This window comes from Drosophila subpulchrella, chromosome 3L (assembly GCF_014743375.2).
Source record: "Drosophila subpulchrella strain 33 F10 #4 breed RU33 chromosome 3L, RU_Dsub_v1.1 Primary Assembly, whole genome shotgun sequence".
Lineage (NCBI taxonomy): Eukaryota > Metazoa > Arthropoda > Insecta > Diptera > Drosophilidae > Drosophila > Drosophila subpulchrella.
The window spans coordinates 2,464,573-2,608,751 of record NC_050612.1 but is presented as its reverse complement, the minus strand read 5'-3'; the positions used below and the strand labels follow the sequence as shown (position 1 = coordinate 2,608,751).

General features: G+C 40.5%; 1 protein-coding gene across 1 annotated transcript; it reads right to left on the bottom strand.

Annotated features, from left to right (window-relative positions):
* Nucleotides 1-38,938: 38,938 nt before the first annotated feature.
* On the bottom strand, nt 38,939-113,448 carry LOC119554281 (cytochrome P450 307a1). Its single transcript, XM_037865135.1, has 2 exons — nt 113,046-113,448; nt 38,939-40,236 (listed from the first exon to the last, which is right to left on the bottom strand). Exons 1-2 carry the CDS (start codon nt 113,446-113,448, stop codon nt 38,939-38,941), a joined length of 1,701 nt encoding a protein of 566 aa, XP_037721063.1.
* Between the last annotated feature and the right edge of the window lie 30,731 nt (nt 113,449-144,179).

The window sequence follows — 144,179 nt, the reverse complement described above, 5'->3', positions numbered from 1 at the left end:
AGGAAGCGTTTCCGAGCCCATAAAGTATATATGTTTTTGATCAGGATCACTAGCCGAGTCGATCTAGCCATGTCCGTCTGTCCGTATGAACGCTGAGATCTCGGAAACTTTAAGGGCTGCAATTCTGGGATAAGGCATTCTGCATTCCTGGGCAGCGCAAGTTTGTTTCTTCAATGTGTGTGACGATCCTGCCTGACGGCTAGACCGACACAATATTTATATAAGCAGTAGTTATCTAAGTTTGGCATTGTTATCATTAGTACGTAAGAGATATAAAATGAAGGATTATGATTAAGTAAGTGGAAAGCGAACATATGGATTTTCGGGTGCAAAACCAAAATAGGTCAAGTTTGGTTCCGCACCATCCGCCCGAGGTAGCAGATAGGTAATACGGGTGCTGGCTCACTAGGTAATAAATCATGTCAAAAAAGGGGGCGGGGGTGACCCTAATTAGTCACGCATGGTTGCACACAGGTGTTCGAATGACCTAATTAGCATAATTAAGTCAAAAAGGGGGGTGTTGCTGACCCTAGTTAGATGAGCATGGTTGCACACAGGTCACTTAATGAGGTTAGAAAGTGGTGTGTAAGGTGTGAGAGAGGGGTGTTTTGATATGTCTTGTTTTGTCTTGTCTTTTTCTCACGCTAAAGGTGCGTGTGTGATAGGAGGTGTTTTGTCATGCGTAGGATTTTGTGGAGTGCAATGGTTGCACACAGGTCACTATGTTGCTTCTAACTTGGGTTAGAACGCGTTATGCGTGGGCGTTTTGTTGAGTCAATTAGGGTTGTAGGTGACACCTGGCTACGGTCTTGTGGTCTAAAGGTGTTGGTTTGAGGGATATTAGACCGCATACTTTTGTGGTGTGAAACAAGCGTGAGTTCGGTAACCTCCCCCTCTTTAGCGAGCATTAGATGGGAAAGTGAGCGTGGGAGTGTAAGAGGGGTGTTGGTGCTTGTTGGTTTCTAACAAAAACGTTGTTTTGTTATGCGTGGGCGTTTTGTTGATTCAATTAGGGTTGTAGGTGACACCTGTTAGTGTAACCTGCCTACGGTCTTGTTCTCAAAATGGTGACTGTGGTGGTGGTTCCTAACAGAACAAAACCAAATGAGATCGTTTATTTAGTCAAATACGTTTTTCTTGAATCATATTTGAAAATTTTTTCTCACGCGCTTATAGAAAGAGAAAACGGTTACCTTCTAAGTTTTCAAAAATGTATGTGTTAAGGAGAAATGTGGAAAGTAGTTCAGTCATAGAAAACTATTCGTTTTACAAGGGGTGCTTTGTCATGCGTATGAATTTGTAAAACTATATTTAGGCGGAGGAGGAGGAGGAAGGGAAGTTGTTTTGTTATGCGTGGGCGTTTTGTTGATTCAATTAGGGTTGTAGGTGACACCTGGCTACGGTCTTGTGGTCAAAAGGTGTTGGTTTGAGAGATATTAGACCGCATACTTTTGTTGTGTGAAACAAGCGTGAGTTCGGTAATTTCTCCCCTCTTTAGCGAGCATTAGATGGGAAAGTAAGCGTAGGAGTGTAAGAGGGATGTTGGTGGTGGCGGTGCTTGTGGTGGTGGTTCCTAACAGAAAATACACAAAAACAAATGAGATCGTTTGTTTAGTCAAATACGTTTTTATTTCTAAATATTCATCTTAAATTAGTTTACATTGAGTCTTTTAAATAAATGAATGTATCTTTCCATCAATTTTAAGGCGTCTTCTTCTCTCTTTTCAACATGCATACACCTGCAAGTGTCAGGTCCAACTTTACAATCATCATATGCCCATGCACAGGATGATAGGTGTTCTCCATACTTTGAATGAATTAGTGGGGTGGCTTCTACATCTTTAAAAAATGTATGAAATGATTTCAATTTCGTAGCATGTTCCTTGAAGATCTCACTTCCATGCTCCCTTAAGAACTCTTCAATTTTTGAGGAAATCATTTTTTCTTTCAACGTAATAGTCTGAATGTTTATCTTAAACTAAAGTTTGGTAGAGATAAATCGTTGTATTATACATAGAAAACAGATGTTAAAAAATGCAACAGCTGATGATAGACCCACCCTCGAAAACAAATTCAAAACAATAGACAATTTTTTTTGGTTTTCTCTTTATTTTAAAATTTCAATATATGATGAAATTAATTTTCTAATTCTATATTGTTGAATTACAAAATGAAAACAAGCACAAGTTTCTATATTATCATTAGAAAATGTACATAAATTTAAATGTTCTCCAAATGTTGTTTTTATAAACTCCCTTACGTCAGTACCCATGAACATGTTCCTTGTCTCCAGTAGTAATTTCAAGTCCTCTTTTGAAATCATATTTCCAAATGTATTAATAAAAAAAATTAATTTTATTTATTAAAGATGAATAAGTCGGTATATTAAGATTGTTATTAGAATCAGTCATTTCGTAAACTTATTTTCCCGACTCTCAAAATGTGAATGAATGGTTAAAAGGTGTTTAGGAGTTTTCGTTTGTGTAAAAGTTTAAGATTTTATGAGCATTGTTCAGAGAGCAGACACCATCCCGAGCATGTAATGAACAATATGGAAAGTGGTTTCCATCCATTATTTTTAGAGAGGGACTACCAATTTCATCAATGTTAATTACATTATCAATTTTTAAAAATTTTTGTAGGAATAACCTTTTTTGATATCCCTTACAAATTATTTCCTGTTTTCTAATTATTTCTCTTAAATACATTTGTGTTTCTTTGAAAAAGTATACTCCATCATTCCAATAAATTTTGTGATGTTTTTTTGTTAGCCAAGTAGCTGTTTTTCTACATTTCTTATTCAATTCAATAAAATCATGTGGAGAGTGTATGATAAAATTAGAATTCAAGATTGTCTCGTTTTTGAATACGACTCCAATTTCTTTTAGAATAAATTTATTGTTGTTCCCAAGAAATCCTTGAACATCAATTGCAACAATATCTTCACCCATGATTGATTAATTGTTAGACAATCCGCTGAACTAGACCATTCAACGGGTTATATTCAACTAAACGATCATGTATGAGCACGCAATATACTTGAACATTTTCGATAGTGGGCTTGGTAAGTTCAATTGAAACCCTAACATCAATGGGTCCCGATTTAACCATTTCATTTTGATATGATAAGTCAATTACGATAATAGGAGCTTTAGTTTTAAACTCTGTAGGTGATAGTAAAGGAGATTCACTTCGGTTATAGTAGCTAGATTGAAACTTGCAGTACATTTCATATAGGTGTGCAAATCGATCTTTTTCAAAGTCCAAGTTTAAGTCATCGTAGGGATATGTTTCAGAGTTTAAGTAGACCTTTAGATTTCTTAAATTGTTTGTAATCAGATGGTGGTTATCTTTAAATCCAATTAAAGCAAATCGTGGACGTTCTCGGTTAGCAGCTAATTTAACATTCCAAACATGATTTGTTCCATTACTTAGTTTAGGATTAATGTATGTATCCCAACTACGGAATGAAAACGGTAGATTGGTTTCACTTTTTATAATATCATACATTTTAATTTTCGTTGAATCGCTGGGTGTTATATGAGGAATTTTCCATGTAATATTAGTCATATTGAGATGATACTTTCCGACTAATTGTGCACTCTCAAATTTATCTTGCTCAAGTACATCATTAAAATTTTTTGATATTAATAGTACTAGTTCATGTTTACAATTTAATAATACTTTTTTGAAATCTTCAGCAAATCCAAGTAGATTTTTAAGGGGTATTGAAAAGTTGAAGGGTCCTCCGCTCCATCCAGAATTGTAAAGTCTCTTGCTTTCAAATTGATTTAAAGAAACAAAGTTTTTTATTGTAGAAGTAACACCACTAAATCTTGTTCTATCTATTTCAACACCATTGATTTCATAGCGTATTTCATCTAAAAAGTATGCCATACAATTATTTCTCATTCTCGCAATAACATTTTGAGTTTCTACCGCTCCCCCTTCCTTAATTAGGGTAATATCTCCTTGAAAATTTAGAAGACTCTCATGGGGGAGTACATATAAATCTTGATTTTGAATTGTAATTCTTATCTCATCATTTGGTTTGAATGATTGTTGATAGGGTTGATAGCTGTGATCTTCCTTCTTTGATATACTTTCATCAGAGAAAGGTTTTTCCCGTACTGTCAATATTTCATTCAACCCCATGACTTTAGTTAAACTCGCACTTTGAAGCCCAATGATTTAAGAATTAACTTATTTTTTAATGTAAGTGTGTGTCTTTTTGGTTTCGATCCTCTTCCTATAACTTTATGTTTTAAAGTGTGCTGATGATGGTAAGTATCACCTCCTTTATTGTATATAATCATTGTATTAATCTTAAGTGTAAACGAATTGTATAGTTTTCACCGCGTAAATTTATTAATTCACCGTTCTGATCAGTTATGTGTATAGAGAGTGTACTTATTTCTCTAGTGTTGACTGGTAAGTAAATAAGATTGTGTGGTGTGATATTAATTTTATAGCCTGGTGGAACATTAATTCCAAATTCGTATAATGAATGATCTTGTCTACTATCAATATATGACCCGCTTACAATATTACATACTAAGCGTATTGTGTTTATTTTTAAAATGTTGACAGGTTGATCAGATATATACGTTTTTTTCAAGTCGGGGTAAATTATTTTTTTATTGAAACCAAGCAATTGTCCAATGGAGTTGTTTCTATTAAAATAAATAGGTTCCTTGGTAGTTGTAATATGAACTTGAAGTGTGTTATTATTACTCTCCATTTGAAATGTTTTCTCAAGATCATAATCTTTTAGTTTATTTTTTAGAAAATCATAAATATCATTGAGTTCATATGATCCAATTGGAAGTTGAGTTACTTTATTACCAATATGAAATAGATTATTATTTATATCAACATTGGGTATAGAGTTGTACATATGAAAGTCAATGAGTGCACACTCATATTCACCATTTGTCAGTTCAATGGGTGGGAAATAAGAAATGTTTGTAATGGGTTCATTGCCATTTAATGTAAGAGTGAATGATCTACTCATTTTGGGGTCTAATAATGTACTGTGAAAATATAGCTTACAGAATGAAACTTATATTCTCAAATAATTATAAATTCATTAAAACTTTTCCTGTATCTTCCCTTTTCCATATCGTTATCTTTACTTATTATGAGGAATCCGTATTTATCACTCCAACACTTTTGACAAATTTTCATAAATGAATCATAGGACATATCAGTATTTACATGATCACGATATATATGACGTATATTTAAATCATCTTGTTTAAACATTATAATCATATTCGCGTTATCACGTATCAGATGTTTTGGAATATGAGTATATGTTTGACATAGGTAAAAAGAATCTATATTTTTATGACGTCCCATACAGAAATATGAACGAATGTTGTTTTGGTTTTCACAAGCAACATCATCAAAAATCATAATAGAGTTTTCTTTAGCCTTAGCGGGTGGTAAAACTTCATCATTTTGTGAGAACGTATAATATCCCATTCCCTTTATCGGTTTAATTAGTTTCTCTAAATACTCATACTTTGGTTGATATAAACTCTTTGAGAATACATATATATTCTCAAATTTTAGACCGTTTGGACTTTCAATAAGGCTGAGCATAACATTTGTTTTTCCACAGTTTGAGGGACCGACAACCAATGCTCTTATTGTATTGGGTAATAAAGAACTATGTCGTGGAACTGAATTTGTTAATGAATGATCACCACCCTCGATATTTCTAACACAGATTTCTTGTTTTTGACGTATTAAACGCATATTCACGTGTGTAATGTACTTCATTCGATGAGAAATGCTCCTTGATTAAACATTATATAAAATGGGTAAAAGTTTTTATAATTGTTGCAGTCAGAGTTCAAACTTGAAACGAGGTAGTGGTATTATCAACAAAATAATTAACACACTTCCATTTGAAGTACATATTCCTGGTTATAATTTTTGTGGACCTGGAACAAAGCTAAAACAAAGGTTGGAGCGCGGTGATCGTGGGATAAATCAATTGGATGAAGCTTGTAGAGTACATGATATTGCATATTCACAATATAAGGATCTAGCTGATCGACATAAGGCTGACGCAGTACTAATAAATAAAGCGTGGGAACGTGTTGCTTCAAAAGATAGTAGTATTGCAGAGAAAACAGCAGCATACTTGATTACAAATATTATGAAAACAAAAAAGAAATTCGGAATGGGTGTGAAAAAGGGAACAAAGAGAAAGTGTAAGAAAAGGAAATCAAAGGTAAAGAGTTTTTCAAATGTTATCCAAACAGGAATGCGGGCATTGAAAATTCAGAAGCCACTAGATCTAATGAGTGCGATTAAGGTTGCACGTAAAGCAGTCAATAAATCAATTGGTAGAAATAAAAAAAAAATTAAGATTCCTCGTATTATTAATGTACCGAAAATTGGTGGTTTTTTACCTATTGTACCCATTTTGACTGCACTAAGTGCATTAGGTAGTCTCGCCTCTGGTAGTGCAGCTATTGCTAAAACTATCAATAATGCAAATATGGGGAAAAAACAATTAGAAGAGAGTAAACAACATAATAAGAAAATTGAAAGTATTAAGGTGGGTGAAGGTATGTTTCTTAAACCTTATAGAAAAGGTTATGGATTATATCTTAATCCATTTAGAGGAAATCCAAAAATCTAATTACTAAGCTACCTAAAAAACCTCTTTCAAATTTCGAAATTTTGAATTTTGCTCAAAAGTACATTCCACATTTCCGAGGTGTGTTTATGAGAGACTCACTGCCCAAATCTCCTTGGAGAGAAGAGTCAGGAATTATAAACCTGGTTGATAGTTCATCAAATGGTACACATTGGGTAGCTTATAACAAAAATAAAAGAAGTATACATTAATTTGATAGTTTTGGAAATTTACAACCCCCAAAAGAAATTGTGAAATAATTGGGGAATAACATTAACTATAACTATGAGAGAAAACAAGCCTTTAATAGTACCAACTGTGGACACCTGTCCCTCCAATTCTTACTCTCTATCCCACCCTAACTTTTACACTATGATTAAGTAATTTCTCTATGATTCTTGAAACCCACCCTATTTACATGCTATTCACTGCTGTGATTGGTCGATGCTAAATCAAAAATGAGAAAGAACAGGGAGGGTTAGTTTACCTCAAGGTATAAAAACTCGATCAAAAGTTATTCTAACACACATTTAAAAACCACCTGCAAACAGTCTCAACCTAAAAGTTTCAAGCTAAAACGTTCTCAGCCTAAAGTTTCAACCTAAAAATCTTGCAATCATCAAAATCAAGAACAACAAGAACAACATAAAAAAACAGTTAAAACAGTAAGACAACAACAACAATTAAAACAGATACAACTGCTAAAAACAGCTGAAAACAACAACAAAACAGCTACATCTGCTAAACAACAACTAAAATTAACAACAAAAACAGCTACAACTGCTAAAAACAGGTAAATTCAACAACAAAAACAGCTACAACTGCTAAAATAACAACTAAAATCAACAACAAAAACAGGTAAAAGCAACAAAAACAACGAAAACAACTACAAGAAGAAACAACTACAAATGGTCAATCCGGGAATGATGAAAGTACTCAAGGATTTTAATGGTAACGCACCAAAACCTCTTTTAACAAAGACGAAGATGGAATCGGAGGTGTGTTACCCTATTCGACGAGCTCAACGTAAGAAAACCAGCTTTGGGATGGCCCTCACTCTTGAACTTGAACTCAACTTTAGAGGATTCAACAATTGAATATATAAAAGATAATCTTTTTTGTATTATTTAAAAAAAGAATGATAACAATCTCTATTTAGAATTAAATAAAGCTTAAAATGTTTTCATTTTTAATATTATTAATGTATCTATTTTGATAAATAAAAATAAAAATAAAGTTTCATAAAACTCAAACTCAATCCCTTTGTTATAAATATTTAAATTATACTACATTTTTCCCAGTAGCACATGAGTATCAGAGAAAACGACAACAATGAAGCGTAAACTTTAAGAACAGTTGACGAAAAGTAGAAATTCATTAAAAAGAAAATTTGATGAATTGAAACAAATAAAAAATGAGAACGTATCAAATTTGGAGGAAACTTTTAAGCCTATTACAGAACCTTTACATGAATTACTCACTGAAAATAAAAAATTGAATAAAAAAGAATATATTAATGATACACATGATATTAAGACTAAGTTCAAGAAAGAGAAAATAAGAGTACCTAAAAGTAAAAAAGAAGAAAGGGTACACGAGAGAGTAATCGAAAGTGATAGTGAGAGTGATGCTTATGTTGATGCTTTTTCACGACAGTCTCTTATAGATGAATCTGATGTTTCACAACAGTCTCTTATAGATGAATCCGATGTTTCACAACAGCCTCACACAGATGATTTAAATGAAAGTGTATATGAAGAAACCGGGGTGAAGTACAATCTCAACATTAATCAGTTAAAGCAAGAAAAGATTTTAGACAATAGTTATGGACCAAGAGAAGAAAATAATATTTTAATGTTGGGTAATACAACACTTAAAATTAAAAAAAATTTAATGGAACTAGGAAGTGGAAATTTATGGACTCTATCACTAGGTCTACACTCTTTAATTTTTCATAATAGTCCTAAGGATTGTACTAAGAATGATTTAGAATCATATAAAAACATTTTAATTGAAACAAGTGCTCACAAAAGAAACTATCAACCAGATGGTCAAGTAAAGGGGAATCGTTCTAAAAAATATTCTTCAATTACACCAGTTTACAAAAAAAAATTGATGAAATACGCACTTCAGGAAACCTTTGTTTTCCGGTAAGATACATCTCCCTGATTAAGAAAAGGGCATTTAAAATTTTTTCTATGGTACCAATTTTTTTTAAAGTGTAAAAAACGTTTTTCGCACTTTTTTATTTTTTAACTCGAGTTGTGATAAACCGAATTCGGTCATTAAAGACTCATTTTACAGGTAATGGAATGCCCTTTAATTTTCTTGTACACATCGTTGAGTTCCATTCATTAGTTTAGAAGCTACACTTCGTCAAAGTTGAAAAAGTTGGAAAAAATGCAAAAACGCTGGCATAAATTGCTTCTTTAAAAATACACGCCTAAAAACCGAAATTAGTTTTATGTTGTTTTCTTAAAGGCTGAACTTTAACGGAGAATATAAGCCATTGATCACGACAATCCGTTGGTAAATCGATTTTTTACAGATTTTTAAACGTATATACCCAAGTTCAGTGTTCGGGAGCAGCGGCCGTTAAACATTATTTTAAATTTTCAGTGTTGGGGAACGTAAGATTTTGGTGCAAGTAGTTATGCATAACGTCAGTTTCTTTGCTATTAGTGCTGGGCAAGCTAAAAAGGATGCGATTGCAGTTACAAGGAAATCATTTTCATATATTTTTAGCAAGAAATTAGCAAGGAAACTGACGTTATGCACTACAACTTGCACCAAAATCTTACGTTCCCCAACACTGAAAATTTAAAATAATGTTTAACGGCCGCTGCTCCCGAACACTGAACTTGGGTATATACGTTTAAAAATCTGTAAAAAATCGATTTACCAACGGATTGTCGTGATCAATGGCTTATATTCTCCGTTAAAGTTCAGCCTTTAAGAAAACAACATAAAACTAATTTCGGTTTTTAGGCGTGTATTTTTAAAGAAGCAATTTATGCCAGCGTTTTTGCATTTTTTCCAACTTTTTCAACTTTGACGAAGTGTAGCTTCTAAACTAATGAATGGAACTCAACGATGTGTACAAGAAAGTTAAAGGGCATTCCATTACCTGTAAAATGAGTCTTTAATGACCGAATTCGGTGTATCACAACTCGAGTTAAAAAATAAAAAAGTGCGAAAAACGTTTTTTACACTTTAAAAAAAATTGGTACCATAGAAAAAATTTTAAATGCCCTTTTCTTAATCAGGGAGATGTATCTTACCGGAAAACAAAGGTTTCCTGAAGTGCGTATTTCATCAATTTTTTTTTGTAAACTGGTGTTATTAAACCATTAATATCATCTTCAGTAAATGAAGAATTTACTGGTTCTGGGTATATGAGACTACAAAAAATACCACCAAACTATGTATATTGGGATAATGTTAATGAACTTGTTGAAAGATTGCAACTCTTAATGGCATCGGGAGCTGCTGGTAATAATAACCATACTAATGAAATTCTTTCAATAATAGAAGAATTGCGGGAAGCAAAAATAATATATTAATAAAATAGAACACATTTTCTCATTTTGTTTAATAGTAAAATGTCTATTGACAAGTTTGGTCACTTTTCAAATGATACAGATTTTTCCTCGCTTTTCAAAAGGGAAGTTGAGAGTCTTACAGGTATATATCTAGACACTGATGGTCACATAAATGTTCAGAAAAAAAGAATTAAAAACTCTTAATAACCAATAAATGGAAATGATTTGGCTATTAAATTCTATGTTGATGATAAAATTAATGAAGCGAAATCACATCAAATGGAAACTATAACTAAATCATTTCAACTACGAAATAAAAGAGTATCAGAGCTGGAAAGTAAAGTAATAAAAATGATAACTCAAATGGAGTATATACATAATTCAATAAAAGAGCTTCTAGATAAATTGGAAAATCTTAACAAATTCATAAACCAACATTTAAAAAAACCTCCACCAATCATTCGTTCTGATCAGACACAAATAGATGGAATAATACTTCGGAAAAGTCCATTTGCACATCGTGTAAACGAAGAAGAAGTTTTAACAATTAATGTGGATCATACATAAATATACCACTCTTTCATTATTTATTTTATAATTAAAATGTCAGTTGATAAGTTTGGTTGTTTTTTAAATGAGAAAGAGTACTTAAGAGATATAACAAAAGGTCTAGAAAAATTTCAAAGTATACTTAATGATTATGATGAACATTTAAATGTTCAGAGGAAACGATTTAAAAATTCCCTACCCCCCATTCATGAAAATGATATTGCAACAAAGATTTATATTGATGATGAAATAAGTAAACTAGTACAGAATACATCTAATGAAATTTCTAAGCAACCGCAGAAACAACAAATCTTTAGATTAAGACCTCAAATCAATAATATTGAGGGAAAAGTGAGTGAAATTTCTAAAAAATTGGAATTTCTCATGAAAACTTTTAATAAGGTAGTGGAGGATATAAATGAAATAGAAAGTAACATTTTCAATTATATAATTGCACCAACCTCAGTTTTAAAAGGTGAAACTGAATCTTTAGAGAAGAAACCATTTATACCAGATAAAATAAAGCTATGAGTAAACGAGATATTGTAAATGAGTTACATCACCCATCATTCAAGAATTTCCCAAGACGTAGAGTTATAGTAAAGGGTATTAATGATTTATGGCAGGCTGATTTGGTTGAAATGGGGGCATATGCATCATCAAATAAGGGGTATAGGTATTTGTTAACAGTAATAGATACATTTTCTAAATATGGATGGGGTGAAGCAATAAAATCAAAAAATGCAGAAGATGTTACAAAAGCAATGGAAAAAATAATGAAATCTGGTCGTGGAGTACCAAAGAATTTACAAACATTTAGTACTCTTAAAGCATCTATTGTGGAACGTTTTAATAGAACAATAAAAGAACTTATGTGGCGTGAGTTTAGTTTTAATGGAAAATATACTTGGCTTCAAATATACAAAGAGTTGATTAATAATTATAATAACAGGAAGCATAGAACGATTAAAATGAAGCCTATTGACGTCAATGCTAAAAATGAAAAACAGATTTTGATGAGATCATACAATCATCTAAAAATATTTACAAATGGGGACTTTAATAAGGGGGATCATGTACGAATAAGTAAATATAAACATGTCTTTGAAAAAGGCTATACCCCAAACTGGACAACGGAAATTTTTCGAATTCGGAAAGTACAGAATACATTCCCCACCACATATTTACTTGAGGACTTGAAGGGTGATCCAGTACAAGGTGGTTTCTATAAACAAGAAATTAAAAAAACAAAATTCCCTAATACTTATCTTGTTGAAAAGATTGTGAAACAAAAAGATGATTATGTGCTTGTGCGTTGGCTAGGCTTTTCAAAATCAGAAGATAGTTGGATTCATAAAAACGAAATTCTATAAAGAACAAGTGGAAGCATAGAACAATTAAAATGTAGGCGTTGACGTTAATGCGTGAAAATAAATTATGTTTCTTCTTCACAAGCACGCAATTCCTATTTATAAACGGAACGGAACTTGATTATGAGCTTGTGCGTTGGCTAGACTAAAAGAGTATATACAGATAAGAATTTTGGGTGGAACTTGATTATGTGCTTGTGCGTTGGGTAGGCTTTTCAAAATCAGAAGATAGTTGGATTCATAAAAACGAAATTCTATAAAGAACAATTAAAATGTAGACATTGACGTCAATGCGTGAAAATAAATTATGTTTCTTCACAACCACGCAATTCCTATTTATAAAGTGTGAAGAAAAGCATGTACAGATAAGAATTTGAACAGAACGTTATATATTTATATATACAAATCTTGAGGGTATAAGGGCGGAAGAATTTCAAAAAGTATTCAGTTCCCATCTATTCGTTCACGCAACTCAATTTCGGATCGTTTGCTTATTCATTCATTCGTTCGTTTGTTCGATTGTCAAAAAAAACAAAATCAAAATTAAAATGACGGTTTTTATAATATTTTTGTGATACTTTCCCTCTTTAATCCGATGGTGAAAATGGTACCACTCCCCAAGGAAATGACTTTAATTGAAAACCCATCGACTTCCAATAATTCGATTGGGTTATTTATCAATGTTCCAAAACTAAAAAAAATCATTAAAATTGACTTAAAATTTGAGATCCTAGAGGACAGTCATATTTTTATGGATCTCATAAACAAGACAAGTGATGAAAGTGATAAACCAAACTTAAAAAGTGAACTCGATACTAAAATATTTAATGCTATTAATGGTAGTATTAATGAAAAATACTTAACAACAAGTACAAGTGCAAGTACAGTTGAAGAAGAAACAACTATATCATCATCTACTACAACTACATCTACCTCAACTACAACAAGTACAACTACACCTACAATGAGAAGGGGAATTCTGGAGGAGGAGGAGAAGGAAGAAACAACAACTACAACAGCAGCAACTACATTAAAAAAAGAACTTCTGGAAGAAGATACAACAAAAACAGCTACATCAACTACATCTGAAACAACTACAACCTCAAGCAATCTTTTTGATTTTAATAGCGAAAATTAAAGTGATAGTGAGAGAGAATTTGAAAACGTAAGTCGAGCACCAACATTTAGTAATACGTCACAAGAATTAGTGTTGGGGATCAGTGATAGTGATACAGAATTTGAAAGTGTAAGTCGATTTCCAATAAAAAGGAACACTACTCATAAATTAAAAAGCACTGAAAACATACACAACTCACAAATCGAATTCACAAAGAGAGGTATAATTGAGAATTTTAAGCAAAAATTAGTTGAAAATGAAAGGAGAATAGGAGGGCATATGGATTTGGGAAGAAGGGGTCTAAACAGATTCTTTACCGTTCAATACAAAACTGCTACAATAGGAGTTAAATGTCATTACAATAATATATATAGAAGAACGCATTCTAGGCGAAGTTTAAGTAATACTCCCACGATCACCGCGCTCCAACCTTTGTTTTAGCTTTGTTCCAGGTCCACAAAAATTATAACCTGGAATATGTACTTCAAATGGAAGTGTGTTAATTATTTTGTTGATAATACCACTACCTCGTTTCAAGTTTGAACTCTGACTGCAACAATTATAAAAACTTTTACCCATTTAATATAATGTTTAATCAAGGAGCATTTCTCATCGAATGAAGTACATTACACCCGTGAATATGCGTTTAATACATCAAAAACAAGAAATCTGTGTTAGAAATATCGAGGGTGGTGATCATTCATTAACAAATTCAGTTCCACGACATAGTTCTTTATTACCCAATACAATAAGAGCATTGGTTGTCGGTCCCTCAAACTGTGGAAAAACAAATGTTATGCTCAGCCTTATTGAAAGTCCAAACGGGCTAAAATTTGAGAATATATATGTATTCTCAAAGAGTTTATATCAACCAAAATATGAGTATTTAGAGAAACTAATTAAACCGATAAAGGGAATGGGATATTATACGTTCTCACAAAATGATGAAGTTTTACCACCCGCTAAGGCTAAAGAAAACTCTATTATGATTTTTGATGATGTTGCTTGTGAAAAACAAAACAACATTCGTTCATATTTCTGTATGGGGCGTCATAAAAATATAGATTCTTTTTACCTATGCCAAACATATACTCATATTCCAAAACATCTAATACGTGATAACGCGAATATGATTATAATGTTTAAACAAGATGATTTAAATATGCGTCATATATATCGTGATCATGTAAATACTAATATGTCCTATGATTCATTTATGAAAATTTGTCAAAAGTGTTGGAGTGATAAATACGGATTCCTCATAATAAGTAAAGATAACGATATGGAAAAGGGAAGATACAGGAAAAGTTTTAATGAATTTATAATTATTTGAGAATATAAGTTTCATTCTGTAAGCTATATTTTCACAGTACATTATTAGACCCCAAAATGAGTAGATCATTCACTCTTACATTAAATGGCAATGAACCCATTACAAACATTTCTTATTTCCCACCCATTAAACTGACAAATGGTGAATATGAGTGTGCACTCATTGACTTTCATATGTACAACTCTATACCCAATGTTGATATAAATAATAATCTATTTCATATTGGTGATAAAGTAATTCAACTTCCAATTGGATCATATGAACTCAATGATATTTATGATTTTCTAAAAAATAAACTAAAAGATTATGATCTTGAGAAAACATTTCAAATGGAGAGTAATAATAACACACTTCAAGTTCATATTACAACTACCAAGGAACCTATTTATTTTAATAGAAACAACTCCATTGGACAATTGCTTGGTTTCAACAAAAAAATAATTTACCCCGACTTGAAAAAAACATATATATCTGATCAACCTGTCAACATTTTAAAAATAAACACAATACGCTTAGTATGTAATATTGTAAGCGGGTCATATATTGATAGTAGACAAGATCATTCATTATACGAATTTGGAATTAATGTTCCACCAGGCTATAAAATGAATATCACACCACACAATCTTATTTACTTACCAGTCAACACTAGAGAAATAAGTACACTCTCTATACACATAACTGATCAGAACGGTGAATTAATACATTTACGCGGTGAAAACTATACAATTCGTTTACACTTAAGAATAATACAATGATTTTATACAATAAAAGAGGTGATACTTACCATCATCAGCACACTTTAAAACATAAAGTTATAGAAAGAGGATCGAAACCAAAAAGACACACACTTACATTAAAAAATATGTTAATTCTTAAATCATTGGGCTTCAAAGTGCGAGTTTAACTAAAGTCATGGGGTTGAATGAAATATTGGCAGTACGGGAAAAACCTTTCTCTGATGAAAGTATATCAAAGAAGGAATATCACAGCTATCAACCCTATCAACAATCATTTAAACCAAATGATGAGATAAGAATTACAATCCAAAATCAAGATTTATATGTACTCCCCCATGAGAGTCTTCTAAATTTTCAAGGAGATATTACCCTAATTAAGGAAGGGGGAGCGGTAGAAACTCAAAATGTTATTGCGAGAATGAGAAATAATTGTATGGCATACTTTTTAGATGAAATACGCTATGAAATCAATGGTGTTGAAATAGGTAGAAGAAGATTTACTGGTATTACTTCTACAATAAAAAACTTTGTTTCTTTAAATCAATTTGAAAGCAAGAGACTTTACAATTCTGGATGGAGCGGAGGACCCGATTTCAATTTAGCCCCCCACTTCAACTTTTCAATACCCCTTAAAAATCTACTTGGATTTGCTGAAGATTTCAAAAAAGTATTATTAAATTGTAAACATGAACTAGTACTATTAATATCAAAAAATTTTAATGATGTACTTGAGCAAGATAAATTTGAGGGTGCACAATTAGTCGGAAAGTATCATCTCAATATGACTAATATTACATGGAAAATTCCTCATATAACACCCAGCGATTCAACGAAAATTAAAATGTATGATATTATAAAAAGTGGAACCAATCTACCGATTGCATTCCGTAGTTGGGATACATACATTAATCCTAAACTAAGTAATGTAACAAATCATGTTTGGAATGTTAAATTAGCTGCTAACCGAGAACGTCCACGATTTGCTTTAATTGGATTTAAAGATAACCACCATCTGATTACAAACAATTTAAGAAATCTAAAGGTCTACTTAAACTCTGAAACATATCCCTACGATGACTTAAACTTGGACTTTGAAAAAGATCGATTTGCACACCTATATGAAATGTATTGCAAGTTTCAATCTAGCTACTATAACCGAAGTGAATCTCCTTTACTATCACCTACAGAGTTTAAAACTAAAGCTCCTATTATCGTAATTGACTTATCATATCAAAATGAAATGGTTAAATCGGGACCCATTGATGTTAGGATTTCAATTGAACTTACCAAGCCCACTATCGAAAATGTTCAAGTATATTGCGTGCTCATACATGATCGTTTAGTTGAATATAACCCGTTGAATGGTCTAGTTCAGCGGATTGTCTAACAATTAATCAATTATGAGTGAAAATATTGTTGCAATTGATGTTCAAGGATTTCTTGGGAACAACAATAAATTTATTCTAAAGGAAATTGGAGTCGTATTCAAAAACGAGACAATCTTGAATTCTAATTTTATCATACACTCTCCACATGATTTTATTGAATTGAATAAGAAATGTAGGAAAACAGCTACTTGGCTAACAAAAAAACATCACAAAATTTATTGGAATGATGGAGTATACTTTTTCAAAGAAACACAAATGTATTTAAGAGAAATAATTAGAAAACAGGAAATAATTTGTAAGGGATATCAAAAAAGGTTATTCCTACAAAAATTTTAAAAAATTAATAATGTAATTAACATTGATGAAATTGGTTGTCCCTCTCTAAAAATAAAAGCACTTTCCATATTGTTCATTACATGCTCGGGATGGTGTCTGCTCTGTGAACAATGCTCATAAAATCTTAAACTTTTACACAAACGAAAACTCCTAAACACCTTTTAACCATTCATTCACATTTTGAGAGTCGGGAAAATAAGTTTACGAAATGACTGATTCTAATAACAATCTTAATATACCGACTTATTCATCTTTAATAAATAAAATTAATTTTTTTATTAATACATTTGGAAATATGATTTCAAAAGAGGACTTGAAATTACTACTGGAGACAAGGAACATGTTCATGGGTACTGACGTATAGGAGTTTATAAAAACAACATTTGAAGAACATTTAAATTTATGTACATTTTCTAATGATAATATAGAAACTTGTGCTTGTTTTCATTTTGTAATTCAACAATATAGAGTTAGAAAATTAATTTCATCATATATTGAAATTTTAAAATAAAGAGAAAACCAAAAAAAATTTTCTATTGTTTTGAATTTGTTTTCGAGGGTGGGTCTATCATCAGCTGTTGCATTTTTTAACATCTGTTTTCTAAGTATAATACAACGATTTATCTCTACCAAACTTTAGTTTAAGATAAACATTCAGACTATTACGTTGAAAGAAAAAATGATTTCCTCAAAAATTGAAGAGTTCTTAAGGGAGCATGGAAGTGAGATCTTCAAGGAACATGCTACGAAATTGAAATCATTTCATACATTTTTTAAAGATGTAGAAGCCACCCCAGTAATTCGTTCAAAGTATGGAGAACACCTATCATCCTGTGCATGGGCATATGATGATTGTAAAGTTGGACCTGACACTTGCAGGTGTATGCATGTTGAAAAGAGAGAAGAAGACGCCTTAAAATTGATGGAAAGATACATTCATTTATTTAAAAGACTCAATGTAAACTAATTTAAGACGAATATATAGAAATAAAAACGTATTTGACTAAACAAACGATCTCATTTGTTTTTGTGTATTTTCTGTTAGGAACCACCACCACAAGCACCGCCACCACCAACATCCCTCTTACACTCCTACGCTTACTTTCCCATCTAATGCTCGCTAAAGAGGGGAGAAATTACCGAACTCACGCTTGTTTCACACAACAAAAGTATGCGGTCTAATATCTCTCAAACCAACACCTTTTGACCACAAGACCGTAGCCAGGTGTCACCTAAAACCCTAATTGAATCAACAAAACGCCCACGCATAACAAAACAACTTCCCTTCCTCCTCCTCCTTCGCCTAAATATAGTTTTACAAATTCATACGCATGACAAAGCACCCCTTGTAAAACGAATAGTTTTCTAAGACTGAACTACTTTCCACATTTCTCCTTAACACATACATTTTTGAAAACTTAGAAGGTAACCGTTTTCTCTTTCTATAAGCGCGTGAGAAAAAATTTTCAAATATGATTAAAGAAAAACGTATTTGACTAAATAAACGATCTCATTTGGTTTTGTTCTGTTAGGAACCACCACCACAGTCACCATTTTGACCACAAGACCGTAGGCAGGTTACACTAACAGGTGTCACCTACAACCCTAATTGCATCAACAAAACGCCCACGCATAACAAAACAACGTTTTTGTTAGAAACAAACAAGCACCAACACCCCTCTTACACTCCCACGCTCACTTTCCCATCTAATGCTCGCATAGGGAAAAATACTAGAAAATAGAGAAAATACCAAGCCGATCTGGCAAGGCAAAAGGAAAAGGGCTCTGGTACCTCGAGGCGAACGGTCGCGCACGCGGAGGAGAGAAAGAAACACGCAGAAAAGAAAGCACGGTCGGTAGGAAGCAAGGTTAGTGAATCAGTGTAATCGGCGCAGTGAAACCCAGGAACAATTAAACACGATAAATAAAACTGAGTAAACTTATACGAAAGGAAAGGACAAGTCGTGTTGATATACCAACGATCGATGACCCAATTGGAAGCGTAAAATTATTTACGCCAGATACATATGCATTATCCCGATCTTCTGACTTTCATCCACTAACCTAACCCCCACGAGGTGGTAGATCCCTTCGTGTCCTATTAACTCCCACAACGTAGCGGAAGGGCAGACCCTTCCGAGTTTGACTAATCAAACTTGCTTCCAGCCGGCCAAACGCGACAGAATCTGGCTGCGGGCTCGCCCGAAGGTCCAGCCCGTGGAATTTTTGGCCTCGCAAGCCTCATCCCTCGGCCACGTACGATAGAACCCGGCAGCGGCCTCGCCCGAAGGTCCAGCCCGTGGAATTTTTGGCCTCGCGGGCCTCATACCTCGGCCACGTACAATAGAACCCGGCTGCGGCCTCGCCCGAAGGTCCAGCCCGTGGAATTTTCCGACACGAAAGGACTTGGTGTTCTGATGTTACCGTAACCTCATAGGTCCTGGAATACCCCCCGCCCCCTTGGAGCGGATAGACGTAGAATCTCCGGGATAATTGATCAGAAATCATCTTTCGCCCCGCGAATATCACTCTCTAGCCCTATGTCTCAGTGACCTTGTAAAAGGCCCTCTGGATCCGACTGAGAGTTATATCCTGGCCAGAGAGCATCCTTACAAGTGGCGCCTGAACAGGGACATTGAGGCTAACTAGAGCAACACCAAAGTGGCCTAAAGACCCACTAAGATAAAGATCTTTATCCCGAAGGATCGCGCCACTGCCGAGCGTTACCAACCGTTAGAGTGAAGGACTCCAAAGAGCAAAAGGAGAAGGAAAAGGAGATTCGCGCACTGCAATAAACTATGGCTAACCCGAAGGAGCCCGACGGCGAATACGAAGAAGCCGATTCGTAGGCGTAGGAGTACGATGGATTTACGCCCGCCGCAAAGATGAATTAGCCGCTCTAGCACTCGAGTTCGGGTTTAGCACCGACGGCACCGTAGCAGAAACACAGAAGGCATTCGCTACACTCTTGAGCACAGGATCGTTTCCAAAGTCGGTGTGGAAACGACTCGCTCAACTACAGGAGCAGTATAGCTCGAGAGCTGCAACTCCGAACCGACTAGGAGACGACAAAGGGTCTATGTCGGGAGCCAAGATGACCCAAGTTAGCCAGAGTCAGGTCCCGCATTTCGCCGGCAACACCTCTCCCGGAAGACTGAGAAGCCATCGAGGAGTCCATCCCGACACGTCACGAGATTTCATTGTCCCGTCCCTCTGAAACCACAGCGGGTCGAAACCGCCCGAGTCAGAAGCTCCATTCACCATCACTCTGCCCCGACATTTGCTAGCCGAGCGAATGCACATATGGAATCTACGATTCGACGGAGCGTCAGACCCTCTGATCTTGATCGCCGAACTGGAGGAGAAAATAGCAACATATGGAATTAACCAGGAGGAGGTATCCCGCGCCATGTCAGAGATTTTTGAAGGTAGAGCAGCACGATGGTTCCGCACGAGCCACTTACAGACAGCTACGTGGGCGGAGTTTCGGGCCGAGTTCTTAGGTTTCTTTTTGCCCCCGCGTTACTTCGAGCGACTAGAGGACGCGATCCGAACCCATATCCAGGGAGTGGACGAGACATTTAAGGAGTACTTGGTCGAGTTAAGGACCAAGATGCAGCAAGCCGGATACCAAAAGGAGGAAGAACTTTATTGGATCTATGAAAATATAGCACCAGAATATCGTCTGTATATAAGACGCCACGAGTTCGAGACGCTGGAACAATTAACCCGCATGGCGACGGAATACGAAAGTGTGAGACAGCTGACATCGAGTCGCGCAGGCATTCCTAGCATGGGGGCTACGTACCGGGATAAGACCAACCCTCGTCGGACGCCGAACCCCTTTCGAAGCCCAGAGGTACCAATTCAAGGAGGAAATGCAACTCATCAAATGATCAGACAGCCCCTATCGAACATCGACGTCCAGCGAGCTTGTAGCAGGTGCGGAGAAGTCGGCCACTTTAGACGGGATTGTACTAATGCACGCCTGAACTTTTGTTGGGACTGTGGTCGTAGGAATATATTGACTGTCGATTGTTGTCGCCGAAATACCCCGGGAAACGAACAACGTCTTCGCCGAGATGCGCGCGCAGCGGAGACGAGCGAAGTAGCAGCCCGACATCAAGGAACCCGCCACTAAGGATAAGCAACGGCCTGATCACTGCTACCGTGCAGATCGGAGGCTGATGGGTGGACGCCACGGTAGATACGGGAGCGTCAAGGAGCTTTGCGAGCGAAGGGTACGTTCGTATGGCAGCGAGACCGGAGGAGATGCAAGAGATCATCACTATGATAGCGTCAGCTGATCGGTCAAGTCTGGCAGTGAAGAAGCTATGGCGCACTCGCGTGGAATTAGCTGGCACGCAAGTGTGGATGCCATTCTTGGTGATGCCAACCATGTTGGATCGCGTGATATTAGGCATGGACTTCTTGGCGGCGATGGGAACACAGATACAGTGCGGAGAAGCTACCTTAAAGGTAAAATTGAGCCCGTCGGCGGAAGACCTTCGACTGCGGCCAGGTAAAGTCGATCGGATGTCCTTAGAGAATACGAGCCCGGAAGTACTCGAAGGAAGGAGTACGACGGTTCTAGGAAAGCAGGAAGAGTGAGGTCCCCGCGCACAACCGGATCATGCGTCAGGTGACCCCATCAGGAGAACGAAAGAACGACCACGGAGGAGACGAGATCAGGAGGTACGACGAACCGGGAAGAGCCTTGGAGGACTTTCGGCCGGACAAAATCGACGAAGCAGAGGATGGAGAATCAATGACGGAAGAGGGTGACCTAAGACCCGACCAGCGGGAATTCATCACCCGTGAGGTGACGCTTTTCAAGGAGCTTCGAGGTGTATCACACGTGGCGGATTATAAGGCGAGACGATAAACCCTTGAAACAAAGGTACTACCCAAGGAATCCGGCAATGCAGAGCGTGATCGACGCCCAAGTGGATGAACTACTCCGAGAAGACGCCATCGAACCTTCACGGAGCCCGCATAGCGCACCCCTAGTGTTGGTCAAAAAGAAGACGGGTGAATGGTGCATGTGCGTTGATTATAGACAATTGAACGCTCACTCAGTGCCCGACGCGTACCCCGTCCCCAGGAGCAACCACATCCTGGAAAAACTACGTCAAGCCCGATACATTTCGACGTTGGACTTAAAGCTCGGTTATTGGCAAATACCCTTGGCTAAGGATAGCCGTCAATTCACGGCCTTCACCGTTCCGGGCAGAGGCCTATACCAGTGGAAGGTCATGCCCTTCGGACTTCACTCGGCCAGCGCAACCTTCCAGCGCGCCTTGGAAAGCGTGATTGGTGCGGACATGGAGCCGTTCGCCTTCGCCTATTTGGACGATATCATCGGTATAGGCGCCACGGAGGAACAACATTTGGCCAATCTGGGCGAGGTCTTCCGTAGGCTGCGGAGGGCGAACCTGAAGGTGATCCCGAATAAGTGCGCGTTCTTCAGGCGGAGGTTAGTTTACCTAGGCCACGTGATTAGCGCCGAAGGGGTCCGGACCGACCCAGAGAAAGTGACGGCCATTACCAACCTTAAGTCCCATACCTGTCTCAAGGAGCTCCGACAGTGGCTAGGCATGGCCTCTTGGTATCGCCGGTTCGTCCCTAACTTCGCAACCGTGGTACAGCCTATGACTGCCCTGTTGAAGAAAGGCCGGAAGTGGGCATGTGATCCCGAGCAACAGAACGCGCTAGAAGAGTGTTAGGATGCCCCGACTTCGGGAAGACGTTTGTGTTGCAAACTGACGCTAGCGACGTGAGGCTAGGAGCGGTCTTGTCGCAAGATATCGAGGGCCAGGAGAGAGTCATCGCGAACGCCAGCCGTCGACTCACAGCCACGGAGGGCAATTACACTACGTCGGAAAAAGAGTGTCTGGCCATCATATGGGCTATCAGAAAAATGCGGTGCTACTTGGAAGGGTATCAGTTCGAGGTGGTTACCGACCACCTAGCCCTCAAATGGTTGAACTCCATCGAAAGTCCCTCCGGTCGGGTAGCAAGATGGGCGTTTGAGTTGCAACAGTTCCAGTTCGACGTGCGGTACCGTCGAGGTAAATTGAACGTGGTGGCGGACGCGTTATCCCGGCAACCCTGTGGAGTCTTGCAACAGATGGCCGAAGTGGACACACCCTGTAAATGGATCCAAGGTATGCGAGTTAAGATACAAGAATACCCCGAGAAGTTCTCAGACTACAACTGTACCGGAATTTGGGACACAGAGCTGATGACGAGGACTACTTCCCGTGGAAACTGTGTGTCCCTAGTTCAAGTAGAGTCCGAGTCCTCCAAGAATGCCACGACGCGCCCACGGCTGGACATCTGGCCGTCCGAAAAACCGTTTCTCGACTATCTCAGAGGTATTTCTGGCCCGGCATGTTTAGGGACGCGAAGCGTTACGTCCAGCGCTGCGAGTCGTGCCAGAAGTTCAAAACCGCCCAGACGAAAGCGGCAGGCAAAATGTTAACCCGCATAACAAGCGAACCGCTTGACGTTTTATGCGCAGACTTTGTCGGCCCGCTACCCCGGTCGGGACGCGGGAACACCATGCTCCTCGTATTTCATGACATCTTTTCCAAATGGGTGGAGTTGATCCCGTTACGGAAAGCTACCGCCGCCCAAGTTCAGAAGGCATTCCGGGAACGGATACTGGGCCGAGTCGGCATCCCTCGGAAGTTCGTCTGCGATAACGGTACTCAATTTACCAGCCGCATCTTGAAAGATTACTTCCACACGGTAGGGGTAGAGATCCAATATACTGCTCCATACTGTCCACAGGAGAACCCTACCGAGAGGACGAGTCGGACGGTCAAGACGATGATAGCCCAACTCACCGAGGGAGACCAAAGTTCCTGGGACGAGCTATTACCGGAAATAGCGCTCGCCATCAACGCAAGTGTATCGGACTCTACGGGATATAGTCCCGCCTTCCTGACGCAAGGACGCGAGCCCAGACTCCCTACTTTGTTATACGACGAGGTCACCCCTGGATCAGCGGTGATATCTAAGGACCCCGCAGGAAAAGCGCTCCAACTCAGAGAAATCTTCGATATTGTCAGATCCAACCTTCAACGTGCTTCCCAAGAGCAAGCACGCCATTACAACCTTCGACGCCGTGAGTGGAGACCGAAGCTCGGTGACAAGGTGTGGCTACGCCAACATCCTCTCTCGAAGGCGGCCGAAGGTTTCGCCGCCAAATTGGCCCCCAAATATGACGGTCCCTACATCGCAAGGAGGTTTATATCCCCTAACCTGGTTCTGTTGCGACGCCCAGGGGAAAGACGTTCACGCTCTGCCAACATCAGCCAGCATAAGCCCTATTACTCTGAGGACTTTGGGAATGGAGCCGCGGAAGAAGACGACGGGACTGCCCTGGGAGGCGACACGAGAGGTTAAGCAGGGTAGAAGTTCGCACGGTAATATCTAAGTTGAATTGTACTAACACACAATGTTATTATCTAAGTATTCTAAGTCGAGGTTTCACTGCACCGATAGGTAGGGAGCTTGAACAATAAGGGTCCCGAATCTATAAGTTTAGTCTCCGCTTTCAGATGGATGAAGTCATCGAGTTGTCGGATGGTTCGGACGATACCGAGATTTTTTATCACGACCTTTCGGATCGCGACGAGTGGGTCGCGGAAGGGTACAGCGGAGGAGATTCGGAGGCATCGGGAGACGAAGAGGGAGAGATCGCAGAGGACCAGGTAATCAACGATGGCCAAGGTGAGTCTTCCGACGACCAGGAGTCTGGGGTTACGGGTGGGTCTCGTTTTGCGGGCATGTGGAGCCCTAAACCCGGCGAGACACGACGACCCGCTCGACCTTCGACAACGTGCAACGTCGAGGATGATTCCAGCAACGCGAGCGACAGCGACGAACGCGACGGGTCTCGAGATTACACGAGGGGTCGCCGTTCGCAGGGGCCACGGTATCACGCCCCGCAAGAAGACGACGAGCAGCCGTGGACCAGGCGGGATCTTCGAGGCGGTCACCCGAGGTACGCCGAGTCCCACCAACGCCCTTCCATCGAGCACTCGTATCATCGTACGGTCGAAGACCAAGTGAGCCGCTGGGGAGGACATGTCGCGATGATGCGCATCGAGGTCAAGCCGGTCGTGCTAAGACACCCTGGATACGCGGCGAAGGTCCTTACATACACGAACCTCCATCACCACCGCCGCCCCCCGCACTGCGTTGGGACGCGACGTTCCGTCCTCAGGCAGAGGTCCCGACATCCCCACATCGGCCGCAGTGCTCGCCGAAGAAGGCCCGTGCGCAGGAAACCCAGACATCCCCGACTTGCAGCCACTCGGACCCGATGGACGAGACCGAGGAGGACGACGTTGCGGTCCAATCGACGTCACAGCGGCGCCAATCCCCGATCTGCGCCCCGCCACACGCACCGTTGACCGAATGGGAGGACGGAGTCCTCGATCAGGTCTTGACCGAAATCCAGGGGACCGGTTGGGACGGGTCATTCATGGAGGAGTTGACCTCATCCACATCGACCCTGACGGTACCTCTGGACGAGTTAGCCCCGTTACCAGAAGGCTGGACCGGGACGGGCGAATCGCGAAAACTGCCGTCACTGGCCATTCGTCTGATAGCTGAGAGGGCGGCCGAACAAGCCGGACGAGGACACCGTGTTCGCTTCGCCGTTAAAGGGACGGATTGGCACTACGTCGTCACCGTGAAGAGCGACGGACGGCTCATCATCAGCTCCCGGTAGGAAAAGGGGGGCTGTGACGATCCTGCCTGACGGCTAGACCGCCACAATATATATATATAAGCAGTAGTTATTTAAGTTTGGCATTGTTATTATTAGTACGTAAGAGATATAAAATGAAGGTTTATGATTTAGTAAGTGGAAAGCGAACATATGGATTTTTGGGTGCAAAACCAAAATAGGTCAAGTTTGGTTCGGCACCATCTGCTCGAGGTGGCAACCATAGGGAAAAATACTAGAAAATAGAGAAAATACCAAACCGATCTGGCAAGGCAAAGGGAAAAGGGATGAGAGGGCCACACGGCGGTTTCCGGGCTCTCTCGGCTCTGGTACCTCGAGGCGAACGGTCGCGCACGCAGACGAGAGAAACACAGAAACACGCGGAAAAGAAAGCACGGTCGGTAAGAAGCAAGGTTAGTGAATCAGTGTAATCGGCGCAGTGAAACCCAGGATTAATTAAAGACTGAGTGAACTTAAATAAAACTGAGTGAACTTATACGAAAGGAAAGGACAAGCCGTGTTGATATACATATTGGATATTAGAACCCGGCAGCGGCCTCGCCCGAAGGTCCAGCCCGTGGAATTTTCCGACACGAAAGGACTTGGTGTTCTGATGTTACCGTAACCTCATAGCTCTTGGAGTACCCCCCGCCCCCTTGGAGCGGATAGACGTAGAATCTCCGGGATAATTGATCAGAAATCATCGTTTGCCCCGCGAATATCACTCTCTAGCCCTATTTCTCAGTGACTTTACAAATTTATTGTAAAAGGACCTCTGGATCCTACTGAGAGTTATATCCTGGCCAGACATGTTTTACGCCCACTTTAACGTCCACAATATTCAAGATAAAAACAAGGAAGAACGCTATAGTCGAGTACCTCGACTATCAGATACCCGTTACTCAGCTAAAGGGACCAAAGGAAAATGGAGATATGCAAGCAGCAAATGCGCCACCTACCGGCGGTAGACAGATTTAAGCGTTGTGGGCATTAGAGTGGGCGAGGCAAAGTTTTTTTTAAATCAATCGATAGGTATTGACGAGACCAATACATTTAAGTTAAAATTTTTTATCTAGCACGAAAATTGTGGGCGCCACAGGCTTGGGCGGTTTGTGGGCGTTAGAGTGGGCGTGGCAAACTTTTTTTTAAATCAATCGATAGGTATTGACGAGACCAATACATTTAAGTTAAAATTTTTTATCTAGCACGAAAATAGTGGGCGCCACAGGCTTGGGCGGTTTGTGGGCGTTGGAGTGGGCGTGGCATATTCGCGTAATAAGCTTGCGCTGCGCTCAAGCCTACGGAATCTAAATCTGATATCTCGTTTCTCTATCTTTGATATTTTCCGAGATATCCGCGTTCATATTTACGATTTTTTGAAGTTTGTGGGCGGTTTGTGGGCGTTAAAGTTGGCGTGGCAAACTTTTTTTTAGGTCAGTCGGTAGGTATTGATGAGAACAATACATTCCAGTTAAAATTTTTGTTCTAGCATCAAAACTGTAGGAGCCACAGTTTTGGGCGGTTTGTGGGCGTTAGAGTGGGCGTGGCACTCTTTTGAAACAAACTTGCGCTGCGCAGGAATCTCAGGAATCTGCATGCCTAATCCCAGTATTGTAGCTCTTATAGTTTCCAAGATCTCAGCGTTCATACGGACAGACGGACAGACGGACAGACGGACAGACGGACAGACGGACATGGCTAGATCGACTCGGCTAGTGATCCTGATCAAGAATATATATACTTTATGGGGTCGGAAACGCTTCCTTCTGCCTGTTACATACTTTCCGACGAATCTAGTATACCCTTTTACTCTACGAGTAACGGGTATAAAAAGGACCGAAATGCATTTGTCTCGACAATACCTATCGATTGACCCAAAAAAAGTTGGCCACGCCCACTCTAACGTCCATAACGCTTAAATGTGTGCCGCTCACATAACCATATGTTGAGATCACGGGTAGGTGTTGCATTACAGTCCCGCTTTGCAGCTTGCATATCTCCATCTTCTTTTGGTCCCTTTAGCTGAGTAACGCGTATCTGATAGTCGAGGTACTCAAAGGAAGAACGTTTCCTTGTTTTGAATAAAGACATTAAGTCCAACGCGATATAAAACGCATCCAAATAAAAACAAGGAAGAACGCTATAGTCGAGTACCTCGACTATCAGATACCCGTTACTCAGCTAAAGGGACCAAAGGAAAATGGAGATATGCAAGCAGCAAATGCGCCACCTACCGGCGGTAGACAGATTTAAGCGTTGTGGGCATTAGAGTGGCCGTGGCAAAGTTTTTTTTAAATCAATCGATAGGTATTGACGAGACCAATACATTTAAGTTAAAATTTTTTATCTAGCACGAAAATTGTGGGCGCCACAGGCTTGGGCGGTTTGTGGGCGTTAGAGTGGGCGTGGCAAACTTTTTTTAAATCAATCGTTAGGTATTGACGAGACCAATACATTTCAGTTTAAATTTTTTATCTACCATTAAAATTGTGCGCGCTACAGACTTGGGCGGTTTGTGGGCGTTGGAGTGGGCGTGGCATATTCGCGTAATAAACTTGAGCTGCGCTCAAGCCTACGGAATCTAAATCTGAAATCTCGTTTCTCTATCTATGATATTTTCCGAGATATCCGCTTTCATATTTACGATTTTTTGAAGTTTATGGGCGGTTTGTGGGCGTTAAAGTGGGCGTGGCAAACTTTTTTTTAGGTCAGTCGGTAGGTATTGATGAGAACAATACATTTCAGTTAAAATTTTTGTTCTAGCATCAAAACTGTAGGAGCCACAGTTTTGGGCGGTTTGTGGGCGTTAGAGTGGGCGTGGCACTCTTTTGAAACAAACTTGCGCTGCGCAGGAATCTCAGGAATCTGCATGCCTAATCCCAGTATTGTAGCTCTTATAGTTTCCAAGATCTCAGCGTTCATACGGACAGACGGACAGACGGACAGACGGACAGACGGACAGACGGACAGACGGACATGGCTAGATCGACTCGGCTAGTGATCCTGATCAAGAATATATATACTTTATGGGGTCGGAAACGCTTCCTTCTGCCTGTTACATACTTTCCGACGAATCTAGTATACCCTTTTACTCTACGAGTAACGGGTATAACAAGAAAGATCGCTATAGTCGCGTACCTCGACTATCAGATACCCGTTACTCAGCTAAAGGGACCAAAGGGAAATGGAGATATGCAAGCAGCAAAGCGAGATTGAAATGCGCCACCTATCGGCGGTAGACATATTTAAGCGTTATTGGCGTTAGAGTGGGCGTGGCAAATTTTTTTTTTGGTCAAACGATAGGTATTGACGAGACCAATACAGTTCTGTTAAAATTTTGTATCTAGGATGAAAATTGTGGTCGCCACAGGCTTGGGCGGTTTGTGGGCGTTAGAGTGGGCGTGGCATATTCGCGTAGCAAATTTGCGCTGCGCATAAGGCTACGGAATCTAAATCTGAGATCCCAATTCTCTATTCTTGATAGTTTCCGAGATATCCACGTTCATATTTACAATTTTTTTAAGTTTGTGGGCGGTTTGTGGGCGTAAAAGAGGGCGTTGCCAAATTTTTTTTTATCAATCGATAGGTATTGATGAGAACAATACATTTCAGTTAAAATTTTTATTCTAGCATCAAAACTGTAGGAGCCACAGTTTTGGGCGGTTTTTGGGCGTTAGAGTGGGAGTGACACTCTACTGAAACAAGCTTGCGCTGCGTAAGAAGCTCAGGAATCTGCACGCCAAATCTCAATAGCCTAGCTCTCAAAGTTTCCGAGATCTCAGCGTTCATCCGGACAGACGGACATGTTTAGATCGACTCGGCTAGTGATCCTGATCAAAAATATATATACTTTATGGGGTCGGAAACGCTTCCTTCTGCCTGTTACATACTTTCCGACGAATCTAGTATACCCTTTTACTCTACGAGTAACGGGTATAACAAGGAAGAACGCTATAGTCGAGTACCTCGACTATCAGATACCCGTTACTCAGCTAAAGGGACCAAAGGAAAATGAAGATATGCAAGCAGCAAGGCGAGATTGAAATGCGCCACCTACCGGCGGTAGACAGATTTAAGCGTTGTGGGCGTTAGAGTGGGCGTAGCAAAGTTTTTTTTAGATCAATCGTTAGGTATTGACGAGACCAATACATTTCAATTAAAATTTAAAATTTTATCTAGCATGGAAATTGTGGGCGCCACAGGCTTGGGAGGTTTGTTGGCGTTAGAGTGGGCGTGGCATATTCGCGTGACAAACTTGCGCTGCGCTCAGGCCTACGGAATCTAAATCTGAAATCCCATTTCCCTATCTTTGATATTTCTCGAGGTATCCGCGTTCATATTTACAATTTTTTTAAGTTTGTGGGCGTTTAAGTGGGTGTTACAGAATTTTTTTTGCGTCAATCAATAGGTATTGATGAGAACAATACATTTCAGTTAAAATTTTTATTCTAGCATCAAAACTGTAGGAGCCACAGTTCTGGGCGGATTGTGGGCGTTAGAGTGGGCGTGGCACTCTGCTGAAACAAACTTGCGTTGCGTAAGAAGCTCAGGAATCTGCACGCCAAGTCTCAATAGCCTAGCTCTTACAGTTTCCGAGATCTCAGCGTTCATCCGGACAGACAGACAGACGGACAGACAGACAGATGGACAGACGGACATACGGACAGACGGACAGACGGACATGGCTAGATCGACTCGGCTAGTGATACTGATCAAGAATATATATACTTTATGGGGTCGGAAACGCTTCATTCTGCCTGTTACATACTTTCCGACGAATCTGGTATACCCTTTTACTCTACGAGTAACGGGTACAATAAAATAAATAAAACTGTTAAATTAAAGTATATAAGATCTACCCCTCCTCCGTTCTATAATCATATAAGACTAGCAATAGATGCCAATTCAGGTCTATAGTCAATTAATATTTTACCTATACTTCAAATAATTTACACCCTGCACTTCTGTTTTATTGTTTGAAATTTCAGCAAAACATTATAATTATAAGTCGACATTGTTTCTGAATTAAGAAATGAAAAGGAAATACCTGTCACAAAATGCACATATGTTGAGCTATTAATTAAACGTTTAAACTCTTTTTACTCCATGCTGAACGAGAGGGCATCGTAAAAACTTCTTAAAAAATAAAAATAAAATTTTAATGGGGACCTTTTGGACATGTGGGCATTAAGCATCTCAATTACATCTAGGGCTTAACATGCTTCTGCTGAGCTAATATCACTGTGGGCAGTCCACGTAGTGTCGAAGCGCACAAGGAAGAAGAACACGAAGAAATGAAAATCTACTGTGATCATCCGATTGTTACAAGTGGTACATCAATCAAAAGGTATTGCAGAAACTATAAGGATTGCATACTAAGAATTTTAAAAAATTAATTGGTTTGGAAGAAAGAGCGGTAAAAGTGTAACACACAAAACGAGATTTTGGGGGACTTCTCAAAATACAAATTATATTTTGTTTGTCAGTTTTTCCGCTTGTCAGTTTGTACCAAAACGTTATTTTAGGTTCCTGAAAAGTTTAATATAAAAAGCATTAGTTCTACCACTTTTGGAAAGCTATCTAGTTGGCGAGAAAACAGCTATAGATTGCTCAATTTTGAAAAATTGAAGGTACGATCGTCACTAGATTCTTACCTCGTTAAGAAGTGATTTTGTTTGATATCAGAAGTTTTTGTTTTAAAGACCAATCATATAATCAATCTTCTTTCCCAAAAGCCGTAGAGTTCAAGATTCTTTTATGGAACTTTTTATAGCATTTTAAATGATTCCATGACCCTAAAATAGCGTTTGAATACGCACATACAAAATTCAATGTTGTCCAAAGTTGAGGAATCTTAAGGGCTATACAGTTTAAATTAAACAAGGAAGAACGTTATAGTCGAGTACCTCGACTGTATCTGATAGTCGAGGTACTCGACTATAACGTTCTTTTTCCGTTACTCAGCTAAATGGACAAAAAGGAAATGGAGGTATGCAAGCAGCAAAATATGGTTATGTGGGCGGTAGACAGATTTAAGCGTTATGGACGTTAGAGCGGGTGTGGCAAACTTTTTTTTGGGTCAATCGATAGGTATTGACGAGACTAATACATATCATTTCAAATTTTTTTCTAGCATGAAAATTGTGGGCGCCAAAGGTTAAGGCAGTTTGTGGGCGTGGCAAACTTTTTTTTTGGATCAATCGATAGGTATTGACCAGACAATACATTTCAATTAAAATTTTTATCTAGCATGAAAATTAAGGGCGCCATAGGTTTGGACGGCTTGTGGGCGTTAAAGTGGGCGTGGCATATTCGCGTTACAAACTTGCGCAGCATACAAGGCTACGGAATCTAAATCTGAGATCCCAATTCTGTATCTTTAATAGTTTCCGAGATATCCGCGTTCATATTTACGATTTCTTGAACCTTGTGGGCGGTTTTTGGACGCTAAAGTGGGCTTGGCAAACTTTTTTTTGGGTCAATTGATAGGTATTGATAAGAATAATGCAATTTAGTTGAAATTTTTATTCTAGCAGTTGCCGGTTTGTTGCCGCTTAAGTGAGCGTAACACCCTGCTGAAACAAACTTGCGCTGCGCAGGAATCTCAGGAATCTGCATGCCTAATCCCAGTACTCTACCTCTTATAGTTTCCGAGATCTCAGCGTTAATACGGACAGACGGACAAGCGGACATGGCTAGATCGACTCGGTTACCGATCCTGAACAAGAATATATACACTTTATGGGGTCGGAAACGCTTCCTTCTGCCTGTTACATACTTTCCGACGAATCTAGTATACTCTTTTACTCTACGAGTAACGGGTATATAAATCGAGTATAACTGAAGATTCCTTTATTAAGCTGCTTAACATCATTTACAATTTTGAGGACATTAAATCTTGGATACGATAGAACGAGTTCAACACTCAGGCTGTGTATGGTGTTCTGAACTGGTAAATGTTGCCATTCTTGTTTATTAATTACTTGAAAACTTGACTTTTTACAACAACGTGTCGTATGACAAAAGTTAAGGAATCTCAAGGGCTATACACATTTAGGACTAACCTAAAATCGTCGAGCCGTTTTTGAGAAATCAAGAAAAACGCTCAAAAATCTAAATAATATTTAAAATATATAAAATTAAAATAAAAAAATAATAATAGAAACAAAATTAAGCTTTTTATAGATGCTTTCAGGACCCTAAAATAACGTTTTGGGGCAATCTGACAAGCGGACAAACTGGCAAGCAAAATAAAATTTCTATTTTGAGAAGACCCCCAAAATGTAGTTTTGCGTATTACTTTTGAACGGAGCATCCGATTTTGACAGTTGAGGTGTCTTTAGCGCGTATTTTAAGTGAAAGTAAGACTAGGTTAAAAGTCGGGACTATATATCCCCACCGGCCCCAACAGATCAAAAAGTCTAAGTATGCAATCCTTTTAGTTTTTACAATACCTTTCGGTTGATGTACCACTTGTAATAATCGGACGATCACAGTATATTTTCTTCGTGTATATATAGCAGTCGCCTTCGGACACCCTCCTGGTTCCGCCTTGAGGATGCCCCGTCCTGAGCCTCCAGCTATCTCCCTTGTGTTGCAAATCACTGATTAAGGCAGAACCCTCTGTCACCTGCAGAATTTTAAGCCTATGATAAGAGAACTCAATATCTTCTTGATGTTGTTGAACGCTCCCTTTTTCAACAAATATGGCATTGCCTTAGGGACTGATCATATGGCATGTCTACATTATGGGAAATTACTGCATCAAGGCCTAGACATTTCTTGCTTAAATTTAGAAACGTTATTAAATATTCAGAATTCTTGTAACTTTGAAGTTGATAGGAAGACGGATTTATTTTCTCTTTAAATCTCTTGCAATATGTTTTTCATTAAGGAGCCATTGCTTGTAGAGGTTGATCCTCGTTTGGATGAGTCAATTTTGATAGTTCTTGATTGGCTACTTTTACCTTCCGGCTCTATTATTATATGATTCATCAATGCTGAGTTTGTTCTTCATCGAGAGAGATCTCATTCAGCCGTTTGCCATTTGCAAGATCGGTTATGCGTATAAATATTTTTATACCCTTGCAGAGGGTATATTGATTTCAGTCAGAAGTTTGCAACGCAGTGAAGGAGACGTTTCCGACCCCATAAAGTATATATATTCTTGATCAGCATGAATAGACGAGTCGATCTAGCCATGTCCGTCTGTCCGTCCGATTCTACGCAATCTAGTCTCTCAGTTTTAAAGCTATCGGGCTGAAACTTTCCCAAAAGTCTTATATCTTTTGCAGGTAGTATATAAGTCGGAACCAGCCGGATCGGACAACTATATCTTATAGCTCCCATAGGAATAATCGGAAAAACAATTTTAAAAATTATATCTTTGGTGTTTTTTAGCATATAACCTCCTGAGCTTGGAAATAACATTTTTTAATTAGTTTTGAATTTTGAATTGAATTTTATCGAAATCGGACGACTATATCATATAGCTGCCATAGGAACCATCGGAAAATTGGTGGAAAAATAATATGAAACGAATTATAGCTTTTGTGTTTTTTCAACATATACCCTCCAACGCTTGGAAATAACATTTTTTAATTAGTTCTGAATTTTGAATTACGACTATATCATGTAGCTGCCATAGGAACGATCGAAAATTTGGTAGGAAAATAATATGAAACAAATTATAGCTTCGGTGTTTTTTGACATATTATCTTATACTATTGGGAATATCATTTTTTGTGCTTTTAAATTTAATAATTATAGCTGCAAGGGTATATAAGCTTCGGCTTGCCGAAGCTAACTTCCTTTCTTGTTTTTTATCAAGTTGGTGGTCATCCACCGGATTTTTATCTTTCGTTAGCTCACGAACAGGGTTGAATAATTTTTGATCGTGTACCCCTCTTTAAATAGTTTTTAGTGGTGTGTGACAAGAGTTTTCTTTCTTGAGAAAGCCTATGACTACATAACCATGCCTTGTGAGTTGCGCAAGAGGTTGTAACGAACTTGTTTTGTTGTCTGCCCGCTACGAGATTCTTGCGGCTAGCTCAGAAGATTGTGTGTTCGTCCCACCAAATATATATGACGTGGCTGCTGGTGCTCCTCGTCCTGGCTTGTCGACGCTTGGACTCGAAGTCCGCTGGCTCCTGTATCTCGGCACGCTCGTAGTGGCCGCCTCTGCTCGCTTGCCGACGCGGTGCCTCGGGGTGGCTTGTCGTGCCTTGGACTCGCAGAGAGTTCAGCCTTTCGGGCTTAGGGAAGCGTCACCGTTCTCACACTAGGGTGAACAAGCCTTGATATCCAGGCCAACGCCTTTCGAGGCAATACCTGTCCCTTGCTCTGTCCCGGACGGTCCCGCTAGGTTCTTGCTCAAATCGCGCTGAAAGTCAAGGCTAACGCCAGGAAGCTTCCAAGAAGCTCACTTTGCTTTACGCCTAGCGCAGACGATCGTTCCACCTGGCTTCACCCTTATGCTCGACTTCCGCGACGCTCCTGCGCTCCCCAAAGAGCTCCGCGCGGCGATGGTAACGTAACTGCTGTGCTGTCTGCTGGCGTCGCTGCCGATGTCCTCTGCGCTGTCTCCTGTCTTGCCGCTGGGCTTCTCCAGGACAATGCCCCCTGACTTCTTTAACGGGTCGTTCGCTCGCCGTTCCTGACTAGTAGCTTGGCGTTCTGGCTCAGAGATTTGGGCGGTTGCTGTCCCGGAACTTCGCCGGTAATCGCAGGGCTCGCCAGGCCAACTCCTCTTGAAACCGCAAATCGATCCACCGCTCGTCCTTCACGCTAGGTCCTGCTTGGTAAGGCAAGGTACGCTGGGTCTTAGACAACTTTCCTCCCAGAGCTCAAGGTTCTTTGTCGTAGGCCTCTTACGCTTGACTCTGACCGACCCGCCGGGCGATTCGCCAGGGTGTTGGGACAAAGGGACAAAGTTGGAAATCAATCGCCTTGACTTAGCCGTGTGATGCCTTCCTGACCTCAGGCACTTGTGTCTCAATTCGGAGATTCCTGATATCCCAATCCCGAAGTTCTCGACGTGGCGATCTTGCTCCTTGTATGCTTCTCACGGCGCTGCGTCTGCCTTGGTGTGGCTCCCTCGTAGATTACTTGGTTGACTGACTGTTCACTTTGGTATTTTAACTGATCTTGATGGTTTGACTCCTCGTGATTGACTGATCCAGCTGCCAGATCTCTGCGGTCGTATATAGGGCCTCCGGGAACCGTTATTTCCCTTTTGCGCACGGCCCGCTGAATCTCTCCACTCCGGGTCCAAAGTCCGTGACTCCTGTTTGAACCACTTGTCCCTTACGCACAGCTTCCAACCGATGTTCTGCCTTCTGCTGCCGTACCGCTTGTTCCCGTGATGCATGTTGCACGCCTGTGTGCCGCTCCACTGCCGAGATGTGGCACTTCTTCTCCCGGTCCAAACTTCACGGCAGAGTCCAAAGTCCGGTGGAGTTCCGTTATCCCCTTTTGCACATGGCACTCTTGCTCTGCCCGCCAAGTCTCCACTCTCTCATTATCCGCTCATTGGTCTCCAAGCTCTCTTGTTCTCCATCCTTGGTCTCCAAAATCTTTTGTTCACCAGCCTTGGTTCCCAAACTCTCTTGTTCTCAATCCTTGGTCTCCAAACTCTCTTTTTCTCCAACCGCTCCTCGCCGCGCCGTTAGTACGCGGATTCGCCGCGTATCTGGTAAGCGACCGGCCATCTGTTGCTGTTGCTGCTTAGATTTGTGGGGAGTTATTCAACTCCTCACAAGGTCTATAAGGTCCTAGTCTAAGAAATTCACCGGTCATTAAGCTGGGCTATTGTCCAGCCCCCAAGTTTATGTTAATGGGTCCAGCTTGCCGAAAGTCAAAATATGCTAATGGCAGTCCCTCGGAAATATTGCGATCGTTTGTAGTCGGTAGTGATGGTTGCGAATGATAAATACTTCTAGAAGTGTTTAAAAATCAGATGTAGATGATGAGAGCTTAAGTATTAAACTAGTTGCTGTTGTTTCTTTTAATCCAATTTCAGATATATAATTCGGTAATGACCTTTTCTGAAGAGATAGAAGGTCTGCCATCCTCAAGGAGAATCAATAATTCCCATTTTATCTCCGGGTTGCTTTGTAGTTCTGGCATTTTATGCCAGAATTAGAAATGGTTCTTATTCATTGTATCGTCTCTGAAATTTACGAATAGCCCTGTCGATCGATGAGTCACTCTTGATTTGCATGACTTTGGGTCCATTGGGTTGTTCTGGATTCACCGAGAAAACTTTTGAGGGACGCCATGTCGCTATGTTGTCTTTAAATAATTGCTTAAATTTCTCTACTCTACTCCACTAATAGTCTTGAGGCATATTCATCTCCTGTGAGTAATCCCGCTTGCTGAACTTCAACATCTAGTTCACAAGCCCGCTGCCAGAGATTCGCTGGATGAAGCTCGGTATTTTGCGAAACTGGATAACCTGTGGCTTCCAACTTGTGTGATCGATCCTGTGAAGTTGAATAAAACAGTGTACCCTGTGAAGCTGGATGAGTTTCGGTTCTGGTGGCTTTGTTGTTATATACAGCGTAAACTTAACGGTACTTCTCACCAGTTAGAGGTTCAGCTTGGGTTGGAAGGGGGTTGCTGAAGTGTGATCCTTTGTTGGTAGGGGATCTCGTCGGGATAACCAATGTTTGTGGCTAACCGAAGTAGAAACTTCTCGGTCATGCCGCGGGACAAGGAGGGGTCGTAGGCGCGGCGACACTTGCTGGTCATTTTGAGCAAAATTGGATTCGGTCACCTTCCAAGGGTACATGGACAATCTTTTCCTTGGCTACCATTCGTAGGATGTTATATCGACGACATCATTGTTTCCTCCAGGCAGCATAAAGAGCATCTGCAGCATCTGAAAACAATCTTTAAAATCATACAGAGTAACAGCCCTAAAATCAACCCATAAATATGCCAATTTGACAACAAATGCCATCCTAACAGTGAATCCCCATAAATCTAACGCTAACGCATTATCAAAGGAATCGACTAAATCGTTCCTTCTTGTTATACCCGTTACTCGTAGAGTAAAAGGGTATACTAGATTCGTCGGAAAGTATGTAACAGGCAGAAGGAAGCGTTTCCGACCCCATAAAGTATATATATTCTTGATCAGGATCACTAGCCGAGTCGATCTAGCCATGTCCGTCTGTCCGTCTGTCCGTCTGTCCGTCTGTCCGTCTGTCTGTCCGGATGAACGCTGAGATCTTGGAAACTATGAGAGCTAGGCTATTGAGATTTGGCGTGCAGATTCCTGAGCTTCTTACGCAGCGCAAGTTTGTTTCAGTAGAGTGCCACGCCCACTTTTACGCCCACAAACCGCCCAAAACTGCGGCTCCTACAGTTTTGATGCTAGAATAAAAATTTTAACTGAAATGTATTGTTCTCATCAATACCTATCGATTGACTTAAAAAAAAGTTTGCCACGCCCACTTTATCGCCCACAAACCGCCCCCAAACTTCAAAAAATCGTAAATATGAACGTGGATATCTCGGAAACTATCAAAGATATAGAATCAGGATTTCAGATTTAGATTCCGTAGCTTTGTACGCAGCGCAATTTTGATACGCGAATATGCCACGCCCACTCTAACGCCCACAAACCGCCCAAGCCTGTGGCGCCCACAATTTTCATGCTAGATACAAAATTTTAACTGAACTGTATCGGTCTCGTTAATACCTATCGATTGACCAAAAAAAAATTTGCCACGCCCACCCTAACGCCCATAACGCTTAAATCTGTCTACCGCCGGTAGGTGGCGCATTTCAGTCTTGCTTTGCTGCTTGCTTATTTCCATTTCCCTTTGGTCCCTTTAGCTGAGTAACGGGTATCTGATAGTCGAGGCACTCGACTATAGCGTTCTTTCTTGTTTTTTAATATATTGTTACGCGTCCATTACATGTCTATGCTCCGAACCATTCAATACTTTTAAAGAACACTTACAACGAATCCTATAAATAGAAAACAATTTAAGGATGTATGACATTTTATTTCCATTCGTATTACAAAAATATATTTAATTACACACATGAAAATTGCTTCAGTCTTTCAATACGTTGATGTATATAAAAAGAATATGAACATTGTTTAGTAAGGTATCACATTTAAGTTATGGTTACTTAAAAAATATTAAAAACATTAATTTCTGGGCCGCAAAATTAGCTCAAAGCAGTTTGTAGGTAAGGCCACACTTGATTTTTGTAAATTAATTTTCGAAAAGTCAGAGCACTTAACATCATAGTTTAGTATAATATTTGCAAGTAGAAGAAACCCAAATCCTCTAACCAGATTTTGCCCAATGCATGTGCGCTTACCTACACTGAATGGTAAGAAATGTGGAATATTATTTTTAAGCTGAAATGCTTGTCCATTACTAACACTTTTATTTTGGTTTATTTTATTTTTTAAAAATTGATTGAAAACGCATTTGTTGTATTTTTCCTTATCCATCTCTACACCGTAATCTGAACTTTCTGTGGACCTAGTATATTCATTGGTTTTTAACGAACTGCTTCTGTTTTTTGTATACTTTCTTTCTAGAAACCGGACAGGGTCAAATTGATCGGGATAATTCCAGTTATTTTCGCTCATATTTAAAATAAAATTGTTTATTAAAACTATTGTACCCTTTATAACGCCATATCCAGCTATCACTGTATCTTCCATTGCTACATGAGGAACAATAGGGGACGATGAATGTCGTAGAACCTCTAAAATGGAAGCCATTGTATATGGCATTACATTCATATCGTAAAGGGTAATACTTTTTAGTCCCTTATTGGAAACAATATCTACTTCTTGCCTAATAAGCTGACCAATCGTTGGATTTTTGGCTATGTACGTCAGTGCCAACATTACCAAATTCCCAACTGCGGAGTGCCCTCCAATAAAGTCTTCCAGCATAAAAATGATTGTATTACGGGATACATTCTGGTCTTCTTTCAAACTTTTTAGCAGAGCATCAGTAAAATCTTTGTCGGGATCATCCAAATTAATATTTATTTCTCGACGATTGACAATTCTATCTAAAATAAATTTCCGTATATTAGTTGACCAATGCACTATTTTTTTTATGTGATTGCTATAAAATGGTATAAGCCAAGGTAAGAAATCAAAGGAATAGCCCTGGTTAATTTCCCAAAATATTTCATCAAAGTATTCTATTATTTTTTTAAAATCATTATCGTTGTAATCGAAACGAACTGAACACATATATTGACAAAACATATTAGCGCTGGCTTTAAGAATTATTGGTTTTATATCGAACGAATTTACTAAAGACATTATCTTAAGCTGGTCCAATAAATGATTAATTTCAAGGCCTCCGATCGCAGACATCTTAGAAAAATATGAAGAAGCTTCTCGAGGAGAGCAATGCCGTCTTGCTAAATTTCTCCGCCTTTGTTGTAATTTCGACCAGTCACACAGGGCCAATGCTATTAAATAGAAGAAAAGGATTTCATAAGTTTCAAAATATAGTTTTCTCAAATATTTGGGTTTCAGTTCAAAAATGTTAGATAAAATATTTTTTGATTTTCATAAGTAGGGTAGCGTCGTAAAATGTTTGTACCCGCTTGTAGAAGAAGGGTAAATTGAAACCATCGGATAAATGTAAGAGGTATGAACGCTGAAATCTTGGAAACTATAAAAGCTATAACGCCCTTATACAAAGCCCATAACGGTAAAGTCTTTCTGGCGCCTTGCATGGGCAGTAATACTCCAGGCCTCCGCTAGGTGGTGCCGCCCGCTGGGTGCCACCCCAATAGAAACTGCCAGGATTTTTATACTTATTCCTCTTAGAGTAAAAGAGTATACTATGTTCGTCGAAAAATATGTGACAGGTAGAAGGTAGCGTTTCCGACCACATAAAGTATATATATTCTTGATCAGGATCCCTAGCTGAATCGATCTAGCCATGTCCGTCTATCCGTCAGTCAATCTTTCAATCTCAGCCACTGCAGGCGTAAACTATTATTAAGAAAATCAGCCACTAAAGGCGTAAAACTATGTAGATCGCTAGTGTTGGTCAGCAAGATCGGTCAGCTGACCAGTCGGTGCGAATGCCGATAGTATCAATAAGTTATCGCGGGCTGTAAACGCGCAAATTGGACTGTAACTTGCAAATTGGGCTGTAAAGCGCGAATTGGGCTGTAAAGTGCGAACTCCGTGCTGTAAAGCGCAAACTCCGTGCTTTAAGGCGCAAGCCGAACTCACGTGGAACAGCGATCAGAGAAGCTCGCTCTCATTCTTTTGCGGCAGCAGAAGGGGACGGACGACATCGACAAGCAGCAGATTATTGGAAAAGCCAACTTGATTGCGAAGGTTTGGAAATCAGAGTAAAATTTAGAAAGGATTAGTGATTAAATACCCTCGACACTTGTGAATATATCTAGGTTACCGAGTTGCGTCTTCGAGACGTTTACTCTACGCAACGCGGCCGCCAAACTGTCCATGAGTAGCGCTGAGAAAAGGATCACTTTCGGTTCCACACGTTCACCCTCTCTCTCTCTCGGGCCTTGCGGCATTTTTCCGTGCGCTAATTCGTGTCGTTCCAGTTATCGGGTTGCGTCTCCGAGCCGTTTTTTCAGCGCAATACGAACGCCTGACTGACTGCGAAAAAAAAGCGCGGGAAAAAATCACTTTCACCGACATTTTCTCTCTCTCTCATCCAGGCCTTGCGGCTTTTTTGGGAGTCGAGTTGTGTCGGCCAAGCTACTGTGTTGCGTCACCGAGCCGTTTTCTCACCAGCAAAGGGCGCGGGACAAGGGCAGTCCCCACAGTAGTATTAGGATGCCATCAGGGAAAATCCTGGTGGCCGGGTTTTAACGCGGCGCCTCCGAGCCGCTTTCTCTGTGCCGCGTAGGCCAAGTAGTCCCAAACAAATCCCGGCGGCAACTCCCAGTCCCCGTTTTCGTCTCCTGTGTTTCTACAAATTTAACTGTAGAGGACCCTGGCCGGACTGTATCCTATCCTACTGTGGTAGCGGCGAAGAATACTGCCACAGCCTGTCATAGCTTGTCGTAGGAGGCGACTAATATGGCAATGGCTTGTCGGAGCTGAAGGGGTGAGGCCTACCGAGCCTGTAATTTCGGTACCACGGGTTGAGCAGCTCCAAGACTGCTCATTGAGGTCGGCCCCCTTGTGGGAGTATCGTGGTGGCTGTGGTTGACACCTAAATCACGGGTAGAGTCTCCGGGCTCGACGTGGATGTTGCGTTACACAACTCGGGTGCTTTGACCCACAGAACAGTAGAGATTATAGATAGATCTCGCACCTACGCAAGGGGGAGTGCTTGCCCGACAAGTAAGTACTCGAATTGCTACTGGGGTGGTTGCTATGTATATAGCTATAGCTTCTAGTCCGGGGCGTTGGTTTGGCGCTTAATCAAGACCCGTGCGTTATATACTCACTTGTGGGTATATTAGAATGCCGTGGTTGTAATCCCTTCATTATGGAACACGCCACGTAAAAAAAGTTCGGAGGGATCCGAGACACACCCCTGTATTCCATCCTACCAAAATCGACCAAAACACTAAAACCCGTCTAGCGCCCACATTTTATAAAACTTTGTTAAAATGTAAATGAGGGTTTGTTGTTATTATCAATACTAATGTACATGTCAAAAATAATTGAAATCGGATTCATTCATTTTAAGGTTATAGCCAAATGAAAATCAACTTTTTGCTAATTCAATCGGGATTGCACACCACATTCAGCAAATCATCTGTTTTCACTAATACGCCACCAAGCCGCTAGGGGCACCATGGGCTAGTTGATGTTATAGGCTTGGCGGCGCTAGTTAGCGCTAGGTGGCGCTATCCACAAGCAAACATATCTCTATTCCTGTCGCAGTCTTTTTAGCTGGACCTTTTAGTGGAGGCCGTTGGGTTTTTTTTGAGTATTTTTTCATTTTAAGTGCGAGCAAGAATGCTCTGATGACTAAAATTGACAAAACTAAAAGGCACTTCTATTACTTAAAGATCCCTCGATAATTAAATACTTGGACAGATGATCAATGATCCAAATTGTATCCAAAAAGAACAATTTTACTCATTTAGCGTCTTATAAATTATAGCCGTTACTCTTAGAGTAAAAGGGTATACTTTATTCGTCGGAAAGAATGTAACGCCCAATCTAACGCCCACAAACAGCTATAACACCTAAACGCGTCTAACGCCCACATTTTAATATTTTGTAAAAATTTTAATGAGAGTTTGTTCTTATTATCAATACCTATCTACATGCCAAAAATGATTGGACCAGTCAATAAAAAGTTATATACAAAGTATAATCAACATTTTGCAATTCAATCGAGATTGCACATCACATGCAGCGAATAAGCTGTTTTCACTAAAACGCCACCAAGTACCTATGGGCGCTGTAGGCTAGTTGGGGCTGTTGATCAAGTGGCGCTATAGAAAAAGAAGATAGTCGGCGATATAGGCTAGGTGTGTTAGTAAAAAAAGCAGACCTGCTTTAAGTATATATCCATTCTTCTCGCAATTCCTTAAGCTCAGTAACGGGTATTCAATAGTCGAGGCCATCGACTATAGCGTTTTTTATTGTTATACCCGTTACTCGTAGAGTAAAAGCATATACTGGACTCGTCGGAAAGTATGTAACAGGTAGAAAGCGTTTCCGACTTCGTAAAGAAAACATATTCTTGATCCGCCTATCCGTCTGTCCGAATGGACGCTGTGATCTCGGAAACTATAAAAGCTGATATACTGCGATTAGGCAAGCGGATTCAAAAGATTCCTGCGCAGCGTAGGTTTGATTCGTCAGTGTGCCGCGCCCGCTTAACGCCCACAAGCCACCCAAAACTGTGGCTCCTACAGTTTTAATGCTAGAATAATTGTTACTGAAATGTATTGTTCTCATCAATACCATCGATTGACTTAAAAAAAAGTTTTCCACGCCCACTTTAATACCCACAAACCGCCCACAAACTTCAAAATATCGTAATATGAACGCGGATATCTCAGAAACTATCAAGGATAGAGAATTGATTTATATTCCGTAGCCTTGTATTCTTCCGCCCACAAACCGCCCAAGCCTGTGGCGCCCACAATTTTCATTCTAGAAAAAAAATTGTACCTGAAATGTATTAGTCTCGTTAATAACTATGGATTGATCCAATAAAAGTTTGCCACGCCCACACTAACGCTCATAACGCTTTAATCTGTCTGTTTGTGTTTCTAGATGTTGTGATATAATTGTGATTCTTTTAAAAATTGAATTATTATTTCAATGTTTTTTATTTCTTAGGTTTCTTAGGTTATGTTTGGTGTTAGTGTTTTCGAGCATTTTTAGATTAGCTTGGGTGATCCATGTTAATTGGGGCGAGTGTAAGGTACATTGGGTAGTTTCTTGGGTGGTGCGATCCAAATAATATTTAAGGGTAAGGTTTGAGTGACCCAAACGCGGTGGAGTGATTTTAATTTGATCAGGGCGGGTTATTTCTTGCTGTGTTATGTTTAAGTAGAAAGATGTGTGTGTGCTTTTTGTGTTAATGTAAAGTTTTGTGTGTATATTATTACATTGATGGTTTGTCAGCCATTTCGTTTGCTGTAATATTAGAGTCTCCTGATGTCCAAAAGATTTTGAATTTTGTGAAGTGTTTTACAGTTTCGTGGGTTTTTATTGGCATCGATGGTTCCTAGAGTCGGTGCATATTATGAATTTGCCGTGCATTTTTATACCTGTTACTTGTAGGGTAAAAAGGAATTCTAAATTCGTCGGAAGGTACGTAACAGGTAGAAGGAAGCGTTTCCGACCACATAAGGTATAAGCTAACACAGAGAGCCCAGCGATCGGAAACGGCAACTGTGAGAATGCTACCATCAGCTAAAGCTTGTTGCTGATCGCGCAATGGTATCCAACAGCGACTCGTGTGAGTACAGCGACCGCCACCGTCTTCTGCTAAGAACGCTGCTATAGAACATAGGGGGCCTGTAGTGCCAACTAAGGGTGGTTAAGTAAGTCTTAAGGGAACGCCCAAACTAACGAACTCCCTAACGGGATAGTGTATTTTACCTTTTAGTCCCTCACGGGATTGTGTATGTTCCTGTTCGTTAAAATGCCGAACGGGATACTAAAAAACACAACAAAAAATTAACGGAATAATTTAACTGGCGCCCTAACGCGATTAACCAGGAAAAATACCGATCGGAAAGTCGGAAATAAAATTTCTGTTGAAATTAGACATTTTTGAAAAAACAGCTGTAAAAAGTGACTTGTCAAACAAACACTTGGCTACACTGAAATCAATCGTTCAACAATTGCTGAAATTGGACGTTTTTGAAAAAACCGCAACCAAAAAAAGTGATACAGGTCACACTGAAATCAATGGTTCTTGCTTTAAGCCTAGTACTCAGATCGGCTAAGAGTTCCACTAGTCGAAGAATCGTATTCTTTGCAGTGTGCCCGAAGTTTTGAAAGTTCACCCGCAGTGCATGTAGCATGGTCTTCCTGTCAATCAGCTGGGTTTGTTGCCAAGCGGAAAACAAATTAATTGGAGCAATCTAAAAAGATGAGTCTGCTGGTGCACAAAGAAACTAATATTAAATAAATGGAATGTTCAACGAATCTTTTTGTTTATGTAAATTAGTAGTTTAAAGCTTTCTTCTCGTCCCACGGATGCTTCGCCATCTTCCCCTCGCCAACTGCAGCCCATCTCCGCATTCCAATAGGCATATTGGGCCTTGCGGAAGTGGGAGCCGGATTGGGAACGGGTTTGATCCGCTGATGCTGCAGTCGCCCAGCATTCTGGAAATGGCTGGCTATTGGTTCTCCTACTGTTCCTAAGCGGGCGTCCTATTTTCCTCCTCCCTATAGAAGGGAGCTTCGCTTAAGCTGCCAAGTAACTGGCGGTGGTGGTATCCGCAGTCCTAATGGAGAGATCGTCGGAGATCATATTACTGGTGGTATTCTGCGGACTTGCCCTGTTGTGGTATTGCATCCTGTCGGTGAATTCCCACAATAATGGGCAACAGCTTGTATAAGGCGACCTATTTCATCTGCACTGACCTACTGCAGTCGATTTGGCGGGTTTCCTTCCATTTTTAATTTATAGTTTCCACACCGCCTTTCGGCCAAAGAGCTATCGGGATGGCTCGGAGGACGCCGAGACGTCCCGACTACCGCCAAGCCCCCAACACTAAGCGTAAATAAGTAGCCCCGGACAGTCAGCGGGTATCTGCGCCGTAGCAGTACCGACGTCGCGCTGGTGCTGCCGCCTCCGACAAATAGCTCACACATACCCCCTTCCCCACATGTTTAAGCCCACCTCTTCCCCACCCACACAACACTCATCTCACCCCGGGTGCCGAGAGTCAATCTGGCTGGGAGCCCGAGTTAACCAATAACTCAGTCTCAAACGGTGAGCTCATTCAAGTGGCGACCGCCTGTTCTAAGTCACCCTTACCCGGGTACTGCGAATCTCTGCCCGGGTGGTACTGTCCCTTCTCCGCAGCTCGTGGGATTAAGTACGGAGAATTTTAACAAAAAGGAAAATGACAACAGCACCAATCAAGAGCCAGACACTCTCAAAAAGTCTCATGTCGCAACCAACGACGATAAGACGAGCAAGAACACTGCTCCGAAAACCCAAGTCCATGTGACGTCGACCCCTGCCAAGGCCAGCGAACAACGCATTCTTCGCGAAAAGGACACGGTGGGTATGCCCATGGCTACCTGCATGCTCCATCTCAGGCAGAGACTGTACACACTTTCCAACAACCGTTTGAACTCAATCTCAACATGCCACAATTCTAGACTCACATGGCCAAACTACAACTCGAAAAGAACAAAAACTCTCCTACAATGTAGCAGGGAGGACATCTCCACTTTCCTAAATGCCCTCACGGGCCACTGTCTTATAGGGACTCGTGTGCACAGGCTGGGTCTCAGTAACCACGACTTCTGCCGCAGCTGCAAACAGATTGAAGAAGAGGAGAGCACCGAACACCTCCTATGCTTCTGCCCAACACCTAAAGCGCTTTCAAACCCTAGGAAGCTACACACTTCCAACGCTTGCGGCCAATCAGGGCGTAAGCATCCAAAAACTCTTATGTTTCCTAAGAAGAACAAAATACTTCGCGAAAGCAAATAACCCATGAGCTAGGGAAAAGGATCTAATCAGAGATCACGTGGTATCACAAGGGGCCCAATGTGGCCTAAGTGTGGGGATTAGTATCTAATCTCCAACCACTCCTACCTAACCTAACCTAACCACACCGCCTTTGCACGAACACCGCCAAAGATTAAATTTCTTATTCCTTGGGCCGCAGCTAACGGCGTTCATCGAAATTCACTCGCTAAGTCTGGTATTTTTTCTGGTATTCCCTTAGCGCATCTGAGTACCGCGCTGAAAAACAGACCCGACGAAAAGAGTTAGCCGCGTATTTGCCTCTCACTCACTCCTATGGCTAGCTCGCTGTTTTCGTTGATGTGAGTACTAGGCTTTAACGAAGAAAACCGCAACCAAAAGAGGTTGTACAAGTGGCTACACTGAAAGCAATCGTTCCCGCTTCAACGATGATTGCACGTCTGAGGGCAACGCCTCTCCCAGGACGGCGTGGGACGGCTGAGGGCTATCCTCCCCAACATTGGCTCAGGGAAATCACTCGCCAACTTCGGCTGAGGGCAATCCCTCGCCAAAGGACAACGGAAGGCAATCCCCCCTAAAACGTCTACGCAAAAGGACTAAGGATAAACCCCTGGCCAACAGCAAAAATCAAATTAGCATTGTTCAAAATTTATATTAACATATAAATCATTGTGACTGTATGTATGTATGTATGTATGTTAGGCGACGAAGAGTAATAGATAGGTATAGGAAATACTTAGAGGAGAAAAAGAGAAGACAGGTAGACTAAGCCAAGACAATCTCCTCGATCAGATCGTGGGAGATAGTTCGGTAATTGGCAAGCGAGAAGCCACTAGCAAAGATTCGATCCGCGATCGTTTTGAAAGAAACTAACCGATAGGTGTCGTGGACTCTAACTTCGAAGCTAGTGTTTGGGCACCCAATCAATAGGTGGCGCAAATTTTGACTTTCTGTGGCAACCTAATTTTTCAGCATCGCCAACAGAAACTTGCAACTAACTGAAAAGATCGGCTTAATAACACTCGATGGACTTTGGCAAGAATCAGCGAGAATCTTATTCTCAATAAACTTTAATGGAAAAATTAAAGCAATGACATCAATGACAATAACAAATTTATTTACGCATGTGTGTTGAGAGAACATAGTGCGCATTTAAGTTATTCTACTGAATATCTCTATCTCTGCAGTAAACTCAATACCGATTTTAATTATCTAATTCCAATTATGTTATTGTAAACTTTAAGTAGCTGAAAAACAATGGTAGGTGTGCAAGAGAGGGGCTTCTCGCTCTTTGCATTACCCCTCTCTCCATTCTGACCTGCAGTGCATTCACATGAGAGAAAAAGAAAGAAGATCGTTTTACTAGTGTTGAAAAGCACTAGAATGCAGTAAAATGACCGAAAATTTGCACGCGTAAAAGCAATGTGAATCTTTCTGTTTTTTCATTAGTCTATGACTAACTCTCTTAAGGCGAACCCCGTGTGCCTTATGCGATTTTTTGCGAATCTTCGAAGCGTATTTCAATATTAAGGCGGTCATCTTAACATTTTAACTTAACTTTGATCAATTTCCAATTTAAAAGCTAAGCAATGGCTATCTGATAGCCGAGACACTCGACCATAGCGTTCTTTCTTGGTATACCCTTGCAGAGGGTATATTGATTTCAGTCAGAAGTTTGCAACGCAGTGAAGGAGACGTTTCCGACCCCATAAAGTATATATATTCTTGATCAGCATGACTAGACGAGTCGATCTAGCCATGTCCGTCTGTCCGTCTGTCCGTCCGTTTCTACGCAAACTAGTCTCTCAGTTTTAAAGCTATCGGGCTGAAACTTTTCCAAAAGTCTTATCTCTTTTGCAGTTAGTATATAAGTTGGAACCAGCCGGATCAGACAACTATATATTAAAGCTCCCTTAGGAAGAATCCGAAAAAAAAAATTTTTAAAGTTATATCTTTAGTGTTTTTTAGCATATAACCTCCTACGCTTGGAAATAACATTTTTTAATTAGTTCTGAATTTCGAATTTAATTTTATCAAAATCGGACGAATATATCATATAGCTGCCATAAGAACGATCTGAAAATTAGTGGGAAAATAATATGAAACAAATTATAGCTTCGGTGTTTTTTAACACATAACCTCCTAAGCTTCGAAATAACATTTTTTAATTAGTTCTGAATTTTGAATTTAATTTTATCAAAATCGGACGACTATATCATTTAGCTGCCAAAGGAATGATCGGAAAATTGGTGAGAAAATAACATGAAACAAATTATAGCTTCGGTGTTTTTTGACATATTATCTTATACTATTGGGAATATCATTTTTTGTATTTTTAAATTTAATAATTATAGCTGCAACGGTATACAAACTTCGGCTTGCCGAAGTTAACTTCCTTTCTTGTTTTCATTTCAAATTGCCTAACGGAATTTGATGGAACTGTGAGGCCCGATCTTCTAAAAAAAGTCGATGCCAAAGTTGATCTTAATAAATTTTTAATTGAATACAAAACCAGTTCGGAACTCCTTCAATTTGCAATTTTTTTAAAAATTGGCAAGAAATGTCTTTTATGAACATCAAGAAGTCTATTGAGAAAATGGTTAACTATAGACGGAAGCCATTTGCGGACCCCAATGAATCCCTAATCCAAACGGACGAGGGACCTGTTTATTCAAAACATACCCTTATCCCAAAAGGAGAAGGGGGCTTGTCAACCCAGAGGTTAAACAACTTCTATGGTCGATGGGGATAGACAGAAAAAGAAGAGAATGGTTTTACCATTTCGAAAGTTGAACCATTCAACCGAAGAAGACAGGTATCCGACACCAAGCATTTCAGTAATACTGTCAAACATGGGTAAAGCCCAGTACCTTACGACCTTAGATCTTAAATCCGTGTTTCAACAAAATGTTCTGGCCGAAAAGAGCAGTGTGTTGGGGTGGGGTGCCTTGATCGCTGAAATTAGATAAAGTCCCATGATGAAAGGTACGCAAAACATGGGGTACATTGTGGTATTTTACGCGAAGTGCGTGGGTGCTTATTGTTACACTTGGAAAGTATAACTCCTTAAGGCCAGCTTAAGTTAAGCGCTCCAGAGCGGAGCGGAGACTTAGGGAAGAGATGGAAAGGGAGAGCGGAAGGCAGTGCGAGCGCGCGAGAAATAGACATCTGAAGAAAACTGCCGCTCGACACTACCTCCAGAAACTATACGTCCCTCTGCTGTGAACATTCCTTCTCCCACCTTGCGAGGACACCCGTCTCAAGAACCTCAGGATAGACGGCACAGGAGTAGGATGGAAGTGAAGATCGGTCTTTCGTACACACACTTGTGGCATTGATGACCACTGCGGCAGGAGTCCTTGGGATGATTGTGAGGCATGCAATTGGAGCAGTTCTTGTGGTCCGTACTTTCTGAAACCGTTTCTGGGCGCTAAGCAGCTGAAAATGGTGGCACTGTCGTAGAGGATGGATCTTTTGGCAGATCTTGTCTATTCTAAATAGACAATGTTCGGGTGTATGACAGTACGATCGCGTCGCGACACGCCGCGGGACAGGGGGGGTACTGAACACTTGTCGCTAGCACGGGGACACTAGCTAAGACAAGACGATCGCGTCACGACACAGGTAGTACGGTGCCGGACCACAGGTGATATAAGAAGTGTGCTAGGATGGGTTGACGATAGTCAACCGATGATGGAAATAATGTGTCAAGTGTGGTTTAGGTTTGTAACACTAATAGAGGTATTTATTATTTCCACAGTTATTACAGACCAACCGTTAGTAACGATTGCAACCGATCTTAATATTCCCGAGGGACTGCCGTTCGCAGATACTGACTTTCGGCAACCGGGAACCATTGACCTAACCTTAGAGGTTGAGGTATATTCTCGTGTAATACCCGATGATCTTCTTGAACTAGGACCTAATAAACCTTTGGCCCAAGGCACAAGTCTTGGTTATGTAATTACAGGTTTTCTCGATAAAGAAACCTCATCTGATACGGAAATCAACCCTATTCTGGTAGAAGACAGAGATGATCTTGCAGGACCGAACGCTGCTTATGAGCCAACGAAAGATATAAATCCGGTGAATGCTACCCCGACTACCCATCATGCTGTACGATGGGTAACCCCCGGATCGGCCGCCGAAACTAAGAATCCCGATGGCAAGGCGCGTCAATTAAGTGGAACTTCGAAATTGTCCGGTCTAACCTACAACGAGCGTCTAAAGAGCAAGCGAGACATAACAATCTTCGACGACGGGAGTGGAGTCCGAAAATTAGAGACCAGGTATGGCTACGGTAACACCCTCTCTCGAAGGCAGTTGAAGGATTTGCCGCCAAGTTGGCCCCTAGAACGACGGACCCTAGATTGTCACCAAGTTCACATCACCTTACCTGGTCCTTTTATGACGTCCTGGAGAAAGGAAACGACGGTCCGCCAACATCGCTCAGCTGGAACCTTACTACTCTGAAGAAGAACACGACGAGACTAGGGGATTCGGTAATACAGTTGGGTAAGAAATAGAAAAGGGCGCGTGGTAGTTTATAAGAGAAAAATGTATACACACACAATGTAATAGTTAAGGAATTTAAGTCTAGGGTACCATTGCACCGGTAGGTAGGGAGTTTAAATGGTTAGGGCTACGTACCAAAAAGTTTAGTATACGCTCTTTCAGATGGATGACGTTATCGTTTTGTTGGACGACTCCGACAATACCGTGAGCTTCCACCACGATCTCTCTAATCGTGACGAGTGGGTCGCAGAAGGGCTTGAGTAAAAAGAAGATGACGGTCGCAGATCAGAAGACGAGCACGGGAGTGCTGAAGAACGACACGCGTACAATTCGGGAAACACCACCGACATCTCCGATGAACAAGGATCTGAAGGACCCCGTCCATCCCGTTTCGCAGGATTCCGCGCGAATGCGTGGAGCCCCAGATCCGGCGAGTCACGGTGGTCTTTCCGGCCGACATCTCCTCCTCAGCCGGCATACCACATCGAGGACGACTCGGATGCGGCGAGCGATAATGTACGACTATTCAGATTGGGGAGGCCGTCGTCCAGGGGAGCCTTATTACTCCAGGTCACATCCAGGCGACGAGCAGCCTTGGTCTCGGCGGGATGGCCACCCACGGTACGCTAAGTATACCCTTATATTTTCCTTCGACCATCAGTACCAAGATCAGGTCATCAGGTACGAAGGACCCTTTTCCTTCACCCTCACGCTCCTCGCTTTGGAAGGCGGCGGCGCGAGCAGAAAGGAAACTGAATGTTCCCGCTTGGAGGCTCGGGAATGACGCGTTGGACGTTGGAGGACGTGTTTGCGGGAAGGACCGATTCTTGACCGACACCCGATGCACGATCGACATCCCTTCAGGACGCCCAGACGTCCCCGAAATAGCAGCCCAGCCGAGCAGTCCAGACCTCTCCGATGACCGACGACCGACGTCGACACCAGACACTCGACAGTGTCCAACAAGGGCGAGGACATTGTTCCGGCGGCTCGATCGAAATCGCGACAGCAAGTGGACGAAGCAGAACCCACCGTGCTGTGCCAATCCCCAGTCTGCGCAGCTCCGGATCAACCCCTGGCCGAATGGGAAGATATTGTCATAGACCAAGTCTTGGAGGACATGCAAGGGACGGGCTGGGATCTACTCGCTACGTCATCATGGTACGGAGCAACGGCCAGATTTTTATCAGCCCCCGGCAGGAACGGGGGGTGTGACGACTCAATCTGAAGACTGGGATGCCACATTCTCCTTAGGTTAAGAGACAAGCAATTGAAGTTTATTTTTAGTTTATATCTTTGTACTTCGTTTATAATTTTAAGAGAAAAGTGACTAGGAGTCAATTATAAAAGTTATATTTTGAGTTAAAGAAGAATTCGAATGGGTATAATTCTTAATAATTAAAAACAAGAGAAAATGCTTTAGTCGATAATCTCGATACTAATACCCTTTACTCAGCGAAAGAGGGTGCGAGAGGGATGTAGAAATGTTTGCTTGTGGCAATCGCCACCTACAGCTAACTAGCCTATAACAGCAACTAGTCCATAGCGCCCCAGCGGTTGGTGGCGTATTCGTGAAAGCAGCTGATTTTCTACTTGTGGTGTGCAATTTCGATTGAATCTGAAAAATATTGATTTTGATTTGGTTATAACTTTTTAATGAATGGTCCGATTAAGAATCAATCGATCAATACGTTTTTGGATGTAGATGGGTTTTGATAATACGAACGAATTCTCGTTAACATTCTTACAAAATATTTAGAAATGTGGGCTGTGGACGGGTTTTAGTGTTATGGTCGATTGTGGGCGATAGGGTGGGCGTGGCACCCTGCGCTGCGAGCCCAAGAATCTGCATGCCAAGTCCCAACATTCTAGCTCTTATAATTTCCGAAATCTCAGCGTTCATACGGACAGACAATCACGGCTAGATCGACTCGGTTAGTAATCCTGATCAAGAATGTATATACTTTATGGGGTCAGAATCGCTTCCTTCTACCTGTTAAATAATTTCCGAGGAATCTAGTAATAGTAAAAACCGGCACCTATCTCTCCAATACCGTACCCCTTAGCAATCAAGTACAGCTAAAACAAGTCGAGTACGACTATAAGATACCCGTTACTCAGCTAAAGGGACCAAAAGGAAACGGAGATATGCAAGCAGCAAAGCGAGATTGAAATGCGCCACCTACCGGCGGTAGAAAGATTTAAGCGTTATGGGCGTTAGAGTGGGAGTGGCAAATTTTTTTTTTTGATCAAATGATAGGTATTGACGAGACCAATACATTTCAGTTAAAATTTTTTATCTAGCATGGGCGCCACAGACTTGGGCGGTTTGTGGGCGTTAGAGTGGGCGTGGCATATTTGCGTAACAAACTTGCGCTGCGTACAAGGCTACGGAATCTAAATCTGAGATCCCAATTCTCTATCTTTGATAGTTTCCGAGATATCCGCGTTCATACTAACGATTTTTTGAAGTTTGTGGGCGGTTTGTGGGCGTTAAAGTGGGCGTGACAATCGATAGGTATTGCCGAGAGCAATACCTTTCAGTGAAAATTTTTTCTCTAGCATTAAAACTGTAGGAGCCAAAGTTTTGGGCGGTTTTTGGGCGTTAGGGTGGGCGTGGCACTCTGCTGAAACAAACTTGGGCTGCGTAAGAAGCTCAGAAATCTGCACGCCAAATCTCAATAGCCTAGCTTTTATAGTTTCCGAGATCTCAGCGTTCATCCGGACGGACAGACAGACGGGCGGACGGACAGACGGTCAGACGGACAGACGGACAGACTGACATGGTAAGATCGACTCGGCTAGTGATCCTGATATAGAATATATATACTTTATGGGGTCGGAAACGCTTCCTTCTGCCTGTTACATACTTTCCGACGAATCTAGTATACACTTTTACTCTACGAGTAACAGGTATAACAAGAAAGGAAGTTAACTTCGGTAAGCCGAAGTTTGTATACCCTTGCAGTTATAATTATTAAATTTAACAAGGAAGAACGCTATAGTCGAGTACCTCGACTATCAGATACCCGTTACTCACCTTAAGGGACTAAAGGGAAATGGAGATATGCAAGCAGCAAAGCGATATTGAAATGCGCCACCTATCAGCGGTAGACAGATTTAAGCGTTATGGGCGTTAGAGTGGGCGTGGCAATTTTTTTTTCGGGTCAATCGATAGGTTTTGACGAGACCAATAAAGTTCAGTTAAAATTTTGTATCTAGCATGAAAATTGTGGGCGCCACGGGTTTGGGCGGTTTGTGGGCGTTAGAGTGGGCGTGGCATATTTGCGTGACAAACTTGCGCTGCGCACAAAGCTACGGAATCTAAATCTGAGATCCCAATTCTCTATCCTTGATAGTTTCCGAGATATCCACGTTCATATTTACGATTTTTTAAAGTTTGTGGGCGGTTTGTGGGCGTAAAAGTGGGCGTGGCAACCTTTTTTTTTATCATTCGATAGGTATTGATGAGTACAATACATTTCAGTTAAAATTATTATTCTAGCATCAAAACTGTAGGAGCCACAGTTTTGGGCGGTTTGTGGGCGTAAGCGTGGGCGTGGCACTCTACTGAAACAAACTTGCGCTGCGTAAGAAGCTCAGGAATCTGCACGCCAAATCTCAATAGCCTAGCTCTCATAGTTTCCGAGATCTCAGCGTTCATCCGGACAGACAGACGGACAGACGGACATGGCTAGATCGACTCGGCTAGTGATCCTGATCAAGAATATTTATACTTTATGGGGTCGGAAACGCTTCCTTCTGCCTGTTACATACTTTCCGACGAATCTAGTATACCCTTTTACTCTACGAGTAACGGGTATAAAAATATAAAAAAATGATATTTCCAATAGTATAAGATAATATGTCAAAAAACACCGAAGCTATAATTTGTTTCATATTATTTTCCCACCAATTTTCCGATCGTTCCTATGGCAGCCATTTGATATAGTCGTCCGATTTTAATAAAATTAAATTCGAAATTCAGAACTAATTAAAAAATGTTATTTCCAAGCGTAGGAGGTTATATGATTAAAAACATCGGAGCTATAATTTGATGCATATTATTTTCCCACCAATTTTCCGATCGTTCCTATGGCAGCTAAATGATAAGTCGACCCATTTTGATAGAACTAAATTCGAAATTCAGAACTAATTAAAAAAATGTTATCTCCAAGCGTAGGAGGTTTTATGTTAGAAAACACCGAGGCTATAATTTAAAAAAAATATTAAAATGAAATCCATCCTCACTCTAAAAATAGATTTCAATACGTGTGAGCCTTGTAAGGCTGCTTTCTCGGCCGGGGTACAGATCTCAGTCGGATCCAAGAGTCCTTTACAAGAAAATTTGTAAATCACCGAAACACCGGACCAGAGGGTTCCACTCCACAGGGGAACGGGTAACTTTGATGGGAGTCTTCACCAGAGGTCCTTTATTGCGTCGAGGAAAACGCAGATGACGTTGGTTATGCAGAGTCCAATTCCTGGACTGCGACCTAACGGGGTGGCCGGAGTCTTGTACTTCGCGTCAGAGGCGAAAAATCCACCGGGCTGGACCTTCGGGCGAGGCCATGCCGGGAGGATACCTTGCGGGCGTCAGGTAGCACGAGGGCGGAGCCGCGCACGAGCCCCAGAACGACGAAGGAGCTAGGGTTTCGGATAAGGCGGAAAGGGTGTCCTCACGCAAATCCCAAAACTACGGAGGTTACGGGAAAACTAGGATTTCGGATAAGGCAGGAAGGTGTCCTCGCGCAAATTCAAAAACTACGGAAGAGGCAGGAAAACTACCCTTCAGTTCTCCAGTAGGGACGCGGTGACATGGCTCAAGGCAAAAAGCTTTTTTGTTTTTTTTTTGTGCCTAAAACGCTGTGCCGCTGTTGACGTCAGCAGAGCAGTCGGCGCAGCGTAGAAGACTGCGCACGAAAACGATCGTGCAACAAAGAGAGGCAGATATTCGGAAGTTCCCTCTCTTTCTATGTCTTATAATCTGCCTGCACTCGGCGCTCTCAGAGACAAACTTCGGACGGTCCGTTATTTATTTTGCGTCTCTCCGTTATGCTCGGCTAGCGACTAATATTTCGGCGGAAAAATTTTCGTGGAGAAGCGACATGTGAATGCCCTAATATTTTAGGAGCATTATTGTGTATCGAAAAAAACAACTAATATTGTTTTATAATAGTAAACTATTTGATTTTAGTAAAATTTAGTAAATTGAATTTACTTATAATGTTATATTTACTTATTATACATTTTTATTACAATATAATTTTTTAGTTAAGTTATAGAAATTTAGTCCGTTAAAATTGATTTAAGTATTTAAAACATTTAAGTATTAACATTTAAAAAAAAATCGTATTGTATTTTTTACTCAAGAAGTAAAAACTATATAGTCGGCTATATTTCACTTTAGAAAGGGTATAGGTGCAGTGGCACGCGCCAACAGCGAAGAGAAAACAAAAGAAATCTAGTAAAGGGGTGAGAGGACTTGGTGCATTCTGTTTGAGTGATTGAAAGGGAAGCATCCATTTTAATGGTGCGCAGCAGAGTTACTTTAATCGTTTAGTTAATATAATAAAGTCAGGTAAGTGCTACATTAAGTTTAAGATGTTGTGCATTGATCTTAGTTTAAAGTACGTAAATTTTGAAGGTATTCAATGGGTTCCGTTAGCCGAAAGTGGATGACGAAATGTTTTGTGCCAATAAAAATTCTGCAACAAGCTATAAAAGGTAAATATACAATTAAACAAATAAAACGCATTTTTTAAACATACATATGTTTTTTCAGGAGCGTTTTTTCAAAGGTTTAAGAACGGCGATGTCTAACGTTAAAAATAAGCTTACGAAGCAAAAAAACAGAAACAATAGTTGTACAATTTTTGAAAATCTAAATAGTACCATATAATTAAAATGAATTAAAATGAAATGAATTAAATTCTATATTTTTTTAATTGAAAACTCAAGGAAAAATTCTGATTTTCACAAGTGATTCACTTGGGACGTGTCCCTTGCAAGTGATTTCACAAGTGAAAACTCAAGGAAAAATTCTGATTTTCCCAAGTGATTCTCTTGGGACGAGTCACCGGCACGTGACAGGCCATACGAAAAATGAGTATAAGGAACAAGTGAAATCCCGTAGGACTTCGAAAAATTTTCATTTGAATTTTCACTAGTGAAAATGCGGACATCCCATACAATTTTCTATATGGAGCGTCACTTGTTCTTCACTTGTGCACGAGGACATGTCCCAGGTGATTCCCAAGGTGATTCACAAGTGAAACTTTTTTTTTGGAACTGAAGGGTAGGATTGCGGATAAGGCGGGAAGGGTGTCCACGAGCAAATTCCTAAACTACGGAAGAGACAGGAAAACTAGGATTGCAGATAAGGCGGGAAGGGTGTCCACGCGCAAATCCCAAAACTACGGAAGAGGCAGGAAAAACTACTGGACCGAACGGGAGGGGGGTCCACATTCAGGTCCGGTGGTGCTACGGTAATATCTAACTAGGAGCGTAAATACGACCACTGTGGCGAACGGTAAGGGTGTCCACACTCAGACCCAAAACAGCAGTGTGAATGAGGTAAGGTTAGGTTAGACTTAGTACCTGACTACGAGAAGAAAACACACGATCGAGAGGTGCTATTATATATTCTTTACTATTTATTCAATTTATCCTCACTCGGGTCCGCTACACCGTTTTGAGCACATGAGAATCTGGTCGTACTAACCTCAGCTGACCTGTTTTATATATATATTCCTTAAAATCACCCGCGAACCACCGCGTAGAACTTGGCCACCTTCAACTGTCGGAACGCGCGCGATCAGAAGACCGAGAGCGGTCGCGTCAGGCGTCAAGGCTGGCATGTCCTGCGATTCTCCACCGGCGGAAGAGCTTGAGGAGCACACGTGGTTTTCGAAGCCGTGTCCAAATCACACGTCTTACCCGTTCCGCGCTCCCGAGAGAAGAGCCCACGCCACGATCGCTGTGTGACCGCCTTCCCATTTCCGCCCTACTACTACTGGTACTGTAGGTCCCTTGCTTTTCTAGTATTCAACATGTCTTGACTAACTATCGGTTGGCGTTGCCACCCCGGGTTCTGAACTTAGATATAACCTATTTATTCTTAATTTGACTTAATATTTATTGTACTTCACAGTATTTCTCTTAAAGCTATTATAATGAAAGTAATAATGATTGTGGCGTACGCGCCTTCTAGGCGGGTTCGTCACAGCCTAGAACTAGAGCGATACTTTTATACTTTAAGACTAAATAAAATCATATTAAAATCCAATGACGCACCTTTCAAAACCTTACCAAATCGACTAAAAGAAACCTAGATACCACAGCACAATAGATCGCGTAATACACACATCCAAACTGAACTCAATTCCTTACTTCCTTTTTAGTTTACAAAAATCATAATCCCACGTGAACGACCTTTGGCTTGCCGAAGTTACGTTCCTTTCTTGCTTATATTACAAATCGTTATGTTATCGTCATTTTTTATACTTTCTTCCTTATATGGTCCGGTATACTTAAAGACTCCTATTTTAAGTTCAAATTTTAAGATATTTTTGACATAAAAAATTTTTTCTATTTCCCTTTAACATTAATCTGGCTGTGGCTGTTCTAGTGGAAATATAGATTCTTTAGCGTAGTCTTCTGTATTATATAGTGGTTCTTTCCTGTCTATACTATTTAATTCTTTTAGCAAATTTGAGGTTTTACCGAAAACTAATTAACATGGACAATAATTATGTGCCATAGAGGGTGTATATAAAGTATATAAGCCAAACATCCCAATCTGTTTTGTCAGACGAGATGTACATATATAACGTATTCGTTAAATATTCTGTTTCTTCTTTTTACTGTTCCTAAGAATTGATGGTGGTGTGCAGTAGATGTTATGTTATCAATGTTTAAATATTTACATAAATCGTTGAAAATTGAACTCTTGTATTCAGTTATTGTTGTTGGACCGTACTTTAAAATAAATAATTCAAATATAGCTTTCGTTTTTTTTTTTTCACTATTGTCTGGCATGGGAATGGTAAGAAGGTATTTCGTTAAATCGCAAATTAGAGTAAATGCAAATTCGTCGTAATGGTCCGATCGTATTTAGGACATTTCTTAACATGGCTTGCAACGTCACTCTCATATTTATACCCGTTACTCGTAGAGTAAAAGAGTATGCTAGATTCGTCGGAAAGTATGTAACAGGCAGAAGGAAGCGTTTCCGACCCCATAAAGTGTATATATTCTTGATCAGGATCACTAGCCGAGTCGATCTAGCCATGTCCGTCTGTGCGGATGAACGCTGAGATCTCGGAAACTATAAGAGCTAGGCTATTGAGATTTGGCGTGCAGATTCCTGAGTGCCGCGCCCACTCTAACGCCCACAAACCGCCCAAAACTTTGGCCCCTACAGTTTTGATGCTAGAATACAAATTTGAAATGTATTGCTCTCGTCAATACCTATCGATTGACTCAAAAAAGTTTGCCACGCCCACTTTAACGCCCATAAACCGCCCACAAACTTAAAAAATTGTAAATATTAACGTGGACAACTCGGAAATTGAATTCTCAGATTTAGATTCCGTAGCCTTGTACGCAGCGCAAGTTTGTTAAGCGAATATTCCACACCCACTCTAACGCCCACAAACCGCCCAAACCTGTGGCGCCCACAGTTTTCATGCTAGATAAAAAATTCTAACTGAAATGTATTGGTCTCGTCAATACCTATCGATTGATTAAAAAAAAAAAATTGCCACGCCCACTCTAACGCCCATAACGCTTAAATCTGTCTACCACCGGTAGGTGGCGCATTTCAATCTCGCTTTGCTGCTTGCATATCTCCATTTCCCTTTGGTCCCTTTAGCTGAGTAACGGGTATTTGATAGTCGAGGTACTCGACAAAAAATTAAAATTATATTTTAATTTTTATTTTAATTTGTATTGGATCATCATGTAGTGTATAAGGTATAGCATCTTTATCTTTTTCTTTATTTATTGTGGTCACCGCCTGGAGTAGCGCTACTCTTAAATTTGTTAATATTTTATTGCCCTTATTTTTAAATTTATCTTTTGAAATGTACTCAAAGACTATCATTTTAAGTTGACTAATCTTATTTATACCATCTGTATTTTTCAAGCCTTTGGAAAAATTGATCTAAGTCGAACATTCTTTCTTCTCTTAAGGGAAAATTTCTATATTGTTAAATGCACTAATACTAGTCACGTTAAATATATTGGGCTTAGAAGCTGTCGGTTGCTTTTTCAAAACTGCGCCGTTTTTGTTCTGTCTATTTTGAAATCTCTTAGTGACTTTTAGTATTTGTCTATTTAGGTATTTTAATTCATCTATGCTTATTCTTGATAAGGCTTCTGTCACGTAATTTTTCCTTAGGAATTGTGCTGTGAATTGATATTTATTAAGTCTTAATCTCATTCTTGTTAATTTGGAAGCTGGGTTTTTCATTGAAAATCAGTATGTTAATGGTTTATGATCAGTTTTTGACTTACTACTTTCGCCTTTTGTAAATGTTCGGAAGGCGTATGTTACCGGAAGTTCAACCCCATCATGTGATTGAGTTAAGACTGCTCCGCATGCTTGCTTACTAGCATATGTTGTGATACAAAATTTTTAATTGAAATCTGGGTGTAGTAAACAAGTAGGTTGAATTTATGCGTTTTAAAGATATTCCAAAGCTCTTTAACATTCTTAGTTAAGTCGAATCTTACATTTTTTTTGCAAAGGTAATTTATGTTGTCTTGAATAATGGGAGAAATTAGGTATGAAATGTCTGTAGTAGTTGCAGAAATCTACGAGTCTTCTTGATTTATCTGCATCGGACGGATCGGGATAGTTAGTTATTAGGTCATATTTTAATACCCTTGCAGAGGGTATAATGATTTCAGTCAGAAGTTTGCAACGCAGTAAAGGAGACGTTTTCGACCCAATAAAGTATATATATTCTTAGTCAGCATCACAAGACGAGTCGATCTCGCCATGTCTGAGGAGGATGCGGCGCAAAAGACAAGCGTTCGATCGATGTGTGGTTTCAACATGCGTTGTCCTTCAGAGCACAGCGATTACCGGCGAGGTCCCGGAACAGCAACTAACCGAAGCCCCGAGTGCCAGAGAACCACACTACCATCCAGGAAAGGCAGTCGACCGGTTGAGACGATCAAGCGGCGTTGTCCTGGAGAATCCCAACGGCTTGGCAAATACCTGAACGGCGATCGTCCAAGACCACAAGAGCCAATGACCATGATACATCTAAGCTCGCACCAAGCACGATACGGCGCAGAGCAGAGGACATCGGCAGCGACATTAGTGGACATCACCGGCAGCCACGTCACGGTTGCCGCGGAGAACTCATTGAGTAGCGCAGGAACGTCACGAATGACAAGCAATAGGGTGAGGCCAAGGTGGAACGTTCTTCTACACTTGGGGTGAAGCGATATGAACGGCTAGGTAGCTTCCTGGCGTTAGTCTTGACTGCCAGCCTGAAGTGAGCGAAACCGTGGTGGGACCACCCGGGACAGGCGGTCGTTGTTACGAAATGCGATGTCCTGCAGAGCGAGACAGCTGTTCATCCTAGTCTGAGAACGGTGACGCTTCCCTAAGCCCGCACAGACGATCTCTCTGCGAGTCCAAGGCGCGACAAGCGGCCTCAGTTAACGCGTCAGCGAACGAGCAGAGGTGAGTGATCCCAGGAGCATCTCGAGATACAGGATGGAGCATGGAGGAGCGATCACCGAGTCAACGCGACGACGAGCCAAGACAAGCGTCATCAGCAGCCACTAGAGCCAGCGCGTGGCGATTTCGAGACCAACCAAGCCACCCAATTGCTGTAATAAGTGAACTCAGAATAAATTTACGTTAAACCCGTAGAACATCGGGTCGGTCACGTCATCTACTATATTTGGTGGAACGAGCACACCATCTGCTGAGCTAGCCTCACGAATCTCGTAGCGAGCAGACCAACAAAATTAGTTCGTTACAACGTATACGAGGATGATAGTAAATTGAAATAAAACATTTTCTCAAAAATTTCTGTAAATAGATTTTAGATTTCTAAAAATCGGAAAACTCTGTACACACATTGCTCCCACGGAACGACCAGTAAGGGTATAGAAAGTTCGGCGTTCCGAAGTTAGCTTCCTTACTTGTTTATAATCAGGTAAAATACATTTATTTGTGCATTTATGACCTAAGAATGTAACGTCGTGCATAAAAAAAAAAACATTTTTCAGGATGTAGTTTGAGATTGTGTTTTCGACATAGATTAAATCAAACAAAAACAGCTCTTAGCGAGGTAAAAAGTAGTGGCAAACGCGCCTTTAACAAAAATGTCTGATATCAACAATTGTGACAAAAAATGATATTACATTCGATAAAATAAATAAACTATATTAAATTTATGATTTCGGCCCGCAACAGTAAATATTTATTTACCTACACGTACATTTTCTGTTGTAACGTGCCGAATACATAAATGTAATATAGTTTATGTATTTTATCGAATGTAATATCATATTTCGTCACAATTGTTGATATCAGAAATTTTTGTTAAAGGCGCGTTTGCCACTACTTTTTACCTCGCCTTTTTACCCCACCAAACACACAGAATCCACCCCTAATCTTAGCTAAACGCCAATTTCAATTGGGCACAACAAATTTTTTTCGCTCCAATTACCTATTTTAATAGCACAAGTTTGGAATCTCAAGGGCTGTATAGTTTCAGATTCCAAAAGAAATCTGTCGTTTCTTACATTTCCCGCCGAACTAGCGGGTTTTCCCAAAGTGATAGAACAAATATATCAAGTTTCCTATTTCGATTAGCTTCATGCAAGTAAAGGACCCGAAAACCATAACAGATTTTCCGTTTGAAAAAATCAAATGAGAATATTTTTCATCAAATTGGTTTTTTTCTTGCTTATTCCAATAAGCATGAAATATTTCGTATACGGAGCTGAACCGAGTTGCACTTTTTATCGCTTAATATCTTCCAAACCGTAATTTTGAGGGCAAAAAGTGTTATAAATCAAAAGTTGAGGAATCTCAAGGGCTATATGATTTGAAATTTAATCGATTTAGCGTCGCTTGTGAACAGATGTGTTTACTTTTGTGCTCTGAGTTTTTATATTATTCAGTGATTTTTTGCGAGTTTCTTGTGTTTGTTTTTTAACAAAGCTTAGCCTAAGAGTTGTGTTAGTGTTTATACCCGTTACTCGTAGAGTAAAAGGGTATACTAGATTCGTCGGAAAGTATGTAACAGGCAGAAGGAAGCGTTTCCGACCCCATAAAGTATATATATTCTTGATCAGGATCACTAGCCGAGTCGATCTAGCCATGTTCGTCTGTCCGTCTGTCTGTCCGTCCGGACAAACGCTGAGATCTTGGAAACTATAAGAGCTAGGCTATTGAGATTAGGCGTGCAGATTCCTGATCTTCTTACTCAGCGCAAGTTTGTTTCAGCAAAGTGTCACGCCCACTCTAACGCCCACAAACCGCCCAAAACTGTGGCTCCTACGGTTTTCATGCTAGAATAAAAATTTTAACCGAAATGTATTGTTCTCATCAATACCTATCGATTGACTCAAAAAAAAGTTTGCCACGCCCACTTGAACGCCCACAAACCGCCCACAAACTTCAAAAAATCGTAAGTATGAACGCGGATATCTCGGAAAATATCAAAGATAGAGAAATGGGATTTCAGATTTAGATTCCGTAGGCTTGAGCGCAGCGCAAGTTTGTCACGCGCCTGTGGCGCCCACAATTTTCATGCTAGATAAAAAATTTTAACTGAAATGTATTGGTCTTGTCAATACCTATCGATTGATCCAAAAAAAATGTTGCCACGCCCACTCTAACGCCCACAACGCTTAAGGCTGTCTACCGCCGGTAGGTGGCGCATTTCAATCTTGCTTTGCTGCTTGCATATCTCCATTTTCCTTTGGTCCCTTTAGCTGAATAACGGGTATCTGATAGTCGAAGTACTCGACTATAGCGTTCTTCCTTGTTTTTTTTTTGCAAATGGTAAGTATCTCATTTGTACTTAATTAATTAATTAATTAATTAATTATTTTTATAATTGATCCGCAATATATATATATTTTTTTTTGTATAACAAATTCGTTTATTTAACGTTGATCAGCCAACCTAATGGCTATAAAACGCAGAGCTGTATTGCTTGTTTTCAAAAGCATCTAAAATATGCTGGACACTTCGATGTGCTTGCTCTGGGGTTCCATGATGATGCCTAAAACCAAACTGATGGTCGGGAATGGCATCCTGCACGCTTCTTACTCCCATGATTCTGCTAAGAAATATTCTTTCGAATATTTTAGAGAATGTGGGTAGAAAGCTTATCGGTCGGTAAGACTGGACAAGGTTCTCCGGTTTTCCTGGTTTTAGTATCATCGTTATCACAGCACACTTCCATTGAGAGGGAAAGTGGTGGATACGTAGCATTGCACTATAGGCTGGCTGACCACTTTTTGTGGCCAAAAATCCATTTTTCGAAATCCGTAATATTAAAATCTAATGACGTCAAAGTGTTGGGAAAACTTCAAACTTCAATGTTACGTAACAGAAATTTTAACAGAGTCACGATCTGTTAAAGTATCGGCTGTTAAAACAGCTGTTCGGTGTCACGGGCGCACGAAATCTACTTTGTGAAAAAAAGAGTCGGTTTAAAATTATAAAAATAAGGCACCAAACAAAGTGTTCGGAGCAGATCGCCAGCGCCTAGTCATGCGCGCATAGGTGTACGACGGCACCTGCAGCGCTCTCTGCTTATCTTTCGCCTTCTTTCTTATACCACTAAAGCTGTCGCTTATCTATTCAGCAACTACTTTGTAAGCCTGCATATGTCTATATGAAGATCTTGGAGCCAAGCTTTTTATACATTCACAGTCCGTCTGCCGCTTCGAATAAACGCTATACATTTTAATATAACCTATTCGTGCGTTATTAATTATAAATATAAGGGTGGCATATTTGTTGTCTTCCCCATAAACATTTGGTGACCCCGACGTGATAGCAGTTTTTATCGGAGTCTGCAACTCGGTCTCGCGATTGTTTAATATAGTTTAAACAAACGCTTTGTTTCGCTGTCGTTATCGTGCATTCGGTCACAGACATACGAACATACATACATACATATGTGCATATAAAAGTGCACAGCCGGCCGTTGGATTTTTTGTACATTTTGCGCTGTGAAAAACACCAAAACTGTGTTGTGCAAATAATTCTTAACAAAGTGAATCGCATTTAATCTTTGTTAATAGCGCATATTACATATATATATGTACATATAGCCATACATACATTCGTTTGCCAGTTACATAATCCGCTGTTGCTAGGCAGGCAATTTATCGACAAGAACAACAACATCTCGGCGACGCTTGTTAACCTTCACGTTTTCGCGGCAAAGGGTATACGGTGTTTTGTGCCTCTAACGCGGTCGGACATTTTATTTTATTTCATTTTCATTTCATTTTTTTCCTTTCTCGTGATTGAAAAATGTCTGATACAGAAAACTCGGTTCGGGCTCAAAATGAATCCACAAGTGACGTCGACTACTACCGAGTCAAGGCCCAATCTATTTTGCGGCAAATGAGCTCGATGAAATGTTATTTAAACGCTGATGCGGTTAATCAGTTTGACGAAGCTGATTTGCTGGCGCGAATGGAATGGATCAATTCCTTAAACCAGGCATTTGATTCTGCGCAGACATCGTTGGAAAGACTGGATTTTGCAGAGATCTCAAGCGACCATCGGATTGAATTTGCTGAAGTCTTCATGGATGTGAAGGCGAAACTAAACAGAGGCTTGACGGCTCATCGCAAGTCACAATTGCCGGCTTCAACCGCTGCAAATTCAACATCTATTGACATCACTAATAATGCGGATCTTTCTTTACGATCTAGGAAGCCTCGATTGCCAAATTTGGAAATTGCTCGTTTTCATGGGTCCTACTCTGAGTGGCCGGATTTTCTTGCGACTTTCACTACGGTCATCGGAAATGATGATGAGCTAAGCGACATTGAAAAATTACAATATTTGCATTCGAGTTTGGGCGGCGTGGCTCTGGAAACCATACGCTCTCTCGAACCCTCGAATGCGAATTTTAAAAAGGCTATGAATTTGCTGGTTAATCGATTTGATAATAAAGTTTTACACTTTCAGGCACATGTACAGGCAATATTCGGTTTAAAGGGTGTCGAGAAGGGATCTTCGAAGGGTCTTCGGGAGCTGAGCGATTGCATGAATTCGCATCTGATAGCAATTCGAACCCTGGCCAATACGCAACAAATTTTGGATGGACTTTTAATTCACATCGTCACTCGGAAACTGGATCAGAGGACGCGGGAAAAATGGGAAGAGGATTTGTCAATCACTGAGCTGTCTACCTGGGATGCTATGGAATCGTTTTTGGAAAAGAGGTGCAGGATGATGGAAAACGTGGATCAAGCCTTGGTAACTCAAACACCAGGCCAGCAGGTGGGAAAAAACTTGCACAAATATAACCAAAATACACTTATTGCTTCTGCTACTAACTTAAATCATTTGACATGCTTATTTTGCGATGCACGGGATCATTATTTGCCAAAGTGTTCTCGATTTTTAAATTTGAGTCCGAATCTTCGATATAGAGAAGCAAAGAAGTTGCACCTATGCCTCAACTGTTTGCGCAAGGGGCATAGTTTGCAGCAATGCAAGTCGACTCACTGCAAGTATTGTCGCATGAAGCACCATTCATTATTACACATGAACCATGACCCATCCGCAACATCAACCTCATTTTCATCTCCATCATGCGATCCATCCTCGAGCTCTCAGCCATTACCATCTACTTCATCAGCATAAGTATCATGTTCGCATACATCATCGCATCCTGATCATCATATACCAAGCCCTCCACCCAAAACCTTAAATATTTTGCCGATCGACTACGTGTTGCTTCCAACTGCTATTATCTACGTTAGAAATAGAATGGGAGCATTCATGCCTTGCCGAACAATTTTAGATTCGGCCTCCCAGCTAAACTTCATAACCTCTCGCTTAGCTAGCCAACTAAACTTGAATCATAGAAAATCGCAAACGTCGATTTCTGGGATAGGAGAATCTTCCATGATCTCTGATAAGACTGTCGATATTCTTGTACAATCACGGGATGCAAGCTATCGTGCGGCATTCACAGCGGTTGTGACTCACAGTATTACTGATTATCAACCCCATTTCAATATAAATGCAACATCGTGGAGGATACCGCAAAACATTTCACTGGCTGACCCTGATTTCAATCAATCACAACGAATTGACCTTTTACTCGGCGCTGGGTTGTTTTTCGAAATAATTTCTATGGGACAAATTCATTTGGATAGGGCTTTGCCAACTCTTCAGAACACCAAGCTTGGATGGATAGTCTCTGGAGGGTTATCATCGAACATGCCAACTCATAAATCGGTTTTGCAAGCCAGCATCAAGGACCCAGCTGATCATTCCGATGACACACTTTCCGCCATTGTAAAGCGATTTTGGGAAATTGAGGACTGCACTTCGTCTAAGCCATCTTTATTGCCGGAAGACTTGCGATGTGAGCATCTTTTTAATGAAAATTGCATTAGACTTGGAAACGGCCAATACTCTGTTCGTCTCTTGTCCACTTCCGGATTCGAATCTTTAGGTGATTCTTATTGCTTGGCTCGTCGTCGTTTCAAGAGTTTGGAAGCTAAATTAGATAGAAACCCAGCCCTGAAAGCACAGTATTCAGCATTTTTGAGGGAGTATATCGATCTAGGTCACATGTCTCTTGTAACTAAGGAACCGCCAGAAACACAATTCTTTTTGCCCCACCATTGCGTACACAAGCAGGAGAGCACGAGTACGAAGCTTCGTGTCGTTTTTGATGGATCTGCTAAAACAACTTCTGGTAGCTCTCTGAACGACTTACTTCTGGCAGGACCAACAATTCAACAAAAAATCTTTAGTATACTGCTTCGCTTTCGATTTTTTAAAGTTGCCCTTTGTGGAGATATCTGCAAGATGTACCGTTGCGTGCGTGTTTCGTACCCGGATGATTTCTTGCAGTGCATCGTTTGGAGAGAAAGCTCCACGGAAGAGTTGAGTGTTTTTAAATTGAACACGGTGACTTATGGAACCAAGCCAGCAGCCTTCTTGGCTATAAGAGCCATGCATCAACTCGCTTACGATGAGGAGGAATCATTTCCTATTGGAGCAAAAATTGTTCGTAGAGATTTCTATGTGGATGATTTAATATGTGGTGGGGACTCAGTTGAGGAGGTGAGAGAAATTCGTCGTCAGGTGAAGGAACTACTGTCGCGAGGCCCCTTTCCAATTCGTAAATGGTGTTCGAATGAGTCAGCAGCCCTGAAGGGAGAGTCTGAATGCGACAAGGAGCAGTTAATCAAATTTCACGATGGATCGGATGTCGCCAAGGCATTGGGACTAGTCTGGGATCCATCTTCTGATCAGCTCCTATTTCATTTTTCTCAACTGCCAACCAATCAACGACCCACTAAGCGGGTTGCATTGTCGACGATTGCCAAATTCTATGATCCACTCGGTTTAATAACTCCTATTATCACAAAATCTAAGATTTTTCTGCAATCTCTATGGAGTGCGAACGTGGATTGGGATGATGCACTGCCAGAGCCCATTCTTTCGTCATGGGGGGAGTTGACCTCACAGTTATCGGTCGTACAGAACTTAAAATTCCCACGATTCGTACTGCAACCAAGGGCTTCCGTTGAGTTGCATGGATTCTGCGATGCTAGCATGTCAGCTTATGGAGCGTGTCTATACTTGCGATCGGAGACCAATGGAGAATCGAAAGTCCATCTGCTCTGTGCCAAGTCAAGGGTAGCTCCATTGAAGGCCTTAACAATTCTAAGATTAGAACTTTCCGCAGCGCTTTTATTGGCTGAGCTAATCGTAAACGCCAAGGAAGCCATAGATTTCGATTGCACCTTTCATTGCTGGTCGGACTCGTCCATTGTGTTGGCGTGGATTCGGCAACCTCCGAGGGAGTTTAACGTTTTCGTATCAAACAGAATCGCGAAAATTCAGGAGATGACGAAAGGCATGTCCTGGCATCACGTTCCTACAAACTTGAACCCGGCAGACGTCGTATCGCGAGGATGTACCCCAAGAGAATGGTTGGAACATTCCCTTTGAGCTAACGGGCCTCCATTCCTTCTGCAAAGCTCGTCAAATTGGCCGTCCCTGCTAGACTCAGTAAAGGATCTTCCAGAGCGCCGTTCTGTGGCTCTAATTGGGGCCGTTTGCATAGACAGTTCATCAAACTGCAAATTCCTCAACTCTTTCGATAAGTTGCAGCGCGTATTTGCATACATTCATCGATTCATTTCAAATTGCAGAGCCAAATCTGCGCCGTTAAAAGGTCGACTTTCGGTGGAGGAGATCAACTCTGGAACTGTACTTCTTCTGAGGAGCATCCAACAGGTTAACTTGGCGAAGGAGTATGGAACTCTTAGCCAGGGCAAGCCGTTTCCACAGAAAAGCAAGCTGGTTTCGCTTAGGCCTATACTCGGCTCCGATGGGTTACTTCGCGTGGGTGGAAGGCTTCAGAACGCAAACTTGGACTACGATACGAGGCATCCGATACTGTTGCCCAAGGATCATCCAGTCACCAAGGCGATCATCGTTTATTATCATGAGAAATATTTGCATGGAGGATCGCAGGCGCTGCTTGCCGCATTACGGCAAAGGTACTGGCCGATTGGAGGCCGCAAGTTCGTCGCCAGCGTTATCAACAAATGCGTCCGATGTTTCCGAATGAAACCTGTTACTTGGGAGCACGTCATGGGTAGCCTTCCAGCAAATAGAGTGCAGCCTAATCCAGCTTTTCATACCACAGGAGTGGACTATTGTGGGCCATTCTATCATAAGGCAGAGCCCAGAAATAGGGCACCCCACAAGTGCTTTCTCGCCGTCTTTGTCTGTTTTTCCACGAAGGCTGCTCATTTGGAAGTGGTCCAGGATCTCACGACGGATTCTTTCATCGCAGCGCTGAGGAGATTCATCAGCCTTAGAGGCAGTCCGCGTACCATTTGGAGCGACAATGCTACAAACTTTGTCGGTGCAAAGAGAGAGCTTGCCGAGCTGAAAGAGCTCTTTTTGAGCGAGCAGCACACAGCATCGATATCTTCCGTCTGTTTAGCTGATGGGATCGATTGGAAGTTCATCCCTCCGCGTGCCCCGCACTTCGGTGGTTTATGGGAGGCCGCTGTGAAGTCAGCTAAATTTCACTTTTACAGAGTCGTCGGTGCATCCATCTTAGCCATCGATGAATTAAGAACTCTTGCATATGAGATTTCTGCCATCCTTAACTCCCGTCCACTCTGTCCAATTTCAGAAAATGCTGAAAGCCTTGAGGTGCTAACACCGGCGCATTTCCTGAAGGGTTCCAGCTACACTAAGTTTCCTGAGCCTGACATTACTCATCTCCGCGAAGACCGCCTCAGCAGATGGTAGCGGGTTACCCAGATGCAGCAACATTTCTGGAAAAGGTGGAGCAGCGAGTATTTGTCCCTACTTCAAGAGAGGAGCAAGTGGCGCTTCGAAACGTCTAACATCAAGGTTGGACGCATAGTTTTGCTGAAGGAGGACAACGTTCCACCCTTGAGATGGCAGCTTGGGTGCATCCAGGAAGTCATACCCGGCGGGGACGGAGTCATCAGAGTAGCTATGGTCCGTACAGCTACGGGTCTGATCAAGAGAGCCGTCGCCAAGCTAGCCGTTCTGCCCATCGATTCCGAGATAGTTGGAACCTTACCTCTTCCAACGGGGGGAGTATGTTCGGAGCAGATCGCCAGCGCCTAGTCATGCGCGCATAGGTGTACGACGGCACCTGCAGCGCTCTCTGCTTATCTTTCGCCTTCTTTCTTATACCACTAAAGCTGTCGCTTATCTATTCAGCAACTACTTTGTAAGCCTGCATATGTCTATATGAAGATCTTGGAGCCAAGCTTTTTATACATTCACAGTCCGTCTGCCGCTCCGAATAAACGCTATACATTTTAATATAACCTATTCGTGCGTTATTAATTATAAATATAAGGGTGGCATATTTGTTGTCTTCCCCATAAACACAAAGTTTTTACCAAACAAGTTAAAATGGCATCGAAAGATAGCGGTTTGTACTTTATGTTTGTGGTCGTCACAAGTTGGATTTGTTTGTGTTGTCCCTGTAATTAAGTGTTTTTTATAGTCGCTTTACGTGTACAAATTTACAATAAAAACTAACTTTAAATAGAGATATAAAGTGAGTTTCACCTAGTTTCACCTTAATATTTACACTGTGTTGTCGGTAGTTCAGTTCTTGTTCATATGAATGCTATCCTAAAGTGCACTTTTGCGCACTTTCGTCACAATTTACCTTTTTAGGTCACAACCTCAGATTGGCCAATACAAAATTGTTTGGGATTTGGAGTTCTGGAGAGACAAAGCAGGCAATATTTGACAGATTGAGACCTTCGATATCTGGTTCAGATGCTTATTAGGATGTTTTAATAAAACAAAGCGAAGCTTTTTGTTATAGATTGTCCCGCAAATGGACATCGTGCAAAATAAATTTGAGTCATTTCAAAAGAAAGTACTTAACTTGGGTTACATCCCACATTAAGGCTTGCATAAATGGCAGGCCAAAATTACCTTATTTGTTGTCGGGAGCAAGGGCTCAGAGAAGAGCAGCTTCAAATTTAATCAAATCCAAGGCTGGGAATATTAAATTATTAATAAATTCACCTAGTGGGGCTGCGCGTAAGGGCGGTAACATGTAAAAAATGGGCGGTGCCACACCTTTTTTCTAAATATATGTTCATTATATCAATATAAATCCAAATTAAAAATATACACCTTTATATTAAGTTTTGTTTTTAGGGTAAGTATTTTCTTATCTATTTTTATATTATTTTTAATGAAATAACAAGAAATTTCTTCCAAAAAGGGGTGGTGCCACGCCTTTTTTCTGTTAATTTGCTAATTATAACCCCAAATATAAAAACCGAACTCAAATATTTGCTTTTGCTTGAAGTTATTAATTTTGGCCACAAAAAGTGTTCAGCCAGCCTATAGTGCATTGAGTTAAACAGGAGAACAAGGAACAGGATTCCCTTTTTAGGCAAGGCCTTGGCGATTCTGCTATCAATGCCATCAAAGCCCGGCGCTTTTCTAGGATGTAGCTTTTGGATATGAAGATAAACTTCTTCTGGGCTTACGTGGTGAATCGGTAAGGCATCCGGGGAAGGGGCATCAAGAGTTGAAGAGTTTCTTCAACGTCCTCGCAGCTCGCGAGTTCACATGGATGGAAGTGTTTTTCAAGTTCGTCTGCAAAAGCTAAAGAAATTTCTGAGTCGGACCTGCACCATGTGTCATCAGATTTCTTTATGGGGATCTTTCGTAGGGGCTGTCGTTTCATATTCCGTGTGCATTTCCAGAGGTTAAATCCGTAAGGTTTGGTGGGGTCAGCATTCAGGAGCATCTCATCAAAGTATTTCCGTTTGGTTTCATAAAGAGGCTTTTTAAGATCATCCTCCGCTCGTCGATATCCACATTTGTCGACAGGATCTTGAGATCTCATATATCTGCGACGTAGGGAGCGTTTCAGCCTTACCAAATCCATAATCTCAGGTTTTAAAGGAGCCTGAGGTGGACTGGAGGGGCTTGAGCTTGAGGTTGAGGACTCGGCAGCGATATGGATGTTCCGGACAAATACCTCGACGGCGTCGTTGATGGCGTCAGGAGAGCGTAACACCATATTTAGGTTAACAAGCCGGTTGACTGCTTCTTGAAAGCGTGGGAGGCTCGCATTCCGAGGAAGGATGCAAGGCCTACGAGAAGTTTTTTGCGCAGCGACTCTTAGTTTCACTATCAATGGGATGTGATCAGAGCTTAGTTCAAGACTTTCTGAGATGGAGAGACTCTCGGGCCGAATCCCTCTGTAGACAGCAAAGTCAATGGCGGTTGGCGTTCTTTGACTGTACGGATAGTGTGTAGGCCCTCCGGTTGCGAGGACCTGGACATTTGATCTTTGAATATAGTCTGCTAGTGCTCTTCCGCGGGTGCTTGAGTTACGGGATCCCCAGAGACGGTGGTGAGCATTCCAGTCTCCTGCGATTATGAAATTTGAACCCAGATCGTCGAAGAGTTTTTCAAAGTCGTCAGCAGTACATTGAAAGTTTGATGGACAATAGATAGACGCAATAGCTGTTTCACCAAGGTCTGTTTTAACTTTGACGGCGACACATTGAACATTTTGGCTCTGTAGACTATAGAACTGGTAACATTGAAGACAGGATTTTATTAAAATTGCAGAGCCACCGCGTTTCCGATCAGCCGGATGGGTTGCTTGATGTATATCGTATCCGTGCAACTTGTAGTACGACCTCGAGCAGAAGTGTGTTTCACTAACCAATATAATGTCAATATTATGACATTTTACAAAGAGCTCAAGCTCAAGGGCTTTGTTGGCAAGTCCGTCAGCGTTCCACACACCAATGTTGAGGCCGATTTGACTCATGGTTGTGAAACATTGACTGGGAGAAACTCAGCGAATGCTTGAGCAGTTGCAGGAGAATTTAGAGGCAAGAGTTTTGAGACAAGTCCCATCATAGACACCATCATTTGGAACAGCTTTTCCATCTGAGCGACGAGGACCGACAGATTTTGGTTAGATTGCAAAAACATTTGCTCTTGACGCTGCCATTGCTGGTCGTTGATCAACTGCTGCGAGCTGCGTCGCAGTTGTTGGTGGGAAGACTGCTGCTGGTGACTTGGCTGTTGTTGCTGTTGTTGAGGCCTTTGTTGGTGCTGTGATAGCTGCTGCTGCTGCCGAGGTGGTACTACTTGATGGTGTAGCTGACTTTGCTTTCTATTGTTGCTGCCCAGTGGCGGAAACTGTTGACTCTGTGGGAAGTCATAGGGGCTTGTTGGTGCTGGGGACGACTAACTTGACCACGGACGGCGTTTGCGTAGGAGTTCTGACCCACAAAGTTTGACCGAACATTCGAATTAGTTGACTGTTGGGGAACAGTGCTACGATGGGATGCGATACTTTTTCGTCGATATGCAACTTGCTGATAGACGACACAGCCTTTATAGCTTGCTGTATGGTTTCCGCCAGCGGTGGCATTGGACGACATCATCCTTTTTATATGGGAGTTCAACTTGAACCCGTTGCCGACAAAGTGTCTTAATTTCGTGAATTTCTTTGTTATTTGCTGCCGGTTCTAATTCTACAAAGACTAGATTCACGAACTTGGTCTTGTCGAAGCGGCTTCTAGGTCTATTCACAAATCGAACCTTGTGGCCAGTCAAGGTAAGACTTTCCTTAATGTTTTCATCCGGGATGGAATGATGAACACCACGGATGACTACTCGATAGGATCTCTCTTCTTTTAGCTGCCACGAATGGAATGTCACTTTTTTAAGGGTTAGAGACTTGGTTATCGCTCTGTATGCATCTGGATCTGCAGCCAGAATAGAAACAGAGTTGTTCGGGTGGCATTTCATGGAGTACTTGGACGGGTCAACAATCTTGTCAGTGGATCTAATAAGTCCGTTCAGATTCTCACAGTGATCAACCACAATTGGGGGTGGTTTGTGGGAGGGTAATTGTACTTGACTGCCAGACGGTTGGCTATGTTTCTTATTGTTGCTAGCGGGGTTGTTGCCAACATTAGTGTTGACTACGTTGTTGTTGCTGGTAGAAGTACTGGCTTTTTCAGTGTCGTAGGGGCTGACCGTTTGAGAAACTTCCACGTCTATGTCCATGCTCGACATTTCTGAAAAGCGGTTAGCAGAGACGTTCTTTTTTGGGCTATTGGAGTTTCTTATTATTTTAGTGACTAAATTCGGTGATCTGGAGTCAAGACGGCGTTTGCTGTTTACCGAACTTGGAGTCCACCAGTCCTCATCCTCGGCATTTATGGCTGCTAGTTCCGGATCAACTTCATTGGTTGGTACAGGTGGGTTAATGTGAGACGTGGCATTATATAGGCGACTAAATTTTGGCAATGAGCAATTAAGTGCATCACTCATTTTCTTCTGTTGTAAGGCCACAGTTTTTCGGATGTTTAGCTCAGACTCCATTTTTGCTATTAGGCACTGGTGTGCACTGCTTTACCGACTTATGGTATACAGAAGGCCTTTGATCAGCCTGCTTTGAGGCGATCGTGGCCTAGTGGGTAGGGTGCAAGTCGCGCAATCGGGCGGTACCCGGCTCGAACCCACCGAGGGGCGAACAGATTCAAAATTATTTTTTCTTTTATTTGGAAGAAAATAATGAATTCAAATATATTTCGAATTCGAGTTTGATCCAACTATCGGTGATTTGTACGTACAACAAATACAACTGTTAGTTTTTAATTTCTGTTCCACTTCTTTTGTTTTCGCGACAAGGCACAACTAACGGAGCATAGAAGCACTGACACCGCGACTTTAGAAGTCGGACTCACAAAAAAAGTAGGTTTTGCCACGGAGGTGGACTTGTCCATAGACCCTTCACAGGGAATGTCGCAGCGATGCAAAAACGCGTCTGCACTCCCCGAAAGCATGATCGAGACTGACCGAAATATATAAAAAATAAATATTTACAGGGATCTTATGTGTTTTCATTATTTATTTGGTTATAAGATGCAAAAAAGTAAAAACAAAACTGATTAATATTGATATTACAAACATATTAATCTGATATGAAAGTATATCAGTTTGATATGAAATCATACCGAAATTTGGTCACAACCTTGATATGTGCGCAAATTAGGTTTCTCACTTGTGAACTGATTAAAAAAATTTGCCAATTAAATTTGAAGTCCAAGAGTTATTTGGAAATTAGCTCTCGGCTCAAAGTTGTTTATAAATTGGGTAAGATAAATAATGTGTCATATAACTCCCCCCATTCTAAATTGAATCGTCCCGATTCATTGGAACTGATGGGTATATTGAATGTATTTGATTGGATAATTCGACAATGATATTTTTTCTTCTAGGGTATTTTCATTGTCGGAGATATTATTTATTTCATTATCGGAAATATTGCTTTCTGGTTCAATTTCTATATGAATTTGCCATGGTATGAATATTAAAAATTTTCTGAATTTAGTTATAACCATAATAATTAAATATATAAATGTAAATATGATTAATATTAACGTAACTGGTATTTGAGTTTGTTTAATTTGAATAAATGGACTTAGTTTGTTAATATTATCAAATGAGAGTTTCGAATCATTAGATATAATATATTCGGATACTAAAAAATATATATATTTTCGAGCTGTGATGTATTCTAATATCTTATTGTCTACATTGGTGTAGGAAATATTATTAATCTTATTGGTGCCATTAAAAGTTATTAAATATGACCCGTTTAAATGAGTGCCATTAACTGCATTTCCTCCATTTACAAAAATGGCTCCATCTTGGATTACATTTACACAAAATTTTCCACGCCCACTCTAACGCCCATAACGCTAAAATCTGTCTACCGCCGGTAGGTGGCGCATTTCAATATCGCTTTGCTGCTTGCATATGTCCATTTCCCTTTGGTCCCCTTAGCTGAGTAACGGGTATCTGATAGTCGAGGTACTCGACTACAGCGTTCTTCCATGTTATGATTAGATCCCCCAGTAAACGGGTATGTGGTTATAGGTATTTTAACATTTCTATTAGATTTGTTTAATCTCCTAGCATTGTTAGTATAAGTTTACTCTCACTAATCTTGCTAAAACTCTTTTATTCCCACTCTCTCTCCCGCTCTATATTACAACTGTAATTTTAACTCTCTCGGAACCTGCCGAATTTCTAGTAGACTTTTGGTGTGCTATTCTCTTATTCTCTCTCTCTTGCTTGCGTTACATTGTAACTGTTCGTGCGTAAAGTTGTCAGTGTCCCACAAGCAACGCTCAGTCGATAGAAGATTTATTCTCTCGTGCTCTCTCTATTTTATTTTATTTCATCTCCTTTAAATGGCTCTTGTCTGCTCAAAGAAAAATTGTACTCTTTCGTCTTCAACTAAAGACCCTTTTATTTTCTGCTGGCTCTGCGAATCGATGATGCACGTTAAATGCGCAGGATTTACTGGCAGAGTCAAAGACTTCATTGATCTAAATTCTGGTCTCATGTGGTCATGTGGATCCTGCAAGGAAATGGTAGTTGAGATGAGCGACTCGAGACAGCCTTTTGAATCTCTCAGGTGCTTTTAAACAGCTCAATGAGGGGTTCAATTCCGTTTGTGCCCAATTTAATAATAAAAAGTTACTAACTGAGTCGCCTAAACGCAAAAAAGCCAGCTTAGCGGCAGTTAATACGGTCACGGTATCCTCCCCTAATCCGAACTTGGTAGCTGCAGCAGTTTCTGTCGACACTGGGGTAAGAGAATTAACTGCGCCTAGGGATACAGCTGATTCAGGTGGAGTCACTGTTTCTCGAAGTCTGGTGGTAAAAAAATCTTCAGTGCCGGCTACGGTGCCGACCGTACCTATAGGTACAGTAGGTACCGATTCTGGCTCTCAGCTTAGTGTGGTTCAATCTGCTGCTGGGGGACGTAGGAAACTGTCAGTTGTTCCTCATAGGAAGCAATTATTTGTTTATAGATTCACCCCAGATACTACATCTGAGGATGTGTCCGAGAATATTTCTGTTGAACAATTTCGATTTTCATACGCTCGTAGTATATCCTCTTTTAAAATATTTGCACCGCCTGATGTGTTTAAGGTACTACTTTCTGAAAGCTTTTGGCTTAATGATGATTTAGTAATAAAAGAATTTGTTCCCAATAAACCGAGAACAAATAACAGACCTTCCACTGCGCCAAAAAACTAAAAAGTTTGTTTTTGGCTTATCAAAATGTTAGGGGACTTAATATGAAGCTACCCAAGCTTTATGCTGACTCCTCTGCACTTACTGCAGATATTTTGGCTTTTACGGAAACTTGGCTGAAACCAGAGATATCTGACTCTGAAGATCTGTCAAATAACTTTAATGCCTATAGGACCGATCGCTCCTCACGTAAGGGAGGCGGTGTGCTGATTGCCGTTACCACTAGACTAACATCTGAAAAAATACACTATGATACCCATAACGAAATTGAATTTGTTAGTGTGAAAGTTTCCTTGCAATCCTAATCTATTTTTGTTACATGTTCTTATATTCCACCTGGCTCTGATTTAATAATTTATGAGCACCATCTGTCTGCCATAAAATCTGTTCTATCCCTTCTATCTAACAGGGACCTTTTGATTGTTTTGGGTGACTTTAATCTCCCTGATATCTCTTGGTCTTCTCCTACTGACTCACTTGTCGCTATACCGTTATCCGTCCATGATTTTGTAGATGGTCTTTTAGAATTATCGTTACAGCAAGTAAGCTTTATACGGAATTCCTTAAATAGACAACTAGATCTTGTGTTTGTTTCAGACCCGTCTGAAGTCACGGTATCTAGAATTGACGCTCTTGTTGTACCTGAAGACCGATATCATCCAACAATGGAATTGACAATCTGCCTCCCATGCGTTGATACCCTCTCTCCTTTAGTTCCTCAAACTAAAATGAGATGTTTTCGAAAATGTGACTATAAAAAACTTAACGATATGATTTCTCAATATAATTGGACAGACTTGTACAATTGTATGGATATTGAAAGTGCCACTGAACACTTCTATATAGTGTTAAATACTTTTTTTAATGAATGCGTTCCTGATAGGCTTCCTTCAAAGCTAAACAGGCCTCCTTGGTTTACCAATGCGCTTCAAAGACTTAAAAACCTTAAAGCAAACACCTATAAAAAGTTTAAAAAATCGGGTAAGCCATCTGATTTTTCGAAATATGTGGTGGCTCGATCGGACTTTAAGGTTCTCAATAGTCATTGCTATTCTATGTATTTAAGTCGATGTAAATTCGAATTTTCAAATGATCCGAAGCAGTTTTATAACTTTGTTAATGCCAAGCGTAAGTCGTCGGCATTGCCTTCATCTGTACGTTTTAACTCAATGGAGGCATCGACGGATTCTGAAATTGCTGATTTATTTGCCGAGTTTTTCCAAACTACTTATAGTTCGGCTGCTTGGTCAAATTCTAACTACCCTAATCCCTTAAATAGGGCAAATTGTATTTTTACCCCTGAAATTACGGAAAGTTCTCTCTTAAGAGACTTAGCAACAACAACGCCAACTTATTCTCCCGGTCCAGATGGACTCCCGAGTGTGTGCTTAAGTTTTGTGCGTCAACCATATGTAAACCGATTCTTAAACTTTTTAATTTGTCTATTTTATCATCAGTTTTTCCTACTATCTGGAAGGAGTCTTTTATCATTCCACTTCACAAAAAGGGTGCGAAGGCGGATGCCCAGAATTATAGAGGTATTTCCAAATTGTCGGCAATTCCTAAAGCATTTGAACGTATTATTACTTCTCATTTGCAACATTTATGTTCCTCGCTAATATCACCGTGTCAGCATGGTTTTGTTAAGCGAAGATCGACCACCACCAACCTTCTTGAATTGTCATCTATTGTAATTAATGGATTTAAGAAAAAAATGCAGACTGACGTTATATATACAGATTTTAGTAAGGCCTTTGACTCTGTCAACCACTCTCTTCTATTATTCAAATTAAATCAGCTTGGGTTTCCATGTAAGCTATTAACTTGGATTTCAAGTTATTTGAATGGTAGGACTTAGAGGGTTATATTCAAGAACGCTGTTTCAAAATTGATCTACGTTACATCTGGAGTGCCTCAGGGTAGTCATTTGGGTCCTTTGCTGTTTACTTTGTTTATTAACGATCTTCCCTCTACCATAAAACGTTCTCGTGTACTAATGTATGCTGATGATGTTAAGCTTTGTTTATCATATAACGATATAGCGTCGGGTTTCAACTTATATTGATTGTTTTCAGGGATGGTGTGAGTATAACCTTTTAAATTTGAACTGCCTTAAATGCAACGTTATGACTTTTTATAGGCGTACTCCTACTTTTGTTAGTTACTCTCTTCAAAATACGTCACTCGATTGTACATATTCCGTTAATGACTTAGGCGTTCTTCTGGACCCAAAGCTTAAATATGACTGCCACATAATGTCCACTGTCAACAAGGCCATGAGTGTTCTTGGGTTTATAAAGCGTTGGTCAAAAGAATTTTATGACCCTTATACAACCAAATTATTATTTACCTCCCTTGTCCGTCCTATTTTAGAATATTGTTCTTCGGTTTGGAGTCCACAATATCAAGTGCACATTGACCGTATTGAGTCGGTACAAAAAAAATTGCTTCTTTTTGCCCTTCGTAGTTTGAACTTCCTATCAGAGTAGATTCCTATTGCTTAATTTACCTACCCTTGTAAATCGTAGAACAATGCTTGGTACTATTTTAATGCAAAATCTTATTAGAGGTGATATTGATTCTGTAGAACTTGTAAACCGCCTAACTTTCAATGTCCCTGCTAGACTAACACGAAATTATTATCCCCTAAATTTGCCACGATGTACATCAAATTTTTGTCTGCACGAGCCCTTTCGCGTTCTATGTAATAATTATAACAATCTTTACCATTAAATTGCACATCAACTTCTATTCCGGTATTAAAAACTAATATTTTAACTCATTTGCTTCATTCTTAGTTGCTTCTTATATTTTCATTTGTGTCCCGTCTCTATTTGTTTTTTGTATCTTCCTCGCGAACTCGCATTTTTGTCCAAATTTATAGAAGGGCCCCGAGCGTAACAAGCACGTGCTTGGTGTCGTTGGGCCCCTTGTTTGTACTGCTCGTAGTGCATCAACGACCATCATATATATTATTCTTGAATGTAAATAGTTCCATTATAAATACAAACCAAATTGAATGGTCGGTGAATGGTCTTCCACATCGGTGACAAGGTTATTACAATTCCTACTGGATCATATGAATTGAATGATATCACCGATTTCATTTACAATAAACTAAAAGAATAACCTTGAAAACACATTTAAAACTCATAGTAATAATAGTACACATCAAGTTGAAATAACAACCATGCGAGAGTCAGTTTACTTTAATAAGGAAAGATCGGTTGGACAACTGTTTGGTTTCCATCAAAAAGTACTAGAACCACGTTTAACAAAAACCTTTCGATCAGATCAGACTTTGAACATATTAAAAATTAATACAATTCGTTTGGAATGTAATATATACAGCGGTTCATATGTAGATAATACACCGAATCATACGTTACATGAGTTTGGCATTAATGTTCCCCCTGGGTATAAAATGGCAGTGACACCGCATAACGACGTAGCTTAAGTCCTCAGCCAAGCATTACTAATTCTAAAACTATAGAAAGAGGAGAGTAGAGAGAGCTCACTTACTTTGAAAAATGAACTATTTTTAAAGTCGTTAGAATTGAAAAATCGAGTATATATGGTAAGGTGGTAATGAAAACAATGAACGAAATTTTAAATGTTCGAGAAAAGGTTCATTCAAATGAGAGCATTTTGAAGAAAGAGTTTCATACTTATTCATCGTATAATCAAACATTTAAACCAAACGATGAAATTGGAATTACTATACAAAATCAAGACTTGTACATGCTTCCTCACGAAAGTTACCTAAATTTTCAAGGAATTTTTAGAAAAGATTCACCGAATGGACCTCCAACTGATAATGTTACCACTTTTTTTTTGTATTGTATGGCTTACTTTTTGGATGAAATTAAGTACGAAATAAATGGATGTGACATTGATAAAACACGATTTGTCGGTATGACTACTACCCTAAAAAATGTTATATCTCTGGATAATCTTTAAAGTCAAAATCTATTAAATTCTGGATGGAGCAGTGAAAACGAAATTTTTACGGGACCCCACTTCTACGGGACACCCACTTCTTTCCATTAAAAAATTTGTTGGGATTTGCTGAAGATTATAAAAAAATTTTTTAAATTGTAAACACGAACTAGTGTTGATGCTAACTAAGAATCTTGGTGATGTATTTTAACAAACCAGAAATGAACAAACTTTTAAGCTGGAAATGACGAATATAAATATGTTTGAAAATATTCCACATCTGAGAATCATTAACTTGTGAGATTTATTTTCATGGGGTTCTTTTGATTACTAAATTAGTTCTACAATCATAGAAAACATTATTCCCCATTATGATCGGACATGTTCCTCTAAGATAACCATCTTTGAATACTTTGGGTGTGCGCCCTTTCTCACGTGCACAGCAACACCTGTGATAATGAGGCAAAAGGGAACGTGATCACACCTTTCCCCAACATGATCGGACATGTTCCTCAAAGATAACAGCCTTTGGATACTATGGGTGTGTGACCTTTCTCACGTGCACAGCAACACCTGCTGAATATTAATTGCTGATAATGAGTAGGTTGGGGCCATTAATATGTTAGTAAGTGAGGGGCGGGGGTCATAAATATGCTAATTAGTAAGGAGCCGGGAGCCATTAATATGCAAATTGTCCCAGATCGCGTTTCCTTACTACCGACAGTATACCCTTTTATTACACTAGATTCTTCGGAAAGTATATAACGTAGAAAGAAGCGTTTCCGACCCTATAAAGTGTACATATTCCTGATCAGGATCAGGGTATAAATACCGCTAAATAGCTCATAAAAGCTCAAACTTTTGGAATCAGCTGCTTTTTCTGTTTTGTTCCCGCTGTCTTCTTCAAGAATAACGGCTAATACAGAGCAAAACACTTCACTGGTTATACCGGTAATTCGTCGAGTAAAATGGTATACTAGATTCGTCGAAAATTATTTAACAGATAGGAGGAAGCGTTTCCGACCCCGTAAAGTAAATGTTCTTAATCACGATCACTAGCCGAGTCGATGTATCTAAGTCCTACTATTACGTATACATTTAAATTGAGTTTTTGTTCTTATTATCAATACCACTCTACATAAAATCGGTCAGTCATTAAAAAGGTATGACCAAATAATAATCAATATTTTGCAATTCAATCGAGGTTGCACACCACATGCAACAAATCAGCTGTTTTCACTAATACGCCAGTATTAGTATTAATGGTGAGCTGGTGTCTTACATTGTGGTTAAAATACTTGCTTGCCTGCTTAGAGCCATTTCATATCATTTACTGGGCTCACAGCATTTCTCTGGGGTGATTCGAGAGAATATAGTAGATCTCCTAATTAACATTTGAGATTTTTTTCATGGGCAAGTTATTTGACACATTATTTATTATACACGACACTTACCTAATTTATAAACAACTTTGAGCAGAGAGTCAATCTCCAAATATCTCTGACTGACTCCGAGAAAAATCCGTGGTCAGCTATTTCTCTCAATTTATTCCCACATCAAACGGATACTGTAAACATCCAAGCCGATATTGTAAGCATCAGAGCCTTAGAGCGATCCCTAAAGTCCGCTAGCGTAAACACCAATTTTTGGCCGAATTTTAATTTCAAATTTATTTGGCAAATTGCATCATCCTATTTTCCGACTCTCTTGAGTCACTCTCATAATCAATTTTGAAATAAACAAGTTTGAGATAAATCTCTTAAGCCGAGGTTTGATTATTGATCATTGAACTCGAGGCAGGGAGTCCGTTTTTGAGAATCGAATCGAGCAGTTGAAACAAGTGTAAAGTAAGGAGCAGTTTATCTAAAATAGGTTCGACCTATAATAATGTAATAGGGAATAAGTGAAGTTAAACAAGAAAGAAAGTAAGCTTCGGCAAGCCGAAGCTTATATACCCTTGCAGCTATAATTATAAAATTTAAAAACACAAAAAATGATATTCCCAATAGTATAAGATAATATGTCAAAAAACACCGAAGCTATAATTTGTTTCATATTATTTTCCTACCAATTTTTCGATCGTTCCTTTGGCAGCTATATGATATAGTCGTTCGATTTTGATAAAATTAAATTCGAAATTCAGAACTAATTAAAAAATGTTATTTCCAAGCGTTGGAGGTTATATGTTGAAAAACACCGAAGCTATAATTTGTTTCATATTATTTTTCGACCAATTTTCCGATCGTTCCTATGGCAGCTATATGATATAGTCGTCCGATTTCGATAAAATTTAATTCAAAACTAATTTAAAAATGGTATTTCCAAGCTTATGAGGTTATATGCTAAAAAACACAAATAATATAATTTTTTAAAATTTTTTGTCCGATTATTCCTATGTGAGCTATAAGATATAGTTGTCCGATCCGGCTGGTTCCGACTTATATACTACCTGCAAAAGATATAATACTTTTGGGAAAGTTTCAGCACGATAGCTTTAAAACTGAGAGACTAACTTGCGTAGAAACGGACGGACAGACGGACAGACGGACAGACGGACATGGCTAGATCGACTCGCCTAGTCATGCTGATCAAGAATATATTTACTTTATGGGGTCGGAAACGTCTCCTTCACTGCGTTGCAAACTTCAATCAATATACCCTCTGCAAGGGCATAAAAATAAAAATTACTTTGCTTAATAGATTCGCTAGTGAGAAAGTTAATTTGCACGCACTATTCTCTATAAGATTAAATCTTTATATTTCTGCGGAATATGAGGAGCAAATGAATCAGTACCATACTAACGAAACAGTGTTCGTTTTAAAATTTTTCGAAATGGAAACTTTCACTGCGCTTATGGTTCAGATTGTAACCCTGTAATAATAATCAAACAAAACCACCTCTTAACGAGGTAAAAAGTAGTGGCGAACGCGCCTTTAACAAAAAATTCTGATATCAACAATTGTGACGAAAAATGATATTACTTTCGATAAAATAAATAAACTATATTAAATTTATGATTTCGGTTCGCAACAGTAAATATTTATTTACCACACGTAAATTTTCTGCTGTAGCGTGCCGAATACATAAATTTAATATAGTTTATTTATTTTATCGAATGTAATATCATTTTTCGTCACAATTGTTGATATCAGAAATTTTTGTTAAAGGCGCGCTCGCCACTACTTTTTACCTCGTTAAGAGGTGTTTTTGTTTGATATCATAAGTTTTTTTTGCACAAGAGTTTAAGTACCCCAATACCATGACTAGGAGTCGTCCCCATGAATATTAAACTTTTTAATAACAAGTTTTATCGCTTCAGTTACCTATTTTAATAGCACGAGTTTGGAATCTCAAGGGCTGTATAGGTTCAGATTCCAAGAGAAACCTGTCGTTTCTTATATTTCCCGCCGAACTAGCGGGTTTTTCCAAAGTGGTAGAACAAATAGATCAAGATTCCTATTTCAATTAGCTTAATGCAAGTAAAGGGCCCTAAAACCATAACAGATTTTCCGTTTGAAAAAATCTAATAAGAATATTTTTCATCAAATTGGTTTTTTTCTTGTTTATTCCAATAAGTATGAAATATTTCGTATACGGAGCTGAAACGAGTTGCACTTTGTATCGCTTAATATCTACCAAACGGTAATTTTGAGGGCAAAAAGTGTTATAGATCAAAAGTTGAGGAATCTCAAGGGCTATATGATTTGAAATTAAAAAAGAAATCGTTCGACTCAATTTTGAAAAATTGTCAAAAAGTGGTTTTAAAAAATAACTTTTTGTTATAACTCTAAATCTATTATATTCAGACAACTTTACTATATGAAGGGTATTTAGCAAATTAAATTATCTTTTCAGAGCTATATAGCATTTCTATATAGCGTTTCTTTAGCTTTAGTTGTTTAGATACTATATGCATTTTAAATCTGGCTTTTTTTTTGGGATTTTCCGCTAAACTAGCGGGTTTTTCCAAAAGTCGTGGAACAAACGTTTTCTATTACAAGCTACTTTATACACCCATAGAGTTTCCAAAACCCTAAAACTAAGATAGGATGCATACAAACCCACAAACAAAGGGACAAACATTTTCATTTTGGGAAGAAGAAGAAAATCTTCTTTTTGGAATTACTTTTGAACAGGACATCGGATTTCAACAAATGAGGTGTCATTCGACGCGTATTTTTAGTAAGAATAAAACTAGCTAAACATCCCCACCGTATCCAGCAGATCCAATTTTCTAAATTTTTACTTTTACACTTTCACCGCCTTTTCTCCCAAGCAAATCTATATTTCGAAAGTCTTGGTATGCAATCTTCTTAGTTTTTGCGATACCTTTCGATTGGTGTATCACTCGTTGCGATCGGACCATAATGGCGCTTCGCCACTACGTGTACTGCCGTCCACAGTGATTAAGATGTTCTGGTGATCTTGAAAAATGACATTTCGATGTGCTTATTTTGTATGAATCATCGCCGTTAACAAGAATAACTGTCAAAAAGACTATTTGAGGCTAGCACAAAAAAAAACTTTTAAGAGGCGGTCTGGAATTTCGGATAGAACTAAGTCCAACGAAATTAAGGCTGCTAAAATAATTCAGGACTGATCGAAATCAAAGAGCTAGATAGGGAAAATTAGGCTAATAAGTCTTTAGAAAGTAACCTTATATTGAAAGTAAAGAAAATGTCTGGAGCTACATATGATTGCCAAACAGCTTATAGTGCTAACAATTCGAGTGTCTCGACTATCAGATACACGTTACTCAGCTAAAGGGAGCAAAAGGGAGATGGAGATATACAATCAGCAAAGGGAGATTGTAAAGCGCCACCTTCACGCGATTTTAGTGTATGGTCCCATCTCTATCATCTCTATATCTGAGAATAAATAAATGCAAGAATGTGATTTCTCGCATTCAAGATAAGCAAATTTTTAGTGATTTTTCCTATTATTTTAATCGAATACAAATACAAACATAGACATACACCTTACGCTTGGAAAGGCGGCACGAAGAAGTACTGCCTTCTGGTCACGCTCGACATCAAAAACGCGTTCAACACGGCGAACTGGACGAGGATCATGCAGGCACTAAGACGGCTACGGATTCCGGAGTACCTCACCAGGATAGTCGACAGCTACCTCGGCGAAAGGTAGCTCGATACGAGCGACGGCCCGAAAGAGTACTTCGTAACTGCTGGGGTTCCACAAGGATCGGTCCTGGGCCCCCTGTTGTGGAACACTATGTACGACGGAGTGCTGAGGCTTCCCATGCCTGCAAACGTCCACGTGACTGGCTTCGCGGACGACGTCGCCATCACGATCGTGGCCAAGACGATAGCCGAAGTGGAGGACATGGCAAACTCTGCGGTGAGGAAGGTGGAGTCATGGCTCTCACTCGCCGGGCTCCAACTCGCGGCACATAAAACAGAGGCCGTTCTTATAAGCAGCCGGCAACTCGTCGAGACGGCCAAGCTGACGGTCGGAGGGGTTGACATAGTCTCTCAAAGAGCCATAAAATACCTAGGCGTCATGATAGACACCAGGCTGTCCTACAAAGAGCACCTAGAGTACGCCAATAAGAAGGCCGCTGCGACCGCCAGATCGCTCGCGCGGATTCTCCTGAACACAAGGGGCCCAAAGCAGGAACGGAGGAAACTCATAGCGAGCGTCGTCACGTCCCAAATACTTTATGCCGCCCCGGTATGGGCTAAAGCCGCCACGACGCCCTCGTACATGAGTGGAGTGGCTCGCACGCACAGACTATGTGCAACAAGGATATCGTGTGCCTTCCGGACAATCTCTGAGGAAGCTGCGCTGGTCATAGCCGGTCTAGTTCCGGTGCAAGAACTGGTAAGAGAGGCACTAGAAGTGGAGGAAGTGCGAAAACTCAGGATAGCTGAGAGAGAGAGGAGAGGCCTGGACACGTAAGCTGCCGCGGTTGTGCGAAGAATTGCTTTGCGGCCGTACCGCACAACATCTGCAGTTTACGCCCATCTATCTTCTAAATGTATATTATTAGTTGTAGTAATAAAGTTAAAAAATGGAATACAAAAAAAAAAAAAAAAAAAGCCTTACGCTTAAGGGAGTGGGAGGAACATAAAGATATGCTTAAAGCAACTCTGCTTTTTTAACTAACACATCTAGCCTATAGCGCCACCTGTCTTCCTCTTCTATAGCGCCCCTAGCGGCTTTGTGGCGTATTAGTGAAAACAGCTTATTTGCTGCATATGGTGAGCAATCTCGATTGAATTGCAAAATATTGAATATTATTTGGTTATAGCTTTTTAATCATTTTAATCACATTTGGCATGTAGTTATTTATTTATAATAGGAACAAACCTTTATTAAATTTTTTACTGTGCTAAAAAATGTGGGAGCTAGACGGGTCTTAGTGTTGTAGTCGCTTGTGGGCGTTAGAGTGGGTGTGGCACCCCGCTGAAACAAATTTGCTCTGCACAGGAAGCCCTAGAATCTGGATGCCAAGTCCCAACACTCTAGCTCTGATAGTTTCCGAGATCTCTGCATTCATACGAACAGACGGAAATGGATAGATGGACTCCGCTAGTGATACTGATTAAGAATGTATACACTTTTTGTGGTCGTTAACGCTTACTTCTACCTGTTACATACTTTCCGACGGAACTAGTATACCATTTTAGTCTACGAGTAACGGGTATAAATATCAAAACGGTAGTGGAACATCACATATTCACAAAGGATCAACCAGTTGTTTCTAAGGCACGACGATTAAGCCCGAAAAACTAGTAATAGCCAAGCAGGAGTTCGACTACATGCTAAATCAGGGTATTTGCATTCCAAGCAAAAGGCAATGATCAAGTCTCCTACAAATGGCCCCCGAAGAAAATTAATGGCGGCCCTGTACCGATTATAGAATGCTACATTATATTACAAGACAGATATCAAATGCTACACATTCACGATTTTTCATATAAATTGAACGGCAAGTCTATTTTTTCATCAATCGACCTTGTGCGGGCTTATCATCAGATACAGATTGATCCACAGCATCGCCGCAAAACAGCCATCAGTACACCTTTCGAGCTATACGAATTCAATGTCCTGACATTCGGTCTGTGTAATGCTAACCAGACTTTTCAACAATTTATGGACAAGGTTTTTCGAGACGTGGATAACGTGATAGTCTACATAGATGCCATTTGAATAGCGTTAGACAGCCCGGATCAACACTACATGCATGTAAAAAAGTTTCAGGAGCAAGTCGACTTTCTCGGATATCATATTTCAAAACAAGGCCTTACTTCGAAACTGGATCGAGTCAAGGCAATAACCGACTTCAAGAAACCGCATCTGGCGCACGAACTTAAAGTTTTTTGGCCATGCTCACTGTATACAGGCGTTGCTTGCCTGGAGCAGAGTGCAATAATCTTTAACGAGTGCAATCAAACGTCATACCGACTCCAATTGGACCGACAGCCTTCCTATCGTACTCCAAGAACTACGAGCGACACACAAAGCATATTTGGATGCTCCAGCTGAAATGATTTATGACACAACACTTAAACTACCAGGAGAGTATTTTTAGAAAGTGATTTCGCGAGTTTTCCATCTACTATGTCGCAGCTGAAGCCCATACAGGCAACGCAGCATGATGCAACAAAACCATTTATACAAAAAGGTCTCAAGGATTCCAACCACGCCTTTCCCAGTTGTCAGTCGCGACGAAATATCAACAAAAAGCACAGAGTCAGATTAGTGACACCCGCAGCGGGAGGAAAGTGGTACCTCCAAAAAAAATTGTTAGCCACAACTTTCGAGGGAAAGTACATGTGGCAATCACGTTGACTTCTCAAACATCGTTGAAATCCCGCACGACGACCACCGATGAAATCCTGCACGACGACCACCAATGAAACCCCGCACGACCGTCATCGTAAAAGAACAATCGCTATGAAACGAACTCAACTGTGTTCCGCTTCCTTTAAGCCTAGCACATGTAAATTTATAATAGTGTAAGGACAAACAATCTCTGGTATGTGGATACCTCATTGGGGAACGTTCCGTGAAAAGTTCTAAAATTAAGATCAAAAAATGTTAAATAGATTAGCCACCTCCTATACTTATCGCTTACCTTTATCTTTCCTACTTAAATTAAACTTAAACAAGGAAGAACGCTAGAGTTAAGTAGTTACTCAGCTAAAAGGAGCGGAAGTGAGTTGGAGATATGCCAGCAGCAAATCGACTTTTTCCGAGATTCCAGCGCGCCATCTAGTGGCATTATCGGTCATAACTTCTTAACGAATGTATGTAACATATAGCGTCTCCGTTTAAATATATAAGTATATATATGTGACCCCGGGATTTTGTTTTATGACAAACTTCTGAGACAACTAAATTTTATTATTTTAATTTTTATTATATTTAAAATCTTTCAGTTGTGGCTTTCATAAACTATAATCTCACAAAATGGCGGCAAATCGACTGGCCTTCGTTGATTTTGTACTGACTTCATTTGCTTGTGTTCTCGACAACCACTCCGTGTTTGTCTTCCAATTTGCTCTTCTGGTTTTCGGATTACTACATTCGCCGTCCTGACTGGGCTTTCGACCCGAAACTGAGCTAAATGGATCAACTCAGCTACAATGGATGTTTTCAAAAGACCCTCGATATCTCCCACTTTTCAACATCATACCTGCCTTTTTTGTGAACTTTCACTATCGTGTAGGGGTTAAAATACCTTCACGTTAGCTCCAAACCAACTCTGTACTGTGTACGCCTGATCACGACTAGATCGTTATATATAGCTTATCGTCCTTTCTCTTTGATTCGCCATTTTCCATCCCGAAGAGCTTGGATGTTCTCCCTTGCCTACTGGCGTGTCTGTTCACGCGCTTCGTCTAGTTCTAGAATGAAGGACTGCCGAATTTGCTCTTTCAGCTCTGAGCTGTCAACTATACGCTCTTTCAGCTCTGAACTGTCAACTATACGCATATCGACGCCTATTAAGCTATTGTTAAGCTATTGCTGAACTTTACCTACATGTTTTCTAGACTCATCTTCGACAACATTGGCTGATTGTATCTTTTCTTGGGGATCTATTTCCGCCCTACGTGATCTATATGACAAGTAACTAATGGTTTGTCTTCCTTATCAGTGGGATAAGAGATAACGTTCCTGCTTTCCGGCCTTTGCGTTTAATAATATACACTCAGCACAACTACTTTATATACGTTGTCCCTTAACTTTGGAATGAAATAGGATTTCTCCACCAAATTGTTTGTCCTCTTTGCCGAAAAATGTACCTTCTTATGAGCAATCTGGATTATCTCAGTTTCCATTTGAGATGGAACCACGATTAATTCTCTGTCTGGGTCGTTGAGTAAAATTTTATTGGCGATGTAATAATCCTCATATCCCTGCACTTCAACTAGACTTCTAACTGCGCTTGTCCATTCATCAGCCATTTGAGCTTCCTTTAACTTGCGCATTACACTCTCTGTCAATACGAAACAAGTAACTCGGCTGAGGGCGTCTAAGTGGGTCACCTTCAAACTTGGTCGATGTTCTATCTCGCAACCGTAGTCCTGCAAAAACATTGCCCATCATCATGGCGAATGCTTTGCAATCTGTAACTTCCCAGGACCCCCAGTTCCCAGACTCATGAATATGACTGGATGTAACTGACTATATTCGGCCAAGGAGCTAGTGAGATGGCTCGGAGGGCGCCGAGCTAAAGGCTACCGAACGGGTCGCAGGTTGCGGATAGCGAGCACCCTGGTTCTCAAGGGTAGCTAAGAATAAACGTGGAAGATGGACACGGCCCGGCTACCGCCAAACCCCCAACATTAAGTGTAAATAAGTCAGCGGGTATCTGCGCCGTAGCAGTAGTGACGTCGCGCTTGTGCTGCCGCCTCCGACAAATAGCTCCCACATACATACATATTAATTCGGTCTCTGTTGTACACGGACGTGTTTTATATTTGTGTTAAAGCCATTATCTTTATTATTATATTGGATAATAGTTAACGACGCGGGTGCCTTGTGCATTGTTGTTGTTTCTTATTTACATTGTTGTTTTGGCGCTCTCTCGCACCGTTCGCTCTGCTACATTCTCACAAACTTCAGTCACCGGCTCTCATTTCGAGTTAACGGGTCTTTGCTGAATTGGTCTTATCGCTCTCTTTTCTGATCTTTCCTCTGCGTTTTGCAAAGCCACACAGCTGTTTTTGGCACTCATCTGAAGCTTCCTACTTTTTCTACATTCTACATTTAACTGACTTCAACGTGTAAACAATGTCTGCCTGCTGTGTTGTTGGTTGCCAATTTGTTGGTAAAATCAATTGTTAGTTGCTGGTTATGTGAGAACATTGCGCACGCTAAATGTGCAGACTTTGGGCATAGTGCTGCCCAAATTGCTGATCGCACTAGATCTAATGCTAACCTGGACTGGACGTGCCCTAGATGCCTACATATCAAAATTATATAAGAGCATTTATGACCCAAGCGGAGCTAGAGTTCCAGGCATTAGGTGCTGGATTTACGGACTTATTAAGTCGATTTAACGTCTGCGACTCCAACTTTAAAGGTCGGATTCTTCTAAGTCAATCTTCATTAAATATAAATCGTAGTCCTACACTGCCTAATGTCTCTTTACATGTTACAGATCTCTCGACCAACCTCTCTCTTCCCAGCCCCACTGCAGGCTATGTGTCGTGCGATGAGGATGATCCCAATGGGATCGAGTCATCAACGAATGACGCCATGGGGCAATCGCTGCCAGATTCGGGGACTGTAGTTTCGCCTGAGTCATTAAGGCCTACAAACCGTTCACCGGCTGTTGCCACTTCCGGGGCTCTTCCGCACCTAGTTCTGCCTCTAGCTAATACCCATGCACCTCCCCCTGCCCCACTTACTAGCATGATCCCTAGAAAAAACACCCGTAGCCCTGCTCTCTCTTCTCCGGTACCACTCACTATTATGGTACCTAGGAAATCTATTTTTGTGTCTAGGTTGAAGGCAGCAATAACAGTAAATGACGTGATGCATCATATTGTCACAAACCTCTCCCTTCCCAATCAAAATGGTATTGACATCACCAAATTTAATTTTACAGATAAGAGATTACTCTTCATTTAAAATACTTGTTCCGGATGGGCTGTTCTCTAAACTTCTTTGCCCCAATTTTTGGCCTGCTGATATAATTGTCCACGAGTAAATAAAATAAAATATCTCCATTTCCATGACTTCTTTGTCGGCGCCCAGCTCTAATATAAATTCAAAAAACTAAATTTCCTAATTCACTATCAGAATGTTCGGGGGCTTTTTAGTAAACTCTCTACGCTTTATATAAATAGTTCAATTTTTGAGGCCAATGTTATTGTACTCACTGAGACCTGGCTTAACCCATCCGTACACGATAGTGAGATTTTGTCTAATAACTTTTTTGTTTATCGGAAGGACCGTCAGACCCGTCGAGGTGGAGGCGTTCTTATTGGAGTCAAATCCAATTTAACTTCTGAGTTTGTTGATATTTCTGAATCATCAGGTATTGAATTTATTTCCGTAAAATTATCTTTCCCAAAAAGTAACATTATTTTAAGCTGCTCGTATATATCCGCTGGCTCTGAATTTAACGTGTATCTATTGCACCTGTCCGCCATACATTCTATCTCCTTGTTGCTTGCTGAAACTGACCAACCTATTGTGCTTGGTGACTTTAATCTTCCCAATATTTCTTGGTTGGAGAGTAAGGACTCATTGACAATGATTCCTAGGATGCAAAATGATTTTATTGATGGTCTTGTTGAACTATCTTTGCAGCAAGTTAACAGGATTTCCAATCATATTGGTCGTCTTCTTGACTTAATCTTTGTTTTTGATAGTAGCGATGCTGAAGTCAGTGGTTTTTCGCCACTATCTTTACCTGAAGATTGTTATCATCCTACCCTTCAGCTCTGTATTAATGGATTTTTAAATAATCCTAGGACTGCAATAAATGTACAGCTTAGTTTGTGTTTTAAGAGTACTGATTACGACAGACTAGTGGAATCTTTATCGACAGTAAGCTGGCCCTTTCTAGTTGACCTTCCTGTTGATGATGCAGTTAGGTACTTTTATGAGGTCCTTTACCGTCTATTTGATGAACATGTCCCTCTTTCCTCCATGAAGAATTCTTACAGCTCTCCATGGCTTACCCGTCAACTATCTTATCTAAAGAATAAAAAAAACCAGACTATTTAAACGGTTCAAAATATCCGGCTTACAGACAGACTTCACCAAATATAGTTCAGCTAAGGTGGAATTTGTCCAGTACAATTCTGATTGTTACAAAAATTACTTGTCTCGTTGTAAGCGTGATTTCAAAAGTAATCCTAATAATGATATTTCCAACTTATTCGCAGACTTTTTTTAATTGACATATACGAAATGCAATAGTGTCATTAATAAAGATTATCCATACCCACTACCTCATTTGAACTCTATCTTCAAACCAGTTATTGATGTATCTGATGTTCTTCAGAGTCTTAATACTCTCAAGCTCTCATTTTCACCGGGTCCTTACAGAATACCAAGTTGTATACTTAGGAATTGTTCATCTTGTTTTGCTCTTCCCTTAACATTGATATTTAATCTGTCCCTAAGTCAATGTAGATTTCCATCCATATTGAAGGAATCCTTTATTATCCCATTGCTTAAAAAAGGGAACAAGTCCAATATCTCAAACTATCGTGGTATTGCTAAACTCAGTTCTATTCCTAAACTTTTTGAAAAAATTATTACCTGTCAGTTGCAGCATCATTGCAGGTCTATTATTTCACCTTGTCAGCATGGCTTCACTAGATGTCGCTCTACTTCTACAAACCTACTTGAATTTACGTCTTTAATTACTAGAGGCTTTCTGACACATCATCAAACTGATGTGATTTATACCGATTTCTCTAAAGCTTTTGATTCAGTGAACCATAAGATTCTTATTTATAAATTGTCCCTTTTAGGTTTTCCACCCAACCTACTAGAGTGGATTTTTTCCTACCTTTCTAATAGAACTCAAATGGTCTGTTTTAATAATAAAATTTCCAAAATAATTAATGTTACTTCTGGAGTGCCACAGGGTAGCCACCTGGGACCTTTACTTTTTGGCTTAATGATTAATGATCTACCTTATGTCATAAAATCATCATCATAAAATCAATCATCTGCATGATGTCAAGCTATGTTTGTCCATGTGTTTACCTAATTCATATAATGACCTTCAATTAGATCTTGATTGTTTGTATACGTGGTGCATGATTAACAAGTTGAATTTTAACTATTCTAAATGTAACTTTATGACCTGTTATCGTTGTAATCCATCTCTGTATTCTTATTCTATCGGAAATAACGCCCTTGAACGTATTTTTTCTGTTCAGGATCTTGGCGTTCTATTTGATCATAAACTTAGTTTTAAAGACCATATATCTACTATAGCTAACAAAGCCAGAAGTCTCCTGGCGTTTATGAAGCGTTGGGCAAGGGAGTTTGATGATCCATACACAACAAAGCTTTTGTATGTTTCTCTTGTTCGTCCGTCAATGGAATATTGCTCGTGTATATGGTCACCTCAAATTAGCTGTTACCAAAATTTGTTAGTCCGTTCAAAAGCAATTCCTTTTATTTGCTTTGAGAGGTTTAAACTGGGACATAGGAAGTCGATTGCCCTCTTATCATGCGAGGTTGCGCCTGCTGGACTTACCAACCCTGAATCATCGTAGAAAGTGTCATGGAGATATGTTTTTGCATAAATTAATTAATGGTGATGTCGACTCTCCCTTCCTTCTTAGTTCCCTCAACTGGAATGTACCCTGTAGAACAGTTCGTCGTTTTCGTCCGTTGTCCCTGCCAATTTGTAGAGCAAATTTTGCCCTTCATGATCCTTTTCGGGTTCTTTGTGACGACTATAATGCACTGTGTCACGTCTTACTGTTTGATAGCCCTAATGCAACTAACTATGATAAACTTATGTATTTTCTATCTTCCAACAATTTGTAAATTTCTATGTTACTAACCATTCTATGTGAGCATGTATTTTAAACTGTCTATTTTTATGTCGTCTTTTTCCTTGTCCGCGATTTTGTTTACTTGCCCAAATCGGTTTAGGGCTCCGCGCGTAACAAGCCTTGCTTGGTGTCGTAAGGGCCACTTGTTTGTACTGACCATAGAGCATCAACGTCCAAGAACATACCCCCTACCCACACTTTTTAAACCTACCTCTTCCCTACCCACACAACACTCTTCTCACCCCGGGCTGGACTAAGGTGTCAGTCGTACTGTGCCGAGAGTCAATCTGGCTGGGAGCCCGAGTCAACAAATAACTCAGTCTCGAACGGTGAACTCAGGCAAGTGGCGACCACCTGTTCTAAGTCAGCCTTACCCGGGTACAGCGGATCTCTGCCCAGGTGGACCTGTCCCTTCTCCGCAGATCGTGGGATTAAGTATGGAGAATTTTAACAAAAAGAAAAACGACAACAGCACCAATCAATAAATTAATCGGCAGCACTTTACAAGGCTGCCATTAACAAGGTCGTCGAGGTCTACATCCCGTCTCGACCGAGAGCGAGGGTGTGGCTGCCGTCGGAACCCTCGAAGTCAGTGGCTGTTCTCAGCCTGCTGACCAGGTTCAACCCGAACCTTCCGACAGATGGTTGGAAGGTAGTTAAGGTGGAAAAAACCGAGCGCGTCACTATGAACGTGGTAATCCTCCTGAACCAGGCCTGCTTGGAACCCCTCCCAGCGCAACAGAACCGGTTGAATTACGGGTTCGGCAAGGTGCGACTTCGCATCTACGATACAGACAAATAGCGGCAGACAACCTGGCGTCCTGTGCGTCGTATGAACCGCCGAACGACGACGAAATGGAGCACGAGGAGGCCACCCATACAGGGTACGTGTCAACCGACTCAAAGCTAACAGAAAGCCTGAAGCAGCTGTGCATTCAGGACACGACCCGACCAGGGCGTACTGTTCTCCAGGACATAGCGGACAGGACAACCCCCCTATACAAGCTATTTTACACCAAGGGTAAGGGTAAAACCAGAACCTGCATTCTTACAAAGACACACTTTAACGCATTTCTTAAACAACAGTTTAGCGAAGGCGACCTCACAGCGGTCAGACTGGAGCTAAACGAACACACTCATCACACCATAGCATCATTCTATCTGGCTCACGACTATGACGGGCTATTACCAAACACCACAACACAACAACTCATACATGCACACTCATCTAAGGAACTCATCCTGGGTGGGGACGCTAACCCACACCACACCACGCAATGGGGAAGTACAAACACAAATGAAAGGGGTGAGTTACTCTACGACTATCTCCTTCAATCAAATCTATTCATCTGCAACAAAGGTAAGGACCCAACTTTCATCACTAGAAATAGGAGGGAAGTCTTAGACGTCACATTAATATCTCATACCCTACTTAACCAGATAGAAGAGTGGAAGGTGGGGACCGAGCACTCTTTATCAGATCACCGATACATAGAATTTACAATAACTCTAGATTGACCTCCCGCCGAGAACATTACTAATCTAAGATTAACCAACTAGGAATACTACAAAAATCTCATCAATAGGAACTTACAAGTACAGTCAGGAAACCCTTGACCTCCTGTTAGACACCCACTTTCCTAAAAACACCCAAGTAGTGGAGGACCTCTACATAGAGGAGAACCTTGACGACCAGAGCAAAGACAACATCTCGAAGCCTGACCGCATTAAGTGGGCTATTAACTCTTTTAAGCCTTTCAAGTCCCCCGGCCCGGACGGGTTCTTCCCGGCCCAGCTACAACGAACACTAGATATATTCCTACCCTGGCTGACAGCCATCTTCCACGGCTGTCTTGCTCTAAACCACATTCCAACAAGGTGGCTGGACGTTAAAGTAATTTTTATACCGAAAGCCGGCAAACTCTCCCACACCAACCCTAAGGACTTCCCCCGATAAGTCTCTCTTCCTTCTTGTTGAAGACCCTGGAAAGGCTAATTGACAACCATATCAGGCTAACCATCAACTCAAGCTTACTCTCCGATGCACAGCACGCGTACCGTAAAGGCAGATCAACAGATACCGCCGCAATAAGGAATACTCTCTAGAAACGTTTCTAGATATAGAAGGCGCCTTCAACAACGTCACCCCAACGGCTATAACTGGCTCTCTGACTGAACTGGGCATTGAGCGGCCCATAGTGGGACTCATACACACCATGCTTACCAGCTGAGTAGTGTACTCCACTATGGGATCAGCCCACTCGGCCAAGAATGTTAGCAGAGGAACCCAACAAGGGGGAATACTCTCACCTCTTCTATGGGTTATAGTGGTATAGAAGAGGCGGGCACTAAAGTAGTAGCCTACGCGGATGACGTGGTTATCCTACTGCGGGGTAAATTTTCGCAAACTCTTTGCAATCTAATGGAGACAGCCCTATCCACCCTCGAAAGGTGGACGGCTGACTGTGGACTGGGTGTTAACCCAGACAAAACCTAACTAGTTCTTTTTACAAGGAAGTATAAGATACCATATCTAACTCTCCCAAAACTCCACCAAACGCGCCTAACCCTTAATAATCAAGCAAAGGACTTAGGTGTCATCCTTGATAAAAAGCTCCACTGGACAGACAACATCCTAGATCCCACACGCAAAGCGGCCACAGCTCTCTTCGCTTGTAAAAAAGCCTTAGGGAGGAAGAGGGGTTTCTCCCCCAAGATAGTTCACTGATAGTTCACCTCTACGAAAACATCGTACGGTGGCCTTCCCTAGAAAATAATTGTAACCTCAGGATCCTTCACAAGATCCAAAGAAGCGCAGAACTCTGCAACAGTGGGGTGCTCCGCACCACCGCCACTGAAGCACTAAACACAATTCTCGACCTCTAACCCCTGGACCTACTTGCAAAAAGCTGGGCATCTGCAACCGCGCTGAGGCTCCGCGAAGCAGCGGAATGGACAACAAGCTCTACGGATCACTTCAATATCCTAACAAACCAGATATCCATACCACATAGTACAGAATACGTTTCACCCACAAACAACTTCGAAAGAAGATACAAGATCTTTATACACACCCGCACAGGCTGGGACAACCTCCCACACCATTTCGAAAACGCCGTCAACATATACACAGACGGCTCTAAGCTTAACTCCCAAGCAGGTGGGGGAGTCTTCTCTCCCGAACTATGCATAAAAGTCTCATTCCGCCTACCAGACCACTGTAGTGTTTTCCAAGCGGAAGTCATGGCAACTCAGGAAGCCATGGCCCACCTGGACACATCAGGACATCACGACGTAGACATTTTCATCTTTTCGGATAGTCACACAGCCCTCAGGGCCCTCGACTCCTACACAACAAACTCAACAAGGAAGAACGCTATAGTCGAGTACCTCGACTATCAGATACCCCTTACTCAGCTAAAGGGACCAAAGGAAAATGGAGATATGCAAGCAGCAAAGCGAGATTGAAATGCGCCACCTACCGGCGGTAGACAGATTAAAGCGATGTGGGCGTTAGAGTGGTTAAAATTTCAGTTAAAATTTTTTATCTAGCATGAAAAATGTGGGCGCCACAGGCTTGGGCGGCTTGTGGGCGTTAGAGTGGGCGTGGCATATTCGCGTAACAAACTTGTGCTGCGTACTAGGCAAATCTCAATAGCTCGTATAGTTTCCGAGATCTCAGCGTTCATCCGGACAGACAGACGGACATGGTTCGACTCGGCTAGTGATCCTGATCAAGAATATATATACTTTATGTTTTCTAAAAATCACAAGGGGCCAGTGTGGCCTAAGTGTGGGAATTAGTATCTTATCTCCAACCACTCCTATCTAACCTAACCTAACTGACTATCCCTTGCATCATTTTGTAGCAGGACAGCACTTTTACTCGTCCGTGTGTATTTTCTACGAACTTCTTAAAGCCCCTTCTGCGCCCATTCTACGTAGCAACCTCAAGTAGAAGTCTTTCAAAACCTTCTTCGACATGTTTTCTGAGAATTATAATGTCGTCCATTTAGAGAACTGCGTCACCGGCACCTTCTGTGTAACAAATTAAGTATACTTTTGGGGGCTAACTTCTTCCGTAACATGGAAATACCCGTTGGTTAAATTCAATGTTGTTTCTATCACGCTGTCCATTTATATAAGAAAATTGTCCCTCAAAATCGCAGCGTAACCGTTTTTGTCCATATTTTTTCGCCCCGCATACGATTGTTCGTCTACTACCTTCTGCTCCGTATAAGCTGGGCAATGAACATTTCTTTTGGGCTTAAATTCTTCAACCATGCGCTTCACAGCACTTCGCTGTAAATGTGGTAAATGTGCCAACTCTACATCAAGCTAACTTCTTGTTTGCTCTAAGGTTGCACAAGCTCTGAAACTCATCGAGCAATTCCATGCATGAATTTTTGTCTTCCTCCCCTTCTTGGACCTTTGATTTGTCTGATATGGGAACGAGCTCGGTACCATCCTTCGTCACTTTCATGTTCACCAACTCCATTAGGGTCTTGCCTAAAATAACATGAAATTCCATGTCTTCATCGGATAAGACATTGAATTCTATGTTAAGATTGATGCCATCTGTTTGTACTTATATAATTAGCCTTGCAAAAGTCACGATTTGACTTTCCCCGATTTCAGTCAAAAATTGCTCATCTCCTGTCAAGCTCTGTTCTCCGAATTTCAAGTTAATAAGTCGGTGCAGAAGGCAATGATCTGCTCCAGTATCCTTTATCCCTTTAAAAGTAACTTTTCCAAGCAAAATATACTTTAAATCTAGTCCTGAAGACGTAAACATGCTTCTGGATTCGCATCGCCCTCTACATGTACAAGGTTTGTGGTTTTTCCTGCTTGGGAACCATTTAGACCTGGCTCTGGGACGCTCTATGTCCTGGCTGGTTGCATTTGAAACATTTATTGCTTGCCAATCTTTTTTCTAGTAAGATTAGTCAATATAGTTAAAACATTTTCTCACCCTCTCAACTACTTTGACTGTCTCTTTCTCATCTTTGTTAAAGAGAGAGTCAGACCTGACTTGTTTTGTAGATCCTTGCATTTTCTGATATGCTTTGATCTGATCTTTTAACTGCTTAATAGTCTTGGCTTGTTATAATAAAGCCTTTTTTACCTTGGCATCTGGAATACCTTCGACAAAGTATTCAATTAAGCTTTCATCATCTAAGTCTATTGACTTTGCCAATTCCATTAATGCATACAGGTAATCGTGCAACGATGCGTTCGACGATGAACCTCTGCCGATGATACCCTCACACCGAACTCGTCGATCATTGCGTTTTTTAAAGAGTATGAGTGAGTGAGTGTGTCTTTCTCTATTTTCTCTTCTGGTTTTCGGAAACCTACATATATTCTTGATCAGATTAACTAGCCGAATCTGTCTTTCTGTCTGTCCGCTGCCTGAACGCTGTGATCTCGGAAACTATAAAATCTAGAATTTTGGGATTAGACATACAGATTCTAGAGATAGGGAAGGTGCCACGCCCACTCCAACGCCCACAAGCACCCAAGCCTGTGGCTCTTACAGTTTTATTGCTAGAATATACAAGAAAGGAAGCTTACTTCGGCAAGCCGAAGTTTGCAGGTTGTTGGAGCAATGTATAAGGTTGTTCCTTTGGGAGAAACGTATATAAAGATTTATGGAAAACAAAAGCGAAAACCTTATAGTCGATGTCCCCGACCATTCTATACCCGTTACTCAGCTTAAGGCAGTGCGAGAGGAATGGAGATATGCTTAAAGCAATTTTGTTTTTTTCCTTAACACAGCGCCCCTAAAGCTCCACTTATCTTCTTCTTCTATAGCGCCACTTGGCCTACAGCCCCAACTAGCCTATAGCGCCCGTAACGGCTTGGTGGCGTATTAGTGAAAACAGCTTATTAGCTGCATATGGCGTGCAATCTCGATTGAATTGCAAAATGTTGATTATTATTTGGATATAACTTTTAAATGACTCATCAATTTTTAATCATTTTTGGGATGTAGTTAGGTATTGATAATAAAGCCTAGTACTCACATCGACGAAAACCGAGAGCTAACCACAGGAGTGAGCGAGAGGCAAATACGCGGCTAACGCTTTTCTTCGGGTCTGTTTTTCAGCGCGGTACTCAGATTAGCTAAGGAAATACCAAAAAGTATACCAGGTTTAGCGAGTGAAATACGAAATACGAAGTTCAATTCAAATACGAAATTCAATCTTTGGCGGTAATCGTGCAAAAGCAGTGTGGAAAAAAAATTTAAAATGGAAGAAAAACCCCAAAAACGCCTTAAGGAGGTCAAAGCAAATGAAAAAGGACGCCTAATCCAAGCTGTTGCCCATTATTGTGGGACTTGACCGACAGGAAGCAATACCACAACGGGGAAAATCCGCAGAATAGTTGAAGTGCTGGAGGAGATCCACTAGAGAATCCCAGTGGATAGGAACGTGGGACTTCGCTCGATCTCCGACGAGCTCTCCACTGAGAACTCCACCTCTACCAACTACTTGGCAGCTAAGGTAGAGATGGAGGACGCGCCGGCTTCTATATGTAGGTAAGGAGGAGGAGGAAATAAGGTCGCCCGCTAAGGGACAGCTGGAGGAGCCATTACCAGGATGCTGCCCCTCTGAGTACTTGGCTAAAGAACCAACTCTTTTTTAAATTTTTACTGTGTTGAAAAATGTGGCCGCTGGACGGGTAATAGTCGCTTGTGGGCGTTAGAGTGGCTGTAGCACCCTGCTGAAACAAACTTGCACTGCGCAGGCAGCCCAAGAGTCTGCATGCCAAGTATAGTTATAGTATATAGTTTCCGAGATCTCGGCGTTCATACCGACAGACGGACATGGCTAGATCGACTCGGCTAGTGATCCTGATCAAGACTATATATTCTTTATGGGGTCGGAAACGCTTCCTTCAACCTGTAACATAGTTTTCGACGAATCTAGTAACTCTTTAACTTTACTAGTAACGGGTTTAATAATCAGACATTTTAAGTTAATGTTACATTTCAGTTCACTAGCATAAAAAACTAATTATAACGATATTTGACATATTTGTATACCGGTTACTCGTAGAGTAAAAGGGTATACTAGGTTCGTCGGAAAGTATGTAACAGGCAGAAGGAAGCGTTTCCGACCCCATAAAGTATATATATTCTTGATCAGGATCACTAGCCGAGTCGATCTAGCCATGTCCGTCTGTCTGTCCGGATGAACGCTGAGATCTCGGAAACGATAAGAGCTAGGCTGATGAGATTCTGCATGCAGATTCCTGAGCTTCTTACGCAGCGCAAGTTTGTTTCAGAAGAGTGCCACGCCCACTCTAACGCCCACAAGCCGCCCAAAACTTTGGCTCCTACAGTTTAGATGCTAGAATAAACATTTTAACTGAAATGTGTTCTTCTCATCAATACCTATCGATTGACCCAAAAAAGTTTGCCACTCCCACTTTAACGCCCACAATCCGCCCACAAACTTCAAAAAACCGTAGATATGAACGTGGATATCTCGGAATCTATCAAAGATAGAGAATTGGGACTTAGATTTAGATTCCGAAGCCTTGTACGCAGCGCAAATTTGTTACGCGAATATGCCACGCCCACTATAACACCCATAAACCGCCCAAACCTGTGACGCCCACAATTTTCATGCCACTCTAACGCCCATAACGCTTAAGTCTGTCTACCGCCGGTAGGTGGCGCATTTCAATCTCGCTTTGCTACTTGCATATCTCCATTTCCCTTTGGTCCCTTTAGCTGAGTAACGGGTATCTGATAGTCGACTATAGCGTTCTCCCTTGTTTTTTTTTTATATTTTGTTTGTCTATCTTATCTTTTACAGTAAGAATGCCTAGGTCCATGTGGATGGTTTGGTTGCGAATATACCACGGTGAACCAGTGATAGTTCGCAGGATTTACGTTCCCCCATAGCTGGGAGCCATATGTCCAGAGGGGCTTGAGAGTGGAATTGTAGAACATAACCTTGTAGTCCAGACGCAGGGGCGAACGAGCGTTAAGAATCCAATGGAAGCTGCTGGCTTTTAGTTTTAGATGTACTTTCTTGCGTTCGATGTGTCTTCTCCAGGTTAGTCGTCTGTCAAGGTGGTCGCCGGGATACATTACATCGTTGACTTAGGGAATCTGCGTATTATTCAATGATAGTGGAGGGCATGTTTGCCTGTTGAGAGTAAACGTTATGTGTTTACATTTTTGTTCATTTATTTTATTCCGTCAATCAGATAGCCACCTCTCTACTACGAGGAGGTGGTTTGCTAGCTGTGTTGTGGCTCGGCCTGGGCACCTCGAGCGACTTAAAATTGCGGTGTCGTCAGCGAACGTAGATGTGGCTAGCTGCTCGTTCGTGGGAATATCAGCTGTGTATAGAAGGAACACAGTAGGCCCTAGCGCGCTTCCTTGCGGAACTCCAGCTTTGATAATGTAGTCGTCGGATGTTGTTGTGTTGCACCTTACTGCGAAGGTTCTGTTGTATAGATACGAAGAAGCTAGTGAGTGTATGTAATAAGACAAGTGTGTTTTGATTTTGTGCATCGAGGAATATTGCGCTGCAGTATTCCCGATGCTCAAAGGCTGTGCGTATTTCCGATGTTATTCTGTTAACTTGTTCGATTGTTCCATGGTTTTGACGAAAGCCCAATTGATGAGCAGGGATAACATTGTGTGCTCCTAGATATGGTATTATGCGAGTTAGAAGGCATTTTTCGAACAACTTAGACAAACACGATAATAAACTAATTGGTCTCTAGGATGACAGAATTGTTTGGTCTTTTTCGGGCTTCGGTATCATAATGATAATAGATTTTTTCCATTTTTTCGGATAGTAGCCGAGAGTTATGATCCCATTGAAGAGTTTACAAATAACCTCAATGGCAGAGTTTGAAAGTTTAATTAACATTTTTGGGGTTATTTCGTCACCGGCTGAAACAATGGTGGTAGGGAAATAGATTCAGATTCGATTTGCGGTAGGAAAAATGAACCAGTGGCAGGGTTCGGCTGGAAGACATTTCTGAGATGTAAAGCAAAAGTTTCGGCTCTACATTCGTCGCTGCGGACCCAGATGCCAGATGAGTTTCTTATCGGAGTGACTGCTCCGATTGGAGAGCTCAGATTTGGGTGAGCCCTTCACAGAGGATGTTTTGCACTGGTTGGCGAAAGTTTTTTAATGTACCGCAGCTGTGCATTTTCTGTTTCTGGCTTTAGAGCTCGATTTAGTGTGCGAGTGGCTACCTTAAGACGTTGTTTTGATGACGGAGATCTGTTGGTTTGCCAGGCACGTCGCAGGCGCCTCTTTTCTAGGACTAATCGTTCAATTTGCAGATTAGTTTTGAAGTGGTTGGTTTGCACGTCCCTGCCTTGTGGTGTTGAGATAGTGGCTGCCTCCACGAATACTTCTTCAAGAGCATCGGTAGAGCAGTCAATGTCCGCTTCGATGTTGAAGTGAGGGGTTAATTTGATGTGTGAGCTTACATACTTTTTATATTTTAACCAGTTGGTTCTGTGCGACGTCAGCCTTAAGGGGGTGATCTGCGTTTTTTGTGCTTTGAAGAAGAGTTATTAGCACTGGCGAATGGTCTGACGACAGGTCCGAAAGCGCTTTGGCGCTTATTATATTGCGGGGAATGTTTTTTGTCACCGCAAAGTCTATTAGGTCTGGAACTTTCCTGGGGTCTGTTGGCCAGTTTGTGGGGCTGCCAGGGGAAACATAGTCTAATTTGTTGTTCGGTTTTATGATTGCATTGTATAATTGCCTTCTTTTGAGAGTCACAAGGCGTGATCCCCAGTGCGTGTGTTTGGCATTATAGTCCCCTGCAGCTATAAAGCGATCTCCAAGCAAGTTGTAGAAGTCCATGAATTGTCCTTCGAAATGGTAAAGCGAGGCGGGCAGTAGACAGCGGCTATGGTGAGGTATCCGTTGCACTTTGATAGATGTGACTTGCAAGTAATTAGTTGCAAGCCTTTGGTGAAAGTGGTGCTTGATGCGTTCCCTGATTACGATGCCGGTTCCGCCGTGGGCCTTACAATCTTGATGGTCTGTGCGGTAGAAAGTGTAGACTCTTATTTGGAAGTTGTATTTGTTTGTGAGGTGCGTCTCTACCAGTAGCATAATGTCGATATGATTATCATTCAGGAACTGTGTTACTTCAAGGTTGTGCCGCGAAACGCCATTGGCGTTCCACATTGTTATTCGTAGATTTGCCACCTGTTATTTGGACTGCTTAGCTGCAAGTAGCTGTAACACCATGTTCTGGTTTTGAACCAGTGTTTGCATGGTCGTTTTCATGAATGACATGAATTCCATCATACTTTGTTGCATAGTGACCATCATAGATTCCAGAGTGCTTTGTGACTATACTTGGATCTGCTGAGCGTTTCCTAGATTAGACTGGAGTGGGTTTTCCGTTTCTTATCGAAGGGCAACGGCGTATGAAAAGCTCTTCTGGGTATTTAATTGACCAAATGAGGATCTTGCAGCCGTGCCGAAAAATACTTCCGGCGTCGTACGCATTTTGGGTATTCTGATGACGCGTTGCTGTCACTTTTCGCATACGGTTCTTCATCTCCTTGTAGATCGGAGAGCCCCTGTAGTTTGCCATCTGGTTACCTTGGCAGTTAACGCTTTTTTTCTTTTTGGGGTCTTCTTTGTTGGCAGGGCAGTTAGCCGATTTGTGGAAGTCTCCACAAGCTTCACAGACTGTTCGAAGTGAACAGTATGCCCTGGTGTGTCCATACTCCTGACAATTTGTGCATTGAACTGCGCCGTTCCTTTTATTTGGCTCTTCCACGTTAATTCTTCGGTGCAATATGTATTGCAGGTTATAAATGGGGTGCACTTCATTTCTCTTCAAGACTCTGCTGTCTGGCTCCAGCTCGACCTGATCCTGTTTTAGACATATACGCCGCCGAGCCACGCCGCCGCCGCCGCCGATTTTTTGCTTTTTTGACGCGCCGCCGCCGAGTCACGTAAAAACCGGCGCGGCGGCGGCGGCGGCGACGGCGGCGGCGGCGTTCGGCGTCATACAAATTTTGGAAGGAAAAAACAACTGCAATGCCCTTACTATCGAAGCTGGCACAAAAAGTATTGTGTATTCCGGCAACGAGCACACCAAGTGAGCGAGTCTTTTCCATTGCTGGTCTTACAATTACATATAAACGGTCGCAGCTCAGTCCTCACAACGTCAATAAAATTATTTTCATTCATGATAACTACGAAACTTGTAAGGAAAGTTTTTCTTAAGAATTTTTTTTTAATAGTTTAATAATGAAGACAATGAATTTCAATTTCAATCAATTTCAATGAATCTCAAAACTGTCAAGTCAAGAAAAGACAATGAATCTCAAAACTGTCAAATCAAGAAAAGACTGTTATTTTGTTTTAATTTTAGTTTAAGTTGTTATTTCGCTTAACTTAGTTATTAATTATGAAGTCAATAATTTCAGTTTAATTTGTTATTTCGCTTAACTTACTTATTAATTATCAAGTCAAGAAAAGACTCTTATTTAGTTTTAGTTTAATTTGTTATTTCGCTTGACTCACTTATTAATAAAAGGAAAAAAAAAATCAGTTTATTAAATGCTTACGCCGCCAGCCGCCGACAATTTCACCGGCGGCGTACCCGCCGCCGCCGCCGGTTCTTTCTAACGGCTACGCCGCCGCCGCTGGGTAATTTAGAACTCTACGCCGCCGCCGCTGCTGAAACCATCGGCGTAAACCTCTATCCTGTTTATAATGTTACTGACCTTCTATGCAGAAAACCCTTCGATGAGAGCATCGATAACTTCCTTTGCTGTTACGTCGGGCTCGATTCCTTTTAGTACCACTTGGAGGCCATTGCTGCTTTTTAGTTGGTACGTGTAGTAGCTTTTCCTAGCTTCCTCTAGGTATTTGGATACTGCTCGGAAATGTTCTTCAGATTTGGTATGAAGCTTGGTTTCATCGATATCCCCTTTTGTGGCCGGAACAACATGAAAGTTTCCGTCCCCGGGCAGCGCAACAATTTTGTTGACAGGGTGTTCGAGATTTTCTCCCTAATGTAAATTGGTGGGGGCTAAGGTTTCAGTTGGGTCTCCTGAGCCAGTTCTGGTTCATTTTCTGCTAGAAGCGCAAATCTATTGCTGTTGGATCTCCCGGAAAAAATTTCTTCTATTTGGACACGGTTTATTTTTGACTTGCTACCTACCGAGGTATTCTGCGGGCTAAGTTTACGCTTGATATGGATGTACCGATCTAGTCCGGTCTGTATGGCCCGACCCGCTTGCTGAATTTGGTTTTGGTTTTGATTTGTTGTCGTGGTTTATGTTGCCGTTGTATTTAGAGCTGCTGTTGCAGTCGATTCCGAAATAATAGCCGTAGCTGTTGTTGCGTTGCATGTTGTTGGTGCGCCAGGGGTCTAAACTAATGGTGGGGGGCTTGCATTGTTGGCTCCACGCCGTCGGAGTAGAGGTAGCCGTAGGTAAGCAGTGTGAGCAAGATCGTGCTCTTTGGCTATCGACCGACAGAAGGGTCGTTTTTTGCACTTCGCTATCACGCGTTGAGACATAAGAAAAGTAACCGTCTCTTCGGCTCGCGGGGCTGAGTCGCTCTTTATTTTGTTAGTAGCTCAATGAGCTTTTATTAGCGTGGCACATATTTATTATTGTAAGAAAATAATTATGTTCTAGTTTAAGTCATTACACCAATTTTGTGAGTTGAAACCTAAATTTATTTGGGTTTTAGCGTCTTTTCGCTTATTTGAAAATAACCAGCTTAGTTTTTGGGGTTTGTTTGCATTTAATTTATCAACTTTCTTGCACTTTTCGCGGAGCTCGCACGAGACATGTTCAGCTGTCGCGAAAATTTGACATATTTTGATATTAAATTTTTATGATTTAGCCATTTCTTACAAATGTAATTCAAAATTGTAAAATATTTAACAAATTTAACAATTGGAGGTATAGGAAACAGTTGTCCGACTCGTTCCAACTTATATACTATCAGCAATAGAAATAAGACTTTTGTGAACGATTCATCCCGATAATTTTAAAAATAAGCGACTATTTTGAGTACATTCCTGTCATGATTGCTTTCGTCAATACCTATCGATTGAGCTACAAAATTTTGGCGAATAAGGATTAATAAAATTGAGTTCCGCTCTTGAAGAAATATAATATCGGAACATTAATTGTTGATATTTTTTCAAACTGCTTTTTCACAAATACCACCCGTTCGAATAAAAAGGACAGACATGGCTAGAGATCCTGATCAAAAATAGTCATACTTTATAGAATCTGAAGCACTTCCTTCTCGCTGTTACATACTTTTGAACGGATCTAGTGTACTTCTTTATTCTACAAGTAACGGCCATTATTGCTCACAGCTTTTTGATGAGTGTTCCGAGTTGAATAATTTTTGAAAGAGTAGCTAAAAAAAAGTGCAATTTACATATTTTTTCAAGTTCTTTAAAAGTTGATGGGCTCGGATAACAAACTTGCGCTAAGAAGCTGAGGAATCTGAATCTCAAATGCCAACTTTCTAGCTCTTTTAGTTTCCAAAATCACAACGTTAATAAGGACCGAGTCACTAGTAATTAAGAAGATATATACTTTATAGGGTTGAAAACGCTATCTGTTACATACTTTAGTAACGAAAACTTAAATCTATATATTTTTTAGGGAGTCACAATTGTTCTGATCACCTCCCCTAGCTTGTGATATCGAAAATAAAGCCCGGCCGTCGAGGAATTTTCCATTTTTTGTAAGATTTATTTTATTAAATCGATGTTGTTCACTACTAGGCAGCAAGTGTGTCTAAGATTTTGGAGTAAATATCACCATACCCTGGAAAGGGTTGTATTGAAATCGACCTAGTATATCCCGATTACTGGCCATGGATGTGGCCCAGGTGCCTGATTAAACTTTCGAATTTCTTTTCCTTGGTAAACGATTAAAGCCATTGCTTTTTTTTTACTTCTTTAAAGTAAACGTGTGTATGAAATCGTTACGATGCTTATCCCAATAAGGATAATCATATTAAACACGAAAATAATCATATTCAGCCTTAGTGCTTTTTTATTTTTAAGAAAAATATAATTGTATGTTATTTATAGAACTTTTATCGCTAACAGAAAATTTTATTGGAATTTAAAAGCAATGTTCCGCACAAGGTTCTTTAATGTTTATGCTCAAAAGTTGTCAACAGATTTTATTTCAAAATACGGATACGGATGCTGTTATATACGAGAACACTCGCATACATATATCTGGATACATGTATACATATTCTCACGGGATTTTAAAGAAAGAACTACCTAGATGCATATACCCATATTCAAACGAATAAAGATGGCACGGTTTTATACATGACTTTAAGTTTAAAGATGGTGCCTAATTTGTAAGAGTTATATGCTTATATTACACTAGTTATACCCGTTGCTCCTAGAGTAAAAGGGTATACTAGATTCGTTGGAAAGTATGTGAGGAAGCGTTTTTGATCTACAAAGTATAAATATTCTTGATCTTGCCGATTCGATCTAGCCTTATCCGTCTGTCCGTATGAACGCTTAGATCTCGAAAACTATAAAAGCTTGAAAGCTGGGACTTGGCATATAGATAGGCATAGATTCTGAAGCTTCTTGCGCAGCGCAAGTTTATTTCAACAGGGTGCCACCGCCACTCGAACTCCCACAAACGCCCATAATGCTAGAACCTGTCGTGCTCCTACATTTTGAAGATTAAAAAAAACTAAATTTTGTATTGTTTGTCAAACACACAAAATTTTTAATTTCTTAAAAATAAAAACAAATTTTAATTTTAAAAAATTTTATAACTATTGCCCTCACAAAAATAACTCAGAAATACAAACGCTATAAGGTTCTAATGAGAGAGATGGCTGCTGAAAATATCAGAGGGCTTATAACATTAAATTCGATATCTTGAAAACAAACAAGGAAGAACGCTATAGTCGAGTCCCTCGACTATCAGATACCCGTTACTCAGCTAAAGGGACCAAAGGGAAATGGAGATATGCTAGCAGCAAAGCGAGACTGAAATGCGCCACCTACCGGCGGTAGACAGATTTAAGCGATATGGGCGTTAGAGTGGGCGTGGCAAATTTTTTTTGGATCAATCGATAGGTATTGACGAGACCAATACATTTCAGTTAAAATTTTTTATCTAGCATGAAAATTGTGGGCGTCATAGGATTGGGCGATTTGTGGGCGTGGCATATTCGCGTTACAAACTTGCGCTGCGTACAAGGCTACGAAATCTAATTCTCTATCTCTGATAGTTTCCGAGATATCCACGTTCATACTTACGATATTTTGAAGTTTGTGGGCGGTTTGTTGGCGTTAAAGTGGGCGTGGCAAACTTTTTTTGCGCCAGTCAATAGGTACTGATGAGAACAACACATTTCAGTTAAAATTTTTATTTTAGCATTAAAACTGTAGGAAGCACAGTTTTGGGCGGTTTGTGGGCGTTAGAGTGGGCGTGGCATACTGCTGAAACAACCTTGCGCTGCGCAGGAATCTCAGGATTCTTCATGCCTGATCTCAGTATTGTAGCTTTCATAGTTTCCGAGATCTCAGCGTTCATACAGACAGACGGACATGGCTAGATCGACTCGGCTAGTGATCCTGATCAAGAATATATATACTTTATGGGGTCAAAAACGCTTCCTTCTGCCTGTTACATACTTTCCGACGAATCTAGTATACCCTTTTACTATACGTGTAACGGGTATAAAAAATAGGTTCACGGCTTTCCCTCACACCTTTCCGCTACATTATTATAAATAAAATGTATATAATTACTAACTAGCATCTTTCAGAAATCATAAAATTTTGAAATTAAAATATAAGAGTTTAATAAAATACTTGTATTGTGGAATAGATCCTTGGGGAAACCACAAAAATATGCGCGCCAAAACCTCTACCTCTATGGTGGTGTGGAGATGAGGAATGTTAAAAATTTAATTTAAGCAGCAAAGATAGAAGCAACTCAAAAGTATAGGATTATATATCGATATATTTACAAAATTTCCGCAGGCGAAGCTGGGGGCGACCTTGTTAGTAAGCCAATAAAGTGTGCAATCTTGTTTACAGTCGCCTTGCTGCTTTCATATCTCCATCTCCCTCGCCTTCCCTTAGCTGAGTAACGTGTGTTTAATAATCGATGGCATCGACTATAGCGATCTCTTTTGCTAACTAAATTCTACAATATTAAAAAAATCCTAATTTTAGGAGTGTAAGATAATGTGTACAAAAACACCCAAGCTGCAATTAAAAAAAAAATTGTTTTATTGTATTTCAGATCATTCCAATTGGAGGTATAGGAAACAGTTATCCGACTCGTTCCAACTTATATAATATCTGCTATATACTATCTTTATAGGATCGAAAACCCTTCTAGCTGTTACATACTTTCCAACTGATCTAATATGCCCCATATTTCTACAAGTATCGGCCATTATTGCTCACAGCTTTTTGATGAGTGTTCCGATTTGAACATCTTTTAAAACGGTAGCTAAAGACCGTTAAAAAAATAAAATGTAAACTTTTTTACAAATTCTTTAAAAATTTCGACGACATACAGATTTATTTGCTTTAAAGTTGGCGTTACACATTCGGATAACAAACTTGCGCTGACAAGCCAAGGAATCTGAATCTGAATTGCTAGCTCTTTTAGCTTTCAAGATCACAGCGTCAATACGGACCGAGTCACTAGTAATTAAGAATATATATACTTTTTAGGATTGAAAACGGTACATGTTTCATTCTTTAGTAACGAAAACTTAAATCTATATTTTCTTTAATGAACTCACAATTGTTCCGATCACCTCCAAAAAGCTTGTGATATCGAAAAAAGTCCGGACGTCCGCCTAGGAATTTCCCATTTTTGTTTAAGACTTCTTTTATTAAATCGATGTTGTTCACTACTAGGCAGCGAGTGTGTCCAAGAGTTATGGAGTAAATATCACCATACTTTTTTGTCAATGCACCAAAACCCTGGAAAGGGTTGTATTGAAATCGACCTAGTATATCCAAGTTCCCGATTACTGGCCATGGATGTGGCCCAGGTGCCTGATTAAACTTTCGAATTTCTTTTCCTTGGTAAACGGTTGAAGCCATTGCTTTTTTTTTACTTCTTAAAAGTAAACGTGTGTATGAAATCGTTACGATGCTTATCCCAATAAGGATAATCATATTAAACACGAAAATAATCATATTCAGCCTTAGTGCTTTTTTATTTTTAAGAAAAATATAATTGTATGTTATTTATAGAACTTTTATCGCTAACAGAAAATTTTATTGGAATTTAAAAGCAATGTTCCGCACAAGGTTCTTTAATGTTTGGGCTCAAAAGTTGTCAACAGATTTTATTTCAAAATACGGATACGGATGCTGTTATATACGAGAACACGCGCATACATATATCTGGATACATGTATACATATTCTCACGGGATTTTAAAGAAAGAACTACCTAGATGCATATACCCATATTCAAACGAATAAAGATGGCACGGTTTTATACATGACTTTAAGTTTAAAGATGGTGCCTAATTTGTAAGAGTTATATGCTTATATTACACTAGTTATACCCGTTGCTCCTAGAGTAAAAGGGTATACCATATTCGTTGGAAAGTATGTGAGGAAGCGTTTTTGATCTACAAAGTATAAATATTCTTGATCTTGCCGATTCGATCTAGCCTTATCCGTCTGTCCGTATGAACGCTTAGATCTCGAAAACTATAAAAGCTTGAAAGTTGGGACTTGGCATATAGATAGGCATAGATTCTGAAGCTTCTTGCGCAGCGCAAGTTTATTTCAACAGGGTGCCACCGCCACTCGAACTCCCACAAACGCCCATAATGCTAGAACCTGTCGTGCTCCTACATTTTGAAGATTAAAAAAAACTAAATTTTGTATTGTTTGTCAAACACACAAAATTTTTAATTTCTTAAAAATAAAAACAAATTTTAATTTTAAAAAATTTTATAACTATTGCCCTCACAAAAATAACTCAGAAATACAAACGCCATAAGATTCTAATGAGAGAGAGGGCTGCTGAAAATATCAGAGGGCTTATTACATTAAATTCGATATCTTGAAAACAAACAAGGAAGAACGCTATAGTCGAGTACCTCGACTATCAGATACCCGTTACTCAGCTAAAGGGACCAAAGGGAAATGGAGATATGCTAGCAGCAAAGCGAGACTGAAATGCGCCACCTACCGGCGGTAAACAGATTTAAGCGATATGGGCGTTAGAGTGGGCGTGGCAAATTTTTTTTTGGATCAATGGATAGGTATTGACGAGACCAATACATTTCAGTTAAAATTTTTTATCTAGCATAAAAATTGTGGGCGTCATAGGATTGGGCGGTTTGTGGGCGTAAGAGTGGGCGTGGCATATTCGCGTTACAAACTTGCGCTGCGTACAAGGCTACGAAATCTAAATCTGAAATTCCAATTCTCTATCTCTGATAGTTTCCGAGATATCCACGTTCATACTTACGATATTTTGAAGTTTGTGGGCGGTTTGTTGGCGTTAAAGTGGGCGTGGCAAACTTTTTTGGGTCAATCGATAGGTACTAATGAGAACAACACATTTCAGTTAAAATTTTTATTTTAGCATTAAAACTGTAGGAACCACAGTTTTGGGCGGTTTGTGGGCGTTAGAGTGGGCGTGGCACATTGCTGAAACAAACTTGCGCTGCGTAAGTAGTTTCCGAGATCTCAGCTTTCATCCGGACGGACAGACGGACATGGCTAGATCGACTCGGCTAGTGATCCTGATCAAGAATATATTAACTTTATGGGGTCGGAAACGGTTCCTTCTGCCTGTTCCATACTTTCCGACGAATCTAGTATACCCTTTTACTCTACGAGTAACGGGTATAAAAATGGCTCCAAACTATAAGAAAAACCGATTGTAGGTGACGAATGGGGGCATATTTTAATATTAAATAGAAAAAATTTTTTCTGGGGCAATAGTTAAACAATTTTTTAAGATTAAAATTTGTTTTTATTTTTAAAAAAAATAAAAATTTTGTGTGTTTAAAAAAATTTATTTAAAAAGTAGAGGACTCAGAAGATTTTATGCAAAAGACATGAAATCAATCGGATAACTACAGATGGAGATATAGACTTGTAAACAGAGGGTACTTTTTGAAAACTAGCTTTTTTTACAAACTTTAAAAAATTCGAACTAAAAAAATTATTTTTTTTTTTGACAAATCCTGATACACGTGCTTACTTATTTACCGAATAGTATATGTAAAAAAAAGTTTCAGGCAAATAAAAAATGTCAACTTAAACAAGAAAGAAAGTTAGCTTCGGCAAGCCGAAGCTATAATTATTAAATTTAAAAACACAAAAAATGATATTCCCAATAGTATAAGATAATATGTCAAAAAACACAGAAGCAATAATTTGTTTCATTTTATTTTCCTACCAGTTTTCCGATCGTTCCTATGGCAGCTATATGACATAGTCATCCGATTTTGATAAAACTAAATTCAAAATTCAGAAGTAATTAAAAAATGTTGTTTCCAAGCGTAGGAGGTTATATGTTAAAAAGCACCGAATTAAATTCGAAATTCAGAACTAATTAAAAATGTTATTTTCAAGCGTTGGAGGTTATATGTTGAAAAACACCGAAGCTATATGTTTCATATTATTTTTCCACCAATTTTCCGATCGTTCCTATGGCAGCTATATGATATTGTCGTCCGATTTCGATAAAATTTAATTCAAAATTCAAAACTAATTAAAAAATGTTATTTCCAAGCTTAGGAGGTTATATGCCAAAAAACACCAAAGATATAATTTTTTAAAATTTGTTTTTCCGATTATTCCTATGGGAGCTATAAGATATAGTTGTCCGATCCGGCTGGTTCCGACTTATATACTACCTGCATAAGATATAAGACTTTTGGGAAAGTTTCAGCCCGATAGCTTTAAAACTGAGAGACCAGTTTGCGTAGAAACGGACGGACAGACGGACATGGCTAGATCGACTCGTCTAGTCATGCTGATCAAGAATATATATACTTTATGGGGTCGGAAACGTCTCTTTCACTGCGTTGCAAACTTCTGACTGAAATCAATATACCCTCTGCAAGGGTATAAAAAGGTGTTCGGTTTGTAAAAGAACGACCCCAACATACATCAACATGCCAAAAGTTGTTAAATTCGGACCATTCATTAAAAAGTTTTTAAATGCTATTCTAAATGCCCCAAAATGCCACTTGCTTCTTTAAGTTTTTCTTTTGTTATTTCTCTGTTATACATTTTCACAAAGTGGTTTTGAAATGTGATGTTCATAATCTTCAGGCATAGCCGCAAATAAATGCATAATATTTTTAAAAATTAATCCTTACCCAAGATCCCCAATTTTTTCCTTTTCCGCTTTGTTCCTTCCCTTCAGTTCTGCAGTAGGGACGCGGTGACATGGCTCAAGGCAAAAAGCTTTTTTGTTTTTTTTTGTGCCTAAAGCGCTGTGCCGCTGTTGGCGTCAGCAGAGCAGTCGGCGCAGCGTAGAAGACTGCCTACGAAAATGGTCGTGCAATAAAGAGAGGCAGATATTCGGAGATTTCTCTCTCTTTCTTGTCTTATAATCTGCCTACACTCCGCGCCCGCAGAGACAAATTTCGGCCGGTCCGTTATGTTCGGCTAGCGACTTATATTTCGGCGGAAAAATTTTCGTGGAGCAGCGACATGCGAATGCCCTAATATATTAGAAGCATTATTGTATATCGGAAAAAACAACTAATATTGTTTTATAAAAGTAAACTATTTGATTATAGTACAATTTAGTAAATTGAATTTACTTATAATGTTATGTTTACTTATTATACATTTTTATTACAATATAATTTTTTAGTTTAGTTATAGAAATTTAGTCCGTTATAATTGATTTAAATATTAAAAAAAATTTTGTATTTACATTTTTTAAAAATTCGTATTGTATTTGTTACTCAAGAATGAAATGAAAAATAATCCCTCAAAGGGTTTATACACAGCTCTAAAAGGTAAATATACAAATAAAAAAGTAAAACGTATTTTTTAATCAAATGCCCATACATTTTTTCAGGAGCGTTGGCCAAGGACTCCGAAGACCCGGACAAATGTTTGAGAAAGGCGATGACGAACGTAAAAAACAAACTAACAAAACAAAAAAACAGAAATACTAACAATAATTGTCCCCATATTGAAAATCTGAATTATACAATTTAATTAAAATGATTTAAAAAGTAATTAATATTGTGTGTATTAAAAATTCTATATTTTCATAAGTGAAAACTCATGGGAAAAATTTTGAATTTCACAAGTGATTTCACTTGGGACGTGTCACTTGCAAGTGATTTCATAAGTGAAAACTCATTGAAAATATTCAGATTTTCACGAGTGATTTCAGTTGGGATGTGTCACCGGCACGTGACGAACCATACGAAAAATGAGTATAAGGAACAAGTTTAGTCCCGTGGGACTTCAAAAATTTTCATTTGAATTTTCACTTGTGAAAATGCGGACATCCCATACAATTTTCTATATGGAGCGTCACTTATTCTTCACTTGTGCAAGAAGACATGTCCCACGGGATTCACAAGGTGATTCACAAGTGAAACTTTTTTTTTTGGAACTGAAATGTTGTCTCGCTCTGTGGCATATGGAAATAGCCCGCATACTAACAAATTACCTTATGAAGTATTTTAAAGGTGTTTTTCAAAAAGGCGGTTGACTGAACTACGAAAAATTGCAAGTAAATCTAATCCAGGTAAAAAACTAATGAAAATGAGAGTAGTGAAAAAAAAATGTGCAAGTTATCCAACCCGTGAAACGGTTTCACTTATGGAATTTATAAACAAATTTTTGATTTCAATCTCAGTTATGTTACCCTTGTCTTCAGCGACATTGCGTTTGCCTTCGTTAAAGATTCTGCCTTTGCCTTTGCCATTTACTTCGAGGGCCGCGCTTGACCGTCCTGCTAAGATAAATAAACCAATCGTAAAGTAAACACAAGCTTCCGTTCGAAGCCCAAACTTTTCCGTTCGAAGCCCACAGTATTGCGTTCTAAGTTCAGAACATATTGCGTTCCGATTTTCAATCAATTGCATCGGTCAGCATAATTTCATTCCACAACAAGATGCGACAGTTTCAGCATAAGCTTTCATTTTAAACAAAAATTAAAGTTCTGGAAGCTTTAGAAAAGGAAAGCTTCTGGCCGAGGTTCATTGGATAATTTTTTAGAATTAAGAGTCAGTCCTATTTTATCCGAGACCGCGATCGGTTCACAAGTTTTAAAAAGTGTCTTGTATTAATTGTGTTTTAAGAATAAAGTTTTATCACCCGAGTTTTAAAAATAAAAAATAAATTTTTTTAAATCATCTACTAACGATGAGTTTAATTGGCGCCCAAAGTGGGGCCGCGTTAAATAAGAAGTTCCAAAAATTGTTTAATGAAAAATAAGTTAAATATAAACGAAGCTCGCGCGGCCAACAACTCAACATTTCTAGTGGAGAAATTAAAAAATCCACCAAACAACACAACAAAGTGACAGTCGTTAACAACAATTAAATGGAAATTAAAAAATGAAATAATTCATTTAAAGGTGAATTTTAAAAAAAAGGTGGACCGAAATCTTAAACCAAAAAAATACAAGAACACAAAATAAAGCAAAACCAGAAACGCACTAAACTAAAACAGTTAAACAAACAAGCTCTTACAACAACAACAACAAAATCACAACTCGCTGAAACAGGAAAAATTAAAGAAGGAAGGAAGGGCATTCTATCGCCAATAATTTCTACTGAATCCAGGAAGGAAGATCAACCCACAACCTCACAGAAGGAAGACCCCATCGGGACAGTCTCGTGAGAAATTACTTTTCAATAATAAAAGAATTAAAGATTATAATCCAAGATCAGTGAATTTAACAAAAATAAAATAAAATTTAAACATTGTAAAAAGTAAGATAGATTCGCGATTTAATAAAAAATATCGGGAAACAATCTGGAAGATTTAATAAAGCTTTGGTGAAATAAATTTAACAATGGCAACCGGAGGTTTAGCACCAAATTTTTCTGCAGGTAGTATAGCCACAGCAGGAGGCTTAACAGTGGAATTAATAAATAGATTGATAAATGTTCAATTAAATGAAGTGAGCAGGAAAATAGAAGGATTAGAAGGAAAGTTATCCACAGATGCAAACACTGTGGAGGATTATAAAATACAAATAATCGACCCAACTATAAAATGCGATACAACACTTGAAGTGGTAAAATCTTTACCAAAATTCACGGCGGAACCAACACAATATGTAGGTTGGAGGGAAGCCGCAGAAACTGTAATGAGTCTCTATAAAATTCAAAGTGAACAATATTTTATCGCCTTAACAATTTTACGAAATAGAATTTTGGGAGCTGCCCATGATGCTCTTACCAATCATGGCACCGTTTTAAACTTTCGAGCAATCTTATCTAGATTGGACTTTATATATAGCGATAAACGACCAATACAATTCTCGATTCAGAACTAAGTATCCTCAGGCAGGGACGAATGACAGTTACAGAATACTATAATGAAGTCAATAAAAAATGACTCTACTAATAAACAAAGCCATAATGACATACGGAAAGGACAGCGCAATTGCCAAAGCAACAAACAAAACAACAAGGAGCAATGCTTTACGAATTTTTATATCTGGGCTAAATGGATCTATCTCAGAAACTCTTTTCTCATGAAATCCACCAGCTTTACCCAATGCTTTGGCAAAGGTCCAAGAATTAGAATCAAACAATTTCCGTGCTCAATTTGCAAACAGGTTTAATGGATTTTAAAATGAAAATAAATATCAGGGAAACAACTTACGATTTGATCAAAAACGACAAAACAATAATACCAATAAAATGGGAAATAATTGAAGTAATAACCAGAATTATAATTGGCAACAAAAGGAAATTTTTGGCAAAACGATAATCATAATAACAATCAAAAGCAACAAGCCGTCGAGCCAATGGTTGTTGATCCATCGATTCAACTCCAGAATAAACCTAGTAACAATCGGCAGCCGAATAATATTTGGCAGGCAAATAATAATCGAGGTAGATACAATAATAATTATTATCAAAATAATAATCGATCAAATTACAATCGCACTAATCAAAACAAAGAGCAAGCTCAAGCTCAGAAAAGGGAACCAGATGGAACAGTAAATCAGCCAGCTAATAAAGTAACCAGATTAAACAATATCAACGAAGATCATTTTTTAGACCAGACCCCTACAGGGGAATGCCTTATTTAAATAGGACAGACCGAAAAACCAAGAAGCAGTTAAAGATTTTAATAGATACAGGAGCCACTGCTTGTTATATAAAAAAGGGAATTTTCGAAAATAAAAATGAGTTATCAATACACAAAAAGGTAACTACAGTTCATGGGTATTCAATTATTAGGTATTACCATATTATAAATATATTTGAAACAAGACAATTATTTTACGAAATCAAAGGATTAGAATCTGATCTGCTAATTGGATTTAGTTTATTAAGAAAAATTGGAGCTATAAAAAATACAGAAAAGGGAGTCTTGGAATATAAAGGGAAAACAGAAAAGTTAAAATATTATGATAATGAGGAAAAAAATGAAATAAGTTTAATTGAAGAACATAATATTCTTCCGTTAAAAGAATTTATTATAAAAAAATATTTTGATGAAAAAAATAGCGAAAACACAGATTCATTATTTGTGGAAAAGAGTGAAAAAAGCTTGGGAATTAAAAATCCTGGGAGTGCCGACGTAGAAATATCCGTCAATAAAAATACAAATATCTTGGGAATTCAAAATCCTGAGAGTGCCGACGAAGTAAATACCGTCAATAAAAATACAAATATCTTGGGAATTCAAAATCCTGAGAGTGCCGACGAAGTAAATACCGTCAATAAATATACAAATATCTTGGGAATTCAAAATCCTGAGAGTGCCAACGAAGTAATTACCGTCAAAAATGGAATAAATAAAAATCGTTTGAAATGTAAAAATTTTAAGCCCGCCGTCGTTGAGTTACCCGACAAACAACAGATAAACAATATAGGTACTGATTAATTAGACGGACTGAAGGAAAAAATAGTTCACTATATTGAAAAAGAGCATTCAAAGATAAATATGCAAATTCCTTTTAGAACAGACATAAAGGGGGAAATAAATCTTATTCACGACAGGCCAATTTACGGGAAACAATATCCGTACGCTTTATCTGTCACCGACTTCGTGAACAGCGAAATCAGTAGAATGCTAGCAGAGGAAATTATAAGGCCTAGTCGAAGCCCTTATAATTCACCAGTTCTGGTAGTACCAAAGAAAGGAGAAAATCAAGACGGAAGCCGTAAATTAAGACTCGTCATTGACTATAAAAAATTAAATGAAATACCATACCTGACAGGTACCCAATGCAAGACCCATCAGTAATTCTATCTAATTTGGGAAAAGCAAGATATTTTTCAACAATAGGTTTAGAATCAGGATTTCATCCGATATTAATGAATGAATCTGATGTGGAAAAAACATCCTTTTCAATAAGTAATGGAAAATACGAATTTTTAAGAATGCCATTCGGACTAACGAATGCACCAAGAATTTTTCAGAGAGCAATGGACGACATCCTAAGAGAACAAATAGGGAAAACATGTTATGTCTACATGGACGACATTATAATATTCTCAAACTCGATTGAACAACATTATAAAGACTTAAACAAAATTATAAATATATTATTAAAGGCAAACATGAAAATCTCTTTAGAAAAATCAAAGTTTTTTAAACGAGAAACCAGTTTTCTAGGATACATCGTATCTTATAACGTCATCAAGACAGACCCAGAAAAATTTGACACCATAATTAAATATCCGCTTCCAAAAAATATTCGGAAACTAAGAAGTTTCTTAGGCCTTACGGGCTATTATAGAAAATTTGTTTTAAATTACGCCTCTATAGCCAAACCTCCAACAAAATATCTTGGAGGTCATAATGGCAAAATTTCAAAAAGAATGTTAACAAAAATGTTAATTCAGCTGGATGACCCAGCTATTAAAGCTTTTAACGAGCTGAAAGAAAATCTCATTGCTCAAGTAGAATTAGTTCAACCGGATTATAATAAAAAATTTACCCTGACCACCGACGCTTCGGACGTCGCAATTGGTGCAGTACTATCTTAAGAAGGTAAACCAATTACTTTTATTTCAAAAACCTTGACTAAAACGGAACAAGTTTATGCAACTAATAAGAAGGAACTTTTAGCCATAGTATGGGCTCTTAAAAGTCTAAGAAACTACTTATACGGAGTGATAAGAATAGACATTCAAGCCGATCATCAACCATTATCTTTCGCAATCTCTGATAAAAATCCTAGTATTGAAATGAAACGCTGGTACTCCTTCATAGAAAGCTTCACTCCAAAAGTCATTTATAAGCCAGCTACAACTAATGTAGTTGCAGACGCCTTATCAAGAATTCAGATCAACAACTTAACTGACAGTAACGAATCGGTCTCAGATCAAAACACTCAGCATTCAGCAGAGAGTAGTTTTGAGAATGTTATACAAGAAACCCGTAAACTCTTAAACCAGTTTAAGCAACAATTGCTATTAGCAACGGGGAGGTATACAATACATGAGTCGATTAATATATTCGAAAATTCCCGATATATAATAGAATTTGACACTCCCGAAAATTTGATATCAATCTTAAGAGAATATATTCCTCCTAATTTAACGGTAGGTATTCATTGTACTTTAGAGGACTTTTATAGAATTCAAAAACCACTTAAAGATAATTTTGTGAATAAATTTTTGTATACAAAAATATTTGTCCAAGATGTAGAAACTCCTGAGGACAGAGCACTTATAATCAAAGAAACACATTGCAAAGCACACAGGGGACTTGACGAAAATTATAAACAAATCAGTAGATTGTATTATTGGCCAAACTTACTTACAAAATTAAAAGAATACATAAAAAATTGTAAAATTTGCAATGAAAACAAATATAACAGACACCCAACTTAAATTCCAATTGGAGAAGCCCCAATCCCGAGTAAAGAAGGCGAAAATTTACACATCGACATATATTACGCGCAAAGTCTTACTTTCATAACTTGTATTGACGCTTACTCAAAATTTTTAGTAGTAAAAGAAATTCAAAATAAATAAAATATCGAAAACAAAGTAATGGAACTTCTTCAACAATTTCCACAAGCCAAAGTAATAACGACCGATAATGAACCAAGCTTTACCTCGGCCCAAATTAATCGACTATTCCGAAATAGTAATAAGAGCCATTCATTCTACAACGAACCAAAAACCTTTTGACGTACTATATAATAAAATAGAGCACGATAAAATTCCTCAAAATTTAAAAAATACACAAGAGAAAATGTTAGAAACACATAATGAAAACAGAAAAGAAAAAGTATATCATATAGGACAGGTAGTTTATGAAAAGAAACACGGGGAAAGAAATAAACTTAAAACTAGATATAAAAAACAAGTAGTTAAAGAAAATTTACCTAACAAAATAATAATCAACAATAGAAATAGAATTATTCACAAAGATATTATAAAATTCTAAAAATTTATATGGTACTTTTTTTTACCTTTTCCAGAAAATGTTTTATCAGGTGCTCATACTACACCTTATTTTATTAACAAAATCAGAAATAATTGAATATACAAGTCACGAGTATCTTTTATTCAAGGACGATTCATACGCAGAATTATTCCACGTAACTAACTTAAGTTTTTATAAAGAAATAATAAAATTGGAATCAGATAATATAAAAAGGGATACTAATAGAAGGTCACAATGGGAAATTAAATATGACATAGAAGTAATCGAACTATTTTTATCACAATTAATATCAACTAGATAAAAAAGGGGAAAAATGAGATAGGCACTGTGTGGAAATGGTTAGGTGGAACTCAGGATCATGATGATTTTATTAAAATACAGAATAAAATCGATGAATTAATTGAAAATAATAATAAGCAATTTATTATCAATTCTAAGCTGTTCAAAGAAATAGAATCTCTTTCTGATGATTTTAAAAATGTTTTTATTGATCAAGATTTACCACTGCGAAAACATCGCTTACGATTATTAACATTTGATCTGCAAAATTTAACTGACACAATCACACTAGCAAAAATTTACGTTTTTCATACTAAAATATTAAACAATGATGACATCATGGAAATATTAAAACATGAACAAAAACCAGTAATTATCGCTGACTTAATGGACATCTCTGTTTTTAAAATCGCACTGCATAAAGAACTTGTAATAACTTATATAAAATACCCAACGATAAAAAACAGATGCGAAATATATCACGCTAGAGCGATTTCCCAAATCGATGGGAAACTAGTATAAGGCAATCAAGTCGCAAAATGCGCAAATATGTTTTATGAAATAACTAACTTTAAGAACGAACTTTTTAATATTATTGCACTTTAAATAATGAAAAAACTTGTTTTACCCGCTTATTAAGTGGCGAGAAATCCACTTGTAAAAAAATAAGAGAGAAAAATAAAAAAATAGACATCATACAAGATGGTGCCATTCTTATAAATGGTAACAATATTGTGAACAACTCTCATTTAAACGGTTCATTTTTGATAACATTTAATGGTACAACCGAAATTAATAATATTTCACATACCAATTTGGAAAACAAAATTCTTAACTGCTTAACTACGAACCACTTCAAAAATTATGAAATATCCGATTACATATTATCAAATAACTCAGAACTTTCTTTAGATAATATAAACATTTTAAATCCTTTCATTAAAATTAATAATACCAAAATATCACTTACCTTTATATTATTAATTTTAATCATTATATATTTGATTTTTTTACTTATTTTAAAATACAAAAATGCCATATTACTTGTAACCAAAAAACAACGGCCAGAACCAGAAAAACCTATTAACCAAGAAAATTTTTTAACAGACTTAAGAGATCAATTAAATGAATTTCATGTTGAATCGGGACGATCCATTTTAGAAGGGGGAGAGTTATCCGACCCGTGAAACGGTTCCACTTACGAAATTTATAAACAAATTTTTGAATTCAATCTCAGCTATGTTACCCTTGCCTTCAGCGACATTGCCTTTGCCTTTGTTTAAGATTCTGTCTTTGCCTTTGCCATTTACTTCGAGGGCCGCGCTTGACCGTCCTGCTAAGATAAATAAACCAATCGTAAAGTAAAGACAAGCTTCCGTTCGAAGCCCAAACTTTTCCGTTCGAAGCCCACGGTATTGCGTTCTAAGTTCAGAACATATTGCGTTCCGATTTTCAATCAATTGCATCGGTCAGCATAATTTCATTTCACAACGAGATGCGACAGTTTCAGCATAAGCTTTTATTTTAAACAAAAATTAAAGTTCTGGAAGCTTAAGAAAAGGAAAGCTTCTGGCCGAGTTTCATTGGATAATTTTTTACAATTAAGAGTCAGTCCTATTTTATCCGAGACCGCGATCGGTTCACTAATTTTAAAAAGTGTCTTCTATTAATTGTGTTTTAAGAAAAAAGGTTTATCACCCGAGTTTTAAAAATAAAAAAATAAATTTTTTTAAATCATCTACTAACGACGAATTTAATTTGCATCCGTCTGTGTGTTATTTTCAAGTTACAATTGCATTTCTTAGTTTAAACAAATACAAATGTTTAACAAAATAGATTCACGGCTTTCCTCACACATTTCCGCTCCATTATTATAAATAAAATTTAGTTGTAGTAGTCGATACATACAATTTAAACAAACAAACACATAAGAACTAAATTAATACTAATATTTAAGTATATATATATGTTAAATTGTTTAAATAGCTTGAACTTTATATCCGATATTTCGTTAATAAAAAAGTTTAACAACACTGCCTACGGAAATAACTTGAACTTCCTTAAAGCCTAGTACTCACATTGACGTAAACCGCGAGCTAACCATAGGAGTGAGCGAGAGGCAAATACGCGTCTACCGCTTTTCGTCGGGTGTGTTTTCCAGCGCGGTACTCAGATGAGCTACGGAAATACCATAAAAAATACCAGATTTAGCGAGTGAATTTCGACGATAGCCGTTATCCGCGGCCCAAAGAAAAAGAAATTTAATCTTTGGCGGTGATCCTAAAAAAGCGGTGTGGAAACAAAAAATTAAAAATGGAAGAAAAGTATTAAAAACGTCTGCAGGATGTCAGTGCATATAAAAAAGAACACCTAATCCAAGCTGTTGGCAATTGTTGTGGGACATCACCGACAGGAAGCAATATCATAACAGGGCAAATCCGCAGTATAGTTTAAAAGCTGGAGGAGATCCACTAGAAAATCCCAGTGGGAACCCTTCAGTTGAATCACCTTGTGAATACCGAGTGAAATGTCAGCTTGCACGCGTGAAGAACATGTGACACTACATATAGACAAATGTATGGGTTGCACGCTTTTTCACAAGTGAAAATTCAAGTCACTCGTGATTTCACATGTTCCGTATACTCATTTGTCTTAAGGCCTGTCACCTGCAGTCACCTGTGAAATCACTTGTGAAATTCAGAATATTTCCAATGAGTTTTCACTTATGAAAACATAGAATTTAAAATACATACATTTTTTTTACTTTTTAATCCATTTTAATTAAATTGTGATATTTAGGTCTTCTGTTGAAGGACAATTATTGTTTGTAAGTCAAGTTTTATGTTTCGTTAATATGTTTCTTGCATTGGTTATGGCCTTCCTTAAACATTTGTTCGGGTCTTTCGAATCCTTGGCCAACGCTTCTGAAAAAATGTATGGGCATATGTTTAGAAAATGCGGTTGACTTGTTTATTTACCTTTTTAAACTGTGTATAACCCTTTGCGGGATTTTTATTGGCACAAAATATTTCATCACCCACTTTCGGCTAACGAAACCCATAAAACACTTTCAAGATTTACGTACGTTAAACAAAGATCAATGCACAACATCTTAAATTTAGCACTTACCTGACATTATTTTTTTCAAAAAAAATTTATTAACTCAAACAGCACCAAGTCTTCTTCTCACCCCTTAACTTAATATCTTTTGTTTTCTTTTCGCTGTTGTCGAGTGCCACTGCACCTATACCCTTTCTAAAGGGAAAAATATCCGACTATACACACAACATGAAATTTTAAAAATTTTTTTAAATATTTATATACATTTTAATGTACCAAATTTCTATAACTAAACTGAAAAGTTACTGATCAGTCCCACGGTACTTGGTTCGTATACACAGCTGATAGCCCTGCCAACTGAATACGAATGTCGGGACATCTGGCAACTCCACAGAACTTGCGAGAAGGGCACAGAGAACTACAAGCTTTAGCGACCGGAACAACATTGTCTTCTTTTACTTTGCTGTCCATTGCGACCCATTATTTTGTGAAGGTAATTAATGAACAAAAGTGAAGTGTACACATTATAAGCTAATGAATTTAAGGCTAAACTGTTATATATGAACTTCAGTCGTTTAATTACTCCCAAGAGCCCCTCTTACGATGACAGCCGTACAGAGCTTTTTCGGCACGGCGTCACAACTGAACATGGTGGCCCATGAGGGGACAAGTTAAAAAATCTCAGTTTGATCTTTCAATTGTTAGATATAAAAAATAACACCCATCACTCCATCTAACACAAATTGCGATCGTCTCCGTTTGTGCCCCCAACAAGTGCTCTTTCACCGACAGAGCACAGTCACACACCCGGTCGCCTGACAGCGCTTCTACACACACACACGGGTGCTGCAAGAAGGCCCGTTATAATTTCGCAACCAAGGAAAAACTTCTACTCAAAGCGGAATCGGAAAACAGTACAGCCTGCGCCTACGCTTTATTCAACGTTACGTAAATTCAGGCGTAAGCAAAAAGGGAAAGATCACGTGAGTACGGTTGCTTTTTTGATTTATCAAGCAGAGCTAGATAGGTTTCAAATAAAATGGTAAAAATTCTCATAATATGTCTGACCACGAAGCTGATGATCCGGCCTTAGCAGGTTTTGTTACACTTCAAAGGGAGCGTCTACTAACCCGTCTGCAGCAGAACTATAAGAAGGATTCCTCGTCTCGAAAAACCGGAAGCGCCAGCAGCAAATCGAGAGTTTAAACTCGGCTTTGTAGACCACCCATCAAGTAATCATCTGCACCGAGGGATATGCCAAAACGGACTATCACGCAATCATTACAAGAAGATCGCCGTCAGTTTTGAGGATCTTTACATGGAAACCAATTGTCTTGTAGCTGAAGGCCAACGTATAAAGTTCCCGGCGATGCCGTCCTCAGCCTCTTCACCAACCGCCCGACGCACGTGTCCACATGCCACAACTGCCAGTGCCCAAGTTTAGGGGAAACTGCGTGGACTGGCCAGGATATTATGACGCCTTTACTCGGTTAATTCATCAAAATGAGTGGCTGGACAATATTCAACGGTTTCATTTCCACAAGGAATCTCTGCCAGCTGGTCGAAATTGCGATATTCGTCAAATTCCTTTGACGGCCGCTAATTATACGGTGGCATGGGACACACTAATTCAGCGCTATAACAATCCACGCGTGGTCATCTCCAATCACATGAACATGTTGTACCAGTTGCCAACTCTAAGCAAGAAGAAGCCTGATGATATTCGATCCATGATAAGTGCAGTCAACGTCTGCGCAGCCGCCTTTATCACCATCAACGCGTCATTGCAGGACGGGGATCACTAGCTCGCCCATTATTTGACTGCAAAATTACAGAAAGAGACGCACTCCGCCTGGGAACATCATCTCGGCAGTCAAACCCACATTCCCTCGTACAAGGATCTCGAAAAGTTTCTCAACAACCGGATTATCATCCTAGACGCCATTGAAAATAGAAATTGTTCGGGCACCAGCAAATTTGGATCATTACTAGATCATCACACTACAAAACGTATCTCGGTTCATAACACCCACGCGCGACCACGGCCTTCTGTGCTTCGTTGCCCACACTGCAATGGTAATCATATCCTTCGTCGATGTCAGCGATTCCTAAGCTTGGATTGCTACCAACGTAAGGAGGTCGTGAATAGGTCAAACCTATGCCTCAACTGCCTGAGCAAATCACACAAGCTGGCGCGCTGTTCAAGTGTAAAGAACTGCTACTACTGTGGACAACGCCACCATTCTTTACTTCATCCGGCAGCGGCGCCAAGCATCACTAAAGCACCCCAACCTTACTCGCTGACCGTATCACCCAGTCAACCACATATCGCTTCGATTATGAACAACGACACCTCACCAGTTAGCCCCCTTGCTAATCCATGTTATTCTTCCAAAGCCTCCCATGCAACGCCACAGAATATCTTGTTAGCTACTGCACGGATTATTGTCTGCCACCCCCAGAGCGGCGCTCAAGCAACAATAACTGCCCTCATCGATCAGGGGTCGGAAGCTACAATAATCTCAGAGTATACCATCCAAGCTCTCCAGCTTCTACGATGCAGAATACGCGCTTCGATCGCCGGCGTCGGCCAAACTACTGGTCAACGGTGCAACTTTACGGATGCATCCGAACGTCGCTAAACCCAACGTTCAATCTAGATGTCGACTCTGCGTACGTTATGAACTAGCTGACCTCACATCTACGAAACCAATCGTTTTCGCCTCAAAATTGGAAACAAATCAACGGACTCCAGCTCTCGGATCCTCTATACTATCGCTCAAAGCGCATAGATCTCATCATCGGAGCCGACCTCATGGCGGGTCTTATCCTTCCGGGAACCCGAATCGGAAATCCAGCCGAACCTATTGCTCAAAATTCTCACCTAGGTTGGATGATACTCGGAAAATTCCAGGATTAGGGATTCCGCCCTAGATACGGAATCGCTTTTGAAGAATTTCTGCGAAATAGAATCTGTCCCAAGCCGATCACTTTACTCTGACGAAGAGCGGTGGTGTAAGTCCTTCTTTAAGGAAACGTCTTATGGTAAGACTACCTTTCAAATGGCATTTCGATCCCACACTGACCCTAGGAAAATCGCAACAAGTCGCTTTAAACAGGTTTCTTCAATTAGAGCGGCGTTATCAACGGGATCCAGACAAATGGATTCGCTATAAGGAGGGAATCGAAGAATATTTTGAATTGGGACAAATCACATCAGCAGTCTCTAGTGAGAGATCAACAGTCATTACCTCCACAAAATCCTGTCGAGTCGAGTCCTGCGTTCTTCCTGATCACGCTGTTTATAAGGAAGACAGTCTCACCACCAAACAGCGCATAGTATTCGACGCATCGGCAAATACCTCAAACGGTCGATCTCTAAACGATGTATTATTCGTAGAACCCACTCTATAAAATGATCTCCCTGCAGTGTTGCTGAATTGGAGACAGTACCGACATGTTTTCACCGCCGACATCCAGCGCTTGTACCGTTGCATTGACGTACATCCGGACGACACGCAGTACCAGCGGATTTTATGGCGGGCGGCGGATGGAAACATCAAGGAATATTGTCTGTCAACTGTAACTTTAGGTACCGCTTATGCACCATTCACCGCCATCAGAGTCGTTCGTCAACTTGCAGAAGATGAACGCGAAAATTATCCACTGGCAGAAAAGGTCTTAAAGCACGAAATCTACGTCGACGATATTCTTTCTGGTGATCACACTATCTCAGCAGCACAAAACAAGAGCTTACAAATCCAGAACGCTCTAAAATCCGCAAATATGGAATTGAGAAAATGGTCTAGCAGCGACATAGCGCTCCTAGACCGCATTCCGTCATCAAACCGATGCAATCAAACTTCACGAAGCTGGGACAGCTCTGATACAGTCAAAACCCTAGACATGCATTGGTTACCTAACAAAGACTGTTTCACCTACAAATTGCAAGCGAGCATTCTCACGGGCTCAACGAAAAGATAAATTCTTGCGATCATCGCCAGACTTTTCGACCCCTTAGGATTAATCGCTCCTATTCTCATTTCAGCAAAACTAATTCTAAAGGAAGTCACAATGGCACACCTACATTCCGAGAACGACCGCAACCACTTCTTAGGATGGGACGACCCAGTGCCAGTTCCATCGCTAACAAATGGAAAAGGTTTCGTGTCAATCTATTCAGATTCGTTTGCACACCACCCAGATAGACATTAATATCATTGAGCGGTTTTCGACTCACACCAAACTCGTTCGAGTCATAGCATACATACTGCGCTTTTGTCACAACACTCAATCGAAGAAAAACCCGATCTTGCAGTCAGCTGTCGCCGGAGGAACTGGACAATGCACTTCGCTGCGTCGTGAAAATAGTACAAGCCGAAACCTTTCAATCCGAAATGCAAGCGACCCTCGCAGAAAATCGTCTGCCTCCAAAGAGCATCCTAAGAAATCTCACTCCCTTTCTTGACGACGGCATCTTGCGCGTTCGCGGTCGTCTCAAACATTCCAACCTTTCTTTCGATCGCAAACATCCAATCATCTTACCGCAGCAGGTACAAGTTCTGGATTCCAAATGGAAGACAAGCCGTCCGGACAATCCTTCAAAAATGTATCACGTGCTTCTGCGCGTCACCTAGCATCAGTCAATTGATGGGCGACCTGCCGGTACACATGGTCAACCCACCGAGTAGCCCATTCATTGCGACCGGCGTCGATTATACCGGGGCAATCGAAATCATGGCAGTACGGCTTCGTGGGACAAATACCTACAAGGGAATAAGTTATTAGCAAGCGCACAACAGGCTGATCACGACCACGCTACTTGCCTGACATGTCATTTCACTCCGCCATACTCCCCCAATTTCGGAGGCCTTTGGGAGGCTGGGGTCAAGTCCGTCAAGGATCGCCTCAAGAGGACTGTCGGAAATCACAAGCAAACTTATGAGGAACTCGCAACGGTGCTCATCAGGATTGAAGCTTGCCTAAACTCTCGCCCACTTTGTCCGCTAACAGCTGATCAACACCTCTTAGAAGCTCTCACGCCGGCACATTTTCTCATTGGTGACACCCTGCTCGCACCTGCCCTCTTTCGCCCTCAAAACTGGTCGTTCCGTGAGCAATTTTTGTCTCATAAAAATTTGATCCGTCAGTTTTGGACGCAATGGAGCCGAGATTGGCTGTCCCATCTTCAAACTCGCCCAAAATGGTGTCAGGAAAAGGAGAACTTGGAAATAAATGAATTAGTACTCATCAAAGACGATCAACTGCCACCATCGCAATGGACGCTCGGTAGAATTACCAGTCTCCATCCTGGAGAGGATTCACTCGTTCGAGTTGTAACACTGAAAACAAAATCAGGCAGGCAAAAACGCTCCATCTCCAAGCTTTGTCGCCTGCCGATCTCATGCTAATATGAACCAGCAGTTGCTCCCTTGCTAATCAATTGCATCCGTATGTCACTTCTCTTTCTTTTTTTTCTTAGCCGCTACGAGTACAAGGGAATTTAGATCCAGAATCCTGAACAACACATGTATCATGCTGACTTCGCATTGGCGGGCGGCATGTTCAGTCCCACGGTACTTGGTTCGTATACACAGCTGATAGACCTGCCAACTGAATACGAAGGTCAGGACATCTGGCAATTCCACAGAACTTGCGAGAAGGGCAGAGAGAACTACAAGCTTTAGCGACCGGAACAACATTGTCTTCTTTTACTTTGCTGTCCATTGCGACCCATTATTTTGTGAAGTTAATTAATGAACAAAAGTGAAGTGTACACATTATAAGCTAATGAATTAAAGGCTAAACTGTTATATTTGAACTTCAGTCGTTTAATTACTCCCAAGAGCCCCTCTTACGATGACAGCCGTGCAGAGCTTTTTCGGCACGGCGTCACAACTGAACATGGTGGCCCATGAGGGGACAAGTTTAAAAATCTCAGTTTGATCTTTCAATTGTTAGATATAAAAAATAACACCCATCACTCCATCTAACACAAATTGCGATCGTCTCCGTTTGTGCCCCCAACAAGTGCTCTTTCACCGACAGAGCACAGTCACACACCCGGTCGCCTGACAGCGCTTCTACACACACACACACGGGGGCTGCAAGAAGGCCCGTTATAATTTCGCAACCAAGGAAAAACTTCTACTCAAAGCGGAATCGGATAACAGTACAGTATAACAGTATGTTCAACGTTACGTAAATTCAGGCGTAAGCAAAAAAGGAAAGATCACGTGAGTACGGTTGCTTTTTTGATTTATTAAGCAGAGCTAGCTAGGCTTAAAATAAATTGGTAAAAATTCTCATAATATGTCTGACTATGAAGCTGATGATCCGGCCTTAGCAGGTTGTTACACTTCAAAGGCAGCGTCTTCAAAGTCTAACCCGTCTGCAGCAGAACTATAAGAAGGATTCCTCGTCTCGAAAAACCGGAAGCTATTATACGAAGCGCCTGCAGCAATTCGAGAGTTTAAACTCGGATTTTGAGACCACCCATCAAGTAATCATCTGCACCGAGGGATATGCTAAAACGGACTATCACGCCAAGAAGATCGCCGTCAGTTTTGAGGATCTGTACATGGAAACCTATTGTCTTGTAGCTGAAGGCCAACGTATAAGGTTCCCGTCGATGCCGTGGTAAACCTTTTTTATATCAATTGACAGGTATTGACGAGTCTAATACATTTCGGCTAAAATTTTTTATTTGGCGGCTTGTGGGCGTTAGAGTGGGCGTGGCATATGCGCGTAAGAAACGGAATCTAAATCTTAAATCCCAATTCTCTATCCTTGATAGTTTCCGAGATATCCGCGCTCATACTTAGGATTTTTTGAAGCTTGTGGGCGCTAAAGTGGGAGTGGCAAACTTTATTTTTGAGTCAATCGATTCATGAGAACAATACATTTCAGTTAAAATATTTATCCTAGCATCTAAACTGCAGGAGCCACAGTTTTGGGCGTAAACAAACTTGCGCTGCGTAAGAAGCTCAGGAATCTGCATGCCAAGTCTCAATAGCCTAGCTCTTATATTGTCCGAGATCTCAGCGTTCATCTGGACGGACAGACGGACATGGCTAGATCGACTCGGCTAGTGATCCTGATCAAGAATATATATACTTTATGGGGTCGGAAACGCTTCCTTCTGCCTGTACTTTCCGACAAATCTAGTATATCTAGTATAAATATATTTTTGTATTATTTCTTAAAACTTTTTTTATTTTGCATTTGGGTGATATCTAACACTTTTCCAGGGACTAAAAATGGAGACTTCTATTTAAATAGCAAGGTTTGTTTATGTACACAAATGTACAAATTGTGGCTTAATGATATTAATATTCATTTGTAACGAATTTTAACAACAAACATAAGTTATAAAAACAAACATCTCTTATTTTTGGCCCCTAGAAAGTTTGCACTCAATAAGATTTTTAAATTCTTTCACAGATTCATTCGTTTTATTTATTTATATGCACCATTTGTTGTTTTTCACGTCTAAAATTTAAATTTTTCATTTTTTTAATATACATTAAATTGTTTTTACTCTCACTGTTTAAATAAATATTGGTCTGCGACAGAATTACCTGGGAATCGTATAGGTATCACTTTAAACCAATGGCTTTTTTTATTTAACTACGTTCATTGCGGGTAATTCTAGCTCCTTCACATAAGTAAACGCAAGTGAAAAAGACGCAAAAAGGCGCGAGCCTTCCAAAAAATTAACAAGCAACAACAACAACTGTTCCGTCAATCCGTTGTTCTGTTTTGTTGGCACGTCCCGTTTGGTCTATGCACCTTCTATTGCACATAAAAGCAAGATATTTATAGACATATCCGACTATGCAAATCATTCTATAAAAATATATTTTTAAAACTTCACATATTAATAAATAATATGAATAAGCATATACATTTTTTTAAGAAATACAAATATTTTAAATATTTTAAGACCCACAGCAATTATTTTAATAGGTTGTCTTAGCATTTACGAAAAAATTTCGCATTATTTAAAAGGCAAGGGTGCATAAAAGTCTAGCTATTTTAAATGCTTCCTACATACACCCGCATTTTTCCAGCTGTGACATGGCGAGAGGGGGAGAGCCCAAAAGTACTTTTTGTGCGTTCTCTTTGCGGACCCCGACTGAGAGCGCGTCTCTTTGACGCCGTTGCGCTCAGCTCTGCCGGCGTCGCTGGCTGCTCTGCCGACGTCGCAGTCGACTTCGTGATGATTGGGCGCTTATACTCAATTGTTGAACTGCAGGGTACCTACACGATATAGAGGTGCAGAAACATCGATGTTCGTGTCCATCGATGTTTTCAATGTTTTCAAAAAAAACATCGAGTGAAACATCGATGTTTAAAAAAAAAAAAAGAAAATGCAAAAACAACATAAACAGCACAAACAGTAACATGAGATTTATTTGAGATCATTTAAAGTGTCTATTTCTATTTAGGAACAAAAGTTGATCAACAACTTCAGGTTTAAGCCTTGTCCTGCGGTCAAATATGGTTTGTCCAGCTTTGCTGAATACTCGTTCAGACTCACAGGACGAGGCTTGTATACAGAAAAATTTTTTTTCAACCAATTTCAGTTCGTTGTCAGCAGTCATCTGTAAAAAATATTTCTTATTTAACATGTTAGTCATAATTATTTAAAAATCATACCTCCCAATACTTCAAGGGGTCGCAAGTGTCAGGAATGTTTTCTTTTTCCATATATTGCCATATTTAGAAAAAACAATAAGAAATTCATTTACTTACAATTTTTTCTCACCGAGCGCAGAGTTGTTTGTGAAAACATCGATGGTGGTCACGAACCATCCATGGTTCCGATGTTTTGAAAACATCGATGTTATCGATGTTTCACTCGATGTTTCTGCACCTCTAACACGATAGCTACAAGCGCCCATTACACTCATCCAAGGAGAGTGCGAGGAAGAAGGAGATATGCAAGCAGCAAAGCGATTGTAAACAGTATTGCACATCCCGCAACAGCGCTAGATTTCTTTATATTAAATGGACGGTTCGACTTGGACAAATTTTTGCATGAAGAAACAAAATCTTCAAAAACGTGTGCGATAGACAGCTTTTAGGGTGGGCGTATGACAGTTTGTGGGCGTAAAAGAGGGACTGACACCCTGCTGTCCCGGAAGTTCAAGAATCTGAATGCCACATCCCAACTCTTTAGCTCTTATAGTTTCCGAATCTAGGCGTTCAAACGGACGGACAGACAGACAGATGGACTTGGCTAGATCGACTCGGCTATTGATCCTTATATAAAAATATATATAGTTTATAAAGTCGAAATCGCTTCCTTCTACCTGTGACATACTTTCCTACGAATCTGGTAAGCCCTTTTAATCTACGAGTAATGGGTATACAAATTTAAGCTTTCGGTGTTCGTGCAGAAACGATCTTGAAAAAAAAATTAAAAATGAAAGGCAAAACTGAAAACGCTTGCAGGAGGTCAGTGCAGAAAAAAGGGCGTCTAGTTCAAGCCTTATCCAAGTTCCCCATTATTGTGGGACTTGGCCACAACACGGCAAGTCCGCAGAATAGTGGAAGTGCTGGAGACAATACAATCGAGAGGCCCATTGGAAAGAAGCATGACGAGTGGGACTTCGCTCCTTACTTGGAAACAAAGTTTTGGCCAAAATAATTTGGTTACCTTGTACTAATATAAGTATATTTTTAGCAAAACCACCAGTAATACGATCTCCGACGAGCTCTCCATTGGAGAATAGCAGGAATCCACCTCAACCAGCTACTTGGCAGCTATCTCGGAGCTGGATGACGCGCTGGCTTCTATAGAGAGGAAGAAAAAAGGTCGCTCGCTAAGAGACAGCTGGAAAAAATATTGCCAGGATGTTGGCGAAGCATCCGCGACACGAGAAGGAAGCCTTAAACTCTTAATTAACATAAATAAAAACATATTTTAAAAATTGCAGGTATATTTATTTTTTTGAGCACCAGCAGATTCGACTTTTTTAAATCATCAACAAAACAAACATACAAACATAAACATATTACATATAAGTTCCTTATTGGGTCGGACGCGCTTTCTTCTACCAGTAACATAGTTTTCAACGAATCTAGTATACCCTTAGGTTAGGTTAGGTTACGGCGGCTGTCGGACTATAGTCCGACACACTTAGACCTCAATGGGTCCATTGTGATACCGCATGATCTCGTTTTATTCCTTTTCTAGGGTCCCGATTCTAGTAGTTTCAGCCTGTGTCAAGCTGATCGGCTTGTCTTCCACCCTGAAGATTTAATAAAGGCACTTATGTTTTTGAGATTAGTCTCCGATATTTTGGTAAGATCGTCGATGAGTGTTTCAGTCTGAGTCTGCATAGGGCTGGGCAGAAGCAGAGAAGGTGTTCTACTGTTTCCACTTCTTCCTCATCCCTACAGCTTCTGCAGAAATCCTTTTGCGGGGCTTTAAGTGGCCTGTAAGAGCTCGAATCAACATGCCACACTCTGTGCGGCTGAGTTTGAGTAACTCCGAGGTTTTTTTGTTGTTTATCACAGGCCATGTCTGGTGAGAGATACGACACTGTGGTGCGTTTTGCCAATGGGTGTTGGCTAGTGTGTTGAAGTACTTTTTATATTTAGCTTGCAAGTAGCCATGGGCATACCGACATTCTCCTCTCCTGGGAGGAGAGGCTTGGTGGTGCCCTGCCTGGCTAATTCGTCCGCTATGCAGTTGCCTACGATGTCCCGGTGACCCGGAACCAATATTAGGCTGATAGTAAACTGATTTGGCTGTCACTATATATGTTTAGGTGTCCTCTCTGGAGGCTAAAGTTCCCTAAACAGGTTAGTGCTTCTTTTATAGCGTGGACCTCCGCCTGAATGACGCTACATTGGTCCGGGAGCCTGAATGACTTCCTGATATCTAATTGTTCGAAGTATACACCTCCGCCAACGTGTCCTTCTAATTTGGAGCCATCTGTATAGAAAAAGATTGCGTCCGTCGTGCCCGGTCGGCCCTGCTCCCATTCCTCTCTATCAGGAATCAGGGCCTCAAAGGGTTTGTGACTATATTCAATGGATTTGCATAGATCCGTGATCTTCGGAATCGATTTATCATGCTGGAGAACTTTAGCATGGCCATAAAATTGGGCTTTCCACTGCCCTGTGTCCCTCAATCGAATAGCTGCCGATTTGGCCCTTTCCATGCTTGCTAAGTCCAGGCTAGGGAGGTTCAAGATCGCATTCAGCGCTTCATTCGGGGTGGTTCGAAGGGCTCCACTAATACACAAAGCCGCCAGTCGCTGCACTTTGTTTAGAGGAGTCAGTATGCATTGTTTGTGCAAGGCGGTCCACCACAGAGCCACTCCGTACAGTAGGATTGGCTTGACTACCGCTGTGTATATCCAGTTGACTATTCTTGGGGACATGCCCCATCTTAGCCCAATTGCTTTTTTACAGGAGTAAAGTGCAATGGTCGCTTTTTTGGTTCTCTCTTGATTTGAGTTGTGGAATTTCGTACCTATTTGTAAATGGAACAAGTTCCGTTTTCGAGGGACTTACCCCGAGTCCGTTCGCCATCGTCCATTCCGATAGTATTTTAAGTTTAGCGGTTATAAGATCGCAAAGTGTTTGTGGATATTTTCCATTAAAGATGATGGCGACGTCGTCTGCGTAAGCCACGACCTTACAACCTCCTCCTTCCAAAATCCGCAGTAGTTTATTTACTGCGATATTCCACAAGAGGGGTGATAATACACCTCCTTGCGGGTGCCTCTGTTCACTAGTCTAGTCTGGGTTGAGGTTCCTAGTGTGGCTGTGACCATTCTGCTTATCAGCAATTTATAGATTAGCCTCACCATTAGCGGCTCAACCCCTATTTCCGTGAGAGATTCTGTTATAGCAGTGGGGAGCACGTTATTGAAGGCTACCTCTATATCCAGGAAGGCGATCGTTGTGTATTCCTTGATGCTGAGTGATTTCTCGATGCTGCTTACCACCAAGTGTAGCGCCGATTCGGTTGACTTACCTTTGATGTAAGCGTGCTGTGCTTCTGATATTTGTGTCGGGTCTACGGTGGCCCTTATGTGTAGGCTTATCATTCTTTCAAAGCTCTTAAGCAGGAATGATGCTAGGCTTATTGGCCTAAAATCCTTTGCTGTGGTGTGAGTGGCCTTCCCTGCCTTGGGAATGAAAACCTCCTTTGTTACTTGCCATGCTGTTGGTAGTTCTCCTACCACCAGGATGGATTGGAAGTTTTTTTTCAACCAGTTTATGGCTATTTGTCCTGCTTGTTGGATGTGAGCCGGTGTTATCCCGTCCGGTCCCGGCGATTTGTATGGTTTTAAACTGTGAATGGACCATTTCATGTTGCGGTCTGATAGGAGTGGATCTAATTCAATTCCCTCTCCTGCTCCTCTTTCAGGAGGATGACCTGCTTGTTGGCTCCCCGGGAAGTGAGCGTCTGGGAGCAGGTCCAAGGACTCTTTACTGGAGTCTGACCATGATCCATTTGCTTTTTGAAGATAGCCCAAAGGCGCGGCTGTCTTAGAGAGTATTTTCCTGAGCCTTGCGGCATCAGTTGTTTTTTCTGTCACAGCAGAGTGTCTGCCATGCCGTTCGTTTTGCTCTTTTAATGGCCATTTTGTAAGAGGCTAGTTCATACTTGTAGTTCAGCCAGTTAGTGTCCTCATTTCCCGCCTTTGCTCTGTTAAACAGGCATCTGCAGTTGGTTCTAAGGATTGATAGTTGTTGAGTCCACCATGGGGCTTTTCCTTCCCCTTGGTTTATCTGTGGGGCATGCCACTTTTAAGGCAGTGTTGCATGCCTCGGTGAATTTGTATACTGTTTCGTCCAGCTCCTGTGGGTTTGTGATGCTTTTTGACGGTTCCATGGGGAGGATATTTGTCAGAACTTCTTTGTACCTGTGCCAGTCGGCTCGTCTGGGGTTAGCGAAGCTGACCGGCAAGGGCGAATCAAGGGACAATACAGTTTCTATGAATCTATGGTCCGAAAAGGGGTGCTCGTCAGAGACTGCCCAGTTTTTGACTGCGCCTACGAGTGAATCTGATACCAAAGTTAAATCTATAATCGTTTGGCAAGCTTTAGTTTTGAATGTAGGGACATTGCCCCTATTGCATAAGAATAGTTTCGAATTTAGAATAAAATCAAAATGAGACTCACCTCTGTCGTTGTTGTTTGGGCAACCCCACTGGGTTTGATGAGCGTTGGCGTCACAGCCTATTACAAAACCTTTCCTGAGCTTTTCGCATTCCTCTGCCAGTTCTCTGACCAGCGCATCTGGGGGGTTTTCCTTTTCAAATGCCAAGTAGGCCGATAGGACCCTTATAGAGCCACTTTGCAGCTCCAGGCTTACTGCGGTGTTGTCTCCGTTGCTGTAATTGCGAAGTAGAAATATACTAAGATGCCTTTTGGCTAATATGCTGGTTCGAATTTTACCTTCTTTGGGGTCAAGCATAAGCTTGTATTCCTTTGTTAATAGTCCAGCAACCTTGCCTCCTACTACCCAAGGTTCCTGTAAAAGGACTAAGTCGGCTCCGCCTTCGGTCAGGCGAAGCAGAAGTGCAGCAGACGCTGCTTTACTGTGGTGAAGGTTTATTTGTAGAAGTCTTAGTGACATCTACGGCTTCAACCTCCACCACAGTGACGTCGGCCTCCTCTGTATCGCTGAGGTCTACGTCCTCGATAGCCGGTCCGAGCTCTCGCATCTCTCTGCTTAGCGACGAATCGGTGGAGTAGCCGTCCTCCGGCCCACCAGGTGCCTCCAACTCCTCAGCAAGCACCTGCTCGGCTGGGTTGCCAGCAGAGCTACTAGCGGCGTTGGAGTCGCCCTTATACACCTTGATGTGTATCGCACTGAACCCGAAGTTCAGCACTCCTCGAGCAGTCTCGATCGGAACAACTGACTCCTTGTTCAGGACCAACACCGCCTGGTTAACGTCCCCTTCATGCTCCTCCACCTTGACGACTTTCCAGTCCTTTGTGGGGAGGTGCGGGTTGCATTCTTGCAACATGAAGAGGATGTCATCCGCCGCCTTGATCGCTGCTGGAAGCCAGATCCTGGCTCGGGGTCTACTGGGGACATCGCACCAGTCTAGCGCGACGATGTTCGCCCCTTCGTAGACCTCACCGAGCTTGCTCGTCGCCTGTTTATACAAGTCAGCCGACCGCTGACTGTCGCAGGCCACCACCTTGACGCTGCCCTGGTACCAGCCCGCGTCCATGCAGCAGGGCGAGGTGCCTGGCTTCTCCCGTACCATGCGCAGGCAAATGAGGGAAAGGTGGGACTCCACTGCCTTCCACTTGTTCCTGGGGATCCTGCCCTCCGGATTTCCCCCGTTAATTAGGCCGAGTAGGACACGGTTCTTCGTGATTTCGGCGAACGAGACCGATGGCCGGATCTTAGATCTCTTCGCCGATGGTCCGGGTAGTTTGAGGGATCGCTGCCTTTTCGCCTGAGGCGTTTGCGGAGACAGTACCGACATGTTTTCACCGCCGACATCCAGCGCATGTACCGTTGCATTGACGTACATCCGGACGACACGCAGTACCAGCGGATTATATGGCGGGCGGCGGATGGAAACATCAAGGAATATTGTCTGTCAACTGTAACTTTAGGTACCGCTTCTGCACCATTCACCGCCATCAGAGTCGTTCGTCAACTTGCAGAAGATGAACGCGAAAATTATCCACTGGCAGAAAAGGTCTTAAAGCACGAAATCTACGTCGACGATATTCTTTCTGGTGATCACACTATCTCAGCAGCACAAATCAAGAGCTTACAAATCCAGAACGCTCTAAAATCCGCAAATATGGAATTGAGAAAATGGTCTAGCAGCGACATAGCGCTCCTAGACCGCATTCCGTCATCAAACCGATGCAATCAAACTTCTCGAAGCTGGGAAAGCTCTGATACAGTCAAAACCCTAGACATGCATTGGTTACCTAACAAAGACTGTTTCACCTACAAATTGCAAGAGAGCATTCCCACGGGCTCAACGAAAAGATAAATTCTTGCGAGCATCGCCAGACTTATCGACCCCTTAGGATTAATCGCTCCTATTCTCATTTCAGCAAAACTAATTCTAAAGGAAGTCACAATGGCACACCTACATTCCGAGAACGACCGCAACCACTTCTTAGGATGGGACGACCCAGTGCCAGTTCCATCGCTAACAAATGGAAAAGGTTTCGTGTCAATCTATTCAGATTCGTTTGCACACCACCCAGATAGACATTAATATCATTGAGCGGTTTTCGACTCACACCAAACTCGTTCGAGTCATAGCATACATACTGCGCTTTTGTCACAACACTCAATCGAAGAAAAACACGATCTTGCAGTCAGCTGTCGCCGGAGGAACTGGACAATGCACTTCGCTGCGTCGTGAAAATAGTACAAGCCGAAACCTTTCAATCCGAAATGCAAGCGATCCTCGCAGAAAATCGTCTGCCTCCAAAGAGCATCCTAAGAAATCTCACTCCCTTTCTTGGCGACGGCATCTTGCGCGTTCGCGGTCGTCTCAAACATTCCAACCTTTCTTTCGATCGCAAACATCCAATCATCTTACCGCAGCGTCATTTCTTTACAGAGCTGGTAATTCAAAACTCCCATCAAGCTACCCTGCATGGCGGCGCTCATCTTACTCTGGCCCACACGAGGTACAAGTTCTGGATTCCAAATGGAAGACAAGCCGTCCGGACAATCCTTCAAAAATGTATCACGTGCTTCCGCGCGTCACCTAACATCAGTCAGTTGATGGGCGACCTGCCGGTACACAGGGTCAACCCACCGAGTAGCCCATTCATTGCGACCGGCGTCGATTATACCGGGGCAATCGAAATCATGGCAGTACGGCTTCGTGGGACAAATACCTACAAGGGAATAAGTTATTAGCAAGCGCACAACAGGCTGATCACGACCACGCTACTTGCCTGACATGTCATTTCACTCCGCCATACTCCCCCAATTTCGGAGGCCTTTTGGGAGGCTGGGATCAAGTCCGTCAAGGATCGCCTCAAGAGGACTGTCGGAAATCACAAGCAAACTTATGAGGAACTCGCAACGGTGCTCATCAGGATTGAAGCTTGCCTAAACTCTCGCCCACTTTGTCCGCTAACAGCTGATCAACACCTCTTAGAAGCTCTCACGGCGGCACATTTTCTCATTGGTGACACCCTGCTCGCACCTGCCCTCTTTCGCCCTCAAAACTGGTCGTTCCGTGAGCAATTTTTGTCTCATAAAAATTTGATCCGTCAGTTTTGGACGCAATGGAGCCGAGATTGGCTGTCCCATCTTCAAACTCGCCCAAAATGGTGTCAGGAAAAGGAGAACTTGGAAATAAATGAATTAGTACTCATCAAAGACGATCAACTGCCACCATCGCAATGGACGCTCGGTAGAATTACCAGTCTCCATCCTGGAGAGGATTCACTCGTTCGAGTTGTAACACTGAAAACAAAATCAGGCAGGCAAAAACGCTCCATCTCCAAGCTTTGTCGCCTGCCGATCTCATGCTAATATGAACCAGCAGTTGCTCCCTTGCTAATCAATTGCATCCGTATGTCACTTCTCTTTCTTTTTTTTCTTAGCCGCTACGAGTACAAGGGAATTTAGATCCAGAATCCTGAACAACACATGTATCATGCTGACTTCGCATTGGCGGGCGGCATGTTCAGTCCCACGGTACTTGGTTCGTATACACAGCTGATAGACCTGCCAACTGAATACGAAGGTCAGGACATCTGTCAACTCCACAGAACTTGCGAGAAGGGCAAGAACTACAAGCTTTAGCGACCGGAACAACATTGTCTTCTTCTACTTTGCTGTCCATTGCGACCCATTATTTTGTGAAGTTAATTAATGAACAAAAGTGAAGTGTACACATTATAAGCTAATGAATTAAAGGCTAAACTGTTATATTTGAATTTCAGTCGTTTAATTACTCCCAAGAGCCCCTCTTACGATGACAGCCGTGCAGAGCTTTTTCGGCACGGCGT

Bases quoted from the DNA above. Each gene is read 5' to 3' on its own strand.
- LOC119554281 (XM_037865135.1), bottom strand. From the start codon at position 113,448: ATGATTATTTTCGTGTTTAATATGATTATCCTTATTGGGATAAGCATC. The intron at 40,237-113,045 runs GTGAGTTCATTA...TCTATTTAATAG, and splicing joins TGGAGGTGATCGGAACAATT to CATTGGCCCTGTGTGACTGG.